Source organism: Larimichthys crocea, chromosome XVI (genome assembly GCF_000972845.2).
Source record: "Larimichthys crocea isolate SSNF chromosome XVI, L_crocea_2.0, whole genome shotgun sequence".
Lineage (NCBI taxonomy): Eukaryota > Metazoa > Chordata > Actinopteri > Sciaenidae > Larimichthys > Larimichthys crocea.
The window spans coordinates 7,795,279-7,896,229 of record NC_040026.1 but is presented as its reverse complement, the minus strand read 5'-3'; the positions used below and the strand labels follow the sequence as shown (position 1 = coordinate 7,896,229).

At 40.0% G+C, this 100,951-nt stretch overlaps 12 protein-coding genes across 18 annotated transcripts; 9 read left to right on the top strand and 3 right to left on the bottom strand.

Moving 5' to 3' along the window:
• Window positions 1-461: 461 nt before the first annotated feature.
• patl2 (PAT1 homolog 2) lies at window positions 462-8,262 on the bottom strand. The gene is made up of 19 exons (XM_019270323.2): window positions 8,079-8,262; window positions 7,615-7,768; window positions 6,121-6,404; window positions 5,970-6,032; window positions 5,834-5,887; window positions 5,588-5,746; window positions 5,113-5,187; window positions 4,846-4,994; window positions 3,749-3,823; window positions 3,524-3,647; window positions 3,234-3,351; window positions 2,781-2,887; window positions 2,649-2,702; window positions 2,415-2,557; window positions 2,124-2,280; window positions 1,840-1,977; window positions 1,645-1,742; window positions 1,411-1,551; window positions 462-1,299 (listed from the first exon to the last, which is right to left on the bottom strand). The coding sequence occupies exons 1-19, from the start codon at window positions 8,103-8,105 to the stop codon at window positions 1,266-1,268; spliced, it is 2,154 nt and encodes a 717-aa protein (XP_019125868.1). The 5' UTR covers window positions 8,106-8,262; the 3' UTR covers window positions 462-1,265.
• Window positions 8,263-9,602: 1,340 nt separating this feature from the next.
• LOC104926890 (transforming growth factor beta-1-induced transcript 1 protein) lies at window positions 9,603-20,158 on the bottom strand. Of its 2 annotated transcripts, XM_010740848.3 has the most exons (12): window positions 19,865-20,158; window positions 16,599-16,649; window positions 16,097-16,245; window positions 15,863-15,918; window positions 14,957-15,093; window positions 14,793-14,871; window positions 14,258-14,342; window positions 12,735-12,917; window positions 12,421-12,594; window positions 12,223-12,304; window positions 11,497-11,645; window positions 9,603-10,541 (listed from the first exon to the last, which is right to left on the bottom strand). In XM_010740848.3, the coding sequence occupies exons 1-12, from the start codon at window positions 19,875-19,877 to the stop codon at window positions 10,275-10,277; spliced, it is 1,425 nt and encodes a 474-aa protein (XP_010739150.2). In that variant the 5' UTR covers window positions 19,878-20,158; the 3' UTR covers window positions 9,603-10,274. The 2 variants fall into 2 exon arrangements, with proteins under 2 accessions (XP_010739150.2, XP_010739151.2); XM_010740849.3 differs by lacking the exon at window positions 16,599-16,649 and having other exon boundaries at window positions 19,865-20,156.
• A 1,896-nt stretch (window positions 20,159-22,054) lies between these two features.
• On the bottom strand, window positions 22,055-26,097 carry LOC104926891 (elongin-B-like). Its single transcript, XM_019270335.2, has 4 exons — window positions 25,985-26,097; window positions 25,114-25,248; window positions 24,284-24,392; window positions 22,055-23,085 (listed from the first exon to the last, which is right to left on the bottom strand). Exons 1-4 carry the CDS (start codon window positions 25,985-25,987, stop codon window positions 22,973-22,975), a joined length of 360 nt encoding a protein of 119 aa, XP_019125880.1. The 5' UTR covers window positions 25,988-26,097; the 3' UTR covers window positions 22,055-22,972.
• Window positions 25,586-30,745, top strand: pkmyt1 (protein kinase, membrane associated tyrosine/threonine 1). 2 transcript variants are annotated; one of them, XM_027289616.1, is made up of 8 exons: window positions 25,586-25,762; window positions 27,915-28,335; window positions 28,542-28,779; window positions 28,863-29,142; window positions 29,229-29,335; window positions 29,414-29,586; window positions 29,673-29,893; window positions 30,031-30,745. In XM_027289616.1, exons 2-8 carry the CDS (start codon window positions 27,958-27,960, stop codon window positions 30,401-30,403), a joined length of 1,770 nt encoding a protein of 589 aa, XP_027145417.1. In that variant the 5' UTR covers window positions 25,586-25,762; window positions 27,915-27,957; the 3' UTR covers window positions 30,404-30,745. The 2 variants fall into 2 exon arrangements, with proteins under 2 accessions (XP_027145417.1, XP_010739154.2); XM_010740852.3 differs by lacking the exon at window positions 25,586-25,762 and adding an exon at window positions 26,102-26,236.
• A 1,826-nt stretch (window positions 30,746-32,571) lies between these two features.
• On the top strand, window positions 32,572-34,871 carry LOC109141112 (zinc finger protein 181). The gene is made up of 3 exons (XM_019270337.2): window positions 32,572-32,927; window positions 33,185-33,389; window positions 33,472-34,871. The coding sequence occupies exons 1-3, from the start codon at window positions 32,658-32,660 to the stop codon at window positions 34,236-34,238; spliced, it is 1,242 nt and encodes a 413-aa protein (XP_019125882.2). The 5' UTR covers window positions 32,572-32,657; the 3' UTR covers window positions 34,239-34,871.
• Window positions 34,872-35,267: 396 nt separating this feature from the next.
• LOC109141109 (rho-related GTP-binding protein RhoG-like) lies at window positions 35,268-36,564 on the top strand. 3 transcript variants are annotated; one of them, XM_027289619.1, is made up of 2 exons: window positions 35,268-35,618; window positions 35,702-36,564. In XM_027289619.1, the coding sequence occupies exon 2, from the start codon at window positions 35,731-35,733 to the stop codon at window positions 36,304-36,306; it is 576 nt and encodes a 191-aa protein (XP_027145420.1). In that variant the 5' UTR covers window positions 35,268-35,618; window positions 35,702-35,730; the 3' UTR covers window positions 36,307-36,564. The 3 variants fall into 3 exon arrangements, with proteins under 3 accessions (XP_027145420.1, XP_019125876.2, XP_019125877.2); XM_019270331.2 differs by having other exon boundaries at window positions 35,268-35,639; window positions 35,672-36,564; XM_019270332.2 differs by having other exon boundaries at window positions 35,279-35,618; window positions 35,721-36,564.
• A 2,081-nt stretch (window positions 36,565-38,645) lies between these two features.
• Window positions 38,646-39,720, top strand: LOC109141110 (rho-related GTP-binding protein RhoG). Of its 2 annotated transcripts, none has more exons than XM_027289620.1 (2): window positions 38,646-38,833; window positions 38,866-39,720. In XM_027289620.1, exon 2 carries the CDS (start codon window positions 38,880-38,882, stop codon window positions 39,495-39,497), a length of 618 nt encoding a protein of 205 aa, XP_027145421.1. In that variant the 5' UTR covers window positions 38,646-38,833; window positions 38,866-38,879; the 3' UTR covers window positions 39,498-39,720. The 2 variants fall into 2 exon arrangements, with proteins under 2 accessions (XP_027145421.1, XP_027145422.1); XM_027289621.1 differs by having other exon boundaries at window positions 38,647-38,812; window positions 38,915-39,719.
• Window positions 39,721-40,168: 448 nt separating this feature from the next.
• Window positions 40,169-42,807, top strand: LOC104926895 (zinc finger protein 568). Its single transcript, XM_010740854.3, has 3 exons — window positions 40,169-40,375; window positions 40,844-41,034; window positions 41,124-42,807. The coding sequence occupies exons 1-3, from the start codon at window positions 40,227-40,229 to the stop codon at window positions 42,032-42,034; spliced, it is 1,251 nt and encodes a 416-aa protein (XP_010739156.3). The 5' UTR covers window positions 40,169-40,226; the 3' UTR covers window positions 42,035-42,807.
• A 1,702-nt stretch (window positions 42,808-44,509) lies between these two features.
• LOC104926896 (sesquipedalian-1) lies at window positions 44,510-47,523 on the top strand. Its single transcript, XM_010740855.3, has 4 exons — window positions 44,510-44,615; window positions 45,070-45,180; window positions 45,598-45,901; window positions 46,900-47,523. The coding sequence occupies exons 2-4, from the start codon at window positions 45,100-45,102 to the stop codon at window positions 47,331-47,333; spliced, it is 819 nt and encodes a 272-aa protein (XP_010739157.3). The 5' UTR covers window positions 44,510-44,615; window positions 45,070-45,099; the 3' UTR covers window positions 47,334-47,523.
• A 1,982-nt stretch (window positions 47,524-49,505) lies between these two features.
• Window positions 49,506-52,857, top strand: mylpfb (myosin light chain, phosphorylatable, fast skeletal muscle b). The gene is made up of 6 exons (XM_010740858.3): window positions 49,506-49,607; window positions 50,267-50,365; window positions 51,381-51,561; window positions 51,647-51,725; window positions 51,833-51,881; window positions 51,974-52,857. Exons 1-6 carry the CDS (start codon window positions 49,605-49,607, stop codon window positions 52,076-52,078), a joined length of 516 nt encoding a protein of 171 aa, XP_010739160.1. The 5' UTR covers window positions 49,506-49,604; the 3' UTR covers window positions 52,079-52,857.
• Window positions 52,858-57,375: 4,518 nt separating this feature from the next.
• pgap3 (post-GPI attachment to proteins phospholipase 3) lies at window positions 57,376-62,981 on the top strand. Its single transcript, XM_010740859.3, has 8 exons — window positions 57,376-57,845; window positions 59,042-59,139; window positions 59,299-59,451; window positions 59,546-59,608; window positions 60,129-60,190; window positions 60,449-60,585; window positions 60,792-60,996; window positions 61,147-62,981. Exons 1-8 carry the CDS (start codon window positions 57,560-57,562, stop codon window positions 61,208-61,210), a joined length of 1,068 nt encoding a protein of 355 aa, XP_010739161.1. The 5' UTR covers window positions 57,376-57,559; the 3' UTR covers window positions 61,211-62,981.
• A 4,002-nt stretch (window positions 62,982-66,983) lies between these two features.
• Window positions 66,984-91,740, top strand: erbb2 (erb-b2 receptor tyrosine kinase 2). 2 transcript variants are annotated; one of them, XM_010740861.3, is made up of 27 exons: window positions 66,984-67,375; window positions 76,138-76,289; window positions 76,524-76,704; window positions 76,845-76,985; window positions 77,382-77,450; window positions 77,562-77,677; window positions 77,811-77,952; window positions 78,274-78,402; window positions 79,153-79,294; window positions 80,049-80,122; window positions 80,312-80,402; window positions 81,001-81,203; window positions 81,600-81,729; window positions 82,919-83,009; window positions 83,566-83,720; window positions 83,804-83,851; window positions 83,949-84,087; window positions 84,180-84,302; window positions 84,400-84,498; window positions 84,580-84,765; window positions 84,941-85,096; window positions 85,190-85,265; window positions 85,765-85,911; window positions 86,151-86,248; window positions 86,395-86,586; window positions 88,998-89,379; window positions 89,479-91,740. In XM_010740861.3, exons 1-27 carry the CDS (start codon window positions 67,303-67,305, stop codon window positions 89,838-89,840), a joined length of 3,897 nt encoding a protein of 1,298 aa, XP_010739163.3. In that variant the 5' UTR covers window positions 66,984-67,302; the 3' UTR covers window positions 89,841-91,740. The 2 variants fall into 2 exon arrangements, with proteins under 2 accessions (XP_010739163.3, XP_010739162.3); XM_010740860.3 differs by having other exon boundaries at window positions 88,995-89,379.
• Window positions 91,741-100,951: the final 9,211 nt, after the last annotated feature.

The window sequence follows — 100,951 nt, the reverse complement described above, 5'->3', positions numbered from 1 at the left end:
AACCAGTCTAGAGTCACATCATGCCCTGCTGCCAGTTTCTGCCTTCAGGAATGTCACACACCGGTGTTTCAAGTAAGCTTATTAGTTTACTTCAAACACAACTCCCTTCAAAAAAAAAAAAAAAAAAAAAAAAAAACCACCCTGAAAATCATAGATTTGTTACCACCTATGCAACTTTGTTTTATTGACAGGTCTCACTGATGAATAAAATAAAATCACTGTATTATTTATCTAAACTAATTGTTTTTCTGACCTTATTAAAAGCTATGGTGTAAGTACGTAAGTATTAAAGTTGTCATCATTTAAGTATTACAGAGTGGCCCTCTGACACTTCATATAAAAATTATATGCAATTCTTATAAAATTAGTAAAAGTAAATGAAGTGTTTTGGCTTTTAAAGAACATTAGGGTGGAGCAGAGACCGCTGCACCACCCAAACGAGACTCGATGTCCAGGACTTCTCATTTTCAATACTTTTTTTATTTGTGTTGCAAGTGCTATACAAGGGTGCAATTAAATTATTTCTGTTTCCAAATGAATACAATAAATAAAAATCTCTTTACAACTGAAACATCTAAGATGGAAAATTACATCAAATACATCATATTTAGTATCGCTACACGTGTACACACAATGCATGTCTTTTTTTACAAAAAACCCAAAATTGCATGGCTTAAGTTGATGGACCATGCCATGACAACTTCCTTAATGGTTATTATAACAATGAACATATAGGTTCAGCTGTACAATCATAAGTTACTATACAATCCTCAAACTGGTCACCAATATCTGATCAAACATTATCTCAGTAAGTGGTACCTCAAGTTTTTTTTGTCCTACATGTGACTGGCGTTAACTGACATTCGTGAGTTGGAGTGGTTGGATAGTAAATCAGCTCCATCTGCTAGTTAATGTATTTGGAAACTATGGAAACATGTTTTGAGAGTTAAAACAAACAAAAACAACTCATCAGGTTTGTGATTTCAGAATAACTTGCACTGATGTAACCGACTGGGGACCAAAGAGAGGAAAGTAAAAAGATCAGATAAAGGAAATAAAAAAAACGGGAAACAGTTTGAGCGTGCAGAAACGTGAAGGGATGAGGGAGAGGGGAGAAAAATAAGAAAACATTTTGAACAGTAGTACATTATTTAGCTTCTGTTATAATGAACACTGAGGACTTTTTGTCAGGGCTCTGCTTCTTTCACTCTAGTGCTCCTTACAACCTGGTCATTAGCTGAACGTCTCATTAGCTTCTGTCCACCTTAAGATGGAAGAGCCAAGAATCCGGTTGCAGATCTAAATAAAAGATATTTGGGGAATTATATTTGGGTATATGTTCACCAAATAAATATCTGTATGCAATGTGGAAATATCTCTCTCTCTCAAAACATCTAAAAAAGGACTTACTCCATGTTGCTTTTCAGCTGATGCACAGTGCGTTTGTCCAGGTAACGGCAGAAGAGAGTGAGCAGGTTTGAGGGCAGGAGAAGCGGCTCCACCAGCGAACACTGGGACAGCTGCCCTGCCACCTGGAATATTATGTCAGTCCTAAAAGATGACAGATTTTAACATTAGTGTCCCTAACAGTGTGAAGATGTAAACTTATCTCTGATCATGGAATATTAGCCTTAAAATCCTCACCAGGTCTCAAAGTCACCGATGCTGGGCTCTAGAGGGACACCTGAGGACAACAGCTTCTCTCCTTGGGACAGGAGAGCATATAGTAAGGACAGTCCAAACTGAAAGGAAGAGAAGTTAATGAGAAAAAAAAAAAAAAAAGAAATCAGAAAGTGATGACGCAAATATAAAAGCCAAGCAGCAACAGAGAGCGCAGACCTTGTTCTGACATGCCAGCGTGAGCGACTCGTATGTCGTCAGAGACTCTGCAGTCAGATCTTTGAGGACTCTGATGAGTTGGCTGAACGTCAGGCCTCCAATCACATTTCGAAGAGGTGGGTAAAGCACTGGAAGGGCCTAAAAGAGGATATTACAAAAGTGCATTAATTTCCTTCCATTGCTACACAACAAAACAAGAGCAGATAGAAAAAAAAAAAAAAAAAAAAAAAAAAAAAAAAAAAAAAAAAAAAAAAAAAAAACTGACTGCAAAATAACTCCCCTACCTCTTCGGTATCTCTGCTCATTAGCGTAGGTAGATTAGAAGTCACAATTCTCAAGATTTTCAGTGCAGTATCGTGTTTAAGGAATGGGAGCAGACGGGCGACTAGCCTTTTGCCTTTTGAGACGAGCATGAAAGGAAGAAACTCCCCTCCTGAATCTCTACATCAAAACATTTGAGACAATTCATGTTCATCAAAAATGTTAAGTAGAATGATATACAGTAGCTTCATTTCTGCAAGCAACATTGACACAATATAGATCATGTCTTTCAGGTGGCGATGTTTATAACTCACAGGGGATTGTGGTGTTGCAGCTGGGAGTAGATGTGCTCCACCTTCCTCTGTGTCTTCTCCATCAACCTTCTTTGTTCTGCTTCAGACAAGACTGTGGTTTTCATCCTCTCCGTCTCCTCGACCTCCAACAGAACTATGAACAACTGCAGAGCAGAACAGACGTGACTGAGTGTTGGAGATGGTAAAATAAAGGCCTTGCGTTGCATCGAAACTAAGTAACCAACCAGCAGGTACCTTTTCAATTTTGCTGAGGATCTCTAACCGCTGCTGTCTGATGTCTTTTTGTTCCTGTGATGTAGAAATAAGTCTTAGAAGTGTATTAATCTGCCTCCCTGATACTAAGATGCCAAAATCAAAAAGAGTCACCTCGAGTGGACCGTGAGCTTGAACCGCATGAACAGCACTGATGGCACGACGTGGAGAGTAACATGTGGACACAGCAACTTGACCCAACGAGCCTTCAATGTGCACCACTGGAAGAGCAAAAGACTTTTTTTAACCTGAAAAAACAAAGTTGGCTGCAGCTTTTTTTTTGCCTGGACTACTATATGCAGATTTCCTTTTGGGGCTGCATACCACACCAACAACTTTCACCACAAGGTAGGGCTGCATGTATGTAGTCTGAGAGGCAAAACTGAGGTTTGTTGCTCGATAAGCTTGCGTCTCATCTTGTGTGGATCAGAGATTTTAGTAAGAGAAATCAACCCAACACAATAAAAAAAAAAAAAAAGGGACAAAAATAGGATTTTGAAAACTGAACATTATTCGAAGACACAACTCTCATAAAATGTCAAATAATAAAGGTGAGGAGGGAGAAACCTGGAGTGTAGGAGTCAGTTTTCATGATGTAAGGTGTGGTGAGTTTTGGTGGCTCCCTCTTGCCCCTGATGCCCAGTTCTTCCTCTGCCATCTTAGCTTCTATTCGCCTATAGTACTCCTAAAAGAAAAAAGAAAAAGTTTAAATATGCTAGTCATTAAATAGCTGAATCTTTGGTCCTGTACTCAAGAAGTAGCTTTTCTAATAGAGTAAAGGTCTGTTATTTGGCTCAAAAGCAACCATGAATAATAATTTAAAAAAGAAAAACTACACTACAGCAAAGATTTCCCACCTGGTAATAGTAGTCCTCAAGGTATGGATGCTCACTTTGCAGCTGAATCATCTGCAGCCTGGTGATCCACTCCTTCTCTTTGGGGGTCATGAGATTACAGTAAGGATCCCAGCCCTCTGGTTTTCTACAAACAAGTCATATTTGTATAAAAATTAAACAGATTCACAACATGACAGAATAAGTTATAAAGATCTTATAAAAATCTTAAAGGGACGTAACACCAACCTTTGGTATATACGTTGTTTTTGAGTAAGTAGTCGTTTATGTTGGGGGTGGAGCTGGGTGACAGGGCCGGGGTACCTGTGGGTCAGACAAGGTCACATTTAAAAAGTACTGTGGATGCACAGAACACTCAGTTTCCACGTTGGTGTTCTCAGTTTCATATAATCAAAGCGTAAAGATGCCAATTTATGCTATCCATCTTTGGTTAAACCACAACCACAAGGTCAACCCTGTTTCCTAGAAGTTTATGTTTGTACCTTACTAAAGTGTTTCCATAATTACATTGTCTCTGAACATAATGCAGGCAGTAATTATGTTGTCACCGCCTCCTGTTGTCTTTAAGTGAATGAAACACTACATTTATGTACCACACTGGACAAACAAAGTGCAGGAGTGTGACACCAGAATCCACGGCTCGCTTATAGACTTCAGTCTCCAGTGTAGGCAGCAAAAGCACTTTGATTAAGGGAAGGGAAAGGTTGTGATTTCAGTTAAATGCTAACAAACAAAAATGTCACTACTGACTTTTGATATAAAAAAAAAACAAAAAACAGACAACTATCTTTCCTTAACCTTAACCAAGTGCTAAGGTTGGCCCAACATAACCAAACCTATTGCAAGACTGCCTGTTTTGGCAGAAAACCAATAAAACAATTTCCTTATTACATTAATAGAAAACAATGTGGTCACCGTCCAGTTTCCCTGGCGGAAATAAATGATCAAATAAATTGAACCTACAATCTGCAGTCGCATTCTTTCATGCTGAAGTAGGTTACATTCAGGCCTCAAGCAAAACTAGAGCTTTACCCTCAACATGAAGAGTCTGTTAATAAATTGTGTTAAAAAATATCCCAGTCAATATCTGTGCATTAGTTCTTCAGATGTACAGCTGCATCTTTTATCTCCAGAGGGTAAGGAGCTATCCATCCCCTCAACTTTATCTTGGAAACACACATCAATGGCAGGGATTATATGTAGCATTAATGTCAGGTTGATGAAGAGTTTCATATACTTGTGAGGGATGAAGTCATAAATGTTCTTGTTACTCAAACTTTACTGACAAATATTTCAGGCCACAACTCAAACATCATCACACAAACCTGATATGTTGCACTGAATTAGATGAGGGGCTGTAAAAGGGGGACGGTCTTGGTGAGTTGGCACCAAAGCGAAGTTGCATCATCTTAGGAGTCAGAGACTGAGGAGTGGAGGGGCAAGGCCGATTCGGAGGAAACATGAAGCCCCCAGTCTAATTCAGAACAAAACAACATCATGAGTCACGACAGACAAGGAGATTTACTCTGTTCTCTGCGATACATCTGCTGCTGGCTTTTGACGCTTCAGAACAATTTATTTTGGATTGAAACCTGATTGTAATGTTGCCGAGGGGTTAACGGTTGACGTGAGAGGACTGGTGATCCTGGCATCATGGGTACATGCATCTGCAAAAGAAAACTAAGATTCAGTGACAAGTTTGGCCAGGCCACCCATGACAATGAATTAGGGAATAGTTTACAAGAAACTTCCTGGGTTACCTGGCCAGGAAGTCACTGCTTTTTACACTTCATTTTTTGCATGAATTAAATAAATGAAAATAAATAGAACATGTTAATCAGTAAGCTTTAGAGGTGCTGGTAGGCAGACTTTCATGCCTTCATAGAACCCAGGCTAGCTGCTCCCCTACCTCATTTACAGTCATTATGCTAAGCTAGTTTAACCCATTACTGGCTCCAGCTTCGTTAAATCACACAGACATGATCAGCAAGAAAGTGAAAGAGCCGAAATGACGCACTGTTTTTCCTTTAAAAAGGAAACTATTATCTGGTAAAATGGATTCTCCACCTGAGAGGGGCCTCTGTGGCCAAACTGTCTTCTGGGGTACGCTCCTCTGGAGTCCCCTCTCCTGCCCCTGAAGGAAGAGACAGGATATGGCAAATCCAGGAAGTTGGAGGTCAGGTGCTGACCTCTGTGACCATCAATCACACACACTATAGCACTGTCCTAAAAAAACAGAATAAAATAAGACAGCTATTTGGTTAAGGAACCCACTGACACAGATTGTTACATGTGCTCTTTAGTGATCCTAACCTGAAGTATTGATCCTGAGATTCTTCTGGTCTTTCTGGAAGACGGTGACATATACTGAAGGGGGGCGGGGAAATCATGAAAGTAAATCAGTACAAACATAAAATGTAACAAAAAGTCTTTAAAAGTGGCAACTCACATCATCTTCAAAGGTATTTCGATTCATGGTATTCCCACAGTCCACTATGGCGCTGTCAAGACCCTTAAAAAGCAAAACAGATCAAAAATTAAAGCTACAATGGAGGTAAGCTGTCAAATCCCATTTCAAACTGTAAATAAATCAACATCACCTTCAGACTTGGTCGCCCCTGCACTATCCTCATCACAGCTGGGTCTTCAAACATTTGTCCCCTGCCCAGCCCTCCTCTCTGTCCCCTACCTCTGCCACGCTGCCCCGGCAGAGCCCGAGGCACATACTGTGGTTTGTGCCTGGGAGGGGATGGGGAGCTGTGGTGGGACGGTGGTTTGGGATCTGGTGGCGGTGGCGGGAGTGGTGTTGGTGGTGATAGAGGCGGCTCTCCGAACTGAAGGAGGCCGCTGCTGGGGTCCTCTGTGGTGCCGTGTGTGTCAAGATCTACAATACAGATACAAAGTCTGCAGGTAGCTTTCACCAAGTTGTTTAGCTGTAGAAATATGATTCTGCAGCATTAAAAGTTGAACTGAATTCAATTTAATCAGCCCTTTATATTCTTTAAATGTATTGTTAAAGAAAAATATTTTTGTTTCCCAAATGTTCCTTTTCATTTCAGCCAGCTGGAGTCTGTGTTTGTTCAACAGGCCAAGGATCAGGACAAGATGTTTGTTCATATTTGTAAGTTAGATAATAAAAAGACTTAAACAGCAAACTAATATCTGTTGTTCAAAGCTGATTCAGACTGTTTTTCTGGGTCAGTGTGACCGTCTGCTCTGCCTGTGATTCATGGCTGACATTACTGCTTTATGCAAGGTTTGATTGGCTGGCTCCATAGATATGGGACACAGTGTTCAGTTCAGTTAATACTAAACTAGGGCCCGTCATCATGAATCCAAAAAAGATAAATTTCTCCCTTCGTGATTTACAGAGTGCATCTGTACGCTGTATTGATTGATCAGTTGGACTTTAATGAGGAAAAAAAATAAAGTTTTGGTAACTGACAACATTAATCTCCATCGACATCTCTTTTAGGTACAGTCTAGGTAGTACAAGTGCCTGTGTGGTAAATTAGGCAAAAGTTGTTGCTACAGGTAGGAACTGGGGAACTGTGTCTCTCTGCAGGTTTTTTGTCTGATCATAGCATTTTGGTTTCATATTTAAGAGCTTGTTTTTATGTCATTCCTTCAGTACACCCGGCTTTTGTAAGTGTTTTTTAATCTGCATATAAATAAAATATTAAACGCATACTTCATTTTTAGCACCACTTTGCATTGAAAATGTCTTCAAGTTCCCTCAGTTGGCTTTTTTGTTGTTTGCCACTACAGTACTGATATGTTTATTAATTTTAATCAGAACAAAGTCAATGCCTGAATGTACATTAAACTGACTATATGACGATGGAGCCAGAAGCCTGTTAGCTTAGCACAAACACTAGCCTTGTTCTGTCAGAAGGTGACATAACTGGGACCAGAGTCTTACAACTGGGACCAGAGTTTTACAACTGGGACCAGAGTTTTACAACTGGGACCAGAGTTTTACAGTGTAGTTGTCATCAGTGCACCTGCTGCAGAAGCAGACTCCTAAGGGAGGCAAAAGGTTTAAGTCTTTTTTAGATACTCTGGTTAAATTATAGAGTAAAACATCTACACACCCATGCCAAACGTCTCCTCATTGTAGACGTTGATCTCCTCATCCTCCTCAGCCATGGCCTGCAGGAGCCCACAGTCCATATTGGTCCCATCCTCTCCATCACTCCAATCCTCTCCATTCTCGGGCCACTGAGGCTGAGACAACTTTTCAGCCTCCTTAGTGGTAGTATAAATATAATAAATATATCATGACTAACAAAGAAGCCAAAAGACAAAGAGCCAAGAGATGGTAAGCAACTCTAGAAAAATCACTGTATTCCACCTATTTACAAAAATGTATGGTTTTCAGAGGTATTGTTGTAACATCATGTTATGGCATCAGACAGTTTGTGTACATATGCTTCTTCAACATGCAATGAATACTTGGTGTGCCTGCTAGCACGCTGTGTGTGCCTCAAACTGGCAGTGCAGCGTGCCCAAATCAATACTCACACATTAAAAAGCAGAGAAATGATACTTCACTTACTTGTTGCTGTTCTTCTGAATCACTCATTGTTTGTTTTGTTTTATTTATTTATGTATTTTTTCTAGCCGACAGGTGACGGTGACTTTCCTCTCCAGGTTACCTGCTTTCTTCTTTCAGACAGCGAGGGAAGCTCATTAACTTTTAAATGAACTCACCTGTGAGCCGCTGAGGCGCGTACACGTCAACACGCTTCACGTACCTGTCACCTCGCCTCGCCCGTGCGCTTCAACTTTATAAATATTTGATTTTTTGAATTTGGTAAATAATTCATACTTACTGACTTTCTGTTCTATTTCAATGTTTGTGCATATTTAGGATGCTGGCAATGATTTTAAAATAGTTTGTCTGGGTGACAGTGAGCAGCGACATCTAGTGGTCAAAGTTTACTTCAGATAAGATAAGATGGACTTTACTGTTCCCACACTGGAAATTCACTTATTACAACAGCTCACCATACACAATAAGATAAGAAACAAAGCATGACTAAACATGAATACATTGAAAATAGAAAAAATATACATAACAGAATAATATAGAATATAATAAAAAAAAAAGGAAACCTTGGCAATACGTATTGGATCATGTATTGAATTGTACAAGTGTACCTAATGAAGTGGCTGCTGGTTGGTGTATATCATTATATAACAGGAAAAGATAGTTGAGATTCAGCGTTTAAATGATTATATATAATTTCACAGGGGGGAAAACATTACTTTTATTTGTTCTAATGAAGGGGCCTTAAATCACAACTCTATACCACTTAAATCAAATACTCTATGCCACCAGATATGTTCTTGTGTGCATTGAGTTATTATTTCTTGACCTTCATGTCCACGAATCTCCAAATTTGGTGGTTTTGATAAACAAAAGGATAAAAATGTGATCAAGAACAGGCTCGTACTTTTTCAAAACAAGGCTGATAAATCATGATATGATGTACTGCTGTAGATTAAACTACCCAAACTAAAATAAGCACAGCCAAACAATACAGCAGTAAAATGCAACTGCAGAATGATACTTTTGGTATTGATATTTTTACTAAATTCTGCTGATAATGCTGAGTTTTCACTGTTATTGCTACTTATACTTAAGTGAACGATCCGAGTACGTCTTCCAACCAAATCCTTCCTTCCAAATCACTAATTTAATTGATGAGTAAAAATATGATGTACCCAGTTTTAATCAACAGAAATGGTATTTTCAAATCAGTAAACATTAGATGAAGCCATTGTTCTTATTAGTTCTTATTAATCAGATGTTTATGTTCCTAATGTATGGTGTTAGGCTCAGGCTCAGGCTCAACTGAGTCTGTACAACACCAAATGTTAATAAAGGAATGAAGTCCTGAGTTATATTTCCAGCTTGGAGTAAACACAAAAGCGGTTACTGTTCTTTGAATTTGTAGGCATGTGTGAATTACTAAATCAAGTTTAGTTGCTTTTTATACTTTTTCAGAACAAACACATTTTTATCAAAGCATTTTTTTCGTTGATCCTTTGATTTATTTTCTCATGGAAAATCAAGACAAGTCGTGTTCACCTTTATTTTATTCTTTGGATTCCTTTTTTGGCAAATTGCATAGAGCAACAGTGAAAGAATAATGTGAAATATCTGAACATATGACAGCTTAGTCTGTTACACAAAAACATACAGTATATAGCAGTCAGCATACAATATATAAATGCAATTGCAGTGGCACTTATACGTTTTGCAATATAAAGCAAATATATTAAAGGGGATTTCCTTGCACTACAATACAAGTCCTTCACTGAAACAATAAATTCGCTCTTAATATACTGTTTCTTCTCTACCTTTGGCAAAAGAGTTCAATTGTCATATTCAATTTGAATCAATACAGTATGTAAAAGATTTACATACATGACAAAAATCATTTGGCATCATTTTGTATCTGTCTAACCAATGCTAGAGTTATATTTCACACTGCCAGTCTAAATGCAGTCTGCTTTTTTATTGTGAAATAAACAGAAATGAACTGGATTGGATGATTCTCTCTCTTTTTTTTTATTCCCCTCCCTCTAACAACTCTAATATTCTTATATACCAACAAAGAGACCAGCTCCACCCTCATTCCCGCAGTAAAAAAAAATACAAACACGTTGAGAACTCAGAGTCACACAGCTTCCTCACTTGGTGACCCACAAGAAGGGGCGGGGGCGGCAAAGTCCTGCTGTGTTTTCAACCAAAGAGTTTGATGAAGCAGGGGTGGCAGTAGGGCTTGTTCTCCTGCTCCTTGAAGCAGCCTTTGCTCAGCGGCTTCAGGCAGAAGTGACACACGAGGTGGTGGGGGTGGAATTTGGCCCCCATGGCGGTGACGCAGCGGCCCAGGATTGGCTGCTGGCAGGCCTGACACATGCTACCACGGGACTGGTGGTAGTGGGCCTCACACAGAGGGTTACCCTCGTGCTCGAAGAAGCTGCCGTTCACAAAGGGGCTGTAGCACTCCTGAAGAAGAGAGGCAGTGAGATTCAGTGACAGCAGAGAGCTCTGACTCATGTAACTGTAATTAGAAAGTTTTCATGTGAAACGACAACTTTCCCATGACATAATTCCAACTTATTTTTAGGTTTTTGATTTTTTTTTTAAACCTCTTTTTTAGATGATAGCAATTTTACAGAGAGCTGTGCCTTTTTTTTGAGGAACACACCCTTCACACACATGTACGCATCACAACTACATCTGCTGGTCACTGAGCAGCTTCACAGAAGCAGCTGCAGGTTTAATCTAAATTGCTGGGTCAGAATCAGACAGACCAACAACAAAACTGTGTTTAAATTTCTAAATTTCCTGTAACCGCTTATCCTCATCAGGGTCACCGGGGTATGGAGCCAAGCCCAGCTGACTTAGGGCGAGAGGCGGTGTACACCCTAGAAAAGTCACCCTGACTGTGGGAGAGAACCCACACAGACACAGGGAGAACGTATAAACTCCACACAGAAATTCACATTTATTTATGTATTTACCCAACTGTTCAAACATTTTTGTGAATTTTATTCCTCGTCATTAAGGGTGCCCAGCATGTAATTATGGTGGAGTGAATTATTAAATCTCCCAGATTTCCATGAATATTGCAGAGGACCTGACCTCATTGTCCTCATGCTGTCTTCAATGGTATCCATGGGCTTGATCGTCTGAATATCACATGACCTTAGGCAGTGCAAAAGATTGCTAGCAACTAAATATAGATCTAAACAACACAGGTTTTAAAGTGTCAAAAAAATCAGCTTTGTATTCAACATGTTTGTAAGACTGACCACCCTACCGGATTCTTCCTCTGAATAAAACTATAAGAACCCACAAGGGATCAAACTCTTGGTCATTTTAAAATATTACAGCTGTTTGCAAAATACAACAGACACCATCACCAACACTGCCTTCAAATAAACAGAGAAACACTCACCCTACACACAAAGCACTGTGGGTGCCAGAGGGAGTTGAGAGCTGAGATGTAGTTTTCCAGAATGGGTTGGCTGCAGCCTTGACAGCGGGAAGCAAACAGAGTCAAGAAGCACTGCTGGCAGTACTGCTGGCCCTCACGGTCATGGAAACCTGCAGAATACATGGTCACAGCTTTACACAGTTCACAGTTTCTTTGATAAATGTTAAATTAACTGGATGATGCGATGCGATGATGTCTGAACCTTTTCCATGTGACCCTGGTCTTGCGGAACATAAAACTACAATCTGTTTGTAATTGTTTAAGGTTTTACTGATCTGAATTTTTAAAGGCTGACAGTATTTTCCTTTTGTCTCAGAGCTTGTTCTGCTTTAAATTGGGCCATGGCTGATGCCAAAGATGAAGTGTTTCCTGAATTCTTGGCAGGTTGTAACTGCCTTTACAACAGAACATTAACTCTGTTTTGAAAAGCATACCAATTAAAGGTTTTTAGGTGGATTATCAGCTTTTTAAAGGAAGGTTAGAGAGCCCCCAAGGGGTCATACAGCACATGGAAATCCATATGGACAGATCGCTAACTTCTATCGATTTCAGTACTAGATAAACATTAAACAAACAATCGAATATATATGTATTTAATAGGTCCTGCAGTGTTTTTTAGGGTAAGCATGACCCTGCTGAAGTTCATTGTTAACACTTAAAACCCAGACAGGATGTGCCGCCCATTACCTTCCTCTCCAAACGCCCGGCTGCACTTAACACAGCAGAAACACTCCGGGTGCCAATTCTTATCCAAAGCGGTGACCATTTTCTAAACAAGAGGAATGAGAAGTTAAATGGCTTCAGGTCGCCTGGTGTATTAATTTGAGTTGTTCATGTTAAAATAAGCTCTGGGTTGTACGATGCATGCAAATTTGAGTCTCTCACATTTAGGATGGGCTTGTTGCATTGTGCACAGTGAGGGGAGAAGAGGGTGAAGTAGTCCGACTCGCAGTACGGTCGTCCATCCTTCTCGAAGAAGTTGCGACTGCCTAACTCCGTCTCACACTCAGTGCACACAAAGTGCTCTGGGTGCCACACCTTTCCCAGGGCTGTTACTACCTGCAAGAGGAACATGAACGAACATCCTCTAAAAATCTTCTTCATGAATTATATTAGATGTGCCACAGGTTCGGAAAACTAAAACTGAGCACTCACAAGCTTAATATAACTTTTAAAAGTTTATTATTCTGATAGCGCACCTGTCCCACCACTGGCTTTTGACAAGCTGAACAGTTTCCCTTGGAGGATGTTTGAACTCCTTGTCGGCTCAGGTCTGACTGAAGCAGCCCCAGCATGCTGTCCAATGATCCGCCGGATGAGGGCTGTGGTGGGGCGGCGGGCTGCTGTGGTGTCATCACCACTGGAGTGACAGGTGCAGCTGGCTGGGAGAAGAGAAATAAAAATGATGGATGGCACATCTGTCTTTGGGATTGAAATTCTCCACAAATTTATCATCAGTGTGCAGTTGGCCTGAAATTAATTGCCGTAAAAGACAGTGAGCGTGATATGTGGCTGTGTGAGGCACAGCGAGCAAATGTGCTAGATAGAAAGTGGGCATATGCTTTATGATCTGCTCATTTGAACAATATTTTAAAGTAGCTTGATATATTGTGTAGCTCCTTTTGTTAGTCAAAGCTTTTTTTACACCATGGTTCAACATCTTAATGGTAAAAATCACTTTGTAGAAGAGGCATAAATATCAATTCCTCCACTAATAGTAGCCTCAAATAATGGGAATGTAATGCAGAAAACAGCACAGGTTGCATTTTTGTGAGGGGAAATGGCCCTGGCCATGCACACACACCAACATTAAAACCAGGTTGGCTCACTATTCATGTCTGCTCTCTGGAAGCATTTATGGAAAATGTTGAAACTCTACCACTATACAGCCAAGCTGAGCTTCTCTTTGAGACTTCAGGTTAACATGCTGACAATGACAAAGCTATCATGCTGATTTTAGCCCGTTTACCACGTTAACCTTGTTCAACTTCTTACTTTGTTGAAAGCTTTGCTGGTATTTGGTCATAAATAAATCAAAGGATTGGACACAGTCAAATGTAAACGTCATGATAGCGCTAGAGGGAAAATTCTCTGGGGACCATGAACGTCAATAAAAAGTGCTAAATATAATGACAATTGCTGAAATGTTTGCTCTAATGCAAAATGAAATGTTGCAAACACTGTTAAAAACAAGGTATCAGCATTTAGTAAAAAGTATCCAACGGAGAAATGTTCCTTTTAAAACTCTGTTCCCATAACCTTGTGCTCACGCCTGTTTATTACCCACAGCTGGATTGCACATTAGAGACCCAAACAAACTTCAACCACTTCATTTTGCTCACATACTAGCCACTGTCTCACTGAAAAGGGGGATGACTGCATTATATACCACACCAAACGTAGATCTATAACTCTAACTTCCAACTATCTGAAGTTATTTTTGAAGCTGGAAAAAAAATCTCCACCAAGGCTAATTTCCATCCTCAGGCCTTAATCCGGTGACTGATCTACACCAGGAGGCATGTGCTGTGGCTAGGCCGCACGGTAACAGTGAAGTCATCGTGAAGTCAAGTCACCGTCTTCCATGAATCAGTGTAAGCTGCGTTAAATAAAGCCTGGAGCAGCTTGGATGAATGGCACAAAAAACAGTGCACTCTTGTTTGGATTTAGACAAAAACTATGACCCCTCTGTGTGATTTGTACGCTGTTGTGTGACTCTTACTGTGCTCTGGACTCTGAAGTCTGACAGGGAAGCCATCAGTTTGTCCAATTCCAGTGTGGCTGATGTTGCTGAAGGCTTCGCGGAGCTGGAATACAAAATTAATTGTTTTAATAAACCCATAAAAACACAATTTAATTTGATACTACTTGAAATACCGAAGTGAAGATGACTTATTTAGCTCTAGTGATTTAATTACCACTGTTTGGCCACGCTTGGCCTTTCTCAAGGCAAGTGATGTCAGTAATGAAACCATTGGAGCTCACTTAAAATACTGCTCAAAATTAAAGTGTGGGATATTGCCGGTGAATTCTGAGATTGATGGCTGTTAGTGTGTCACTAAGTATAGGAAACTAAGTATAGTGAAAGATTATAGCGTTTGTACAATTTAACTTAAATGTTCTGATACATTTATCGTTAATTGTGCAGCTCTCCTGCCTCTGAAAACTCCACGTTAAGTAGTTTGCAGTACAGAAAATTCATAAAGCTGCAGCAAACTATGTGGATAATTTAGATTAGGCTAAATTAGATTTAGTACCTGGAAGAGGAGGTTGTGGCCTTATCCTTAATCTTGTCCCTCTCATCTTTTTTAGAAGGGAACTGAGCCAGGATCTCATCTGATGACAAAAACAAGATCATATATAAGAAAAGATTCATCTTAGAGTTAAAACACAGGCACATTAACAACACACACACTCTAACCTGTGATGTTGAACTGGGTGGCATTCAGCTCCTGTAACAGATGGTCCAGTTCACTCAGGCCTCCTCCCAACAGCGATGAGGAGGAGAACGCTGGAGGAGGATCTGTTGTGCGAGGAGAGCGCGGTTTACACACTGTGCTGTAAGAATAAATACAAGACAGGCCAAAATTAACACAGATTAGGAAACAGTCTGTCACTAATGTGGTAAGTTTCATCATGGTCAATTTGCCATGAATCATAGGAGACTCATTGAAGAGAAATGAGTCATGAGGCAGCAGAATACTATCATCTGTCCGGAACAGGATGTCGAAGAAGTACTACAGTGTAGAAATACTTCTACAAAAATGTTACTGAAGTAAAAGTACAAAAGTATGAGCATTAGACTATACTTAAGGGAGCAGTGTGAGAGGATTTTCAGGAGCCAGTGTTTAGTGGGTCTCTTCTGGGATACCGTAGAAACAGTTTAACATGGCGGACTACCTAGAAGAAGACCTGTGATGTCTGTAGGTATAAAAGGCTCATTCTAAGATAAAGAAAACACTAATGAATAGTTGAACACTAATGAAAACGTAGTTATGGTTCCCACTAAATCTTATACACTGGACCTTTAAAGTACCAAAAGTAAAAGACGTCATCACACAGAATGGCAACTAATAAAAGTGGAGCTAATTTTAACGACCTTATGTTGGGTAGCTTGTGAATTTCCCCACAGGCATCAATGTTTTATCTTAATCTATAATATTGCTTCAGAATATATGATTATATTTGGTATTATTAATCTGACTGCAAAGTAACTTTTAAAAAATAATATATTCTAATATACAGTACACTGAACCAATCATAGTTGTGGGAGGCAATCTAGAGGTTTGGAAACACGCTGCATGCAGACGAGGTCAGGGAGAGTTACCTGTATAATTTGTCTGGGTTGGAGTTCTGGTTAGATTTCATTGCAGCAGAAACAGTCTAAGAGAAAAAACAGATGCACAATCAGTCAAGAGGATGTTACCAAACCAGCATGAAGTCAAAGAAAATATTTCTAAGCAAAGTTCAGAGCGTGTGACAAGATTATAATGATCCAAATCAATCAGAATCTGCAATGAGAGAACTGGTCTGAATCCATTCCCGGCAGCTAATCGTCTACCTGCTGTGGGGTGTAGGCGGGCGGCGGTGGCCGGGCCTGGGTGGTGTCCTCAGTGGCAGCATCGGCATTTTGTGGAGGGTCAGAGGTGAGCAAGACAGGACACCGAGCAAGAGGAGAGCCTGTGTTCTCGAGATCAGCGAGGAGGGCGTCTGGAGAGGAAAGAGGCAACAAAGAAACTGATTAAAAGAGAAAGAAATGATGTGACACATAACGTGACGAACAAACGTGATAGAAGCTTTGTTGAATTAACATTTTGTTTAAGCTTTTTGATGAGAAAAAAACAGTTAACCACCCTATGATGTATTTATATTTGTATGAATGTCCTTGATGGTGTTATTAGTTTGTTTATGAAGCAATGAAAGGAAATAGAAAGAGATATGAGTTGAGAAAGAGGATGAAGAACTATGTAGTGCAGATGAAAACGCACTGGATTAATGGCAGACCATATGAAATTAAGGCAAGAATGAAACTCATGCAAACACATGCACAGACAGTTACGTACCAAACACAACAATACGAGGACTGAGAGGGTAGTTAGGTGGCTCAGACACTCCTAAGAAGAAACAGAGAGTCTGTGTGACCAATACAGCAGCAGTAAAAATCGTCCCACGTCAGACATGACACGTAGGACAATGAGCGTCCTCAGACACTAATCAGTCAGAAGGCAGGACAGTCGGAGATAATCCATCGACACAGTGAAAATATTAGAGCGCACGCACATTTTTTGCATTCATATCCAAGACATGCTGGCTTAGAAAGGAAGCAGAGGAGGAAGAGTGTTTGGCAACTGATATCTAACTCCACCGCCCCGCTCCCCTCGCTCCCACACTCACTTCATGCTGAGGTGGAAGCTGTCCAGAAACTAAATTTGCTCACAGGGTTAGGCTTTGTCACTGCATGGCATCATTTAGTGCTGACAGGTCTGTGTACGTGGGACTGAAGCTGGAGTAAGAAAGTGGGCTGAGAGGGAGTAGATGTAAACTCGAAGCTGTAGAGAGGGTGCTGTCTAATACTGACTTAACCTTTCACGCTGCTGATACCATACCAAACATCAGTTTAGCGATTCTTTCAATTTAGCTGATGTACCCTAACCCTGAAGTACCCTACAACAATATTTATGTATTCATCTGATTACAAACTGGATTTTATTTAACACTATTAAAGTGCCAACCAAGTGATTTAGTAATGGACTTTCTAAAAGTTGTGGGACTTGAATTATTCAATCAATAATTAATGAATTAATTACAACATCCTGGCTTTTGGTCTCTAGAAATGCTGCATCCTACAATTCCCATAACTCATCTGTCTGTCTTCCCACGTTGGGGCAGTCGATTACAGAGTTGGTCAAGGATTAAAATAATATGCACTGACAATATAACACTATATCCATCTTATTTGGGTTTGTTTACATTGAATGTGAGGCCTTCATATTTGTGGGAACTAGATGTGAATATTATTTACAAGTCTATTTACAAGTCCTGCAATTACAATAACTCCAATATGATGTGAATGCAGCACAAGAAAGCTCCCTACAGAGCCACAGAAGACATTATACACCTAGGCTGAATAACACTAATAATAAACACTGACTAAAAAACTACTCTTTATATGTAAAACTGGTGGAGTGCTCCTTTGTGCAGATATTGTTTAGAGAAGACAAATTGATCCTGGAATTGTTAATATTTAGGGTTTTTTTGGGATACGTTTAGTCAAGTTTGCACTATGGATACAACATGTAGTGCCAGACGGACACATCAAACATTTATCCATCACTTTTCAGTATTTCCACACTCCCAACAGTTAATCTGTTATTAATATACAATAAATATAAACATGTGTGGGTCAGGACTGTAAGTTTGTACTGTCTAACAGAATAATAATACTAATGTGTGTCCATTGATCTACTGTAGATCTTTTTAAGAAGAGAATTAACCGATCCTCCAGCAGGAAGGATAATAGACACAGGATCTGTGTTGTGAAGCGGTGAGCTCTGGAGAACACTGTTATAGTTAAAGAGTTTTAATAAGGTGCTGTCCCTCGTTAAAAAGCTTTAATTCTAACCATGTGCTCCAGAACTCATCACTCCAGATAAACTGAGTATCTCTGTGAGTTTTGGTGCCATGGAGCAACACAGGGAAAGTCTCGCCACAAGTAGTTGTTCAAATTTCAGGGGTTTTTTTTAATTTTTTTTTTATGAGCGCTTTAGGGAAGTCCTGTCCATGTTGGCTTACAAGCCCAAGTCCATTTAGCTCCATGTAGAACAGCTCACTAAATGGACCTTGTGGTGAGTTTTCTAATTTGCAAAGTCAAGAATGAAGTCTGAACCTCACATTCTCACATTCTGGGAGCCTTTATAGACTGATATCAAGAATGTTTGACCAATTACACTTTTTCTGACACGCTAAAACTAATTTACCCTGCTTTAGTTCATCGCTGCGGTCACTTCTGTCCCAGATGATTCACACTTCTGGTACGACCATGTGGTGAGAATCTTGTGCATATACTACTTGCCCTCCTCCTCCTGCCTGCTGTGTGTCTCTGTCTCTTACACACACTAACACACGCACACACACACACACACTCACACATACTCTTACAGACTAAACTGCTCATATAAGGAGCTGAACTTCTCTCAATGGGAATTATGACCATATTTAGAGCTGCCTGTCGACTTGTTTGTCTTGGCCGAAGCCCTCTCTAACAAGTGGTCTCTCTCACCAAAAAGCCTTGCCAGATCCAGTGGACGGACTTACAACACTGCTGGACAACAGCATAAACCGAGTGTCCCGAACATGGTCTCTGCTTGACTAAAACACTCGCCCTGTCACCCAGTAACGGCCTCACTGTGTGCAATCCGATCCAGATGTGCCCAGATGTGCTTGGCCGTTGAAAAACATAACCCCCCACATTTCTATAGTGGACTAAATCAGGCAGCTGAGGCACAAAAAAAAAAAAAAGGCCTTTCTATTTTCATTGAACTCTGTGGCTTTTTGAAACAGCAGCGTGGCCCTGGGCTATTTCGGGGCCTATCCGACACAGTTATTCCCAAACACACACACACACAAAGAGTCAGCTTCTTGTAATGTTGCTCTGAGAAAGACAAATCTCCCTTTGGCATTTGTATCTATAAAATTTTTTTTAAAAAAAGGACGGAACGAGGCATGCTCCCTTGTTGGATGTCTTCAAAATGGAAAACACTCTGTTGCACATTATGTGGCTTTCTCTCCATCCCTTGACTTGTTAATATTAATGGATGAGAAAAGCCCCGCTGTGGATGTCTTTAAATCTAATTTACAAAAGAACTGATTGAATTTGCAGGGCATGCACGATACACTCAGGAGCGGTCAGGCGGACGCAGACTTATGTAGTGGCAGTTCTTGTGTTACCTGTGTGAATGTGTGTGCATTTGTGGCCCTGTTTGCTTGCAAATTTGAACACACAATTCTGCAAAACAAAACATTTGAGGAAGGAAGCAGACTGTAAACAGAATTACAGATATTGTGTCATATGAGAAAAGCACTTAGGCATATAGAATTTGCTTTTTTCTGCCTTATACTGTTGTTATCTGATAGGAGGCAATAAATTCCCCTTTATATTACAGCCTCATACATATCCTTGTGGACAAAGAAAGCAAATGCTACTCCACTATGATTGCCAGAATGAACAGAGACCTTATTTCCTCTGTTTGGGCACACCACCCCTTCCCCAAAGATCCCCTAAAGATACCTCACCATGTAGTTCCAACGCTTGAAAACGAAGAATACTCACCCAGATCGTCCATGATATGATTTCAGCCGAGTGTTTCCCTCTTTGTGTGACACTATGTGGACGCGGGCAGCATTAATAAGTGGTGATAGACGCTGCAAGATCAAGACTATTGTCTGCGTCGGTCCTGGATAACTTCTTGGACACCGTTATCCGCCAAGAGAGGAGGAAGAGGAGAAAGAGGAGGAGGAGGAGGAGGAGGAGGAAGAGGAGAAGGGCGTCCCGTTTTCTTTTTTCCTACACGACTCCCTTCCTGTGTAATGCCTACCAGGACCTCAGACTGGAGAAGGCGTAGTTAAATAAATGTGGTTACAAACCCCGCATTCCCCGGACACGCGACGTCATCCTGGACATTCCTAGTCCATATTTGGGAGAGAAAATTAAGCATTTAGTGAGCTGCGCAAAAACTGCGTCGACGCGCCTGTGAATCGGTGCAAAATGCGTTTCTACTGACATGTCCCTTCACTGTAAATACATCCTGAGGATAAACAGTCATGGGCCGACACCAAACCACAGAAAACAGGAGAAGATCTGGGGTGAGATCATCAAGGGAAACTATGATATCCACTTCTCCGCACGCACAAAATATACATCTACATTAGAATAAAGGATGTTTTTTTAATCTAAATCTAATAAATCATCTGATTATTATCATGTTTCATTCATTCAACTGCCCCGTTGTCATTTTTCTTTGAGTAATTAATAGTAGATTCAGTCATTTGAACTTGAATTTGTCCCCCAAAAACTATTTTCTATTTATCCGCTCCATGCCAAATGATGTTTTTCATGTGTAGATGGATAGATACATGACTTTATTGTATCTTCATGTGTATCTTAATACATTAGTTCTGGTCTATCTCTGTCTGAGGGGGGTCTCTGTGGGCAGCATGTTGCCAGCTGTTGCCTCTTAAAGGTCCAGTACGTAAGATTTACTCGGCTTTATGGCAGAAATGGAATATAATACTCATACCTGTAACTGTAAATATATTTTCATTTGTGTAAAATCACCTGAAAATAAGAATCATTATGTTTTATGTCTTTTTTATGTCTATGCTGCATATCCTCTTTCATGGAGTCATGCCATGTTGCTACAGTAGACACAAACACTGGCTCCAAACTACACATGTAGTTTCTCCTACACTCTCGGTAGTGGAGGGTAAGGCCAGAGGTACTCACTTGGTTGCAATCTGCATATTTACCACTAAATCTTACACCATGGACCTTTAAGTTCCCAGTACAGCACACACAGCACATTACAGATTGGCAGCTTCATTATATTTTGCATCCAGAAACTAAGCAGTACTTGTTAACTTACTTGACTTGTCACTGGAGTTTGAGGTAATTTGTTTTTTGTGCGCACAATATGAACTTCTAAACGTGTTAGGATCACATTTTTGACACAGTGCTGCAACCTGACATAGGAATTTAGTCAAGTTGCTTTTGACTACAACAAATTAGAAAAATATTACCAAAAAGTGACTGATACAGTGAACTTGAAACTTTGGGAACATCGGGGCAGGATGAGGAAAAAAATTGATTTGTTTTATGTATTTATTTATTCATTTATTAACTCCATGTTTTAGACATTTTTTTTTTATGTAATCATGTTAATACTTATTGTATATAATCGTATATCTGTTTTTTCGTTGCAATAAATGTTGTAACACAAGAATTTACCTTCGGGGATCAATAAATAGTCAACACAGGTGTTTCCAATGACACTAGTTGAGGTTGCGTCCCATTTATCGCAGCAGAGACTTTTCCGGGGAACCGACATGCACCACAGCAACACCCTGACTCTGTCTGACCTGAATGGAACAGGGCCTTAATCAGTATCATTGTTAACACCTGTGTTTACTCTGTTTCATGTCAAGATGGCTGCTTATAGGTGCTCATATTGTCAATACAGAAGCAGTAGAGGTTTTTAAGACATGACGAGACATTTTGACAGAATAGGAAGAAATAAAATGAACTGAATTTCATTTAGCTGCTTAGATTTGCTGGCTCGCTGTCACGACTTATTGGGACACTCAGAGTAGAAGCGAGCCACCATAAATGTTTTAAGTAATATTTGTGGTTTTCCTACTATGACGAAGGTCTGCCCAACTTCTGACATAGACCCTTTAAGTTCTGTTATCTTTATTAAATGTTCACATGAAACCCTGCTTCAAATAAGAAGAAGTCATCCAGCAGTGTAAAAAACAAAACAGGAAAAACTTTTAATTAAGCAAGCTCACAGTTACAGGCTATGTTTGTGTGATTAAGGGGGAAGGTGCCACATTGATGTTGGTGACGTGGTGATGTATGCATTCTTTTTTCTTTTTCTTTTTCAAAACTCCTCCTGTGTACTATATACTGTATGCCACAGACAAAATGTCATTTGACCAAAAAAAATCCCTCTGTTGTCAAAGAGGTACCTGTCTTTGGTCGCAGTGCATGAAACATACAACAAAGAACTGACAAGTGAAACATACTGAAAAAACAAAATGACAACAAAAAAACTTAACACAGTTATTATAAAGACTTTCCTGGTATGAAATCAAATCAGAAATGTACAACAAAACTGGAGAATCACGGCAAGGAAACTTAGCAGTTGAAGGTTTATCAGTTTCTGTCAAAATAAAGCCTTTTGTTTTGAATCGATCATGCAGTTTTGCTGATTCAGACGCCGATCTCCTTACCTATGCATGTTACTTCTAGAGCACTGTGACACATGACTACGTCTTCAACTTTTTTTCCAAAATAATAATGATAATAATTATAATAACTCACACGCGCACACGCACACACACAGTCATACTTTCCGAACCAACTTCTTCACTCAAAAAGCTTGAGCCAGTCGGCATTTAAGAGCAAAGTCAAGGAGCAGAACCGCGTGTGATGTGGAAATCATAAAGAGTTAAAAAAAATGACTCGTGAAGCAAATTGGAGGGGGGAGATGCTGGGATGATAGCATGAAGGTAACATGGATAGGTTTGGTTACCAAGAACGTCCCAATCCATCAAATGAAATTATATTACATATCCTCCACCTCGCTACTTCTCCACTGCAGTTAATCCACACACACCCACTTCCATCCTTCTCTGCATTGCTCGTTTCCTCCGCCTGTCATCACTGCACAGCCTGTTCGTTGGCAGTGCTACCAGAGTCTTGAGGCTTCATCACATCGGGGAGTTCTGGGGGGCTGGAGAAGGCCTCGATGTGCAGCTGTTCGAACATCTCATCTGGAGGGCAGAGGAGACAAGCAAACCTTAGTTTCATTATACGAGGCGATTAGAGATCTCTCCGCCTGACAACCGCCTGGGGATTCCCCAGTGCAAAGGGGATGTCAACAACAGCTCGAGACAAACAAAAGCCCCTTACTTCAAGGACACAACTTACCTTAAACGGCACTCTACCCTCAAGCAAACCGGAGATGTAGCGAATAATGCAGCAAGAGCTTTTTGAAACATTGAAAATAGATGTCCCAAGCACACACTTCTGCACTCCACCGTCATATCACTGCCCGAAAGACCTTGGATTGGTTGTGCCATGCTTTAACTCTTGAAATGCAGTGAAGGCTAGAAGAAAGTCCCAAGTTTCTTCTGAGATAAATATTTATAGACCAAGCAAATATTAGCTCCATCGTGATCATGTTACAAAATCGTTGCGGTAAACATTGACTGCAGCAAATCTTTCCAAATCCCCACATAGGAGACAGTTATTGAAAATGAAATCACATTCATGGAAAGTTTGAACGCCAATTCAAATCTAATTTCTAAAGATTTGTCTCAGGTTCAAATCAGATGTAAAATTCACCTTCTGTGTCGCTTACGTTGTCTTGTACAGTAAACTCACATGTACATAATAAATACAAATTACAGTACAGCAGAAATAGCCGTGGCTTCAGGCCACACAAGATTGCAACAACGTTTGAAAGTCAGACATGGACAAATATGATGCAGACAGTCATTTAGCTGCACTATCAATCACTAAAGTTCTCGACTAAACGTTGTGCCAAATGTCAGAAAAGACTGACAGAGCCGTAAAATGACATTGTCTAAATCATAAAATACCTCTACAGTGCATTGAACACTACAGATTAATATTTAACAGTGCAGGAGAACAGAGGAGTTACAGTAGTTGATAACCGCAGATATCTACTGACATACATACTGCTACATCACCTGATTACAGATACACAGGGGCCTATGTGAGGGACTGGATGAATTATGTAAATTAACAAGCACAAAGTACAAGTCGTGCACTGATATTCAACAATTTAACTTAAAGAAGTAAGTCCACAGTAAAACAGTAAAAAGTTAAACTGAAGCAGAAAGACAGGAAATACTTGGCGGAAAAAACAAAACATCCCAGATCCTCACAAGTAACATATATATACACACACACACACACACACACACACACACACGCTGAACATACCATTTATGCGGAAGGCCAGACCAACTGTAGCTGGGGCTTGAGGTCTGGCGGTCTGGTTGGTGAATCCACAGTCACCAAGAGTTTTGCTGTCCTCTAGCAACTGGTCATCCTGTGGAAAAAAAAGCTGAAAATGTCACCTTAACGTCGCTGAAATGTATAAATCTGCTTCAGTGAACATCGAGAGAGAATACAAATAATATTTTAGTCACCCTGAGGAAAGAAAACATGAAAACAGGGTCTATAAGAATGCTCAAATACATTAGCACGGGCTTAATTTAATGTCAGATTTATCTTTTAGGTTCATTTTAACGCATGTTTAATGTGTCTTATCTATCTATCTATCTATCTATCTATCTATCTATCTATTTGCATTATGAGCCTCAGTAGATACTGAAACAGACAAGATGTTTTTAATAGATACCAAAGACTTTAAGCGTCTTAAACGTAAGTTTAATTAAGTAAAATATGCTTTAGTACCACTACCAAGTTTTGGTTGATTTTATCCATTTAAATGAAGGGAACATTTACATTTTTGTTTTTAGATCAGCAAGCTTCTGTACTTTAGTGGAAAACTGTCAGCCATAGATGGATGTCGTGTAGATAGTGTAGACACTGACACGGCGTTTAGCAGAGGTGTGCACATTGAGTCAAAAATGACGATGACAAAATGTGAAAGAATGAGATAATCAATTAAGTATACATGTCTGAGACTCCTGATGTTTAAAGGCTTTCTATTGAATGTTTCACTATTTCCAAAGCAAGGACCTGAAAAAGTGTCTACACGATGTCAGTGGCGGTGGAAACCACAGTGTCCTGACTGGTATACTCACTTTGTAGAGCCTCTGGTCTTCGGGCGTTCTCTTAAGTATTCCTTCGACAATGCGTTTCAGCTCGTAGACAGTGGTGGACTCCTTGGCATCCGTGAAGATTGTGGTCTTGTGACGCCGGATCATTAAGAACACGTCCTGAAAGAAAAGGGGCGTACAATTATTTATATTTATATATGAAAAATGTGTGAAAAGGCAGCTTTGATTTGTTGTTTTATGTTGAAGATGAGGGCTATATTTGTTGTCCCTCACACATCAAACAGGATATATGGGGGACAGGTAATTTATAACCAGGTTAAAGGACAATAACCCCTCATAATAATGTCTGTAGGCCATCTGACAACTGTTTATAACACCTTATTGATCTGTACTGCTAGTGAAGCCTTGTTGGTGGGTTTTTTTTTTATGTTGATATAGAAGATTTAACACTGCTAACAATCCTCAACCAAGCAAGAAGAAGAAACAGTGAGCAGTGTGCTGTGCTAAGGCGAAACTAGCCGACACGATACAGTGTTTCAGGTGTCTGACAGTCAAACCCGGGCCTGCCAGTCAAACTAACACACACTGCGTGTTTGACAATGACAGCACATGTTTATCCGACCCCTGACAAACCTAACTGGGTTAGCTGGCTGGGCGTTACATCACTCCCAAGGTGAGCCCGGTCTAAGTTACCTCTCGTCAAAGCTATAGTTAGATGCTAAGCTAACTTAGCAGCGCTAGCACACACACAAACTGAATTTAAACACCTCCACAGTCGACAGTAACGCTCCTTATCGCCATTAATACTTCTCAACAACCCGCTCAACGTTAACCCGGCACTCCTATGTAGGTGTATAATTCAGAAAAACGCTGCGTGATAATATTAAAAAGTTACCATTTCAAGTGGTCAGCTAGCTAGCCAGTTGCGCCAGCCCCTGTGTTGTCTGACTGCACCGCTTCTTGCGGATATTGTGCAATCCGGCCGAGCGGCTCCGTATTCACGAAGCGGAGCTACGCAGCGCTGCGTACAATATTCACAAATTTGGCGCGATGTACTTAAAAAACGCTCGGAGGGGGTTGATTTGGACACTGTGAACATCAGAGCGACCCCTCTCTGTTTTAAACCCTGCTGTCAGCACCGGGCATGGTACGTGTTGATGTTGTTTATGTCTAATTTATCTATTTCTTTAAGTTAGCTGAGCTGGAGAGGTTGTGTTGTTGTGTTTGTTGGACTGGGTCCGCCCTAAGTTAGCTAACATTTGTTTGTTGTTGTTTTTAGACGTGACATTTCTCTGTAATGCCAAATCAATAATAATAATAATACCACCGCGCTGCTTTGAATATTCAACTAAGTATGTGATTTTATTGCAATAATTGGAGGCTGTCAGTGTTAAAGCAGCTAATGTTACACAGTGAGGGATCAATAGGACTGTGTTCATGTGAGACAAGCAGCACAGGTTTAATTTAAATCCAGATGTATTTAATGTACTGAATTTCCCTCTGGATCAGTTATCTATCTATCTATCTATCTATCTATCTATCTATCTATCTATCTATCTATCTATCTATCTATCTATCTATCATTTTCTTGTTTTAATTAAACTTAAGTTTAAGACGCTTAAAGTCTTTGGTATCTATACAAATGTATAGATAGATAGACAGACTGACTGACTTATTACATTACACACAGTGACGATAGACAACATAATAATACAAATATAAAGAACAAACTATACATAATAAAGTATCAAAATAGCAATAGTGAATAAAATATATTGTACAAAAGTACATACAGCAAAGTGGCATTGTTGATTTGGAAAGTAAGGAAGGAGAAATGTGCAGTGACTGTAAATTATGACCTGAGTTTTTTTTTTTTTTTAGCTGTTATTATACAGTGTGATGGCATGTGGCAGGAAAGATTTCCTGTATCTGTCACTTCGACAGCGGAGCTGTCTGTCCACTGTGTGATGGAGAGGGTGCTGCTCATTGTCCATGATGGATAACAGTTTATTCAGCGTCCTCCTCTCCACCACAGTCTCAAGAGACTCAAGTCTGAGTCCAATAGTCTGCTGAGTCTATCTATCTATCTATCTATCTATCTATCTATCTATCTATCTATCTATCTATCTATCTATCTATCTATCTATCTATCTACAGAGATATCGACATTTGTATTATGAGCCTCAGTAGATATTCAAACCGACAAGATGTTTTCAATAGATACCAAAGACTTTAAGCGTCTTAAACTTAAGTTTAATTAAAAAAAAGAAAAGGATAATCAGAATCAGAATCAGAAATACTTTATTTATTAATCCCCGCAGGGAAATTGTGTTTGTTACAGCAGCTCCCAACCGGTAAGTGAGATAGTAAGTGATAGCAAGAAAAATATCTGAACACTATAGAGGTTGGATAGTAACATCCCAAGAAAAAACTTTAACACTATACACCTGTAAGATATCCAATTTAACACTATATACACAGGGTATAAATAACAGTAAAATAAAGTAACAGTGAACTATACAATATGTAAATCTACAAAAAACCTTATAAAATAATTTAGTGTTTGAGAGACCGTACAGAGAATAGACACACTACCAAGTTTTGGTTGATTTTATCCATTTAAATGAAGGGAAACATTTACATTTTTGTTTTTGTTTTTAGATCACCAAGCTTCTGTACATCCGTGGAAAACTGTCAGCCGTAGATGGATGTTGTGTAGATAGTGTAGACACTGACACAGCGTTTAGCAGAGGTGTGCACATTGAGTCAAAAATGACAATAACAAAATCTGAGAATGAGATAATAATTTCTTTTGAATGTTTCAGGTCACTATTTCAAAATAAAAGGACCTGAAAAAGTGCCTACACGATGTCAGTGGCAGTGGAAACCACAGTGTCCAGGGTGTCCCTCCCTGTTCCCACCCACTTCTCCCACGCAGAGCAGTCCTTCTCCCTCAAAAAGCGCCGCCTCCCTTTCTCCTCCTCGTCTACGTCCAACTCGTCCTACTCTTCCCCTGCCCAGCTTTCGCACTCTCTGCCCCCGCTGCCACCATCCAAGGGATGTCCCCCTCTGAGCAGGATGTTCCCGCAGCAACCATCCCCGTGGACGCCCTTGTCTCGTTCCCTTAGTAGTAAGTCCCCCCCTCCGAATTCTGTGTATGATCCCAGCAAACAGCAGACCTATTTCAATCAGTGTTTCACTAATTTGGGCCTGCTGGGAAGAGGATCCTTCGGAGAGGTCTACAAGGTGAGCAAGACAGAAATATGTGTACATATGTATATGAAAGTGATATAATGCATATACTGAATTATACTCAAGTTTGATTTCTCATCGCCTTTTATCTAGGTAAAGCCTCTGTAAGCAGTAATCTTTTCTAACTCTGATCGAGATTATCATTTGGAGAGCGTCCATTAGTACAAAAAAAAACCTCTGTATTTTCTTTATTTTTGTAGGTTCAAAACAACGAGGACGGCCGCCAGTATGCAGTCAAGCGCTCGGCTCATCGTTTCAGGGGCAACAGTGAGAGGAACCGGAGTGTGAGAGAAGCCAGGAACCACGAGCGCCTGTGTCCTCACCCTCATATTCTGGATTTTGTAGCAGCCTGGGAGGAGTGTGGCCGGCTGTACATTCAGACGGAGTTGTGTAGCACCAGCTTGTTGCTCCACGCTGAGAATCAGCCGCCTGGTCCAGGTCTGTCCGAAAGAGAGTAAAATCTATTCAGCTATATTGGCCTAAATCGCCATCTAACCTTCATGTGAAACATTTCAATCCAGATGAGCCTGCAGCATGGGCCTACCTGTGTGACCTCCTCTCAGCGCTGCAACACCTCCACTCTCATGGCTTTGTCCATCTGGATCTGAAGCCCGCTAACGTCCTGATGACTGACTCTGGACGTCTGAAGCTGGGGGACTTCGGGCTGCTGCTTGAGCTCAATCAGAAGAGTGCAGAGCCTGTGGAGGGGAAGGTGAAAGAGGATGCTCAGGAGGGAGATCCGAGGTACATGGCACCTGAGCTGCTCCGTGGGGAGTATGGACCTGCTGCAGATGTGTTCAGGTACAAATATCATGAAAGAGAAAAATATGATATTCTAAAACATGATTGCTCTGAATGAGTAATATTGCTGAATCCTCTACATTTAGTTTGGGTGTTTCTATTCTGGAGCTTGCCTGTAATATCGAGGTTCCAAATGGTGGAGATGGTTGGCAACAGCTCAGACAAGGCTGCCTCCCCTCGGAGTTTACTGGCGGTAGGATCCACGTTATTTTTCAGTCCTCACAGATTGTCTCGTTATCTTTTAATCAAATTGCTTGATCTGTGTTTGCAGGCCTGTCGGTCGAGCTTCAGAGCGTACTGCGGATGATGCTGGCTCCGGAACCATCTGAGAGGCCGACGGTCTCCGAGCTTCTTGCGCTCCCTTCTGTCTGGAAACACAGATGGAAAAGATGCATCGGTCTAATGGTCGCAGAGGCCACGCTGACACTGGCCTCTCTCTGTCAGGTATAATCATTAACGTTTGGTTTTAACTTAATGAAATGTATTAGCCTCACAAAGCGCGACTTAACGTGTGTATATTTTTCTTCTAGATGGTGATGTGCTTTGGGTGTAGACTCCTGTCCTCCCTTCACTTGTCTTTCCTCCCTCAGTGGACCAAGCCAGTGCCCTGCACTCCTCCTAAGGATAGCTGGGACAGGGATTTGACCCTGCCCCTCAGTGCCATGCATGGCGACTCAGGGAGCCCAGAAGATGATGCAGTGTTTGTGCTGGGTCCCACAGACCCAGAGCTTTCCCCCACATTCTCACACAGGTAGAGAGACGTCATTTTCTGTCTTGTGCGAACATCCAGCAACAGAAAAGTGAAGAGACAGCTGTTGGGACACTTCCTTTGCCTTGAGATAAATGTCTGTCAAATCCCCTGCTTAATCTTTTACATTTCCTCCACAGGGTCAAATCCAGACTGTCTTTGGAAAGCACATCTACTCCTCTCCCAGCTTCACCAACACACAATCACAGAAGTCCTGCCCACACACCTACTCTCTCAAACCTGGGTGACTGGTCCTCCTGTAACTTAGCGCAGACCCCCTCCAGCATCCGCTCCAATGGTTCCTGCCACACGCTGACACCCAACGCGAGCCCCATACATACAGAGCATCGCACAGACATCATGAATGAAAACTCAACGCACAGCCGACATTCTTCATCCGCCAAGTCCTCGCAGCGACGAGGTCGCAACTGGGTCCGGACGGAGGAGGCTTTACCCCGACCCAACTTTGAACCAAAGAACCTGCTGAGTCTGTTTGAGGAAACGACTCCATGAGTACAAAACTGTCAGTTTACATTCAAGGGCCAAGTTTTTTTCCTGTTCTGGGTGAAGGGGACCTTATGTATGAATGTAACAAATTCACTACTTATGTTGTGTGTGAACTGCTTTTGCCATTTTGTATTTTGTACAACTGCTTCTTGTATTTGGAAAAAAAATAGGGTAAGGGTTGAATATGTAATCAGACCTTTAAAGCACTTTTTATGTTTGTGTAAATACAATCTGTTGCTGAAATGACAAGTCAGGATGTGTTGTAAAATAAATTATCATTAGCTTGGTGCTGAGCTATTTACCTCATGCGTTACAAGAGGAAATAAAACAAGAAGGGTAAACTCTGAATTTGTGGAATATCTTTTTATAAAAATGTAAAAAGGTGCTCTGTGTAGCCCTGATAATGAACTGGCGACTTGTCCAGGGCGTAGCTTGTCTCTCGCCTTAAATCAGCAGCAGCAGCCCTGCGCGACCCTTATGAAGATAAGCTGTTACAGAAAATGGATGTGCAACTGGTGAGCTTGCGAAGGTTCATGCTGAGCAGTTTTCTCCATAAGCGTGAGGGTGACAGGTCCATTGCTGCTTGGGGATGAATCTTTTAATGGTCATGTTCACTGAATCAGACTGCAGAGGATATAACCCAGAAAGATGTATCATAAAATCAGCATTTAAAGGTACAATATGTAAGATTGTGCCGAATACTGATATCTAGTGGTTAAAAGGAGACACCAAAGCCCAAATTCAAAACACTGGAGAGTGTCCAGGAAAACTGCCTCTGCCTCCTGTAGTGAGAGCTGGGTAGGATCTGTAACTTTTACAATGTCTTTGTCACTTTCCACAATGTGCTGTTGGTCACGATCTCTCACAACAAAATCTTTTAATAAGATTAAAAAGAGAGGGACCATGATGGAGATCTTTATTTTTTTTTAATTTAGAGAGAAAATCAGGTGAAAACATACTTGCATATTTGCTTCTATGGCTGTAGTACCTTTCATACCTGGCAACTGTAGTTTACAAGCTGGATGAAAACACACAGAACAAAACACAGATAGACTGCCAGGTCCATCAAGGCAAATTTCAAAATAAGAAACATACTGACTATAGTAATTTATCAAGAAGCTTGTATTTCAGTAGATCATGTTTCCTTAATATCTGATGACACACACACACAAAAAACATTTTCTGATTTAATACAATAAATATCTTACATATTGTACCTTTAATCAATTAAGTAATTCATTTCACTCAGGACGTTTTAAGGCTATTTGCGTGTCCGCCACTAGATGGGAGCGACGCACCTCATGCTGAACACCTCACGCCTCTGAAACCCAGGCAGGAAGAGGAAGATGATGCTGATGATGATGTGGGCGGTAATAATCTGTTTAGTGCACACAGCACCGATAGACATATATACATAGACGCCGCATTGAGCGCTGAATCGTACGTCGACGTCGCCGCCATATTGGATAAGGCAGATCTGCCCGTAAACTAATACAAGGAAATGGACTGAACTTCATAAAGTGCCTTTCTACAAAGTTCTTTAAGTTAATGCCTCTTATACACCCATTCACACACACACTAATATATCTGGGAAACAAACAGGCACCAAAAACAACGTATGTAACTTTTAAAGTGATTATAAATGTTTCTCCTTATGTAAGCACCAAATCAACGATGTATTTTTCTATGCTGAGTGTTTACAGCTACTATGTGTGTAACACTGTTACTTTGATGATAATATTAAATATTTATATTTCATTAATCTGTGTCTATAATAACCAGATCCTGAAATGTAGATGTGACATGAGGGTTTTCTGAATAAAGAGCACACACACACACACACACACACACACACCACACACACACACATTGTGTACTATATGTATGTGTATATATATGCGTGTGTGTGTGTATATATATGTATATATGTTAACGTGTAATGTTCTTTTTAAACCACTCAGCATTAGAAAAATACATACGTTGGTTTGGTGCTTACATAAGGAGTAAACATTTATAATCATCACTTTAAAAGTTACATACGTTGTTTTTTGGTGCCTGTTTGTTTCCCAGATATATTAGTGTGTGTGTGAATGGGTGTATAAGAGACATTAACTTAAAGAACTTTGTAGAAAGGCACTTTATGAAGTTCAGTCCATTTCCTTGTATTAGTTTACGGGCAGATCTGCCTTATCCAATATGGCGGACCCGTTGACGTATCGCGACCAACGACCAACCCGCTCAATGCGGCGTCTATGTATATATGTCTATGACAGCACCCACATCTGTCGGCATATTTCATTTGCCGAAGCATTTTCGGACTACAAAAAAAAAAAAAAAAACTACATGTACACTATTGACGCTTAATGGACTCTTTGAGCTGCATTATACTGAGACAGGAATTAACAACCTAAATGCGAATATCTGCACAAGTGTGAATATTGTAAACAATGATCGTTTTCATCTGGATCACCATCAGATAATCTGGGATTCACCAGAGACGATATTCAACTCGGACACATTAAGGTTTAAGGTTTGCTGCCTTTCCTTTTGTTGTGAATTGGTGCGTTAGATAGTGTTTCATTTGTTCTGATACGATGGTATGCTTTTGTGGTTATATTATATGTTAATCTGTATTTTGTAGTGATATCTGTAGGCTGTAGTATCTTAATAAATTATTATTTGATTGTTGGTACAGATTTCAAAAGGTAATATTGGTGTAAATCATGTTGCTCCTGCAAATATCCATCTATTTATGAACATCTGTTCTCCATTTTATTTGATCACCAGTCCATAAAGATGTCCAAGATTGAGCGTCTGAACTCCCGGGTGGAAAAGCTGTTGTCTAAAGCCGTGCATGAGGTTCTGGAGGTGGTGAAAGAGACTGTATCTGAGTACCAGGAGAAAACGGCCAGAACACAGAGAGAGAACCAGAGTCTGAAGAGGAGGTTGCAGGAGCTCCAGGAGAAATTAAAATTAAAGCTCGAAAGCAATGGTAAGACAATGAAGCACTTGAATCTAGAAAAGTTAAAAGTGATTTGTGATTTTTTCTTGTCTTAACCTTTGTTGTCGTGCAGGAATTTCCCCTGCAGCATGGCAGGCTGATGCAGAGCAACAGCTCATGGATCAGAGACAGAAAGAAGACCAGGAAGGGGACACTGAACTTATCGCCTCTAATAAGGACATTGGAGATATTTGTCCCTCATATTCATTTGAAGACTCATCATTAGCCAAAACAGAGACTGATAATAAGCTGTCAAACCACGTAGACCCTGTCACCGCAGCCTTTAAAAAAGATCCTAAAATGAAAGTCGAGCCTGCATCAGATGAAGACGCCATGCACACCACAAATTATTTTTATGACGATGCTGGCACAAGTGCAACATCCTTACAGAGACTAAATCTAGAACATCCTCAATCCAGTGTAGGACTCTACAATGAGCCAGTCTTCAGTCTGGACCAAAATGGAATAGAAGAGCCATTATCTCAAAGATTCAACAATACAAACAGTGCTGGAGCAGAAAAACAACTAACCACTCAAACGAACACAAAAGCAGGATCTTCAAGCTCGAGAGCGTTCCAGAGAAACGTCCGAAAACATTACTGCTGCTCGCTCTGTGGTCGCACTTTCAGGCACGCAGGCGACTACAAGAAACACAACAGGGTGCACACAGGGGAGAAACCGTACTGCTGCTCGGTGTGCGGGAAGAGGTTCAGCCAGTCAGGCTACCTGACAGTGCATCTGCGCTACCACACGGGAGAGAAGCCATTTGGCTGCAGTCACTGTGGCAAAAGTTTCAGTCACTCAAGCAACATGAAGAAACACCAGCAGACTCATCTGTGAGGCAGCTGTTCACCTGATGTATGCAGATAACGGATAACAGATGCAGATTTGGACAGTGGAATTAAGCTTGTCTGTCAGCTTAAAATAGAAATAATAATTTATCCTCTATGAGCATTTATGTGGAGGTCAGCTGAGCATGCTGCAATCATATTTATTAAAAGATGTAGCTTCAAGAGTGGAAAAGTAATGGTGCCTTGTTTTTAAATCTAAACTGGGAGCTTATTGTGTTCCACGTGATCTTCAATGTATCAAGCACAATCTAATATTTACCGCTGTTTTTGCTGCACTGTTGTCTGTCAAATGTTTAGAGATTTGTTTACCGTGTTACTTCTTGCAGAGGTTTTTATGTGGACTTTTAAAGTCATTTCCAAATCAAATAAATGAACTTGGTACTTCTTTATGGTAAAGTTTTCTGTATTCCAACAAGATCCTTTTACAATCTGAATCCCGAAACAAAACCAGACAACAGACCAAAAGTCAAAGCAAATTGTAGAAAAATTGCTTGATAAAACTGTGTGAGTGTGAGTCAGTGTCTGGTGAGAAATGTCAGGCATTACTAAATCCTGCCTTTAGAAAATTCATATCAGCATGGATAGCGTATGAATCATAAATAATTGACTCTTTAACAAGCCTGGACATATATAAATAATATTATGCCTTGCATAATGTCTTAAACAAAAATATGAATAGAAGCATTACATGATGTCAAAACCTTCAAGTTTAATGAGAAGTGGTTGCCACAGCAACTAGGAGGGCCTAGATGTTTTCATTTTTACCTTTTTCATAACTCCTCCTTGTGCCCTGACAGTGTAATCTTTTTTTTTCTTCCCCTCAACATTAGTTATAGTTATACCCCTGGTATCTGTGATATCATTAAAAAATAAAATCCATTTATAGCATCATAGAATATGCCGTTATCCAAAATACCAACACCACAAATAGCACGTGTTTGCAGATAGTTGAAACACCATACAACAGCTGTGTCTGTCTGCATCTGTTGTAAAGACATATTGGTTACTGATCTGTGCTGTGTTCAACTTGTATTTTGTATTTAAAGTGTTGAAGTTTTGGAGGTTTAGTTGAGGTAATCGTTGCACCATATTTGAACAGTTGACTACACACCTATCTTTGTCAAATATAGTGAAGCACTTCATCGCATTACCTTACTCAGAGGGGATGACAAAACTCAATACTTTCTCAACACTTTGGTATTTCGCAGTTCCAAAATTTCCAGAGACTACTTCCCTTCCCTTCCCAGCGAGAAGTGACATGTTTAAGATTGTAACATGATTCTTTCATAAAGGACCTCCTACTCAACCTCCTACTTAGGCAAGCTACAGGACACACTGCCGCAAGCCTGTGAAACAACAGATTTGAGAAGTAAGTTAGATTTTATTATCTTGAATAAAATGGGGACAGATATTAAATTGTTCAAAAACAATGTGGTATGCTTAATCATGAAGTTTTGTGTTTCTGTTTCAGAAGTGTCATAATGCAGAGTGTCAAGTGTGTCCTTGTCGGAGACAGTAAAGTTGGAAAGACCTACCTAATCTACACCTACATCCACAAGATCTTTCCTAAGGAGTACATACCAACTACCATCTTTGAGACATACCATACCCAGCTTCATGTAGACGACCAGATTATCACCTTGAACATTTTTGATTCAGCTGGTAGTGAGGAATACGACCGTGTGCGTGCCATCAGCTACTTCCAAGCAAATGTCATCATCATCTGCTTCTCGATTGATAGCCCAACATCATATGAGAATGTCAAACGCAAATGGCAACTAGAGGTTAAACACCATTGCCCTAATGTGCCTATCGTCCTTGTGGGAACTAAAAGTGACCTACGTGATGATCAGGAAGTCCTGGAGAAACTGAGAGAGCAGAATCAAACCACAGTCACCCAACAGCAGGGCACAGCGATGGCAAAGGAAATAAAGGCAGTTAAATATCTTGAGTGTGCTTCAATCAGCCTGAATGGACTGGATGAGGTGTTTGATGAGGCTGTGCATGCCTTTCTTAATCATTCAACCACCACCAAGAACCCCTGCGTACTCTTATAAGTTAAGGTTGCATATAAATATTTGATTTTAATGTGATTATGTTCATTTTGTATGACCATTTATGTATGTTTCTGTACATAATATGGCTGTGTATGCACTTTAGAATGCTTACAAGTATCTAACTTGATTTAAATGTTTTTGATTTATTTATTTTATTTTGTCCTTTATATCTGCAATTGGTAACGTTGAAATAAGTTGTTCTCTCCTGTTGTTGTGACTCAGCCACACGGATAAAACATGTTTTATACACAGTTTTGATCAAGTTGTGTTGGTGCATTTTTCTAGCTGTAAGATCAAGTCAAGTCAAGAAATAATCGTCCCAGTGTGATGTTAAAGTCAGTCTATCTCAGGACAAATTCGTTATCAGTGAGGTGATGAATTGCTGTCTGATGATAGATGCATAATAGCGTATGAATCATAAATAATTGACTCTTTAACAAGCCTGGACATATATAAATAACATTATGCCTTGCATAATGTCTTAAAGAAAATGTGAATGGAAGCATTAAATGATGCCAAATCCTTCAAGTTTAATGAGAAGTGGTTGCCACAGAAACTAGAAGGGCCTAGATGTTTTCATTTTTACCTTTTTCATAACTCCTCCTTGTGCCCTGACAGTGTAATCTTTTTTTTCCCTTTCCCTCAACATTAGCTATAGGTATACCTCTGGTATCTGTGAAATCATTAAATGATAAAAAAACATTTATAGCATCATTGTTGCGGGGTTCTTCTAACCTCGTCTTTTGTTAAAAAAAAAATCCAGGCTTAGTCGGAAGATGATGTTTTGGGTTTTTATTTTCCACCTCACCAGGTGAACCAAAAATGCTCTATATACAAGTTCAGAAAACAAAAAAACAAACAAGAAAACAAGTTCTTCAATAACTCAGCTCTCAAACAACAAATCAACCACTGGTACCTCCTTTGCAACCAACCACACACTCTTTTCGATTAGGGCCCAGGCAGCCCCTTTTATAGTGGTAGCCAGGGACGTCACTAGGTTTAAGAAACTGGGGTGGCTTAGCCCATAGAGGAGAAAAGTTATTGCGCGCTATGCGTGCGCCGAATATTTTTTCAGAGCACCAATTAAAGCTTTGTCAATTAATTGAACATGGACTGGAATTTCAGTGATGTGGGCGTTCTCTGTATGAAAAAGTGGAATGGATTGTATAATGACGCACTGAAGGGGCTCTCTCTACCGTACCCGATGAAATGAGATTTATGATCATATTTAAGTGAATAATGACAGTTTATATGATTATTGGTTTAAACTCATATTCTGGCCACTTTGTATTGCAAAGCCCCCCTAAAATAGGCCTAGTGACGCCACTGGTGGTAGCCCCTCCCACTCTGACTACTACCTTTCTAAAAACAACATAAACATCTTTTCCCCATTATGACGGCCATTTCATATGCAGTGATCATGACAACAATTTGTATAAAAATCATATCAGTATGTTCACTGTTTATCTTCCATAGAAGACGGCCTGGTACTCAGATAAATTGACATTATTAAAAACCACACATTTCTCCGCATCACATGGTGTCCAATTACGCGCGTCATCCTCCTTTATAATGACGGCGATGCGTACGCCCTGTTTCTTCGCCGGAAGCGGACAGGTAAGTGGTAGCGGGCTTATTTCCACACACCCCGTAATACATTGAATTGTCCGGTGAGGGGAAGAGGGATGTGTGTTTTGTTATGTTTTGTTTAGCGCGGAGCAGAAGGGAATGGGGAAGATGTGTTGTTTGTGTGTGCGCTGCGTGTGTGTGCGCTGCGTGTGTGTGCGCTGGTCGCAGTCAGTGACGTCGCTGCTCCGTCACAATCATAGAAATCCTTCAAGTTTAATGAGAAGTGGTTGCCACAGCAACTAGGAGGGCCTAGATGTTTTCATTTTTACCTTTTTCATAACAACTCCTTGTGCCCTGACAGTGTAATCTTTTTTTTCTTCCCCTCAACATTAGTTATAGTTATACCTCTGGTATCTGTGATATCATTAAGTAATAAAATCCATTTATAGCATCATAGAATATGCCGTTATCCAAAATACCAACACCACAAATAGCACGTGTTTGCAGATAGTTGAAACACCATACAACAGCTGTGTCTGTCCGCATCTGTTGTAAAGACATATTGGTTACTGATCTGTGCTGTGTTCAACTTGTATTTTGTATTTAAAGTGTTAAAGTTTTGGAGGTTTAGTCGAGGTAATCGTTGCACCATATTTGAACAGTTGACTACACACCTATCTTTGTCAAATATAGTGAAGCACTTCATCGCATTACCTTACTCAGAGAGGATGACAAAACTCAACACTTTCTCAACACTTTGGTATTTCGCAGTTCCAAAATTTCCAGAGACTACTTCCCTTCCCTTCCCAGCGAGAAGTGACATGTTTAAGCTTGTAACATGATTCTTTCATAAAGGACCTCCTACTCAACCTCCTACCTAAAGTAGGCAAGCTACAGGACACACTGCCGCAAGCCTGTGAAACAACAGATTTGAGAAGTAAGTTAGATTTTATTATCTTGAATAAAATAGGGACGGATATTAAAGTGTTCAAAAACAATGTGGTATGCTTAATCATGAAGTTTTGTGTTTCTGTTTCAGAAGTGTCATAATGCAGAGTGTCAAGTGTGTCCTTGTCGGAGACAGTAAAGTTGGAAAGACCTACCTAATCTACACCTACATCCACAAGATCTTTCCTAAGGAGTACATACCATGTTTCTTTGAGACATACAGTGCCGAGGTTCATGTAGACGACCAGACTGTCACCCTAAATATCTGGGATTCAGCTGGTAGTGAGGAGTATGACCAATTGCGTACCCTCAGCTACTTCCAAGCGACTGTCATCATCATCTGCTTCTCCATTGATAGCCCAACATCATATGAGAATGTCAAACGCAAATGGCAACTAGAGGTTAAACACCATTGCCCTAATGTGCCTATCATCCTCGTGGGAACTAAGAGTGACCTACGTGATGATCAGGAAGTCCTGGAGAAACTGAGAGAGCAGAATCAAACCACAGTCACCCAACAGCAGGGCACAGCGATGGCAAAGGAAATAAAGGCAGTTAAATATCTTGAGTGTGCTTCAATCAGCTTGAATGGACTGGATGAGGTGTTTGATGAGGCTGTGCATGCCTTTCTTAATCATTCAACCACCACCAAGAACCCCTGCGTACTCTTATAAGTTAAGGTTGCATATAAATATTTGATTTTGATATGATTATGTTCATTTTGTATGAGCATTTCTGTATGTTTCTGTACATAATATGGCTATGTATGCACTTTAGGATGCTTACAAGTATCTAACTTGATTTAAATGTTTTGGATTTATTTTTATTTTGTCCTTATATCTGCAATTGGTAACGTTGAAATAAGTTGTTCTGTCCTGTTGTTGTGACTCAGCCTCACGAATAAAACATGTTTTTATACACAGTTTTGATCAAGTTGTTTTGGTGCATTTTTCTAGCTGTAAGATCAAGTCAAGTCAACTTTATTGTGAATGCTGCCATACGTACAGGACATTCAGAGAGCTGAAACAGTGTTTCCCTCATATACCTGGTGCAAACAGCAATATACATGAACTATAAAATATAAAAACATATACAAGTTTTAAAAAAAGATATCTTAAAGAAATATGGCAAATATAAATGATATAAACAGTATAAATATGGCAAATGAACAGTATTAACAATGAGATATCAAAAATAAAATGTTTTCGATGAACATTTAATTTGATGTAACAGAATACTTAAGTAAGAGTTTAGAATAACTAATCATTAATTTTGGACAGTAATTTGTAAGTAAAAAAAAACGCATTCAATTAAAAACTTTTATTTTGAAAATCTCACAGCGGAAGCGAACGTGACTGACGTTTTAGTTCCGGAGGTTGCGAGTTGTTAAGTTCCGTACTTTAATGTTGTTGTTTTTTTTATTATTATTGTCGTTTCCAGTTTTTGTTTTTGTTTTTAATTTACATGTCTCCACCCGTTACGTCAGCAAACGTCTGGCTCGCGCCGTGACCGCATGTGACCACGTGAGCTCTCCGGTAACTTCAGCCTGCAGGTACACAGCAGCTCTTTGCATGCTAGTTTAGCCAGCCTCACTGAGAGCTTTAAAAACACGTTTGAAAGACGTCTGCATTGAAATCAATGTCAAATAAACCGTGACCTATTAGAAAACATGTAATATTGAATGTAGCTTTATCTGATCATGGAGTATGGAAACACCACACGGTGTAAACAAACGCTCAGGATCATGAGTGAAGATCAAACTATGTATGTAAAAGGCCAAACTGGGCTTAACATAAAGTTTCCTATCAGTATTATTAAGAAAAGTTCTCAAGCTTCCAAAGTGGCCAGTGATCTGTTCATGAGTGGTCATAGATCTTGATTATTTCTGTGGTGTTTGTGAAACACTTCCTATTGTGCAATAACATCTGCACACACACACACACTGTTCCCCTTCTGTCAGAGTCTGACACAGAAAGCAGTCCACACTTGTTTCTTAACCCTGAGCGATGTCTTATTTCAGGATGTCTAAACTTGACCGCTTAAACGCCCGCGTGGCCAAGCTACTGACCGAGGCCGTGCAGGAGGTTCTGGAGGTGGTGAAGGAGACGGTGTCGGAGTACCAGGAGAAAACTGCCAGGACGCAGAGGGAGAATGAGAGTCTGAAGAGGAGACTGCAGGAGCTTCAGGACAGGGTAACCAGAGAGAGCATAGGTGAGCGATGAGTGTGATTTTCTTGTCATTTTCTGAGTTTTTCAAGAATTACTTAGTAAGAACATTGCTTTTTGGTCTTATTGTTACAGCTGCATTACCTACAAATAGTCCATTACGTGAAGAACATGAAGACACGCAAAATCAAGAGCAGGACTTTGACTTCGCTTTGAGGCAAAACTCCGAACTCCCGCTCGCAGATCAAAAGCCAGTAAGCAGTCACGAACCGGACCATGTTTTGAAGCAGGAGTCGAAACAACAGGAGAGCTACGATAACTGTGAAGCACAAGCTGACTGCAGCTCGGCACAAACAGCAGAACATTGCAAAGCACAACAAGAGCAGGTGCCACACATTCTTGCAGAGACGATAGCAGTCCACACGTCACACAGTGCAAACAGGGACATCAGTGCTGTCTCATTCAATAATGCATGCACCTCACTTGAGGTGAACATGCCTGTTATCAAAAGCGAGCCAGAACCAACAGACTGCACAACATCAGAACCACCACCTGTTCAAGAACAATACCCCGGATGTGTGAATTTAAGCTGCAACTCTGCTGAGATGCCCAGGCCACAGGTTAGTGCCGAACCTTGCGGACTTGTCTTTGTCCACTCGAATCATGCCATGCCGAGGAGGCACGGATTTACGAAAAACAACAGGGCGACATTTGACGGGAGAAAAATCAGGATGGAGCACTTAAGGAGAGAAGACTCGCACTCGTGTGGCGTATGCGGAAAGACGTTCAGCAGGGTCGGCAACTTGAGGATCCACCAGCGTTGTCACACAGGGGAGAAGCCGTACGGCTGCGTACAGTGCGGGAGGCGTTTTAGTCAGGCGGGAGATCTGAAAAAACACAAGAGGGTCCACACGGGGGAGAAACCGTATTTCTGCATCCAGTGCGGAAAGAACTTCAGTCGGGCGGAGAATCTGAAAAGACACCAGAAGATCCACATCGGACAGATTTTACAGTTACAGCAAGTGTGGAGGGAGCAACAGCAATAATTGTCTATAATACAGTGCACACACTTTGTGGACAATCTGTGAAACATAATTTCTGGTCTGTTAATTTAGTTGCAACTAACTAAAAGGCTCGTCTCTTGTTCCAACTTACTATTGTTAGTTAGGTGCTACATGCGCTCCTCTCTCTGTCCCTCTGATCGCGATGGAACGGGGCTGTAGAAGGTTAACCAAAGAGGCTAAAGCTTTACAGATAGAGATACACCGATATAAAAGAAAAGTATCATTATCTAATATGTCGTCTGTTTAATATGTTTGGCTAACAGGATCAGCTAAACTTAAAACAGTAAAAGAACAAGTGAGAGAAATATATACTTAAAGGTTTTGCACATTCATGATTCATTCATACACGACTTTGTGACACCTCCCTCACTCTCCTGTGCATTTAGCACTTCCAGTTGTTGACATCGTTTTTATTTAAATGCACATCATCTTCATCAAAATGATTTTCTTTTGTTTAAAAAAAGCCATATTAGCCATTAGACTTTCGTCTACAGAGCAGGTTTAAACATTTTAAGGCGACCGTGTTTTACAGTGTAGCACCTCTTCTAGGTATGTACAGAATGAATTCTCCCGTTTTAAATAAGTAAATGTTGAAGACAATGATTGAAACTTTTGAACATCTGAGAAGCATGAATGTAATTACAATTGCCTGATTTTAAGGACTGGTTGACGCTTGCTGTATGCTTGATATATTTATTGCAGATTTATTTAGGATACAAACAGGAAAATGCAATAAATTAATTTATTACCACCACGAACGGCTCAGTGAGTGACTTCTTCAGAGGACTGAATTGTGTCAAGGCTTAAATAATTGAAAAGTAATGACAAATGTCACCTCACACATCCTGTGGATGTGTTTAATTTTATATAAAGAGTTGTTGGGGTTGGGGAGTAATATTAGAAGGCTACAACGTGTGAGAAATTATCACATGGATCCACATGACTTCATCTGCTGTCGGGGCCCCTTCATCGACCGCTGTGCATTATGTGTGTACCTTGTTTAAGTACCAGTGAAATATAGCACACATAACTACACACATCATATGCACATCCATGATACATTTATACATCGCCCTCACTCTCCTGTTGCACCTGTTAGTTCAGAAATTATAGTACGGTATACTGTAGTATTATATACTATTGCAATATATTATTACATAACTGTACAGCACTTTTGATTTTTACATATTTAATTTAAATATATTGCATAGTATTATTTATTTAATATTTCTATTTTTTATATTTTTAACACATGATTTTTTACCTCCTTTATATTTTTACTTAATGTTTGTTGTGCACCAATAGCACCAAGACAAATTCCTCGTAAGTGAAAACCTACTTAGCAATAAATCTGACCCTGATTCTGATACAAAGAATTTGCTTTAGTATTTTGGTACATAACAAACTCTGTAAGGAGAGAGAAGGAACAGAATAAAGTTAATACTGCAAGAGTCAAGAACCATAAGTATAAAACAGAAATGTATAATTAAAAATATGTTTTCAACTACAGAAAGAGGCTGTAATGTGCCAAATAATGACTAATGAGTGTGAAAATGGTACAACACAATATAGTGAAGAGAGTATAGAGAATGTAATGTATAGAGTCAGATGTTAAGACTGTGTGCTAATGTGTCGTATTTGATTACAATAAATTTGAAGGTTTATATGGTGTTTTCTCTGTATATGTGAACCAGCTCCTCTCTGATGATGAATTAACACAGACTGAATGTAATAAACGTTTTTTAAAAGTTATTTAGATGACACAGATCTGTGTTGTTGTCTCTGCTGTGATAAGATAATCAATGACCTAGTATTCAAGACATAATGGAGATTTTGGACACTTCAGTATGCTCAAATGACTTATTTTAATTGCAGAAATGAGACTGGTAGCCGTCTCATCAAACTCCATAAAACTTTTTCAGTTGTCCATCTTTCATGAAACAGTCTGTCCTCCAGCTCAACCATTCGTTTAAGGGTTCAAAACATTTGAGATATGATTAATCAAGAGAGTTGTTGGCAACATTCGTAGCTGTTTACACTGAATATAAACACTTAGTAAGCCACAAAGTTTAGTGGATTTTTATCCTCTGATTGTGCAGACTTCATAGACAATAAATGGACACTCTGAAATACAAACAAAATGGGTAAAACATGGGTTTAACATGAACAATTAAACAATTCAAACAATAGCTTTTCAAATTAAATGAATAAAAATAATAAAAAAAATTTAAAATGAATAAAAATTCATGTCCATGTGTGTAATTGATAAGGTCAAAATGACCTAATAATGCAACTACTAAAACCACCTGATACAAACACCTGAGAGTCTGTATCCACCTTGCGTGACAGGTAACGCAGACCTGCATATCCAACAAACACAAACACAATATTTCAATAATATTTCATATTTAAAAAACATCTAGTTTGAACATGTATTGCTTGGTGACGTTGTTCATCATCCAGCTCGTGCTGTTGACGTGGAGCCGCCTTTACCTTAGATACCAGGAAGTGATTGACGCACAGACGCACAGGAGGAGGAAACGCGCTTGCACACTTCAGAAAGGTGAGTAAACACAAACCATGTGGAAGTGAGAAAAACCGCCTGGCTTCGTGAAATTTGTCATGTTTAAAGTCGGTGTGTGTTTGAAAAGGAAATCCAAGAGTTGTTTATGTCGTGAAAGAGACGCACACGGTGACACGGAGAGAGACGCGACCAACTAAAAAAAAAACAGTTGAGGAGTTATTAATGGCGGCCAGTTTGGCATGTTTCCTTAATATAAATAATATCTAACGCAGAGTTTCTAATAAAAGTTTAAAAAGTTTTTAAATTAGGAATATGGAGAAACACGGAAGTGCGCTTATTTGGCCTACAAACATGAGCATGACTGAGCCTGATAATATTAGTTCTCCATAAACACACGCACACACACACACACATCATGTACTCAGATAATAAAACAGGAAGAAAGTTGAATTATTGCTGTTTTGTCTTTTTTTTTTGTTTTGTTTTTTTGCAGGTTCAGCCCTGAGCAGCCTGTGATGTTGAAATGAAGCTTAATGAAAAGATTGTCACATATTTTGAATCTTGTAACTCACCAATAGACAAAGAGGGTTACCTGTACAAGAAGGTAAGACACTTTGAATATGAATTTATTCAGATTCAGACAACATGATGTCTTGCCTTCAGCAAATGTAAACTGTGGTTTTAACAACAGCCAGTTTGCCTATAATATTTGAAACATCATCTTGATATTAATAATGATATCTGTACAGCACATTAAAAAGTGCTTTACACTGTAAAATTGAGATTAAACCAAACCCCTACTGTCAGAGAAATGCAGTGAATTACAATAAATGGCATGAATACTATTGCTGAACTCAAAATAAAGTAATAATTTGAATTTCAAAGCTCATAGAAACTTCTCTAGGAAGTCTTGCTTCTGTTTTTTTGTGCTTGCATCACTAAGTTCATAAAACAACCTGCTTGTTTTAAGAAGTGAGTTGTGCAATTCATTGAGTAAATGAAACCGCAAACTGTCCTACAGGGTGAGATAAAGTCTTCCTATCAGAAGCGTTGGTTCGTGCTAAAGGGCAACCTCCTCTTCTACAAGGACCGGCCAGCTGACCGGGACCTGACAGGAGTGATTGTTCTGGAGGGCTGCACGGTCCAGCTGTGCGAGTCCGAGGAGCAGTTCGCCTTCTCGCTTGTGTGGAGCGAACCAGGGCTGCGAACGTACAAGTTTGCCGCTGAGGACCAGGCAAGTCAGGAGAGCTGGATTAAAGCCCTGCTGTCAGCCAATCACAATTACCTGGCCCTGCTAATGATGGATCTAGAGAAGAAGTACAAAGGTGAGAGTACCGAGGGTCTTATTCTGTCTGTGGATGAAAGAGAGCTGCCTTTGTTCTGGAGAGCAGCTGTGTGAGGCGGTGAATCACTGTTTGCAGACGCCATGTACAAGGTGGTACGTGGTATGCAGTCAGTTTAATCTCATAACATCTGTCTGTCAGAGTGTGCAACATTATACAAGTTTGTAATGATCTAAAGACTTAGACTTTATCAAACTTTGTAGCAGTTTTTTGAAGTTGAAATTTGTGGTTTTGTCGTATTTGATTACAATAAATTTGAAGGTTTATGTGGTGTTTTCTCTGTATATGTGAATCAGCTCCTCTGTGATGATGAATTAGCAAAGACTCAATGTAATAAACTTTACAAAGGCTGGTTTTATTGCAAGTTATTTAGATGACAGATCTGTGTTGTTGTTGTCTCTGCTGTGGTAAGATAATCAATGACCTAGTACTCAAGATACAATGGAGATTTTGGACACTTCAATATGCTCAAATTACTTCTTTTAATTGCAGAAATGAGACTGGTAGCTGTCTCATCAAACTCTATAAAACTTTCTCAGTTGTCCATCTTTTGTGAAACAGTCTGTCCTCCAGCTCAACCATACGTTTAAGGGTTGAAAACATTTGAGATATGATTAATAAAGAGAGTTGTTGGCAACATTCGTAGCTGTTTACACTGAATGTAAACACTTAGTAAGCCACAAAGTTTAGCAGATTTTTATCCTCTGATTGTGCAGACTTCATAGACAATAAATGGATACTCTGAAATACAAACAAAATGGGTAAAACGTGGGTTTAACATTAACAATTAAACAATTCAAACAATAGCTTTTCAAATGATTATTATTATTTTTTTTAAATAAAGCTGACATGTTTTAATGTCTAGCAGCTCGGATGGTTGTAGCTCAGGTGGAATGAGGATGTCAACATATCAAAGTCTCTTTAATCAAGACAACAAAACTGTGGAGGTATACTTATTTATGTGTTTCTCTGTTCCTCAGATGCATTAGGTGAGTTCTCCAGCGAACCAGCCAACCCTTTCGTCATGCCAAATTTCAACACAGCAGAAGCGGGATATCCTGCAGCCTCTTTGAACGCACAAAGTTCAGCACTCCCTTCGTATTTAGCACCGGGTGTAGGAGCAGGACCTGGTTTGAGCTCCAATCCGATGCTTCAAGCTCCAACAGTTTCATCCAAATCAGCCAGTAAAAGATCACCCAAACTGTGGCCCAAGAGGAATGCAAATGTGGTGCCTATTAACACCCCTGCTCCGCCTTTGGGGGAGTGGTCAGGGGTCTGTTTCAGCACCAGGGAGGAATTTAGCAAATTGCACGAAGATTTTGGAAAAGAGGTGAAGGAACTGATTGCTGATTGGTCAAAGAGGGGACGAGACGATGAAGTTGTTCAGGAAGAAAACTTAATAGATTTTGGATGATGTGTGTAATACCCAAATTGAATTTCAGCAACTGTGGTTGTATTTCAAAGTACATATGTAAATAGGAATTACAACAATTATTGTTATGTACGATACATTTGTAAATTTTGTTGTTCAAGAGCATACTGTTTATTTTTTACCTTTTGTGCCATGGAGTAAATAAAAGATCTATGATCTCTTGCTCTACTGATCTTTGCTCCTTATCACAGTGCAGGGAATTATCATCCACATGAACACCAACTGCTAATGTGGCCTCTGGACTGATCATCTGGTTTAGTTTAACTGTTCGTATTTGCAGAAATAAAAAAAAGCAGGAAAAGCTACATGAGAATAAAAGGTTAATATTGACATCTTAATTTAGAACTGCAAACAGTGACCTGTGTCATACATGCAGTTACCAAAAATGAATGCACTACCATCAGACTGAAGAATCTTCTGCGGTTATGGCATGAACCTTTCTGTACAGATACCCAGTTATATCTTTTCTGATACCACTGACATATAAAGCCATCAACACAAACAGCCATACAGGAACTGGCAAACTAGCTGATGAAAGAATAAATAAACACTACTACAAGACATTTGATGCCAGATTTCTTGCTAGACAAACTCTTAATTAATTAGTTATTAAGACAACAAAAACATTGAGGCTGAGACATTAAGCTCTGATATTAAGTGCTAAGATGATATTGATTGTCTAATTGTCCAGTTTGTCTATAGACAAATTCTAGACTACATTCACCCCTCAAAGCATGTCAGTGATTGTGGGGATAAAAAAAGAAGGGCCGACAGTTGTTTAGGGGCAAAGCAGGCCAAGAAGGGCAAAGTCTGCCGAATTTTAAAAGAGGGTCAAAATGGCTGGGAAAGAGAACGGTGGTGGAGGGGGAGGCAGCAGCGCTATTTCAGTCTAGACAGCTGTCTTGTTTTTATGGTCTTTGACGGAGCTTGGTCTCTTTCTCCCTCTATCTCTCTTTTCACCTTCAAGTCCATACTTGAAGTGTCTGCTCTGCGGCATGACGTTCTTCACATTAAGATTGTTTGTTCTGTTGTAAATCAGTTGCAGGACATTGGGTCAGATAAAAGTAACATCCAGAAAAAATAGGCCATATGTTGCCATGTGAATTAGAAGCCCTACAAATGAGCAAAGATGCAGTGTCAGTTCACACTGTTCCTGGATCCCAATACATACCGTAGCTGTCCAGTGGTGTGATTGATGGCAGCCTATGGAGCTCATATATGGAGTTTAGTGGGAGGGTCACTGTCCTCCTGTTCTAAAGCAACTATACTGGGATCCTTTAGGGGCAACCCAAATTAGTGCTTCCATGGTAGGAAAGCTGCTTATTTAGCCCAATCATCATTTGATATTTTAAGAAATCTTCCTATTACATAGCTGAAAATGACTCTTATGTTATGCAACAGAATTCTTCTTTACTGTCAATATATGACATTAATTTTGCTTTCTACCTCTACCAGTGCAATAAACTATGAAACATGTGCGATCACTTCCTACTATCTATGTCAGTATGGAAGACTGTTTACATTTCTCATTAATGCAAGGTCACCCTATCTAAAGGCGTAGTAGTCGTGTGTCATTACTGGAACTGGACCAATGTCCGTAAGCCAAGTTTCATGACTGTTTATATACTCAGCTGGCCACTGATCTGGTAATGGGAACTAACCTCACACGAAACGATCATTTAGACAGGTGATGACTTAAGGATATGTTTCCTTCAGCTACTTGTTGGCAGCCCAAAGGCTGTTAATTGCTGTTAATCCAAACCATGTGTGTTTCAAAGGGGTAAAACAGCAACAGCCTGTCATCATACACTGGATTTTGTTCTCTCATGGTGGATATAAAAGAAACAAAAATAGCCACAACAAAGACTCACAGTATATTAGTGATGATAAACAAGTGTACAGGGCCAGTTCAGTTGTCCTGCAGCATTCCCTGTCTGTCAGTTTTGCCATATTAGTCCAGATGACACCAAAGTCATGCCTGTGTGTTGGCATTGAATTCACCTCATTCCAAGTCTCCTGGGGCCTATTTTGGAGCATCGGTAAGCCGATCAGTCCCACCACCTCCTTGCTCCTCCCTCTTTCTGTTACTTTCCCTCAACTCTGTTTCCCTGCCAAACCTGATGGTGTGGCTAAAGTTAGCCCCCCGTGGGCTAGTATATAAGACCCCAAGGGTCCCAAAGCTTACATGTCAGTCACATCGGCTTTGGCTTAGGCTTCTCTTCTTGACCACCAACAACCCCACAAACTTGAGAGATGGTGAGTGTGGCCGTGTCCATGGAAAGAACAGTCTCTAGGGATGTAGGATCTTCTCGATACTAAAGTGATGAGATGAAAGCATCACTGAAACATTTGCTATCCGGATTACCAAAAGACCAGGAAGCAAAATTGTAGGAGTCTCTTGAGACGAATCTCCTAAATTGTGGATTTGGACCAAATCTTAACCTTTATCTGCTGGTTTGAGAAAAAATTTGGCTAACATCTCAAACAATGATGAAATACTGAAACACAAAATGCTTTGGGATAACTGGCTTAATATTGTAGTCCTCAAAGCAATTGGATAGCACTTTACCCACTTAATTGGGTGTTAAGTACAAAAAATAGGTAGATTTCTTTTGTGAGGAGAAAACGCTCTTTACAAAAGCTTTTTGTTGAAATGGGGGATTTGTTTGGCAATTTGGCAAAAGCCACCAGATGTAGTGATTTAATTAGGCTTTTTAGAGTTTGGGTTTATTTATTTCAAGTTACTGAAACAAGCTATCTTGTGTCCTTTCATTTTTTGACCTTGCAATAGGCATCCTTAACAGTCTTTGCATTGCTCGTTTAGAGTTAGCCAAGATCTCTGCATCTTAAAGTGAAGTCTGTTTGGTTGATGTTTCGCATGTTTGAAGTGTATTTGACCATCCATCCTTTCACAGGCACCCAAGAAGGCCAAGAGGAGGCAGCAGCAGGGTGAGGGTGGATCCTCCAATGTGTTCTCCATGTTTGAGCAGAGCCAGATCCAGGAGTACAAGGAGGTAAAGTTTTCCTCATCACATCACACGTACTTCATAGCTGAATTTTTCTAGCTGTAAAAATGTAGGTGTTTCTTGACTATGTGAGAAAAGGGACATTTAGTGCTTGTTCAAATTCAATTTAATTTGACCTTGGAGGTTATGCAAGAAGGTTTTACTAAAGATACTAAAGATCTGGCTCAGTTTGACTACGTGGCAGTGAAAACATTCTCATGAGCACGACAGGAGAATAAATCTGACCTTTTCTGATGACAGCAGCAACCTCATCCCTGGGGTATCTCCTCAGAGGCTCAAAAAACTCACTCCCTGACCCCACAGGAATGTGTCCCAACAGCTGGTGGACAGTGATATTAATCAAAGCACGAAATAGAGACTCAAGGTAGAACAGACAAAAAAAAAGTCTACGCTTAGGGAAGAGAAAAGGGAACAAAATGTTTTGTTGTAATATTTAAGGATGTAGAAAGTAGAAAACAATTGTTGAGGCTCCTCAGTATACAGGTATGAAAGAAAGAGAAGACAATGACGACAGCGGATTAGCTGACCCTTTACAGGCTCCAGAAGGTGAAATAACATCGGGGACAGGGTCACAAGATTTAGTCACAAGGCAAAAAAAGGAGGGACTGACAGCTGTAATCAATACCTTCTCCTTAAATGTCGCAAGGGGCTTGTCTCAGATTCCGAGACCATTTTAACACCTTAGAAAGACAAGTGGTCGACCAGCTGCCAAGTCCCAAAAGGTTTGCAATGCCTTCTTTGGTTTCACTCAGTGTTACGCCCAGCTATGTGCAAAGAGAGGTGGAGAACAGTTCCACATTTACACTTTTATGTGGGCAGACTATCTCATGCAAACAATTATCGTAAGCAGATCCTGTGACAAGGACCTGTGACAAATCTGAGGATCTCCGTTTTGATTGTTTATTAGATTGTTTTATTATTAGTTGTACTCTGTTTATAGATTTACTGTATGATTTTTTCACTGACTAACCTCTCCTCTCTTACCTAACTCTTCCCCCGACAGGCTTTCACAATCATTGACCAGAACAGAGATGGCATCATCAGCAAGGACGATCTGAGGGACGTGCTGGCCACCATGGGCCAACTGAATACAAAGAATGAGGAGCTTGAGGCCATGGTGAAGGAAGCCAGCGGCCCCATCAACTTCACCGTCTTCTTGACCATGTTCGGCGAGAAGCTGAAGGGTGCGTTGACACACATGCTTTTATCTTCTTATTTTCTTACTTGTTTTTTAACCATTAAAGATTAACTGACTGCTTTCACTTTTAGGTGCTGATCCCGAGGACGTTATCGTGAGCGCTTTCAAGGTCCTGGACCCCGAGGGCACTGGCGCCATCAAGAAGGAATTGTAAGAGCTTTTACATTGTATCACAGTAACAGTTTGAGTTTGTTGTGGCACAAGCCTGATGCAAGATATATATGATGTTCATTTTATTTATTTTTTTCCCTCTCCAGCCTTGAGGAGCTCCTGACCACCCAGTGCGACAGGTTCACCGCTGAGGAGGTGAGCTGATCAGTCTTTGTCTCCACTCATATTTACAGTCTGACATTAGTTGTTCAGGGTTGTAAGCCATTTCTTTAATCCCTCCTCTGCAGATGACCAACCTGTGGGCTGCTTTCCCCCCTGATGTGGCTGGCAATGTGGACTACAAGAACATCTGCTACGTCATCACACACGGAGAGGACAAGGAGGAGGAGTAAATCTTCCCCTCTCTTAAAATCTCTACCTCCGTTCAAACCTATACTCATCCTACCCATCTACTCAACCCCCCTCCTCCAATGCCGTGGATTCCTTGCACACTTTTGCCGCCCAGTCCGTTCTTTCCGCTTGCCAGCTCACTACAAAAAGACTTGTCTCCTTTTTTGAGATACATAGTGAGAGGACTGAAGGCTGTGGGGGTGTTTGTGTGTGAGGACACAACAGGGGAACATGGGATTATTTTCAATAAAAAATAATCTTGTGGTACTGAAACACTCTCTCTATCTCTTTCCCTGCCTCTTGTTCCTCCTCCTTTTCCTCCCATCACTCATTCTGTCTTTCTGTGTTGAGGCCAACAGTGCATGCATCATACCTACGTACAGCGTGTACGCATATTCAGTCCAGTGTGCACAGCGGCCAGTCAAATGTCTCTTGGGTGCTGTGGTGCAAGCACAGTCACTTACTTGAAACAAGTAAGCAGCCTGACTCAAGTGGTCTGTTAGTCTCAGCCCCGACACAGAGTGTTTAATGGATCTGTCCTTGGGTTTGTATTAGGAAGGAGTGCACAGTAAAAGAGTGGGAGTACTGTACTATAATAGATTGCCTACCCCTCTCTTTTTTTTATCTGTCTCTCTTTCTACTAAACACGGGTCTCAAAGGAAAAGTAGCAGAAAAAACAGGAAAGCATGATTTTATTTATATTAAAGTTGTGCAAATAGAGAAAGAGATGGTGAAAGACAGTGAGTGGGAGGCAGGGATGAAATAAACAAAAGTAAAACATCTTTGTCTTTGGCTCTTCTTCCTCCCACTCATTGCTGTTTCTCTCCTGTTGTTGTGACTATGTCTGTAACTAAGAAAGATTGCAAATAAAATTCACTATCTTTCGTATGACACTGTGTCTGTTGGTTTAACTTGGTTGGTGTTAGCACTGGTCGACCGTGGACATCCCTTTAGAACGGTGACTGTGTACTAACTGTTACATGCATGTCACAAAGCATTATCGGGGTCAAAACTACAGAACTTTAAAGTCTATTCTTGATCTCACAAATGTAAATAAACATACTATAACATATATAAAGATATAAGAAACACATAACAATCTAAAAATAGGCGAGCACATAGTAAAAATTATTGCCATATGAATCTATGTGATCAAATTCAAACTATAAACGCTACAGGAACTAGCACAGTTTGATAATGTTTGTGATGGCAAGATTAAGGTTTTGTGTGCAGTGTATCTGTGCAGATTCACCCAGTGCACAACCTGCAATGTATGTAGGAACCATAACTGCCGTTTGACCCTTTGGCCCTCTCGCTGGGGGAGAATATTCAGCGGTTGTGATGACTAGTCATGAAAATGTAAACCAGCAATTGACACCATGCTGCAGCCATGTTTAAAAAAAGAGTCCTTCAAGGGTGCCCTTTAGGTAAAAAAAAGTGATTAAGTTCCCTCTTTGGTGCCCTTCCAGTAGATGAACATAATGAAGTGTCTTCTACTTCGCCTTCCAGTAGGGCAAACATGATAAAGTGCCTTTAATTTTGGCCTACAGGTGGAGAAAATGTGATGAAGTACTATAAAGGCATATGTTGGAAAATTAGTGGGCCACTATGTTCCTCTAAATATTGAAGCAGTTCATAGTTCCAGTGTGTTTTCATTACAGGATGTAGTAGTTATACAACAATTACTGAGTTTGGTTTGAAACTGTTTCACCATAAATGCATCGAGACTTTCTGTCAACAGGCGCTATTAATTTTTTAAATATTTTAACCACTGCCAAACTATGATGTTAACATTATGTCTGCTACATCAGAACATAGTAATGCATTGTAATGACACATTTATGTAATATCACTTTTAATGACATCATGCTGTCACTAATCCCCCCTCACTCCCCGGGCAATTACACAGAATACATGTAGAAAAGATGGTTTAATAAATGGATGTAAATACTGGCATTTAACATTTGAGCAATTGATAGGACCCCAGAGAGTTAATATGACCATGCTTTAGATGTGTTTCTGTTGTTGTCTTGTTCTTTTAAAGTTGTTGTTGTGGCTGAAAACATACATCCAATGCAGATTCTACTTCTTTCTCTTGTTTAGAAGATGTATATGTCATATAATGTTATGTCACGTCCTTCCTGAATTTACAGTAAAAACTCATTCAAATCTGGGTGGAAAACTGATGTATGTTGACAGATGATAGATTTGTGGTGTGACTTGTCACATTTAATATTCACCATCACACCTATTATTCAAATCAAGAGAACTTACTCGAATGCAGCAGGTCGTATAGTCATTCTACCTAGAGCGAGGGCTCGTCTCAGCACATTCAGTTGTTGTAGGTGGGTGCTTGATTAATAAGAGAGTAAAAGAAAGTTGTATATAGTGCATTTTAGCAACAATAACAAATCAAAATGTCACAGTTAACTAACATCAGTGACTACTCTAATACAACAGCTGATTCTTTTCAGCTTTGTGAAGATCATCCAGAGGGTCTTTTCTTCTGGATATGTGTCTCTATCGTTTCTTTTGTTTTTGGGTTTCCCGGAACTATCGTCATACTGTTGGAAATGTTACAGAAAAGAAGAAAAGGAACCCTGTTCACCCCCAGTGATGTTTTTGCCTTTAATCTCACTGTCATGGATGGGATTTATTTGTTCTTCCTTCTGCCAGAGTTGTATTTCCATCTACATGGAGACCACGAAATTCGGGCATTATCTAGTAAATTCTTTTTTTCATTCAATATTTGCGGGAGGCCTCTCTTTGTAACCCTCGTCTCTCTGGACTGTTACCTGGCTGTGGTTCACCCAGTTATATATCGGGCAAGAAAGAGTCTGACTCCCAGGATCCTGATGGCAATTGGTGTTTGGATTGTGACAGTTTCTTCTGGATTGCTTTTAGTTACCATAAATAGTGATATTTTAACTAGCTCTGTGGCAGTCGTTTTTTGTGTTTTTGTTCTGCCCATTGTTGGATTTTGTGACTTCTGCATCATCTGGAAACTGAGCAAATCTAGCCCCGGAGGAGGAAATCTGCACCCCCGGAAGAAAAGGGCACTGCTGATCATCATCAACAACCTTATTCTTACCTGCTTTTCCTATATACCTCCATTAATTATTTTGTTGATATCCCCACAAGCATCCGTGTCTAATACCTTTAATTGTCTTGTGATGGTTCCAGTTATGTGCGCCAGTATATTAGGAACTACAATTTCAGTCATCCTGTTTTTGATCCATCTGGGAAAACTAGATTGTTTAAAATGATGAAAGCAGAAACAAACCTAATTTAAACTCTGTTTTGTCTTTTCAGCTGTGAGAGAGCATAACAATGCATATGTACATATGTTTATTGTAGCTACATACTGCTTATTAATCTAGTGTTGCTGTTTGATATATAAGGTTCACAAGCACATGTCAAACAAGTTACACTATTGAATTTTCAGATTTCATGTGAAAATATATGAACAGACTATAAACTTTAATTTAGGTTTTTTGTTTTTTACTTGTTAAATTTTAATAAACAACCTAGCTAGTTGCATTTATTTATGGGACTGTATCAAACTGCATGATATAATTTGTATGGGCATGATCTCTATTATTGTGTTTCATGATATTTATATTTTTTATTAACATATTGTAATAATTGTTTGATAGTTTGTTCTGTTGTGTGTGTGTCATATCACCATTTAAGGTAATAATATCTATTTGCATAATACATATAACTTTATAACCTTTAAACTCTGCTTAAGACTGCTTAAAGAATTATTTTTTCCCTATTTGCTCTTTGTATTGCAACTGCATGAGTTTTTAAAAAAGGAAGTAGATGCTGTGATATATATATATATATTTCCGCTGTCTTTATCTTTAAATGTTTTTCCTGAAAACGCATAACAGACTGATAAATAACATCAACTGTGGGGGAGGGTTACTTATTTCAATAATTCTGTTATGTTCTTTACGTAGTGATAAGATAAACCCAGATATTACACCTTGGTCATAAATACATTTTGTATTTTATTCACTATGTGTTATTAACCAGTAAACTGTTGCTTCAACAATATAGGAAATAATGCATGTCGCTGTTTGTTTGATTGACATTTGTCAAATTGCTTCATTTACCTAAAAGGCAAGTTTGTTTACCACATGTTATGGAAAGACACAGGGGTGAATGTGTGCAGTGAGAAAAGACTTGCATATTCAAAGCAAGAGCCATTTTCCACAAGAACAGCAAGGACACCTGTTGATGTACATTTTCAAAACCAGTGGGGGAGGTAATAAAAACATAGACACAGTATGTATATTATGTGGCATCATAGTGATTGAGTATCTGCAGATCACACATGTTTTTCATGGGGTTATAGTCCTCTTAGATGTGTAATAATTATAATATACACTGTTGCCCATAAAGTTGGAAATAAAATATTTTTTACCTCTTCTCATGAAATGATTGTGACTTATTCTTCATAGATAAAGGGTACCTTCTCATAACTTTATTGATCAATCTCTTCCAAACATGTCAAAGCGGAATTTAAACCACAATTAACCTGAAATAGGAATTTAAAAGAGGAATGTGTCCGAAGACGAAATTACGTTGGCAACAGTGTATTAATAATAGTACTAGAATATGTAAATATGTATACAATATGTTTGCAAAATAAAAAAAGAGCTGTATAGTTTTGTGCAGACATGTGCAAAGTATTCACCAGAGAGTGTATAAAAGATCACAATATTTAGAATATTTAAATGTGAAAGGTATTTTTAAGACATAGTAATCCAAAAATATATGAATTAAAACGTTGTTAAAGGGTTTTGCTACTACTACTCATTGCTACTACTACTACTACTACTACTACTTGCTACTACTACTACTACTACTACTACTACTACTACTAATAATAATAATAATAATAATAATAATAATACTTAATTAATAATAATAATAATAATATATAAACATATACAACATATAAATTAAATCTATACATCGGTATCTATGTACAAAACATTGAGAATAAAAGAAATCAATAGATCAATGAACACGTGACCCAGTCACGCGTTTCAAAACAGGAAGTAAAACAAACTGCAACAAAACGTCTTGCTTTCAAAATAAAATCTCCCGATGTGTGACTTTAAAATACCAGTAGCGGATCTACCAAATAAGAGGGCTAACAAAAACTAAAAAATATTTCTCCATGCCAAGTGAAAATATAAAGCCGTACAGAGGTGATACTATATTTACGTCGCTGTGATATCACTCAAAATAACCCGCGTCCACAAGCGTCCACCAGTTAGTGTTTTATTTTGAAAATCAGCGGCCGGAAGCGTTGTGTGAGTGGTGAAACTTGCCCCGGGTCCAGTGGAGCAGTGGAGCAGTGGACGCTCCGTCAGGACTGTGAGTGTGCACCATTTCAGGCCCGGTTCGTGTCTCCAAACTCGGTATGGCTGTCTGGTAATGTGGGCCGTCGGCTGTGGAAGCCATCGATGCCGCTGTCGACCCGCCGTGCCTTCGTGAGCTCTAACGGGCTGAGACCAACAACAACAACCGCCATGGCCTCGGCGTTACCCCGCTGCACATCTGTCAGACTCCCCGCTGCGGTGGCCACCGTCACCGTCCTGCTCCTGATGTCGGTGACCACCGTACAGTCCTCCCAAGGCGACAAGGAGCCGGTTTACCGAGACTGTGTGAAGCAATGTGTCCGGACCAACTGCACCGGAGCTCGGCTACGCGGGTTTCAGTCAGGCCAGCCGCGGTACATGGCGCTGACAGGTGAGCTGCTGTTGGCAGGTAGAAGTCAGGATACCTGAGCTTGTAGCTACATGTGTGCATACCCAACAATAATACATCTAGCTATGCTGTAACTGTGTTCACTCATCCATGAAGCTGCTCTTTATTTTCTCATCTTTCATGTCACATGTGATCTTTAACTTGAGAGCTGAATGCCAGTTTTTCCAGCTGAACAAGGTGCCACAAAAGGCCCATTGTAACACCACCCTCAACCCCTCATCAACATTTGAATAGTGTGTCTGTGTGAGATTTTAAAACAGACCTCAGTTTTTTACAGTCAGAAATGTGATTTGAAGTTGTAATCCAACCAGCAAAGCGAAACTTAGGGAGTAGTGTCACCTTCCCTTCAGCTGCAGATAATAATGTGCCTGTCTGTCACCCAAGGACACCTTACAATAAATAAAAGTAGACATTAAATAACAAAAACAAACAAAAAGAACCATAAAAGTAAATCAAATTACAAGAATATAACTTTAAAAACTGGTTAAAATAGGACAATGCAATTGAGTCAGATGGAAAAGGCTATTTTAAACAGGTGGGTTTTGAGTGCGGGCTTAAATTGTGAGAGTGAGTTGATGTCCCTTATGACGGAGATAAGGAGGACTCATTTTTATGGCTGCCACTAACTGTTTTTTTTTTATTTTTTTATTTCTGATTGTTAAGTAATTGACCAATTTTGGCCTTTTAAAATGTCAGAAAATTGTATGGGGGGGAAAAAAATCACAATTTCCCATAAAGGTGACATCTTCAAATGTCTTGATTTGCTTTTATTCCAAACTATTCAATTAAAATAAAAGAGCATGTAAATTACTGTTTAATTATTAGAGTTGTTGCACTTGACTCAGTTAAATGGTAAGTGGACTGTACTTTTATAGTCTTCCAACCACTCAAAGCACTTTTTATACTACATATCACAATTACCCATTCACACACACACACACACACACGCACAATGATGGCCAAGTATTTGGGGAGCTCATCATTCATATAGACATGTGGCGCAGAATTCAGGAGTAATTTGGGGTTCAGTATCTCATTCAACAAAAACGTCCTTGTGTATTTTGTGGTTGTGTATTTGTACCTATTATCTGCAAGTCAACCTGAACTTGACCCTTAAGGTCTGTGTCAGTGCCTGTTCATTCTCAGAGCTCCTCTTTCTTTCGTTCCTGGTGTTCCAGGTTGGACATGTCGTGATGACTGTCGCTATCAGTGCATGTGGACCACCGTGGGGCTTTACCAGGCCGAGGGGTACAGAGTCCCGCAGTTCCATGGCAAGGTTAGTGCTCCTGACATGGTGTATCACAGCGATCTTCGTCACAAAATTAGATCCAGAGTCATTCTGTGTGTCATTTTTCCTCCAAAGTAGCTCCATAATCTGTTCAGTTTAATCATTATATTATCGTATTATAATATTGATATCTTTTATTTCTTCCAGTGGCCGTTTGCACGCTTCCTGTGTTTCGAGGAGCCAGCTTCTGCCCTGGCCTCTCTGCTCAATGGCCTGGCTTGCCTTCTTATGCTGCTGCGCTATCGGAGCATGGTGCCACGCCAGAGCCCCATGTACCACACCATCAACGCCTTCTCTCTGGTGAGATGGAGCAAATAACAGAACTTAAACACAAATAAATACACCAACACTTCCACGACTTTAAAACCTGTGTGTGTGTGTGTGTTTTCTTTAGGTGTCTCTTAATGCCTGGTTCTGGTCCACAGTGTTCCACACCCGGGACACGTATCTAACTGAGGTAACAGTTGTTAACAGTTTAGATAAGTATAAAGCAAGTGTTTTTGAAAAACATCCTATGAAAAATAATCATTGTCTTCTCGTGTTTTATGACTAAACTCTAAACTCAAAGAGTTTCAAAGGTGCACAGAGCAGCATGGAGTTTTGTTTCTCTCTGCTTCTCACCTTTCAGCCCTGGTTGGGTCCACTTACTCCTGAAACGGATACGTGCTCTGGCAGCAGCTGTTTATATGAAGGGTTGTTGTTGTGAGCTGCTCGGGCTCACTATGCAGACCAGCAAACCGAAACAATGAGCTCAGCGCAGCTGAAAGCAACCTTAATGCAGACACTTAATGCAGCTTTATTGTATATTGAGTTGAGAACTGCAAAAATACTCAGACCACCTCCTGAGACGAGTGTTTTTTGTTGTATTGTCTAATTAGTAACATCCTGCAGTGCAGTATATTTCCTCTAGCAGAAAACAGGCACAATATTTTTCCTCCTGATCTTAATTTCTGTTCTGTTGTGTTGTTCTCTTTCAGAAAATGGACTATTTCTGCGCAACAGCTGTCCTTCTTTACTCAATCTACCTGTGTTGTGTCAGGTGAGCTCTAAAACAGGCTTGACCTACAGTTGTCTTCATTTGTCCCATGAAGGAAGATGTAAACATGACCGCAACTCAAAATGACATTCAGCTCTATTAATCTTTGACCCTGGTTCACGTTTCTGTGTAATATTTCCTGAATCGGTTTGGATGTTTTTGATAAGAATGAGTAAATATTACTCCAACTGACGTCACTCGTGATGAAGAATGTTATGTTAAATATAGTTGTTATAACATTGTCCCTCCTCTCTTCATCAGAACATTGGGTTTGAGGCGACCTGGGGTGTCCAGCATGGTGGGAGTCCTGCTCATCTTGCTCTTTACCTCGCACGTGTCCTACTTGACCTTTGTCCGTTTCGACTACGGTTACAACATGGCTGCTAATGCCTCCATCGGTATAGCAAAAGCATATTAGTCATATTAAGCTCATGTGTGATTGGTCTTAATAGCTGAGCTACTTTAAGGACTTTTCTGTTGCTGCCTTATACTTGTTTCTACACCATGTAAACTTACCAGCACTTTCCTATTACTAATTTTAAAATGTTGAGACTGATGTACTGCTTCATATTTCTCATATTTTTAATGTCTTTCGTCTATAAAGGCATGGTGAACCTCCTGTGGTGGCTGTGTTGGTGCTGGCAGAACCGGCGGACCCTGCCATACTGGTGGAAGTGCGGCCTGGTGGTGCTCCTGCTTCATGGTCTGGCCCTGCTGGAGTTGCTGGACTTCCCTCCAATGCTCTGGGTCCTAGATGCTCACGCCGTGTGGCACCTGAGCACCATACCGGTCCACTTCCTTTTCTACAGGTTCGTCCACCGCTCTACTTTTGTTTCATTTATTGTTTTGTTGAGAGAAGCATTCCAGGCGGTGTCAGATTTTTACTTTAAAATGTCACCAAAAAAAAAAAAAGCATAAATACCTTTTTATAAATGATCCATACTTCATTCTCCTTCCAGTTTCCTGATCGACGACAGCCTCTACCTACTAAACACAGAGAAGATGGGTGTCAAAGTCGAGTAGGAGGAGCTCATCGTCTCTTCGCCATGCCTTCGCTCTTGCACCTCTCCAATCAGGGCAGCTGGACACCTGAACACAGAAGTAGCTCAACCTCTGAGATGACATGCATGACACCACTATGACTTCCATCAGAGTAGACACTGTTTACATCGTTTTTGATTTTAATTTATTCATTTCGGGGGTAAACTTTGCCTTGTACTGCCATGTTCTCTACAGTTCGTTTACCACACGTCACAACACTCCAAAAACAAGATGAAGGAAAATGTTTTGTATTCCACCACAGCAGACTCACTTTTTGACCTCCAATTGCGATTTTTACCCTCTGTACTGAAACTGATCCCCTGATCCCCTGTCCCCATGATTTGACTCCAACCAAACTCTCGGAAGTCCACCACACTCGGCTCTACACAAACGGCAGTTTGCCGTGGCTGACAATAGATGGCACCAAATCCTTTTTGCCAGGCCACCATCTGAACATAGTCTTGTCCGGCACAGCATGTGTCGAGGTCCATCTGTGCCAAAAGTGGACTGGGCGGACACAGAGAGGTGCCCCTTGTGAAGAGGAGGGGATGGGAGGGTGGGGGTGGGGGTTCTCCCAGTAGATTGTTCTAGAGAGAGGGGGAAGGGGGTTATGTTTGGAGGCTATTCTAGCTGACTGGGTTTTTTTTTTCTTTTCTCACCATCACACCTTTATTTTTGTGCCTCTGTTGTTTCCACTCCTGCTTTTGTAAAATTTCAGATTTTCAGTTTCATCAGCTGCCTTAGTTGTTTTACTCCTTTTGTTGTCGTCGTCGTCGTTGTCGTTGACCAATTTGTGCTTTATTCTGTTGACAGTTTTACTTTGATTTCTTAATTTTTGGGTGGGATATGCCTCATGATTATAAAATTTATATTTTTATTCACCTGGATTGCCTTTTAGTGTGAGAAAAGGAGGAAATGATTGCGGTAGGACAAATATGCAGCAACAGGAAGCTGGGACTTTTATTTTTTTTTTTACATAAAGAGTTTCTAATAAATTCGGGGATCAGGTGGTGTGTGTGTGTGTGTGTGTGTGTGTGTGTGTGTGTGTGTGTGTGTGAATAAGTGTTTAGGTGTTGCATTTCTTGCTGTAATAGTCCCCAGAATGACACACACACGACCAGCTGCTTTACAGATAACTGCCCCATCATGTAAAGGAGCCCATTGATTTCATTCCGTGTCTGCCTTACACACTTTCTCATAACATGTTTATCACTGACCTCTTTTTTTAAAATCAAATCTTTTTGATTTTCCTCTCACATCTCGAACCAAAAAAATCATATCATGTACAGTACGTCTTCGTCCCTCAGAGTTTCCCTCCCACATGTGCACTTTACGTGTGCGTCTGCACGTTTACATGCATTTTCTGTTTTGAAATTCTGTCCATGCCTTTTGTATTCCTGTGCGAGAATGTGAACAATGACCAGCACGCGTGTACACGTTGCCTTGACTTGACATTGTGTTGTTTTTACCGCCAGAAACTGAAATCACTGTGTTTATGTGTGTGTGTTAGAGCGAGATTGTGCTGATCCTTTTGTAAAGCTAGAGAGAGATAGAGAGAGGATGTGTGTGTGTATATCTATATATACTGTATGTTGGAAGATTGCTGCGTGGATGCGTGTGAGACAATGGGTAAATTTAGCTTTGCTGACAGCCTTTGATGGGGGTGGGGGAAGACCGAGGATGAAAGACATGACGAGGCTGTCATAGGTTTGGGTGGCAAAGAGATGCTTGAAATCGTGGCAGAGATACTGGCCTTATAAGATAAGAAACATTATATATACTTATCTTATATATATTATTATATATCTATATATATATATATATATATATATATATTATATTTTTCTCTCATGTTTGTTAAGGACTGACATTCATGAAATGTGGGGCCCAATTGTGACAATATAAAAAGCTAAAACAATTTTAATTTATGAAATTATTGCCATTTCATAACTGAAAGTACTTCTTCTGATAAGAAACTTTATAAATTATTTCATTGGTATCTGTTTGAATAAGTTGAAGATTTCCTGAGCAACTACCATAAAGCAAACTCCAAAGTTTTTGCTCTGTAAATCATTTCATTTTTCACTTCCTTCTTCCTCACTAACTCCTGTTCCTTCACTTATCTGCTGCCCCCTGCCTGCTGCCCTGTGCACCATCACCTCTCCTCCTGAGTGCACTTTCCTCCACCTCACATCTGATATTTGACCAAAAAAAATAAAATAAAAAATCTTAAAGAAAAGGAGCAAATAAAAGTGTTCTTTGTTGATAAGGAATGGTGTTCTGTCGTGTGTTTTCTTCTTGCTTGAGAGTTTATCTCCTGTAAACATGATTCTCTTCTTCAATGTTGAATCTGTATTAGTGTTAGATAAGAGGAGCAATGACTAAGGATAGGCTAAACCTGTTGCCTTTAGAGATGTACTCAACTCAACATGACCCTGTGTAGTTCTATGCATTGTACTGTTGTGGCTGTTTTAACTGCATCATATACAGTCAGATTCCAGTCCTAGCCTGGCGGGTCGTGAGATGATTAATGGAGACGGTAAGAAAAAAACAAAGTTATAATCTTTGCTTTTTTTTTGGTAAAATATTGGATAATAATAATAATAATAATTTGAAATTAAGCCACTTTAGAGAATAAATGTCACTTTGGTAAAACTGATAACTCATCTCAGACATCTAAGACAAGACACTGTTTTTGGTAAGGTTAAAAACAATATATATACCAATGAATCATAGTAGAAATGGAAAAACTAAGTAAAGTACATACATATAATATACTTAATTAAATACTGCATAACACCATATTTCTGATAATGTATTTTCCATCATGCACTGCTCATAATCTTTTTGTCCACTGAAATGTGCGCTCGACCTTTCTAACAGTGCATTAAACTGAAGTTTCTAAGAGAACATTGTGTATCCAGGAAACAAAAAGTGACTCTAAAGTGTAGTCTGTGACTCATTCCTGACCTCTTCCACACAGTCTGATGGTTGTGCTGACCTTGTATTAGTATTAGACGTGCAGATTCTTTGTAAGTTGTCATTATGTCTTTAATACTGCTGAGACAGATTCCTCTAGGCCTGTGTGGGTTGTGCCTATTCGTATAAGTAAAACTGTGAGATGATATAAACTACAAAAAAAAGCCTTTTTTGTACGTCAAGAAATATTCTTGTTGTCCTTGGACTCTCTCACTTGCACACAGTATCTCTCACCCACTTGCTGGCCTTCTTTTCCACCTCAGTCCATGTACAAGTTTTTGGTTATATAAGTGTATTTTTAAAGAAAAATTTGATTATTGGGCCAGGTTTTGACCTCCAAATACACAACTTCATAGTTAATATGAAGATCTGCATGTTTCTACAGGGCCAACAAACTTTGTTCAAGTCTCAGCTATAAACAGAAGAAATTTATAGCTGAGAAAATGGTACAGTACTAAATCTGCTCTGTCCCCTGAAGGCCTGCAGCATAGCTCTGTGGGAGCCAAACATATAAGGAGGACCACCACCACAAACTCTAGTAAAAAGTCTGGGAGTTATGTTCTGTGTGGCTCAGTGAGAAGCTTTTTGTTGTTTCCTGATAGCTCTGTGCAGTAGGTTGGACTCTGACCCTGGCTGCTGTGGGTGTGGAGAGTGGATAGATTGGGATGAATAGAGTTTATTCTTCCTCCTTCAACTCCTGATTTGTGACCGCGAAGTGAGGGGCATGAGAAAAATGAGGATGCTCTAAGTCAGTATAATACAAGTCATTTCCCTTTAATAAATTCAGTGGCACACAAAAATCAACTGGTGGTAAAGGATGAATTGGAATATCTGCGATCATGCTTGAATGCGAAAACATAAGCAGCATAATATTTAATCGTAATAAAGATATTAGATGAATTCTGGGATGGGGCGATGTGTTGTTACTATAGAAACTGTTTGAACTGGATGGTTTGAAGCATTTTTCTATTAATAAATCATTAATAAAGATAAAAGTACTTCACTATATTTCAGAGGTAAATTTGGCCTTTGTAGTCCATCTGCCACTTGTGTGCTTATGCAAAACACACATCCACACTCATACATAAAGTCATTTGTCATGATGAATACTTTTACTTTAAAGGGGCCCTCCACATCATGAGTGATGAATGAAACTCTATCAATGTGCTTTAGGGGAAATTTGAGATCCAGGATTTTTTGTGCATGACTCATACAGTGGTCTAAAATATTTCAGCCTCTGCTGATTCTTTTGAAAATCTGACTTTAAGTACTTTAAATCTATTTTATTATTTCTACAGTTTTTGCTACTGTCACTTAAGAAAATGAGATGAACACTTCCTCCACCACTGGTGTTTGGTGGGGAAAAAAAAGGCATTTGAAAGTTTATATCTGTTATCTGTTAAAATTTTCTGGTGATTGTACTAACCCTAACCCTATACTAATTAAACAATCCATAATCAATGAAATATGCAGTTATTGTTCGTTTCAAAAGTTCTCTAACTGCTGGACACAAACTTCTCTTTCTTAAGTAAATTCTCTGTGTTCGTGAACTGGACTCACATTTTTGTAAATTTCATATTGGACTACAACTAGTTATGATGTCACAACATCAGCTTGTACATACAGTGTCAGAATCAGGGTCATTGAGGGTTAGCTGCAGCGAAAGTGCCCTCTATGGTGATGCAGGGCCTCTAGACTGCCCCACATACTTGAAAACCATAACCTTTACATGGCCCTAAATGTTTAAATAATTAATATTTTTTATTACACAGGTGTGCTGTAGTTATACTTTAAATCTGAGTCACATAATAAACCTTTACCAGGGTTTTGGAACTGTTCCACTATGAATGCATCATGACTTCCTGCTAATTGGTGCTCCACCTTATGCAGCTGCTGCACCTTTAATGTTCACTCACTGTATACATATCTATACATAATGCAGTGTGAAGATGATATGTACATGTTAATGTACGGTGTGTTAAACTCACATTTAAGGTGAGCTCAGATAAACTTTCCCGCTTCAGCTGATTAAGTTGTCAGACTCTGTAGCAACAACTAATGTCTCAGTGTTTTCAGTGGTGGAATGTACATTTATTAAAGTACAAATTTTAGGTACTTTAGTTGAATACTTTGTTTGTATGCTACTTTATACTTCTACTGTTGCATTTCAGAAAAAAAATACACTACAATTATGTAACAGCTTTGGTTACAATATGCTTAAAATATATATGATATAATAACATATTAGGAGCTTATAAAATATGATGTTTTGTTATGTATTAAACTAACCAACAAGTTAAATTATTATAATATAAGTGAGTGCAGTTTTGTATATAAATAATAATCTAATGATATATTATAAATAGTACAACAGACACAGAGGCCATTGTTCTTGCACTGCATACTTTTATAATATATTATTGTTTGTTGTTGTTGTTGTTGTTTGTTTGTTGTTGTTATTTATATTATTATAATTATTATATATTATTATTATTATATAACTTTAACTATAATATAATATAATAAGACATTACTGATTACATACTTTTACTTAAGTTTCCTAACACAGGACCATGTTCTTAAATTTACTTAAGTGAAGGACTAAATACTAGTATAATAGTCACAGGGGTCATTTTTCTGCATTGAGTACTTTTACTTTTAGTATTTAAATACTGATTATACATTTACTTAAGCTTCCTAGTGCAGGACTTTAGTATCTTCACAGTGTGATTGTAGTATTTGAACTGAAGTGAAGTATCTGAATACTTTCTCCAGCACTGTGCCCTGCAGACAGCTCGTAGTAAGGGCGGGCTGACTGACTCAACCTGCCACTCCCCGCTCAGGCCTTCACGGGTGCGCGCCTCCGCTCCTGCGCACTGTCACGCTCCACTACCAACAGGCACGGAATTCCAGGGAGGAAGTCACTGAGATTGGGAAACGAACAACAACTCCATATATACGTGCCATTAAAAAAAAAAAAAACTAAACTAACCTGGAGACGGGAGGAAGTTGAAACAAACAAGGCCATTCCTCGTTGGGAACAGTTAAAAATAACAGTTGGAATATGGAGTAGAAGAGCCGGCTCGCAGCTGCAGATGGAGGCGGTGAGAAGTTTGGTGTTTGTCGGGGCCGTGCTGCTCGGAGTGACGGGCGCGTTGGGCAGAGAAGGTGGGTAACTTTAACACACTCTCTCGCCTTTTTAATGGCTCAGCTGTTTGCAAAAAACACACACTCTGACTAAAGGGAATATTAAAGTAGAGCATGTGCGTATATTTGAGTAAACACTCGAGCTTTAGAGGTTGATATTTCTGGCTGGGACCACATTCCTCCGTGAGTCCGCAGCCCTCGTCCTCTGTCTGGCTTGTGGGGGATTCATGAAGCGCTGATTGGGAGTAAAATCACACCTGTCACAAACTCCACTCACTGTTGGGACTTAAAACTCCCATGTTGCAACTTGAAGCGCGCTTTTGTTGCATTAATAAACACGACCGCTGCTGCTGCTGCTGCTGCTGCTCGGCATGGTAGTAATAGTAGTAACATTGAAACAGGTAAGAAATATGAGAACCTGCTTTGCAGCATTTTGGGGACAGAGACCAGCACTGGGTGACTTGTGCGTGCAGGCGGGACGTTGGGCTGGTTTGCTTTCCGCGTAAACAAAAACAAACCTACAACAACAGACAGCGCATTGTGTGCCAGGGATCATGACGATGTCAATTATTCACTTGCTGGCTCCAAAGAGGACATTGTGTGATAGAGGACCACTTGTCACACTTGGAGATTGAGTGCATGCCAGTAAAACAAGAGCTAACTGAAAGTGCACTTTTGCAAACCATAGTCCCAACAAACATTTGATGGTTTTATTTTGAAAGGGGATCAGGATGTATTTACATGTGGGAAGAGATGTTGCATCACCATCTTCTAGAAACTATTTTGATGATTAATTAGTAGTTTTAAAAAAAAGCAGTGTAGATTTTTAATTGCATATAGCAGAGTGTAGTCGCTGATTGAAGACCCCTCACCTCACCCTCTCCTTTCTGCTGCAGTGGCTTCTCAGAAGAAGTAAGCCAAATATTTGATTACTCCAATTTTCCAACAATGATTTGCTGCTTTTCCTTCTCCTCCCTTGGAGTAATATTACTGAATATTTCTGAGGTTTAGACTTTAGTTTGAGACATTTTAAAAACCAAACACTACATCTCAACCGTGAAAAACAAACTTTACCCGCAGCTCTAGCTCATATTTTGGGTTACGTGGTCTTAAAATACAGATCGAGATCTATTTTAAGTGAACTCTGATATCACTAAAAGATTTTAAAAACATTTAAAAGGTCACAAGCTAATGGCAAAAGCACTTAACACGAGAGAATTCTTCACATTTGCAATGTCGTCCAACAAAACTGATGATTTTATTTATTTTTAGGTGTAAAACAGATGAGCATTTAATGATGTATTAACATGTAGGACCTCATTTTAGAGTGTTGCATCACCATTTTTCAACATCAGTTTATATTTTGATAATCAATTAGTGTGTTTAAAAAAAAAACTTTTAAGCAAATTTGACAATTCTTACTAACTTCTAACTTCTTAAATGAGATGATTTGTCTCTTTACCTACATCACACTGCAGTAAACTGAATATTTTTGAGGTTTAAACTTCATTTTTTGTTGTTTTTTTTACACTTTAAAAGCCAAAAATGACGTCTCAACCATGAAAACAATCTTTACCTGTGGTGCTTGCTCATGGCGTATGCTTCAGCTTAGATTGAGATCTATTTTAAGTGAACTCTGATATCAGTGACCGTGCTGAAATGATTTTAAAATAGCTCACAAGCTAAAGTCAAAAATACCAACACTGGAGAATTCCTCACAAGAGCTGAAACTACTTTCAAACAACGATTTGCTGCGTTTCCTTCTCTTACTTTACACTGCGGTAAACTGAATATTTTAGTGTATGCTTTAGCACCAGAGGCCAAACGTTACGTCTCAATCATGAAAACAATCTTCACCTGCGGCTGTAGCTCATAGTTGTAGTTGTGTACTGCTATAATATTTATTTGTAATCTATTTGAAGTGAGCTCAGATATCAATAACCCTGCTGAAATGATTTTAAAAGCTTTTAATAGGTCACAAGCTAATGGCAAAAATACCAACACTTTATTTATTGACGTGTTCTTAAAAGTTTTTATCGACGTGCCCTTGTTAAAAATCTAAATCCTGCTGAGGCCAATGCAAGGTTTAAACATGACATGAAATATCACCATCATCATTACTACTAAAACAATATTGTTGTGAAGCGTCTTTGTCTTTTATTATCTGCTACCCCCACCACCACCATCACTACTACGCACACAAACAAAGCCAATCGTCACAGGTGGAACTGATTTTCAAATGCAAATGCATTGTTGGTGAGAACAGGTCGGTGCACTTTGCTCCACAGTGTCGGTCGAATGAAGCATCAGCGCAGTGTGAGCGCTGTGATTGGTTCCTAATTGCAGAGGTAGGCACAATACTTATCAACAATCTTACTTTCAGTTATTAAGTCTTTCTCCGTGTCTTTGTACACACACACACACACGCACATCCTGTGGTCAACAAGTGTATGATTTCAAAGGCCATTGTGAGTGAATTAATTCAACAGCCTGCCCCTGTGTGAGAACATACTGTTTATGTCCAGAGTTTGTCCTTGTCACACTCCAGTGCACCCATTGAGCGAAACCCACTGCGAGGTGATTAAGTCCGACTGAATCGTCCTTAACTCAGCCAGCCATGACTCACTCGTCTAGGCTGCGTGTTAGTGATCTAACTCACTCTGTGCTGAGGAAGAGGCCATCAGTGGACCTCATGACCGGCCTCACAGGGAACTTCCAGCATCTTCTTCTTCAACCTGCATTCACTGACACTGCCATCTGTAGTTTTAAAATAAATCACAACAACCTTGTTGTGGAGTAAATTATTATATCTCCATTCATCGTGTTGATTTTCAGCACATCTGCAGAGAAGTTTGAACTCAGGATCCGTTTTTTTTTTGGACTAAAAATATAGCTATTATTTCAGGGGCATCTCTGTGGTTTAAGACGCTAACATACAATCAGAATGTACTCTGAGTCTGTCCTTCTGTCACTAGTAAAAAAAAGGCAGAAATACCAACAAAAAAGAAAGAAAACATCACTTGAGTTCAGTATTATCATCAATCTTTTCATTAGACAGAATCTTGAGCTTGATGAAATAATAAAACCGACCTATTATGATGCTGCATCCTGTTGGTACCACTTTTTTTCTCATTGATGATGATGAACATTTTAATGGTTAATAAATTCCTGTAGTTATAATCCATTAATAAGAACTGCTTTTAGATTTCTGTTATTAAAAATCTTTTTTGAAATAATACTTTTTCAATCATAAAGAGTCGTGTTTCCCACAGTGAATAAACCAATCAAACAGTGAGATTTCCCCCAGGAAGTTGTTCAGTATAACTTTTCATTATCATATAGAACAATCTGATGAACATCTGTTATGCAAATTAACAGTAACAGAAGATTTCTTCGATCTTTGTGCCATAGTCTTAATCCAGTCTTGGATTTGTTAAGTTGACTCTTTGCACTTTTCATATGCAGTTCTTCCTTGCTGTTGCAGCTGAACAGCCTCAAGCTGTGGTAAATGTGTAAAAAAAGATGTGTGCAGAAGATGTGTTGCTGCATTGTGATGCGTATGTGTTTGTGATTACATGACAGGCCGAGTTAGTGAGGAGTTCGCGTCTGTGGCTTCAGTACAGTACGGATCCTGTTCTGCTTGTCTGTTGAGCAATACCTGTTTTTTTTTCTACCTCGGCCGTAGAACGAAAGGGGAAGAAAGAATGCGTTCACGGAGGTTGGAGAGAAATTCGAAGTTTATGCAAGACACGTCGCGGGGATTAGCGTTGCATTAGAATCTGGACTGACATGTTGAATCTGAGGGATAATGAAGTGGCAGAGAAAGTCCTGTTGGATCAGCTTGTTCTGTTTGTGTTGAGCTTTGAAGGGATCTGATCCATTAGAGGAGAGTCGAGGCCAGAGGATCCTGTTGACTGTTCTGGTGTGGCACACTGCATGGCTTTTTCCAACCACGTATCAGTTTAATTCCTGCAGTAGCATCGCTGTCACCGTATTTGTGTCATTTACTCTACACATACACAGTGGTAAACACATGCACACACCCTGTGCTAACTGGAACGCTGCCACGCACAGGTGTGGTTTAGGCTTTCAGTTTGCAGATGATCTCAAGCAACAGCAACGCTGGTACAAGTCGCAGTCAGTTTATAGTCGCCACATGCTCTGTCGTTGTAAAACAGATTAAAATCAAAGCAGTCACTATTAATCCCTGCAAGATACAGTCTGTCATGACAGAAATAGCAACAACAACAAAAACACTGGAGCCACCGAGCCAGCAAAACAAAAAGTGGATGGAAAAAGATAAAGTTATGGTACTGATAAAATAAAATGAAGTGTTTATAGAGTTAAAATTAGAGCTGAAACAGATAGTCAATGAGTCGGTAAGTTGAAGAAAAGTAAGTTTTAAATGATCAATGAATATTTAAGTTAATTATCAAGAAAAATAACAAACATGCACCACTTCTTCTTAAATGGTGTTTTAGCTCTGGAAATCTTCATAGTTTTTAAAACTTTTTTTATAGATCAAACAATCACTTAAAAGAAATGAAAGTCGTGAGCATGTAGGTGTTATCTACCTATCTACCTATCTGAAACAGGAATGACACATATGTCGTAACAGCGACTGAACAATCAACTCTTCATTCACTATTTTTCATTGGCTGATCGCATGATACAGGCTAACTTGATGTGTCATGAAGGTTTGACAGTGAGTTGAGCAATGTGGATTTATTTCATAATGTTAGAACTGGCAAACAAGCTGCCGCTACTTTAACTACCATTCGAGATAAAAGCTGAAGCAAAGCATCAAAATGGGGGTACGCTTCGGAGAAGGCGAAACAGTTTATAGCTTTCAAACTGTCACACCAGAAAGCGAGGAGCAAAGTCGGCTGTCAAAGAGAGACGCAAGAATCACTTAAATCTGGAGATAATGGTGTACATTTTGAAAGCACTGATAGTGTTGCACTCTCAAATGACAGAAATAGTTTTATAAACCATGCTTGCTATCTCACCTGGCCGATAACTGCATGTAGCGTAGTAGTCATTCGTTACAAAAAGTTACACTGAACTCATTGATGTGGTCCAATCAAAGTGATTATTGGATGGCGATTGGCCAGATGAGCAAAAGCTGTGAACGAACCTCATATTTTCATTCTGTACTTTGGTGTGCAAACAAATGCAACACTTTGAATACTCTCCCATAGAGACTGTCTGAAACTGTGCACTGTTATGACGCTATGGCGGCAAGCTTTTTACCCCAAATTCGAGTGTGGTTGTTCGGGTATAAACACATTCGCCTTCTGACAAAGCTCAAACAACATTTCTAAGTCTGTCTGTTCGTTTCATGTTTCTGCGATGCATTAAAACCTCTGCATTAACGCAAGAACACTGACTGAGATCTCAATGAACGCAGGACTGTTGAGAGTGCAAAGAAGGGGACCCTGATTTATTAATATTAACTGAAGTGTTAAAAGCTTATCTGGCAGAAGCCTAAGTGACCGAAATGTGGACAAGAGGCAGGAAAGTAGGCTTTCAGTCTCATTTTTCTTATTAACCACAGAAACACCTGACCACTGGAAGTTTCCAGAGCCAAGTTGCCACATTACACAAACTGTGCAGAAGCCAGCATGTTAACAAACTTAACTGTGTGTGTGTGTGTGTGTGTGTGTGTGTGTGCGTGCATTTGGCATGGCAGTCATTAGTGTTGCGTGACCTTCGGGACACAGAGACTGTCACGTCCTGGAGGGTCACTGACATGTCTTTGAACAAGACCCTTAGCTACAACCTGGTTTCTCTTGGCTCCCCCCCACCACCACCCCTCTCACTGGTGAAATACATCCACGTGTGTCATCTTTTAAAAATGCAAAGACACACATTCCTGTGAAATGACACTTTCCAGAGTCCAAAAAGAGTTGGGCAATAACTCACGGACTCAGTGGGGGACCGAGGGGATTTTTTTTTGTTGAGATAACTTGGCTCTGAAACCAGGTAATAAAAAAGATGGAGTGAGTTCATTTAGAAGAGGAAGGCAGGGATGGTGACACGATAGTGGGCAGAGAGAGCTAAGTAAGTGATAAAAGAGAGTATTTTAGGCCACAGGGATGGAGGGGTGGGCAGCTCCTCACAAGGCCATGCATACACACACACACACACAGGCGTTGCTGAGAGACTTTTGAAGAGCAAACAATGAGGGAATAAAAGGAGAGGAAGCACAGGACTGGCTTTAAACACACTTTTTAGAAATGGAAAATCTTCTCTGTTTTGCTTTCTGTTACGACACATTTACCTAATCCCCAGGGTTGGAACCGCCGGTGTCGTCTGTGTATGTGTGTGGTAGTTTTGTTGCGACTCACGGAGTCAGTTTCTGTTTAGATGTTCTGTCTGACTAAAATGATTTAAATGCCGCAGAACAAAAGCGCGACGCCTCTCTTGGCTTGACACGTAAAATTATTTTCCATGATGACATCACCGAAAGAGGCTGTGATTAGTCATTTGATTTGATATTTGACACAAGCTGCAACGACTGGGTGTGTATTTTTGGCCGCCACTCAATCATAGACCCGTTTGCAGTAGCAGTATCTCGCTGTCAGATTTTAATGACATTATTTACACTCAATCACCTAATGCGTCTTGGTTGAGGTGCAGGCGGAGCTGTGATATGGGTCAAGTTCTCAGTGCTGAGTAATCACCAGGAAACTTTACACGTGGCAGACGCACAGACATGATAAGAGCATGTTGAACACACATCTCCTGAACTTTGTTGAACCCCGGTGTATCAGGAAAATCACCGTCCTCCCGCCTGCCAGGACTTCCTGTTCCTCCGATGATGTATCTGAGTCCCTCCAGCCGTCTTTCCCAAAAGGAGGGAAGGAGATGGCACAGAGGGGGGTGGCTTCAATCAGGAAAAGTGGGTTGACTATTGAAGGGCTGTTGGAAGGAATCCAAAGGAAGTCATTTATAACCCCAGCAGAGGAGTGACTGTCCACTGTGTGACTGCCTGCTAAAGCATGGGAGCTATGTGTGTGCGACAGCCCCCCGCCCCCAATGAATTGTAGAGCTGTTTGACCCTGAATGTAATGCTGTGTGTGACCCACTGTGGGGAATCTGTGCTCTCTGCTGCCAGTGGAAAATATATCACATACATTAAGAGACAGAGGCAGTGCAGATGGTATGTGTGTTCAGAGTACCCATTCAAAGCCTGAACATTTACACAGGCAAAAATATGTGAAAGTCCGAGTCATTACAGTCATCTTCATTTGGAGTTTCAGTATATAACACAAGAACCTGGAGCTATAATGTGTCTTAAGTTTTTATTTAAAGACTTAGGTTACACTTGCAGCAAGTCTGCAAGTAACAATTATTTTGGGTGCTGATTAATCTGTAGATCATTACCTCTTGTGAAAATGGTGAAAAATGTTGGACACTGTTCTCCAAGTCCAAGGTGCCATCCTCAGGTGTCAAAGATATTCAGTTTGTTGTAATAGAGGAGTAAAGAAACTAGAAAATATTAACATTTTAGAAGCTATATAATAAAAAATTGTATTTGAAAACATGACTTAAAATGGTCATCATAATAGCTGGCAATTAATTTAGTTGTTGACAACTAATAGATTAATCGTTGCAGCTCGACTACAGAGATAGTTGTGTAAAGCATGATAAGACGGCTTATGGTTCAAACTGTCTACAACCATGCTTACGTTTTGAATTACGATTTGAATGACTTCAATGTAGACAGGATCAGGGCTGCACGATTATGACCAAAATGATAATCAGTCAATACTGAGATCACGACTATTCACTGGCAAAATATTTTTTTGCCACTTTCACATTTAGATAAAGAGAAGACTACTTTTACTTTCATGTTGTGCTACATACCTGTAATGTAAAACAACAGAGCACTGCTGTCACTTTCACTGGATAGATACAATAATGTGCTGTACGGAGTCACTGTTATGGGTGTTAACAATTAACAACGTTATGCTTCTTGGCCTTCATGCATTCATCATACTGCAGTGGTATTTTTTTCAGACGTTTAACAAGTTAGATGTTTTGCTGAAGTCTCATACTCTCTTGGATATGGTTTGTTCTTGACCTGAAATCCCAAACACTAACAATGGGAGTAGCTCTTCGCCTGTTCTCCCTGCTTCAGACATTTGATTTTTGTTTTGTCTGTCTGTTCTCTGTTGTATATAACTCTTCTACTTTGGACTGCAGCTACAAAACCCAGGATTATTATTTTTTTGGCTGCTGCTGCAGGGTGCAATCACAGCAGCATGACATCTCCACAGAAAAGAAGCCAAATCGATCACCTCAGGTGGCCTGCTGTTAGTTTAGGAGGCACATGATTTCATATGCGGTTGAGTTTTCTATCAACGGAGCACACATTTAAAATGTCAATATCGCAGTTGATCATGTCCATTTCAATGCAGGAAGCCAAAATTGTGAATGTGATTAATATTTGATTGATTGCGCAGCCTTAGACAGAGTGCTGCAGCCTTGTAAAAACTAACTGTGTCACGGTCGTACCACTGCAAGTTTAACTTTACGATTCAATGATTACTATCCCAGAAATAAAAGCAGCAACTATTTTGAGGAGTTGAAGGAGCTTTTTTTTATGATTTATTGTTTTATTTGCTTGTCTGTTATATGTATAGAAGCATTCACAACAGTTGTGTCCTTTCATTCGATGCCATGGCATTAGGCATACAATGGCATGAATGTTGAGCAATGAAAAAAGCTTTAAATAGTATTTGATATGCAGGATGAAGTTGTGGTCTCTGTTGCAGTGTGCCTGGGTACAGACATGAAGCTGGCCTTGCCCTCCAGCCTGGAAAATCACTATGAGACCCTGAAGCTGCTCTACACCGGCTGCCAAGTCGTCCATGGCAACCTGGAGATTACACACCTTCACGGAGATCCCGACCTCTCCTTCCTGCAGGTACTTGCAGAGTGTGTTTTTCTGTAATGATAGCTGCAGAAATTAAGTAATTCTACATTAAAAGAGTTGTTAGAGTACTAATGCACAGTAACAGATGAATGAATTGATGGGACTGTTGTTTTTAGGTCTTGGACAGGCTGTTCCACATTTGATTAGCTCTAGGTTTTACTCCATTCACCTGTTTCTATTGCCACAACAAACTCATATGTTTCCTTCTTTTTACATCTTCTTCAGGGGATTGTGGAGGTACAGGGCTATGTACTCGTAGCACATGTGTCCGTGAGTCTGGTGCCTTTGGAAAACCTTCGGATCATAAGAGGCAGCCAGTTGTACAATTCCAGCTACGCCCTAGCTGTGCTGGATAACACACTGAATGGACAGGGGCTCCGGACACTTCGCCTTCGTAGCCTCACAGGTCAGATGATAATGTAGCAGAGCTCAGAGTAGATGCCCAGTATGATCTGACTGGACTTGGGGTTGGGACTGTATGTTTAAGTTGCTCTGTGGTAACTGTAAGTTAACAAGCTTCTCTTTTGTATTGTGTCTCCCGTGCAGAGATCCTGTTGGGTGGGGTGTATATTTGGGGGAACCCCCAGCTGTGCTTCCCAGACCCCCAGAACATCACATGGAGGGACATTTTGGACGAGCAGAATGTCCATGACAGGCAGCACCGGCTGCAGGCTCGGGCCCCTAAATGTGAGCCCCTGATTGACATGATGACTGTCTGATTGAAATATTACCACAGGGTAGCACAGGAGGAGAAATTTTACTTTTGCGCTACAGTAAATACAAAACAGCAGCTAGGACAGCAGGCAAAATGCAAATATACAAATAAGGTAAATTTGCTATATATATATATATATAATGCAAATTTACCTTAAGAGGTGAAACTGGTTTATCCAGCAGCTTTGTCTTATGGCAAGTCTTTAGCAACTCTGTGTTTTGGCTCTAGTGATGAATATATTGATTTCTGTTCAGCCCTGCAGAGCTGCCTGCATAGCTGTAGGCTCTGAGTTTTGTTTTTCTCTTGTTAAATTGTTGGACAAGTGCTCAGCTCTCCTTAATGTTGTTGTTGGGTTTCTTCTGGTACAGGTCCAAAGTGTTCTTCTAAATGTGGGAACAAGCACTGCTGGGGAGAAACTGCAGAAGACTGCCAGACCTGTGAGCTAACATCATGTGCAGAGTGTGACACTATTTGTTTTTCACTGGAAAAAAAATCCAGACTAGGTGAAGTACAACTGAAAATGTTGACTTTGTCATCTTTGTTTATAGGGACTCATATTAACTGTGCGTCTGGCTGTCAGCGGTGTAAAGGTACTCTTTCTAATGACTGCTGTCACATTCAGTGTGCTGCTGGATGCACAGGACCAAAAGACTCAGACTGTCTGGTAAACGACACACACAAACACACTTGTCAGATAGCTGTTGTGTTGTCTTATCTTCAGTCTCATCTCATTATGTTGTCAGACAGTCTTTTGTCATATCTCAAGTAATGTGTTTCCTCCCGCCTCTTCCTTCTAGGCTTGTCGTCACTTCAATGACAGTGGTGTGTGTAAGGAGAACTGTCCTCCGCCTACTATTTATGACCCTGTCACCTTTCAAACCAAACCCAACCCAAACAAGAAGTTCAACTTTGGAGCCACCTGTGTCAAGACGTGTCCTTGTGAGAACTTATTTTTAAAAAATCCAAGAAAGCTACCACACATGCTCAGTTAGTTGCCACCGTGCAGCTCTATGAATGAGGTGTCTTGCTATAGGGCACCTTGATGATAATAGACAGATGCTGAGAGGTGTTGCAGGAGAAAATACTGTTTATTTACTTCTGTTGCAAAGATACACTCCAGGGATTCAAACCTGGCAATGTTACAGTCACATTTCTGTTTGCGTAACGCTTTAGGCTACCGGCTTCCCATTTCATGATACCTACTTCATTTTATTTTTGCTGTAAAGGCAACCTTTGAACTCTTTGTTTCCTTGTCTGTAGATAACTACGTGGCTATGGAAGTGGCTTGTACTTTGGTTTGTCCCAAAGCAAACCAGGAAGTTATCATCTCCCATCCTGACGGAAATGAGACGCAGAAATGTGAAAAGTGTGAAGGAGACTGTCCCAAAGGTGGGGATCACTGTCACTCTTTTTGGTTACATTTGCACACGTTGTTTACATCCAGTAAGCAGTAGATATCCAAAAGCCCAACAGGGGGAAAAAAATTTGACTCCATGTTCTGGATTCATTTTAGTTATGCATTTTCCAAGTGCATGGCGTGGTGCTTCAGTAGAAGTGATTACGTGCTGCACACACTCATGTGTGCATGTTGTGATGAACTGCATGACAATGGTAAAGTGAACAAACCTGTTTCTGTAGTACGGTGTTGTTGTTGTTGAACTGAGGATTGTCTCGTGAATCAGGGTAGGTACATTTAGATCATTTAAATAATGTATTTTTCTGGATTTAGTAAAATCTCAGGGATTTACTTAGTGGAGTTAACTCAGTAATTCTGCTTTTTAAGACAGACCCCAAGTATCATATAATCTGTTATGTTGCTGAGATTATCCATTGTCATTGCATACATTTTATTTTTACTTTATGACTTCAGTTGGGACCTCTATTGTTCAACAGTTTTAGCAGGAAAGGCATATCCTCCATCAACATTGCTTGAGGCACTAGGCCGGGCTGTCCATTTCATTTTGCTCTTGAAACCTGAAGCTCAAACAATTTGTTAATCACCTTATACCATTGATGTTCAATACGCTGATGATATCCAGGTTTATATGAAGGGTTGTTGGTCATCGTTTGTAATATTAGTTTATTTTTTTTTGATTAAATATGCATTTGTTAAAAGTGGATTTGTGTTTTGTATTGCAGTGTGTTATGGTCTGGGTATGGACAACCATGGTGTCATGGACAACCATGGCATCACCATGGTAACATCTTCTAATGTGGAGCAGTTCAACAAGTGTAAGAAGATTTTTGGTAGTCTGGCCTTCCTCCCTCAGAGCTTCACAATGTAAGTGACACACAAGAGGTCAAATATAGAACACACATAGAGTATTAGCTCATAAAGATACTTTCTAAATAACAAAATGAATGAATTAAGTCAATTCAAACTTACTTAACCATAGCAGCTTCATGCCCCAGACGTTATAGTGCCACAGAGTCACATCCCTCCTGTTCAGTCCTTCAAATATTTGAGTTTACAGCAACATTTGCTAAAGATTCTTTGTGTACGTCAAGGGGAAAGTTGCCACCCAAGACAAACCCTTAAGATTATTGTACTCAAAAGTACTTCAGACCTCTTCTACCTTGTAGAGTACCTTTGTGTGAACAAAGAAAACTGCTTTCTGTGTATTTTCTCCTCATAGTGATTGCTGAATTTAAATAAAAGGAACTTAAAACATAATTTTAAAAATGTTGAAGAGTAAAAGGTAGAACGTATATACAGTATTAATATATAGACTCCATGTCAAACTAATCAGTTGAGTCACAAGTTGCTTTGTGGGCGTTAGGTAAAAGGTAGTTGGAATGGCTGACATGACACCAACTAAACTAGAAATGTCAAATGCCTGATGAATTATGTTGCATGTGCCAACTGTTCACAATGAAAGTGTGAAATGAAAACTCTGACTTGAGGTAACCTGCACCATTTGAGATGTTATCAGGAAACAGAGAGAGAAAATAACAATCTAGAAACAGTCAAACAATATATTCTCTTTGTGTTGTGTGTTAAACTAAAATTTAAATATTATGTTGTGATCATTCAGGGACCCTGTGACCAACACATCCGGCCTGAGCCTCGAGCAGCTGAGCGAATTCAAGAAACTAGAGGAGATTACAGGTAATGAACACTAAGGAGAACAGTAATGAGCTCTTTTTTCACGCACTTACCTCGGAAATGTGTTTTCTCCAATTCAATGTAGTTTTCCATATAACACCACATAGAAGCCTGGTATACACAGCATGTTATGTCTCCTCTATTTGACTGTTTTTAGCGTCTTTGTCTGTTATGTCATCTTTTGTTATGCAGGTTATTTGTACATTGATGCCTGGCCGGAAGAGTGGGCTAATCTGAGTGTGTTTGAGAACCTGAAGGTGATCAGAGGCCGGATGCTGTACAAGTAAGACTTTTAAACTCCCTGTCATACCCGTCTGTCTGACTGACGCGTCTTTCTTTATTTTCTCCGTGGGTCCTAGCACTGACTAAAATCAAAACTCACTCACTCTACTCTGCAGTTTTATACTTGTCATTGTGATTTCAGCTATAGAATATTTTACGCAATGTTATACAGCCGCAGGAAATCTTACACTTGTTATGCAAGCTGAACCAGAGACCTTCGATTAGGTCTCTGGTTCAGTTGAAGCTGTTTGTTCACTCTCAGGGTTATAAAGGCTAATAATTAGCCAGCGCAGCTGCTTTAACTTGCAGCACACGCCAGCCGGGATAACAGTAAAACTCGATCTAGTGTAGCATGCTCAAAGTAGGCCAAACTGACAAAGCTAAGAACTGCTTGGCTTGTCTGGTACTATTTTACAACAATATCTGACATTATGGGCTAGTTGTTTCTTTGTTGTAATTAAAGTAAAGACCTTGTTGTTTTTCTTGTTGATCGCCTGCTCTCGTGGTGTTATTTCTTGTCGAATTTTCCCAGCTTTCTTCATTGTACTCATAATAATTCCTTTATTCTATCTCCAATTTGATTTTCAAATTCTGTTCAGGGGTGTATTCTCACTTGCCATCCAGAATCTGCACATCGAATCTCTTGGGTTGCGTTCACTACGCAGCGTCAGTGGAGGTTTGGTCATGTTGTACAACAATTCCCGGCTGTGCTACACCAGTTCATTGCCCTGGGACAGTCTCCTCCATCCCACTCAGGGACCTCACCGCATCGTCAGGAACAACCAGAACCCCCAAGTCTGTGGTAGGTGAACGGAGCAATGTGAACGTCCATTAGAGTCACTGTGGGTTGCACTTGGCAGCTGTCTCTGTCTGTCTCTCCAAGTCAAATACTTTGATCAGATACGCGATTCAATTATATTTAGAAAGAAATCAAGCTGCAGAAACCTTGAGATTTACAATTTGAACAGCACTGGTTAATTGATGTTGTTGCAAATATTTGTAATTGATGAGGCAGGTGGTCTTCACAGCCCTTCTTTTTGCAATTTTCCAAACATTTCTTATTGAAACATTTAAATTTTACAGCTTTAGCTCTCACAAAGCTGAAAACACAATTTTGACATAGTGATAGTGAGGAGGGAAAAAATACAGTACAGTGTACATCATGCTTTGTTTTCTCCATTTCTCTATGTGTCTTCAGAGGAAGAGGGGCAGGTTTGTCATCCGCTGTGTGAGGGGGGCTGCTGGGGCCCAGGGCCCAGCCAATGTGTATCCTGCAAGGCTTACCAACGTGGCACTGAGTGTGTGGAGCAGTGTGACATCTATCAGGGGTAAAGGAGTTTATATGGGTGTGGCTGCACTAAATCAATAAGGAGCCAAGTGATAATGTTTCAAATAATACAGTACACTGTGTGTCATAACTCTAATCCTGAACTCTCAATTTAAAAAAAGCAAAGGTAATCATGTATCTAAAGTAATCACCTAAAGGAAAAATGTGAATGTGAAATCGTCAATCATCAAATCATCAATCAAATACATGTTTGCACAGTAACTGGACTGATGTACATGTATATTAGTTGCATATTTCCAAGATGACACAGAAGTCAAATAAATCAGTAGAGATCCAGTTTGAAGTTGTCTGTTTGATGATTTACGTGCACACAGTCCAAAAGCCTAAAATATCCCGCTGATGAAGTCATGCTACACATAAAGCACGACTGAACATTTCATGTGTTTCAACTCCACTTAAATTATGTTTGAATGATAAACAGGCTCCAGTTTTCTGTCAATCAATCCCTCAAAAAATATGTTGTTGCCCAAGTTAACACGTCATATCATATCACGATCACGTTATGAGACACCGGTTAGCTCAGCTGGTACAGCGTACAAAGGTTCAAGTGTTTGATTCCAACCTGTGGCCCTTTGCTGTGTGTCACCAGCCCCACTCTCAATCCCGCTTTCTTGTCACTCTTCAGCTATATATACATAGATCACAGTATTAATACATATATTTACCTTGATGTGGAAATGCCCTACTGTCATGCATTACTCTTGCTTTTCACACATGTAAAACAAAACCTTCAGTTACGGATTTTTTTGCATGATGATGAATTTAGTTAAAGGAATAGTTTCATACCAGATTTATACCACTTTCATGCTTAGAGGCTAAAAATTAAGGACGTTATTTCTAAGCTAATGTTAGATGTAGCTTCATATTTACATAGGCATCGATCTTCTCACCTAACTATGCAAGAAAGAATATCCGTCATATCATATATACCTATCATATATTCTTATTGTGCCAATGAAATGAAAGTTGATGAACAATAATAAACATTGTTGCCCAGCCCTGTGTGGTTCAGAGAACAGGTTAGCCTGTTCAGGTCATCATGTCAGGCAGACGCTGGCAGTTATTTGTAGCTGGGGCCCTCTTTCTAAAAATGTATGCATGTCCACCAACAAATACCAGACAGTGTTATATGATGTTATGCTACAACCCCCGCTGTGCTCGTGTTGCAGGTCTGTACGTGAATACACAGATAGATCTTTGTGTGTTGCCTGTCACGCAGAGTGTCAACCTCTCAATGGCTCTGCCTCCTGTCACGGCCCGGTAAGATGTTCATGTGACTTGCAGTCTTTCAGCCATGGTGGGTTTCATACCAAAATAGGGTTAAATAGGGCAAAGTAGATGTTTTTCTTTTACCCTCATATGTTCCCGTAAAGTATTTCAACATCACCTGTTTGCTCAGTTAAAGTCTAAATGTCTCTTGGAAATGTCTTTTTTCCATTTATTGATTAAACAATGACTTAGTTAATCAAAAAAAAGAGTTATCTTCTCTGTACATTTATACATTTAAAAAACTTTCCTAAACAACAGCAGCACAGCGGAAATTACTGAGACAGAAACTCTTCCACTTCAGTGAAGATTAAAGTCATGTCAGAAGTTATGACCCAACATGGATGTCACTGGGTTGTCTAGAGCACATACTATGTAACCACCTATATTGCATGTCATCCCCCTTGCCCTTTCACCACATTTTCTGCCTGTTTCGACTGTAAAAGCTATCAAATAAACTCAAAAATAATCTAAATCGTCACCTCATTATATTTGTGTGAATGCAAGTTTTGTGTAACTATACTTAATATTTCTCTCTGTGCATCTTCAGGGCGCAGAACATTGTGCAGAGTGTCGAAACTTCCAGGATGGTGAGTTCTGCGTGGATCATTGTCCCAGCGGGGTGAAGGAGGATCAGCAAACTGTGTGGAAGTACAGCAATGCTACAAGACACTGTCTGCCCTGCAACACCAACTGCACACTGTTGTGAGTGGACGCACATCACAAACACAAACACAAACTGCACACACAATGAGAACAATTTCACACCGAGTGTTTCTCTGTTTCAGATGCACTGTGATGGATGAGAGAGGCTGCCCCATTGACACCAGGACAGGGTGAGCTACTTTTTATGGATTCAATTAAACAATCAGGATTTTCCCAGTACTTCTTTTGAGGAATCGGAGCTGTGTTGAACTGTTTATCTCTGTTCAGACCGGGCACAACAATCGCGGCTGCAGTGGGTGGAGTGGTGCTCTTCTTCATCCTGCTGGCTCTGCTGGTCTTTTACCTGAGGAGACAGAAGAAGCTGAAGAGGAAGGAGACAATGAGGAGGATCCTGCAAGAACACGAGGTGGGCACAAATACTGATTTCCAGGAAGTGGAAGACTTAATTGTTTTATTTGTTATTGTTAATCTTCCATTTGCTTCCTTTCACGTCTAAAGCTGGTGGAGCCTCTAACACCCAGTGGTGCGTCACCCAATCAAGCTCAGATGCGCATCCTGAAGGAGACTGAGTTGAAGAAACTCAGGGTTCTGGGTGCAGGAGCCTTTGGTACTGTTTACAAGGTGTGTGAGCCAATTCTTGAACATTATTTATTGTTATTTAGATATTTAACTTTACCTCTTTGGTGAGTTATTGATTGATTTTGATGATCTGTTTCAGGGGGTCTGGGCTCCTGAGGGGGAAAATGTGAAGATACCAGTAGCCATTAAGGTGTTACGAGAAAACACCTCCCCCAAGGCCAATAAGGAGATCCTTGATGTCAGTAGAAGCCAGATACAAACATTTATAGCACACATAAATACAGTTCAGTCCTCAACATCTATCCTCCGTCTTACCCAGGAGGCCTATGTGATGGCGGGAGTGGTCAGCCCCTACGTGTGTCGTCTGCTGGGGATTTGTCTGACCTCTACGGTGCAGCTGGTCACTCAGCTGATGCCATACGGCTGCCTTCTCGACTACGTGAGGGAGAATAAGGACCGCGTCGGCTCCCAGTTCCTCCTCAACTGGTGTGTCCAGATCGCCAAGGTATGTAAACAAGAAACAAGGTATCATCTTTAGGTTGGTTCAAGTGCACATACTTGTACTGCAGCTTGTACTAGTAATGCAATCTTATTTTTCCTCTCATATTTGATGTGGTATCAGCTTGTATAATTGTGGGCACATGGATTCGTGGGTGATGGATATGTGTGTGTGTGTGTAGGGAATGAATTATCTGGAGGAAGTCCGGCTGGTCCACAGAGACTTAGCCGCCCGCAATGTTTTGGTCAAGAACCCAAACCACGTGAAGATCACCGACTTCGGTCTGGCTCGTCTGCTCGATATAGACGAGACTGAATATCATGCTGACGGAGGGAAGGTAAGATAGTACTGTGACTGTATAGGAGCATCTGCACTGAGGGCATTCACATTTATTTATTTACTTACTCATGTTCTGTATCTGTGTTTCTAGGTGCCGATTAAATGGATGGCGCTCGAGTCAATTCTCCACAGAAAGTTCACTCATCAGAGCGACGTCTGGAGCTATGGTCATTATCACTCAGGGCTGCAAATGACATTAAAAAAAGAAGTGTAGTGTTTCTGGTCATCTGTGTGGTGCTGCTTGATAGGGATGCAACGTTCATTTCTTAGTTTTTCTAATGTAGCATTGTATTACTAAGTGAAAGTAAGTAAAGTAAGTTTTAATGCTGTGAATGTTGATTGCAATGCTTCAGAAAAGCAGCAGCATAGTCGGAAGAATAGTTTGTATAGAGGCAGTGGTTGCATATGCAGTGAATGGTGTTCTAAAATGCCATAAATCTCTATTGGAGAAATAAATGTCTTGACATTTGTTGATGAATGAAATCATCATAAATGGTGACTTAAATTTAGTTTTAAAGACAGGCATGATTCTTTATTTTGCGTATAGCTGAGTTTCATGCTTGTCGTCTATGTCGATAGCAGCTGATACATTTTTCAGGGTAATTTTGGTAGATATTTTATTTTCGAGTGACTCATGCTGTTAATAATCGTACGATTCCTTCTCAGGGGTGACGGTCTGGGAGCTTATGACGTTCGGTGCTAAGCCTTACGACATGATTCCAGCAAGAGATATTCCAGATGTTTTAGAGGGAGGAGAACGACTTCCGCAGCCCCTCATCTGCACCATCGACGTCTACATGATCATGGTCAAATGTCAGTAGTTGAGAAAACCAGTGCGATTATTAATAAGGAAACTTTACTTGATGAATACTTTATATGTAGTCTATTTCCTCTTTAGTCAGTTCAGTTCTTCATCAAAACAGAGGAATTAGTGTTCATTACATTACGTTTTACGTAGTTGCCATTATTACATGTCCCTACCAGAGTTGCCCGTTGGTACCATGTGTTGAAGATCATTGATTGACATCTTGATTTTTATGTTTGGGTGGCAGGTTGGATGATTGACCCAGACAGCAGACCGAGGTTCAGAGATCTGGTGAATGATTTTACTAGCATGGCCAGAGATCCTCCTCGCTATGTAGTCATTCAGGTATGTGTGTTTTACGTTGCAAATGCTTTATTTTTGTGCGTGTCTGCTTACAGTTTCCCTTGAAAAATAGATATAATATGTCCACGGGGATAAATAAAGTGTTACTCATACATTCTTACTGTGTGTTCTTGTTGTTGTTCCTGCAGAACGACGAGCAGATGAGCCTGTCCAGCCCAGTGGACAGCCAGTTTTTCCGGATGCTTATGGAGGAGGAAGGTAACAATATGAGAGAACTGCTGGATGCTGAGGAGTATCTGGTGCCTCAGCCAAACCTCTTCCCCAGGACTCAGGGAGACGGGATTCAAGCCAACGGGCCATCCAGACACCAGTCGTACAGGGTCAGTGGGGACAGGCAGCTCTTTGTTCTGGACTTTTACTACACAGATTCAAACATATTATTGCTAGTCAGATCCAAGCATTAGATACAGATGTTCACAGATGTACAGATGTTGTTTTATCCCTATGGTCTGTCTGACAAAAGTTCAGACTATTGGGAAGTTGTTTTTCAAATCAGATTGTGCGCTCTGTTATTTGTCAGTCATTACATTGGACTTTGTGTCCAGGCATCATCAAGCTATCTGCACTGGTCACTGTGGTAATAAAATAAACACACGTTGCCGTCATAGCAGCAAAGCTCTAGAAATGGTGATGTTGGTCAGTTTGGTACATATATCCATGGTTCCTAGGTGACTTTTCAGCACCATCATCTGTCTTCTTTGGTAGATTTCAAACCAGTTTTTCAGTTTTCTCAAACCAGCTTTTGTCCAGTCTTGATAAAATCTGATTTCAGCCATGGAAACTTGTGAACCTTTTTAAAGTTTGAATTCACCTGCGTCTACAGTCATTGATGAAAGCACCCAGAAAACGCACCATTTCTTCAAGAAAAGTGTTCCAATTTAAAATGTTTTGGTATACACTTTTATTTCCTTTAAGTACATTGGGACAACACAACAAAGCAGAAGAAAAAAGCCAAATTTGGCATCATTTTACACAAAACTCCAAAAAGGGACTGGACAAAATCATTGGCACCCTATTAAAACTGTGGGTAAATAATTTTATTTCAAGCATGTGATGTTCGGTTAAACTCACCTGTGGCAAGTAACAGGTGCTGGCAATATAGAAATCAAACCTGAAGCCAGTTAGATTGTATAAAAGTTGACTCAGCCTTTGTGTTATGTGCCTGGAGAAAAGAAAGAAGAGCTGAGAATTGTCTGAGGACTTAAGAAGTAAAATTGTGGGAAATATCAACAATCTCAAGGTTACAAGTCCATCTCCAGAAATCTTAAAGTTCCTTTGTCCACTGTGTGCAATATAATCAAGAAGTTCATAACCCATGAAACTGTGGCAAATCACAGGATAGGACACAGGACAGTTTGAATGGTGGATAAACAACCTCAGTTAACTTCCACACAAATTTAGGCTGTCCTGCAGACTCAGGGTGCAACGGTGTCAGCTTGAACCATAGGTCGTCCATCTGAATGAGATGAAGCGCTATGGCAGGAGGCCGAGGAGAACCCCACTTGTGACACAGAGACATAAAAAAGCCAGACTGAGGGGCGGTCGGTAGCGTAGTGGAGGCTACAGTCCTCGCTGCAGCTGGCCCCGGTTCGAATCCCGCATCGGACGGCCATTTACTGCGTGTCATTCCCCCTCTCTCTGCCCCCTGCTTCCTGTCTATCTTCAGCTGTCCTATCATTAAAGGCATAAAAGGCCAAGAAAATAATCTTAAAAAAAAAAGAAGCCAGACTGCAGTTTGCAAAAATCTACCTGCGTAAGCCTTCAATCCTTCTGGGAGAACATTTTGTGGACAGATGAGACTAAGGTAGAGCTTTTTACCAAAGCATGTCATTCTACTGTTTAGTCTATTTCAAACATGGTGGAGGTTCAAAGATGTTTTGGGGTTGTTTTGCTGCCTCTGGCACTGGGTGCATTGACTGTGTGCAAGGAATCATGAAATCTGGAGACTATCAAAAGATTCTGGCCCGTAATGTAGGGCCTAGTGTCAGAAAGCTGGGTCTGCGGGGCGGTTGGTAGCGTAGTGGGTTAAGTGGCCGCCCTGTGTGTAAGAGGCTACAGTCTTCGCTGCAGCTGGCCCCGGTTCGAATCCCGCATCGGGTGGCCATTTACTGTGTGTCACTCCCCCTCTCTCTGCCTCCTGCTTCCTGTCTATCTTCAGCTGTACTATCATTAAAGGCATAAAAGGCCAAAAAATAATCTTTAAAAAAAAAAAACTGGGTCTGCGTCAGAGGTCATGGGTGTCCAGCAGGACAATGACCCGAAACATACCTCAAAAAGCACCCAGAAATGGTTGGAGACAAAACGCTGGAGAATTCTGAAGTGGCCAGCAATGAGTCCGGATCTAAATCCCATAGAACGCCTATGGAGAGATCTCAAAATTGCTGTTTTGAGAAGGCTACCTTCAAATCTGAGAGACCTGGAGCAGTTTGCAAAAGAAGAGTGGTCCAAAATTCCAATTGAGAGGTGTAGGAAGCTTGTTGATGGTTATAGGAAGCGAATGGTTTCAGTTATTTTCTCCAAAGGGTGTGCAACCACATATTACGTTGAGGGTGTCAACAATTTTGTCCCACCTCATTTTTAAGTTTTGTGTAAAATTATATCAAATTTGAGCTTTTTTCTTCTTCTTTTTTGTGTTGTTCCAATGCACTTAAAGAAAATAAACATGTGTATACTAAAAGATTTGTAATTGCAACACTCTGTCTCTCTGTCTCTCACTCTCTCTCTCCAGCAGAGCAGAGATCAGGGCTTAGATGTTGATCCCTCCGTCGTCAGCGTTCCTCGCAGCATGTACTCCTCTCTGAGCACTCTTGGCCAGAGCCAGTATCCTACCCTGCCTTTAGGAGCAAGCACCTCCAACGGCATATGGACGCCTCAGTACCCAATGCTGGCTCGCAGTCCATCAGCTGGAGGCCAGTCTGACTCAGTCTTTCTGGATGGACCAGGAGACGACCCCTCGCTGCCCCCGGCGAGCCCCGGACGCTACTGCAAAGACCCCACCTACTCTAATGGGAGCCAGGGCGACCTGGAGATAGACGGGCCAAGAGGCTTTCATCATCCTCATTACTCACTGCCCAGATGGAATCATGGGTATAATCATAGTCATGCCTTGCCAGGTAAGCATTATTGCTTCTATTATCAACTTTAAATATGAAAGGAAGTGTTTGATAAATAAATCTCAAAATGTTTTGTTCTTTCTTCCTCCAAATTTTTAGAGTACATCAACCAGGAGATTCAGGATCTCAGACCGGGGATCCCCGAGCGGCCCAGTACGCTGCCTCGTAAAGGCTCCAGAATAGACAGACGCCTGCCTAACGGCCTGAGCTCTGGTCACAGCGTAGAAAACCCAGGATATTTGGTCCCCATGGGTGCCGGGGTCTCCACATCTCCAGCCTTTGATAACCCATACTACTTGGACCATGTGGCCAAAGCAAAAGCAGTAGCTGGGGCTGCAGACGGTCCCGAAGCACTTGAGAGAGACGGAGGAGTGCCCAGGCATGTGAACGGGTTTGTGACCCCCACGGCAGAGAATCCAGAGTATCTGGGACTAGCAGACACCTGGAGTGGATATACTTGAGGAAAGACAGTCAGAGTAACATGATGAACTCAAGAGGAGTCACAGATTGTGTTCTAGCGAGAGAAAGGGAAGATATAATATTTGTGTGAGGGTGTGTGTGTGATTGGGAATAGTACGTGCATGTGGAAGTGAATCTTCTCTCAACATCGAGTGAAGCACCCGAATCCAAACTGGTCGAGGTTGTCCAGCAAAAGTCGCCAAATCGCCCGGTTGTGACACGCCACGACTCAACACAGTGTAGCATTAATCTGGTGTCTGTGGCATCATTTGTATTCCTGTCTTCCTCTCAGCAATCTGCACTCTCTATGTGACTGTTAAGTGCCAAAAAAAGTCACTCAGCCTCTGTATGTAACTCAGTACTTGATACACAAAGGAGTTCACATTTGTCAAAACCCATCATGGTACGAGAAGGGTCTGATTATCACAGAATCCACCATTTGACTGGATTAATGAATGCTGATTTTTTAAAATGTTCTTTTAATTAGTTTAATGTCTGTTTCTACTTTGTGAAGCATTTTTTTGTATTCTCTTCAGTTCCCTTGTGGGTCTTCATATGCTACCCAGCCCAGCTAAACAGAGACAAAAACATATAGAACACTTTGACAAAGTGAGCCTCGACGTGCATTGAAGGTGATGTTTAGTATTCTGGTCACTTTGTCTCTGACCTGATGGGGGTCTTCAGCACACTCAAAGCCATTTAGTTTTGGCCAGAGGAGGCCCTGCAGCCCATCTGGCCAGTCGACATGCTCCCTGAAAGAAAGGCATCCTGTATGGAGAAGACAGAGGCATTGTGCCACGCTGATGCATGTGGTTGTTAGTGTCTGTGGCTGCAGCTACTTTGTGGTACAACAGATGAGATACGAGGTACTCGCAGACTTTTTAAGCTGCAAAAATCTCAAAAAACCTACGTTTTGTCTGAAAGACAAAGTGTACTGGTAACTAAGTTAGAGCCAACTTTTCAGGGATTTACAATTCTGCAAAGAATTGGGGGAGATTATGTGCAATTTAAATCATGCACAATGCACTACATGTTAGAATACTGTATATGCCCCCCAGGCTTGTGTTATCACAATGAGCCTTTTGGTTTTGGTGGTCTTTCACTGTGCAAGAAAGCACTGCAAGCTATTAGTGAGTATATTCCACAAGAAGTGAAGAATTTGCATGTGTATATGTACATGTGTGTTTGCCAAACTTTATGGGACGAAAAGCACTTCTGCTGTTTCTGTAAAAGTGAACAACGCACTCGACACTGGGGCTGAATGTGAATGTGAGGAAGCAGAAACATTGCTCTGCTCGGTTTGGATAATCAATGCATGGCTCAAATTCCACTCAGTGAGAACACACTGGCATCCCAGTTAATAATCAACAGCATTTTTTTGAAGAGTGTTTCTTTTTTTTTTTTCCATGTTAACTGGTGTTGGACTGGGGGAGGTCAAAAGCAAGTCAATGGAGCCATTGTCTGACCCTCATGTCCTTGTTGGAAAGTCAGCGCTCTCCCAACTCGCACGTCCCGACCACTGATGTTGTCACAGCTTTGAAAAGAGACAACTGGAGTTTTCCTCTACAGAGGTTTGGAGCTTGTCGGCAGAATGTGGATCAAGATTTGGGGCTCGAAATCCCAAACAAGTCTTGAAACGATTATTTGGGTTGTTGAAATGTGTACAACCCTACACAAACCTCCTCCCCTCTTCATCAACAGATCAGCTTTACTCTGAAAGTCTTTGGGAAAATTTCTTTTAACTTGATGTTCTCATACGGGTTTTGAAGAGTTTTGTTCCAGAAAAGGATCTCGAAAAATGATACCTGATTTTATATAACAATTTCTTACATAAGAGTAAGTTCTATTTTAATACACTGTCATATACTAAGGATGGAATCATTATTGAGTGATAAGATTCATAACAGGTTTTTGTGTCTTTAAAAAAAAAAATATATATATATATATATATATATTAGTGTTTTTGAAATGAAAACCCTTCATATGTGTTGTTACTTTCCAGTGAAAACCTCTGGCTTTCTTTTTTATCCAATAGTGCCACCTTAAAATTTCCAAAAGTTAAGTTAAATGTTTTAAAATGTGAAGAAATTTGGGTGATTTTGCTACTGGATATAAAAAACAATAATATCAATTAATACTTTAAAACATGAATATCACCTCTCTTGGAGATTCAAGGTCTTCACAGGATTGTAATAATATTATAGTACAGCTCACTGATGTTCCCATTTTCTTAAGAATGTGTTATTTCTCCTGGATATTGTGAGACTGTTGCACAATCACAGTTAATGTACTGGTGTTTACACTGTAATGTCATTTTGTATAAAATGTCTCATGTGGCCGACACAGACTGATCTACCTGCTGTCCTACTTAAAAAAAAAAAAAAAAAAAAAAGTTCTTTACTTAGTTTGTCTTGTTCTTTGACACAGTTTCAATATAAAACCATTGAGTTGTACTAAAACCAGTGAGGACTGGCACCAGTCACAGTCTGGTGACTTGGTGGTTTTAAATGAAATCTCCTGCCACTCTCACTGTTGAAGTGTCCTCGGACAAAATGCTGAATCATGATCAGCTTTCTTATTGGAATCAGATAAATGTTGAAAAGGTTGTTTGGCTCTTTTTAAATTGTGAGACTGAGCAGTGAAAGTAAACTGAATGGGGAAAATTAGGCCTGTTTTTTGCTGCAGATGTTAGTTAAACATCTGCAAGTGTGTTTAAAAAGTGAAATGTTTCCATCCAGGAGAAAGCCCAAGAGAAAAGAAGGAATGGTTAACTAACAGGAGTGTGCTGAAGGTTTTATCAAATTAAATATCTGTAATTTACATTTTGAAGAAAATGTATCTTTTATACTTGTGAATTTTTTTTTTTTTTACCTTTCACTGTTTGTGTGATTGTGACAGGACATGAATAATAACAATTTTTTGGGGGAGTTTTTTTTTATGCATCCTTTTCTATTTGGTCAGTAAGTCCCATAATGTAAATGTGTAGTATATATAAATAAAAACAATCACTTTGGTAGCTAATTTGATTGAATAAATTGTGACAAGTTGCTCTACTAATGAGGGAGGGTGGAGTAAATACATACGAAAATATTTTATGAAGAAATGGTCATTTTTATATGGATTTGTTTGCATACATTATGTGTGTCATTAAAAGTATATAAAACTCCAACGTGTTCTGATATTTTAAAGAGAGAAAAAAATATATTTTTCTGTATAAAATTGTCTTATCTCATTTTTAAACAATGGACCTCTTTTATGTAAACTGGAAGAAACCCTAAAATACAGTGGACACAACACATCAACAAAATGCAAACAAAACACAAAGCACATTTCATAAAAAAAAAAAAAAATCTGAAAATATATTTAGACTCTTTTTTTAAATGATAATCTTCTTTTTAAAACATTTCTGTCTGTAGATTTTGCTATTGTGTTTTCATAATGCCATTAACACTAAAGACAACCATGATATGAAAAACAACTTTTATCTTTGCCAAGACAAAGTTGGAAAGGGACTGAATTTTTTAAGTTTGTTCTGTCTCAAATGATTATTGGTGGTGCACGGAATCAGCAGAACACCAGTGAAAACTCGGACATAATGAAGGTTACTGTGCACAGCAAAGCTGCCACCCAGTGATGATAGCTGAAACTACAACATAGGAGGAAGTGCATAATAGGCTCATGTATTAGTTTGAATTTTTTGATTCATATTACTTGATCTTTTGTTCTTTTCCCCCTTCCTGTGAAAATATCTTTAATATCTTTAATCTGCTGTTTCAGCCTCTTTCATTTGCTATCTATTGATTCAATATAAACGCTGTGAATGTGGGTACTTTATATTCAACAATCCTGCACTTGTTTAGTGGAGTCATGCAGTAACACTCAGCATGCAAGCTTAATTTTGGAGAAATCATCTTATTCTACACTGTCTGACAGTTGAATCCATATCATATTTATAATGTGAAAGCACCATTATGATGTCTTGCGCTTCATTTTATTTGAAGCTTAGACACCTCATTTGTGCCTCTCTCATCATAAACTGTAAATACTCTTCTAAACTATTATGTGCCCTCTCCTCTCCATCCTTTTTTGTTTCTATTACTTCTGACTCTCCTATTGGAGCTTAAAGTATAATTTCAGGAGTTGGACCACACCTCAACCACGCCACTTCCAACAGTCCATAAATACCCTCCTAACCCTCTGGCTCCCTTTGCTCTCGTATTCCGCACACCCTTGCCACCCACCCCATATCTTTCACCTTTTTCTCTTCTCTTTCCTAGGGCCCTGAGGGGGGTCCGTCATGTCCCTATCGAAGGTTCCCCACACTGCAGGATCAGACCGAAGAACTACACGACATCACGCTTCACTCTCAATCCTTCATTTTGTCAATAAATCATTTAAGCGTATCTTGTTGATGACGTGGTCCGTGCTAGTGAATTCTCCATAGGGTCCTAGCAGTCCAACACAGCACTATCCAAGAAGTGGAGGATCCAAACTTTGTTCACTGTCTTTCTGTTTAGTCAATAAACCATTGAAACACATCTGTTGATGGTGTGTATCTTGCTAGTGAAACACAATTCTTCCAAATACCGTAACATACTTGGAACCACCAACTGGCTAATGTTAAACATTTTACATGCCAACAAACTCAGGAGTGAGAGATGCAACAAAAGAGTCCAATCTGGATTTGAAAGAGGGACACTGGTTCATGATCAGCATCCAATCCTCTAATCCACTATAACCACACATTTTATCTAAATATTAACCTCACTTAAAAAAAAAGTGGCATTTGTCATGTGCAAAAAACAACAACAAAAAAATGCTGAGGTTTAACTTGTGCATTGTGGACTAACTTAAACTTGAATTTGTCACTAAAACTGTAAACTATCCAAACACAGTATCTCTGCCACGATTTCAAGCATCTCTTTGCCACCCAAACCTATGACAGCCTCGTCATGTCTTTCATCCTCGGTCTTCCCCCACCCCCATCAAAGGCTGTCAGCAAAGCTAAATTTACCCATTGTCTCACACGCATCCACGCAGCAATCTTCCAACATACAGTATATATAGATATACACACACACATCCTCTCTCTATCTCTCTCTAGCTTTACAAAAGGATCAGCACAATCTCGCTCTTACACACACATAAACACAGTGATTTCAGTTTCTGGGGTAAAAACAACACAATGTCAAGTCAAGGCAACGTGTACACGCGTGCTGTCATTGTTCACATCTCGCAAGGAATACAAAAGGCATGGACAGAATTTCAAAACAGAAAATGCATGAAACGTGCAGACGCACACGTAAAGTGCACATGGGGGAGGGAAACTCTGAGGGACGAAGACGTACTGTACATGATATGATTTTTTTGGTTCGAGATGTGAGAGGAAATCAAAAAGATTTGATTTTAAAAAAAGAGGTCAGTGATAAACATGTTATGAGAAATGTGTAAGGCAGACACGAATGAAATCAATGGACCTCTTTTACATGATGGGGCAGTTATCTGTAAGCAGGCGCTGGTCGTGTGTGTGTGTGTCATTCTGGGGACTATTACAGCAAGAAATGCAACACCTAAACATTATAATATATAATATATTATATATATATATTATATATATATATATATATATATATATATATATATATATATATATATACACTACTTAACCAATACCTCTAACAACACAGCAATCAGTGAAATCTGCAACACTGGAGTCAGGTTGAAAACATCTGTGCATCTGTACAGACTGAAAAATGATCCTCAATGTCACTTGCATATTCAAATCATAATTATAGCTAGATAAACAAATAACAGATAAACAAATTTTGCGAGGTCTAAGAAGACCTGTGAAACTGTACATTAGTAGACCACTTTGGAATTGGATGCGCTCCATGTGTATCTTTCAGGTATAGGCAATCACTCTCAGACCAATCAAGGTGTCACTGTTGGTAAGAAATGTTTCTCCATGTGCATCCTCGCTCTCAGAACCTAAGCTTCAACTTCAGTGAGCCTTCAGAAGAGATGTCTGGTCACTGTGGTGTAATGTTGGCAGCTGTCATTGTCTGGGCTTCTCTCAGTGCTCTCTTCTCTCTGGTTGGATTTCCTGCATGTGTTGCTGTTCTTTGGGAGCTGTTTCGGAGACACAAAGCAGGAACCCCTGTCACCCCCAACGACGTCTTCATGCTCAACCTTACTTTCATGGACTTAGTCTTCTTATTTTTTGTCCCATTTGGGCTGATTAACTTCTTTCTGTGGCAAATCCATTCCATTGCAATGTTGAGCAATTTTCTGTACTCACTGAACCTGGCTGGACGACCTCTTCTAACAGCGTGTATCTGTCTCGATTGCTACCTGGCTGTGGTCCATCCCATCACCTACCTCTCAAAGAAGTGTCTGACTCCTCGGCTCCTCCTGGCTGCTGCTGTGTGGACAATCACAGTGATCCAAGGGACTTTGGCCATAATCTTTGAGGAGCTGATCCACAGCATTTGGGCCATGTCTGTGTATGTCATAGCGCTGCCCGTCATTGTCATCTGTGATGCCTCCATCCTCTGGACTCTGAAGAAGTCCTACTGTGGAGGAGGAGGCCTCCACCCCAAGAAGAAGAAGGCTCTCCAGATCATCACCAACAGCATGGTCATGACTGTCATCTCGTATGTGCCTCCAGTGCTGGTGTACATCATTGGGAATGTGACTATAAGTGATGACAAAGAGTTTGAATGCTTTTTAGCCATACCCATCCTGACAACCCCAACTGCAGGGAGTGCAATCATGCCTCTGCTCTATTTGGGCAATCTGGGGAGTTTGAAGTGCCTCTGGTGTTTGATGTAGCAGTTCATTATGGCAGGGTTTGGTAGTAATGTGCCACTTACAAAATGCTCTTCTCTGTGGTCGTCCCCAAATGGTGGAATGACCTACCAACGGCTACTAGAACAGCAACATCCCTTTCAACCTTTAAAAAACTTGTAAAAACCTTTCTGTTTCGAGAATGCTTCCCTGCTTAACAAAACTAACAAAACTAACTAACTACTAACTACTCTGTGCTCCTTTACACCATTCTCAGCTTATGTCCTCCTCTGTAAGTCACTTTGGATAAAAGCGTCTGCTAAATGCAATGTAATGTAATGTAATGTAATGTAATGCATGAAGCTGAAATGACTGTGATTCATTTTTGTGTTGTCTTAGTTAAAAACACACATTTACTGTTTGAATTTTTGTATATTCCAGATCGTCTGTTTTTTTTCATTGACAACCATTGAAAAAGTGTATGTGTAAATGTAATGTGTAATGTCTTACTGTAGATAGAAGGTTATTTCACCTAACATTTTAAATTTAATTTTTTAATTTGAATTTATTTTTTAAAGTAGACAAAAGGGAAACAAAACAAAGAAAGAAGAAGAGAAAAGACTGTATGAAAAAGTTAATGATCTGTCCCACTCGATTGTCAATTGTTACCAAGTAAATCTTCAAGTAGTTAACCTTTTACAACTTATATTTTGTTTTTGCATGCAGCTAGCAGATTTGCTGTGTAAGATAATTAATTATACAAAAGGTTGTTTGTTTGTTTTTGCTGTGGATGTAAATAATCTGATGTAAACACAGTTTTGGAACACAAACAGAGCTTAACTGCAGGGTGATGGTAACACCATGAACTGTTATGTCTCAGTAAGCATCAGTATCAGCAGATTTCAGGATGTGGGTCTCATAACATATATTAATGATAAGATGCTTTGTAGAAAGACCACCTCCAATGTATTCATATCATATATATGCATACAACAAACATTTATATTGCATACTTATATTCATGTATTGTGTTGTGCTTTATAATGTTATATTGATTATACAATAAACTCAATGTGAAGCAAGTAATAAGATGTCTGTAATAGTACTAATAAACTCAATGTGCTTCCACTACACAGTAGTGTAGTAGTAACCAGGTTTATGATAAAATACATAACACAAAAAATATATAGAATGCTGTAACAAGTCACCATAGACTTAATGTATCAGACAAAAAGATCAAAAAATTGACACAATCATTAACATTAACAATATACATGTTGGAACATATGATATTTTTTACACTATATACTTTTCCATTGTACATGTTCAGTACCAAAGGATGTAAATAGTGTTTGTTTAGGCCAGCACACCTGGATGACATAAAAAGGACAACAGCCATGTAAGATGATCTACCTCCTGTCATCGTTTACATTTGAAATCGACCGGTGTACATGAGGAGCCTCATGTAAATCGATCAGGTCCATAGCTTAGCACTGTTAAGTGAATGGTTTTGCATTTCTTTATGATTATCCAAATAAGTTCCAGTGATAACTCTAAAGCAGCCCACATATCATTGTCCTCCCAAATGTGTCCTGTTTCTCAAGCATGTTGGGAGATGGAGTATCTTAAGCAGCATACTGAACCACCTCAGTTGGGACATCAGTGTTCACCTGTTCTCTACTATGAAGGAAATGTGGTTTAACACCAGTGATCATGAGCAAATCAGCTGAGTTCAACACCTTTATTTACAGTTTTACATTGTTAGATATTCAACAGTTTATTTGTAATCACCATATGTTACAGGATCTATAGCACACATGCAGCTTCTTACTAATATATATATATATTTTTGTACACAAGAGAAAACACATTTTTCATAATTTGGTTTCCATAATTATTTAGTTTGACCTTTCTTTTTTTATTAGAGAAGAAAAATAACATATGCCACATATATGATATATAAGAGTAAATGAAAAAAAAAACACAGGAAACTTGAAGCTTCAACTTCTAAGATGTTTTTATGACATCTGTAAGAGAGGGAATTAAGGCTTCCTGCAGCATTTAAGGAACCGATCCAATTTTCCATTATTATTTAGGTGGAGTATAGGCATGATAGCAGATCCAAAAGTAAAAGTAATGGTCATTGGTATACCAATAGTACACACTAAGGTATCATCATCGTTGATCAAGGACTTTCCAATTGCTAGCAGGAATACTGGAGGAAGGTAAGAGAAGACTGTCATCACCAAGCTGTTGATCAGGGTCTGAATGGCTTTTTGCTTCTGTGAGTGGATGTTTTTTTTGCCGGGGCCAGACGTAACCAGTGTATGGAGTATGAAAGAATCACAGACTCCAGTTATTACAATAGCTGCCATAAATGGCACAGTGGAAACCATGTGGAGAAATAACTTGTAAAAAAAGAGGGCTACTATCCCATAGACAACTGTCAAAATCCAAACAACGCCAACCATCACAACCCTGGGACCCAGACTCTTCCTCTTGTGGTAGGTGATTGGATGAACCACAGCCAGGTAACAGTCCAGACATACACAAGCCATCAGGAGGGGTCTCCCACATGCACTTAAGGTGTAAATACTGTTCCAAATCGCTTCAACACCCAAGTCCTCCAGAAAAAATAATTTAAAAATCCCAGTGGGATGTAGGCCAAGTAGACAACATCCATGACGCAGAGGTTCAGCATGAAAAACCTGTTTGGCGTGAGAGGAGTTCCTCTCCTCTGTGTCTGAAACATCTCCCAGAGGTTGGCAACAGTCGCAGGAAAACCAAAAATAAAGCACAGCGATATACAAGAAACCCAAATATATAAGTTCTTTTCAAAGCTGTTACACATCTCAAAAACGTTTTCAGAAACAATCCCAGATGTGGCAAGAATGTTGGACAGATGCTTGAAACGAAGATGTATTTCATGTAACATTGTTGAGCAGAGTGGTTTGGAGGGTTAAAGAACCTGTGGGACACAGATATACTACTTTAGAGCATGAAAAATACATTCTCAAACACACATGCACAACATGCTTAAAGAACGAACATTGGTTTTGGAAAAAACTCTATACTACACGGAAAATGTGGCTTTGTTGAGTTCATCCGTTTTAAATTTGCTTGCCATTGGTTGATAAATCAGCAGATAAAAATCCCAGAACTTGCTGTGTAACCTACCCTTTTAGAGGGGTTTGTAGGGATGTTTTCACTGACGTTGCCTTGATGAAACTGTGAAACATCTGTTGGAGCTGGCACAAACATTTGTGTGTAGTCATGTGACATCAATCAAATTCATGAGCTGGTTTCAGTTTTGTTAGTTTTGTAAATCATATATTTATGGAAAAGAGCAAAGCCACGGAGTACAGTGAATTGACAATGGCCCATAATGAGACACATGGACACAAACCTGAAAACCAATGCTTTGTGTGTTTACTCTCAGTTGATCTCTTCTAACTTCACAGCAGGTCAATGGTGTTAACAGGAGCATGGAAAAATTGTTTTTGTAATAACAGAACAACTAAATTAAATAACACAGCAAGTCAAAGTTCACATCAGGTCTTGTGTAGGTTCATGCTCTAAGGTTTATGACAAAAGACAAATATCTGCCTGTCCTGGTGGATTCAAAAGGGCAAGTGCCCCCCTGTTGCCTCCATGTTCAAAATGCAGCAACAGTGTCCTCTTAACCATGACTACGTACCTCAAAATACAAATCATAAATAGTTAAATAAATAGTTCTATGTGTGTTTTATTGCAGAGATGCAGTAGTTATTCTCACATAATACAACAATTTTTAATTTTACCCAGGGTTTGTAGGTGTAGCGTGTCTCCCAACTTTCTGCATGCTGGTGGCCACCACATAAGAGGCTGGTACCATTCTTATTGTGTGGTGTTTTTGGGGTTGTAACAATACTAGACAGAAACTCTTGGTGTCTAATCCTTTTGCTGCGCCTCAGGAGTGACAAAAGAGCATGATTACTGTCAAGCCTTTTCTGTGAAGGTGTAATCACATACAGTAATTTGGTTCATAAGCAAAGCCAAAATGTTGAAAGGTTGTTGTTGATGCTGGAGGTTCAACGGTCATAGGACTCATCCCGTTTTCCGAAAAGGAATTTATATTTCCTCTGAGGACGATGAATGACTGTACAAAATCCACAGAGGTCCATCCAGTAACATGGTTCAAAATAGAAAATCCATAAATACACCATATACGTTATAAAAGCTTTCACCAGAGTATGAGAGAGAGTATGTCAATGACTCTAACCTTGAACTGAATAAATCATGTAATGCTGAAATTCATGTATACCCTAAAAAAAATCTATTCATGTTT

What these genes read in the sequence shown, in the direction of transcription:
- patl2 (XM_019270323.2), bottom strand. Translation starts at nt 8,105, where the DNA reads ATGAGTGATTCAGAAGAACAGCAACAA. An exon ending in TTGAGGACTACTATTACCAG is followed by an intron (nt 3,352 to 3,523) that starts GTGGGAAATCTT and finishes TTTTTCTTTTAG; the next exon opens with GAGTACTATAGGCGAATAGA. An exon ending in ATCGGTGACTTTGAGACCTG is followed by an intron (nt 1,552 to 1,644) that starts GTGAGGATTTTA and finishes GTCATCTTTTAG; the next exon opens with GACTGACATAATATTCCAGG.
- LOC104926890 (XM_010740848.3), bottom strand. An exon ending in AAAAGCCAGTGGTGGGACAG is followed by an intron (nt 12,595 to 12,734) that starts GTGCGCTATCAG and finishes TTCCTCTTGCAG; the next exon opens with GTAGTAACAGCCCTGGGAAA. An exon ending in CCGGGCGTTTGGAGAGGAAG is followed by an intron (nt 11,646 to 12,222) that starts GTAATGGGCGGC and finishes TGTATTCTGCAG; the next exon opens with GTTTCCATGACCGTGAGGGC.
- LOC104926891 (XM_019270335.2), bottom strand. An exon ending in AAGACCAGAGGCTCTACAAA is followed by an intron (nt 24,393 to 25,113) that starts GTGAGTATACCA and finishes TTTTTTCCACAG; the next exon opens with GATGACCAGTTGCTAGAGGA. An exon ending in TCTGGCCTTCCGCATAAATG is followed by an intron (nt 23,086 to 24,283) that starts GTATGTTCAGCG and finishes TCTGCCCTCCAG; the next exon opens with ATGAGATGTTCGAACAGCTG.
- pkmyt1 (XM_027289616.1), top strand. Translation starts at nt 27,958, where the DNA reads ATGTCAGTGGCAGTGGAAACCACAGTGTCCAGGGTGTCCCTCCCTGTT. An exon ending in GAATCAGCCGCCTGGTCCAG is followed by an intron (nt 28,780 to 28,862) that starts GTCTGTCCGAAA and finishes ATTTCAATCCAG; the next exon opens with ATGAGCCTGCAGCATGGGCC. An exon ending in CACTGGCCTCTCTCTGTCAG is followed by an intron (nt 29,587 to 29,672) that starts GTATAATCATTA and finishes TTTTTCTTCTAG; the next exon opens with ATGGTGATGTGCTTTGGGTG.
- LOC109141112 (XM_019270337.2), top strand. Translation starts at nt 32,658, where the DNA reads ATGTCTATGACAGCACCCACATCTGTCGGCATATTTCATTTGCCGAAG. An exon ending in CGGACACATTAAGGTTTAAG is followed by an intron (nt 32,928 to 33,184) that starts GTTTGCTGCCTT and finishes TTTGATCACCAG; the next exon opens with TCCATAAAGATGTCCAAGAT. An exon ending in ATTAAAGCTCGAAAGCAATG is followed by an intron (nt 33,390 to 33,471) that starts GTAAGACAATGA and finishes GTTGTCGTGCAG; the next exon opens with GAATTTCCCCTGCAGCATGG.
- LOC109141109 (XM_019270331.2), top strand. Translation starts at nt 35,686, where the DNA reads ATGCTTAATCATGAAGTTTTGTGTTTCTGTTTCAGAAGTGTCATAATG.
- LOC109141110 (XM_027289620.1), top strand. Translation starts at nt 38,880, where the DNA reads ATGCTTAATCATGAAGTTTTGTGTTTCTGTTTCAGAAGTGTCATAATG.
- LOC104926895 (XM_010740854.3), top strand. Translation starts at nt 40,227, where the DNA reads ATGTTGTTGTTTTTTTTATTATTATTGTCGTTTCCAGTTTTTGTTTTT. An exon ending in CCGGTAACTTCAGCCTGCAG is followed by an intron (nt 40,376 to 40,843) that starts GTACACAGCAGC and finishes GTCTTATTTCAG; the next exon opens with GATGTCTAAACTTGACCGCT. An exon ending in GGTAACCAGAGAGAGCATAG is followed by an intron (nt 41,035 to 41,123) that starts GTGAGCGATGAG and finishes TTATTGTTACAG; the next exon opens with CTGCATTACCTACAAATAGT.
- LOC104926896 (XM_010740855.3), top strand. Translation starts at nt 45,100, where the DNA reads ATGAAGCTTAATGAAAAGATTGTCACATATTTTGAATCTTGTAACTCA. An exon ending in AGGGTTACCTGTACAAGAAG is followed by an intron (nt 45,181 to 45,597) that starts GTAAGACACTTT and finishes ACTGTCCTACAG; the next exon opens with GGTGAGATAAAGTCTTCCTA. An exon ending in TCTAGAGAAGAAGTACAAAG is followed by an intron (nt 45,902 to 46,899) that starts GTGAGAGTACCG and finishes TCTGTTCCTCAG; the next exon opens with ATGCATTAGGTGAGTTCTCC.
- mylpfb (XM_010740858.3), top strand. An exon ending in AGATCCAGGAGTACAAGGAG is followed by an intron (nt 50,366 to 51,380) that starts GTAAAGTTTTCC and finishes TTCCCCCGACAG; the next exon opens with GCTTTCACAATCATTGACCA. An exon ending in GTTCGGCGAGAAGCTGAAGG is followed by an intron (nt 51,562 to 51,646) that starts GTGCGTTGACAC and finishes TTTCACTTTTAG; the next exon opens with GTGCTGATCCCGAGGACGTT.
- pgap3 (XM_010740859.3), top strand. Translation starts at nt 57,560, where the DNA reads ATGCCGCTGTCGACCCGCCGTGCCTTCGTGAGCTCTAACGGGCTGAGA. An exon ending in TCCCGCAGTTCCATGGCAAG is followed by an intron (nt 59,140 to 59,298) that starts GTTAGTGCTCCT and finishes TATTTCTTCCAG; the next exon opens with TGGCCGTTTGCACGCTTCCT. An exon ending in CCATCAACGCCTTCTCTCTG is followed by an intron (nt 59,452 to 59,545) that starts GTGAGATGGAGC and finishes TGTTTTCTTTAG; the next exon opens with GTGTCTCTTAATGCCTGGTT.
- erbb2 (XM_010740860.3), top strand. Translation starts at nt 67,303, where the DNA reads ATGGAGGCGGTGAGAAGTTTGGTGTTTGTCGGGGCCGTGCTGCTCGGA. An exon ending in CCGACCTCTCCTTCCTGCAG is followed by an intron (nt 76,290 to 76,523) that starts GTACTTGCAGAG and finishes CATCTTCTTCAG; the next exon opens with GGGATTGTGGAGGTACAGGG. An exon ending in CAAAAGACTCAGACTGTCTG is followed by an intron (nt 77,678 to 77,810) that starts GTAAACGACACA and finishes TCTTCCTTCTAG; the next exon opens with GCTTGTCGTCACTTCAATGA.